This window comes from Anolis carolinensis, chromosome 6 (assembly GCF_035594765.1).
Source record: "Anolis carolinensis isolate JA03-04 chromosome 6, rAnoCar3.1.pri, whole genome shotgun sequence".
Lineage (NCBI taxonomy): Eukaryota > Metazoa > Chordata > Lepidosauria > Squamata > Dactyloidae > Anolis > Anolis carolinensis.
This window is the reverse complement of record NC_085846.1, coordinates 2064956-2209134: the sequence shown is the minus strand read 5'-3', so window position 1 is coordinate 2209134 and position 144179 is coordinate 2064956. Positions and strand designations below refer to the sequence as shown.

The window sequence follows — 144179 nt, the reverse complement described above, 5'->3', positions numbered from 1 at the left end:
TGCCTTTTACTTCCTGTTCTTAACTAGGAGTCCTATGCCAGTCAGATGGTTGTAACTTGGGGGCTTCCTGTATTGGGAAAGGGCAATGGCTGCCCCTCTGGCCCCATGTCTTTCAGAGGCTTCCCTTCCAGACTGCCCCACTGGGCCCCACGGAAGGCAGCATGGCGGTTGCGCAAGTGGCGCCGCTTCAGACTCCGGGCGGGCGGAGGAGAAGTTGCGGAACGAGAGCAGAGCGCAGAGACATCCGAGCAGCTCCTTCTGGAAGAGGGCAAAGCCCAGGCCTGGAGAGGAGGAGAAAGCCAAAGCCTGCTGCTAATCCAATTAGGCCCAGACCCCGGCTGCTCCATTCCTGCCTGCATCCCCCCCCCCACCCCACCCCATCCCTTCCTTTCCTTTCCCCTGAAGCAGCTGCCTTGGCTTGGAAAGGGGCCTCCCCCCCCCCCCCCCCCAAACAAGGCTGAAAGCCAGACCAGGGTCAAGAGGAAGGTGAAGGAAAGAAAGAAATAAGAAAAGAAAGAGATTTCCACTGCATTGAGAGATGCTTAATTCCCCCCCCCCCCCCCCCCGCCGCCGCCGCCCAAATCAAGACAGAGGGACTTCCTGGCACTGTGGGAAGAGAAGCAGAAGCAAAAGGGAAGGAAGCGCAAGTGGGGAAGAGAGGCATTCGAAGCATGTTTTAAACACTTTAAACAAGTGCAAGTGGTCAAGGAGGACATTCCTCGCATCACGGAGCATCATTGCGCTGATCCAACAAGGCCCTGAAACCTGATGCCAGGCCCTGCCCAGGACCCTTTCCCCTTATTGCAGGCCCATTGACAAGCATCACAGGAAAAGCACACTTCTCGAAGTGAGAGGAACCGCAGGCTGGTTCAGGGGTGATGGAAGCTGCAGTTCAAATGTTTCTAAACTAGGGGAGGATTTCTGTGGCATGGCAATGACTAACAATAACATGCTATGCTAGTTTTATATATACAGTAATAAAGTAATACAGTAGAGTCTCACTTATCCAACACTCCAAGTACAGTAATACAGTAGAGTCTCACTTATCCAACACTCGCTTATCCAACGTTCTGGATTATCCAACGCATTTTTGTAGTCAATGTTTTCAATACATCGTGATATTTTGGTGCTAAATTCGTAAATACAGTAATTACTACATAGCATTACTGTGTATTGAACTACCTTTTCTGTAAAATTTGTTGTATAACATGATGTTTTGGTGCTTAATTTGTAAAATCATAACCTAATTTGATGTTTAATAGGCTTTATCTTAATGTCTCCTTATTATCCAACATATTCGCTTATCCAATGTTCTGCCGGCCCGTTTATGTTGGATAAGTGAGACTCTACTGTATGTATATATACACACACACACACACACACACACACATATATATATATGTGTGTGTGTGTGTGTGTGTGTGTGTGTATATATATATATATGTATATATATATACACACATACATATATATACAATATATTTTACAATAATATATAACATATTGCATATACATATAATATTCATAATATTATATTGTAATACGCTTTCCCCTTATTGCAGGCCCATTGACAAGCATCACAGGAAAAGCACACTTCTCGAAGTGAGAGGAACCGCAGGCTGGTTCAGGGGTGATGGGAGCTGCAGTTCAAATGTTTCCAAACTAGGGGAGGATTTCTGTGGCATGGCAATGACTAACAATAACATGCTATGCTAGTTTTATATATATGTATATATACACACACACACACATATATATATATATATATGTGTGTGTGTGTGTGTGTGTATATATATATACACATACATATATATACAATATATTTTACAATAATATATAACATATTGCATATACATATAATATTCATAATATTATATTGTAATACGCTTTCCCCTTATTGCAGGCCCATTGACAAGCATCACAGGAAAAGCACACTTCTCGAAGTGAGAGGAACCGCAGGCTGGTTCAGGGGTGATGGGAGCTGCAGTTCAAATGTTTCCAAACTAGGGGAGGATTTCTGTGGCATGGCAATGACTAACAATAACATGCTATGCTAGTTTTATATATATGTATATATACACACACACACATATATATATATATATGTGTGTGTGTGTGTGTGTGTATATATATATACACATACATATATATACAATATATTTTACAATAATATATAACATATTGCATATACATATAATATTCATAATATTATATTGTAATACGATATAATAGTAATAATACAATATAATATTTTATATTATATTTTACATGTAATATTACTAATAATATTACAATATATTGATACAGTACAATATAGTAATTTATTACAGTAGAGTCTCACTTATCCAAGACTCGCTTATCCAAGGTTCTGGATTATCCAATGCATTTTTGTAGTCAGTGTTTTCAATATATCGTGATATTTTGGTGCTAAATTTGTAAATACAGTAATTACAACATAACATAACTGCGTATTGAACTATTTTTTTCTGTCAAATGTGTTGTAGAACATGATGTTTTGGTGCTTAATTTGTAAAATCATAACCTAATTTGATGTTTAATAGGCTTTTCCTTAATCCCTCCTTATTATCCAAGATATTCGCTTATCCAAGGTTCTGCTGGCCCGTTTAGCTTGGATAAGTGAGACTCTACTGTATCAACACACATACATATGCATCTTTTTTCTGCAGCATTTGTCTCGCTTGTTGGCAGGGTCCGCTTTACTGGTTTGTTGGTCTGTTTCACCCGGTTGTGTGCCTGATCATTCATACACACAGACGGACACATATATATGCATGTATATACACCGGTATATATTCATGTATATTTGGCCGGAGTTACACTTAAAAATGTAGCTGTAGCTATATATAAGCTTTGGATGACATAGGTGTTTCCTTTGCAGTCTGTGCAAATTCCCGCTCACTTTCTGTCCCTGCAATAATTGGATTTTGGAAAGCGTGGCTTTTTGTGGGAACAAGGATTGGGGATACAGCTTCAGTGGAGACCCCTTTCCCCCCGATAAGCACATTTTCAGGGATGGATTTCCCTTCTGAGGGGCAGATTCCTCTCATGATATGGCTGGAATTACACTTTAACCGACTTCCGAACCGATTCAACTTAATAATAACCCCACAGAGCCTCTCTTGGTTGCAACTTACATTGGACTACCGCCGATTTCTGGGCCTGAATATATTGCACAAGATTTCCCTAACCTAAAATGATACATTTTAATATATTGGTTTTATGGTTCCCGTCCCCTTGATCTGGTCATGTAAGTGTGATTTATTGTTATAATTGTATAGTTTTACTTTGTTTAATAATTTGTATTATGTTGTTATGTAATGTTTGTGTTTGCTTTTATGACTGTAAACAGCCCTGAGTCCCATCCGGGAGATAGGGTGGTATATAAATAAAGTTTTTATTATTATTATTATTATTATCAACACAACGACGTTGTATGACACAGCAAACAAGATAGATATGCTGGATTTCGTTTAGCAAAACCACAAGTCGAACACTTTCCAAGTGTCTAGGACTGTGTGATGTATTTTCTGATAATGTGTGCAGATCCCAGTAGGGTGGCCTTTTGCAGTTGGCAGATGGTGATTTTGTCAATGTCTATTGTTTCCATATGCCGGCTGAGATCTTTTGGCACGGCACCCAGTGTGCCCATCACCACCAGGACCACCTGTACTGGTTTCTGCCAGAGTCTTTGCAGTTCAATCTTGAGGTCCTGAGAGCGGCTGAGTTTTTCCTGTTGTTTTTCATCAATGCGACTGTCACCTGGGATGGCAACATCAATGATCCAAACCTTGTTCTTTTCCACAACTGTGATGTCTGGTGTGTTGTGTTCCATAACTTTGTCAGTCTGGATTCGGAAGTCCCACAGTATCTTTGCGTGCTCATTTTCCAATACTTTTGCAGGTTTGTGATCCCACCAGTTCTTTGCCGCAGGTGCCACCTTGACGTGGTGGGGGGGCTTACCTGCTCCAATGATGACTGAGGGCTGTGCTGGCGGGAGTGTAACTACCGGCAGGTCCAACCAAGCCAGAGAGGCCTCAGCTGAGGAGCAGAACCAAGAGCACCTCACCCATTAGCATTATGGAGAATCAAACCCAAACGAAGTCTAGACTGGCTCGGTCGTCGCCCAGGATAAAAAGGACCGCGGTGGATGCTGCTGATTCTGGACATCCATCGACAAGTGGGCTACGGAATCATCAAAACCCAAATGAACAGTCACAGAAGTGGCAGAAATATACAATGCCAGAAAACCGCACTATTTATTATTATTATTATTATTATTATTATTATTATTATTATTATTATTATTAACTTGGGGGCTGCTTTTGCTCTAAGGGGCAGCAGAGACTGACCCCTTAACGGCCCCATAGTGGGGTCTCTTTGGCCCTATGTGTTCACAGCCTGCCTTCAGACCAGAGCTTTTCCAAAGATTTCATGTCAGTGACCCACTTTTTAGACATGCACCATTTCACAACAGGGTTGTTCATTTTTCCTACCAAACCCCGTGTGTTTTCAAGCCCTGCTTCTTCTTCTTTTCCTCCTTCTTCTTCTTCCAAGGAGGGAAGCCCCTCTGCCCCTCTGCCCCACTGAATTGGGAGGGGGAAAGGCAAGCAGAAGCAGCAGCCTACGTTCCTGGCTCCCCTCCTCGGGCCTTGGAGCTGCCTCTGCGGCCCTGACTTTTCCAAGAAGACCCCTCCTTTTCTCCAAGAAAGGAAACATCTGGCAAAAGGCTTGTCTCCCCCTCCGCTGCTTCTTTTCAGCCGGGGGTCTGGAATTCCCCCCTTTAATCTGTTCACCTCCAGCTCCCTTCCCTTGGTGCTTTTTTTAATGGCGTGGGAGGCAGCAATGCTTCAGATCTCCCCGCAGATGCCTTTCTTTCTCTTCCTAAGCACAGCACCTCTCTCTTGAGCACCAGTAATAATAATAATAATAATAATACACTTTATTTATATTCCGCCCTTCAAAAAATTGATGCAGCTTAATGTACTGTATATACTTGAGTATAAGCCTAGTTTTTTCAGCCCTCTTTTTAAGACTGAAAAAGCCCCCCTCGGCTTATACTTGGGTGAGGGTCCTGGTTGGCTTATATTTGGGTTAGCTTATACTCGAGAATATATGGTACATTTATTATTTTTTCTCTATTATGATTGGTATTCAATGTAAATGTGCTTATGTATCCTTTTAATAATAATAGAGTGAAATAATAAATGTAAAAGTAACAACAATAATAGAGTAAAATAATAAATGTAATGATAATAATTAATAGAGTAAATAATAAATATTAATAATAATAAAAATAGAGTAAAATAAATGTAAAATTAACAACAATAATAGAGTAAAATAATAAATGTAATGATAATAATTAATAGAGTAAAATAATAAATGTAACAATACCAATAATAACAGTCTTTGAAGTTCAATCTTGAGGTCCTGATAGCGGCTGAGTTTTTCCTGTTGTTTTGTGTTAATGCGACTGTCACCTTATTATTACAATTAGTATTACATTCATTATTATTTATTTATTTATTACATCACTTCTACCCCGCCCTTTTCACCCATCAGGGGACTCAGAGTGGCTTACAATATAAACATATACATCAAAAAAACAGTTTACATCAAATTTAAAAATCCATTAAGATTAAAAATTACAATAAAATTAAGAGCATACATTAAAAACATACATAATTATATATTTAATTATGCTCAGTTGCAACGTGTTTGCATCTTACTGATTTGTGATGTATATATTTTGCTTTACCGCCCTTGGCTTATATTGGAGTCAATGTTTTCCCAGCTTTTTGTGGTAAAATTAGGTGCCTCGGCTTATATTCGGGTCGACTTATACTTGAGTATATAGGGTACTTTTTTTGCTCTTGTCATTTTAAAAGAAAATGTTTAGACACACACAAAAGGAGGAGGAAGAGAAGTAAAATACCACCGAACCATCTCAGTTGGAAGGGACCCCCAAGGGCCATCCAATCCATCCCCCTTCTACCAGGCAGGAAAGGCACAGTCGAAGCCCTCCCAACAGACAGCCAGCCCAGCCTCTGCTTCAGGTCCTTCAGAGAAGGAAGGAGGCTCCAGCATAACTCTTGCCATCATGAAGTTCTTCTTAATACAGAGAGTTTGAATCCTGGCTCCCCCATTGAAATGTCCTCAAGGGACATTTCCCACCTCTGGCTCAGTTGCAATGTGTTTGCATCTTGCTGATTTGTGATGTCTATATTTTGCTGGATTTTTGTGGTTTTTCCTAATGGATTGCAAAAGTGTTGTGGTTAAATCTTCTAGGAAGGCAATGGCTTAGAGATAGAGAGCGATACGTGAAGATGACGAAGCAGATCCTCGATGTACAAGGCGTTGCTTTGTTGAGAATGGCAAAGGCCTGATGTGTAGAAAAAGTTGGAAGTGTGCATTGTGATGTTCAGCAGCGTTTCTGTGCTTTTGAAGGGGAACCACCTGTCTCTCTTTAACACTACAGTTATAGTGGTATGGTGCCCTTTTGATTGCCATGGAAACATTCTTTGGAATCCTGGGATTTGCAATTTAGGGGTGTGTGTGTGTGTTTGTGTGATATTTCAGATGCTCTGTCAGAGAGATCTAGTACCTCACTCCAATCTCATACTTCTGCAGTCATGGCAGTGCTATCAAATGGTTGTAGTTGTTTGGTGTTAAAGTGATTGACAGTTTGCAAAGATAGGAAAGTGCAGGGTTGTTGTATGTTTTCCGGGCTGTATGGCCATGTTCCAGAAGTATTCTCTCCTGACGTTTCGCCCACACCTATGGCAGGCATCCTCAGAGGTTGTGAGATATGGAGAAACTAATCAAGGAAGCTTTATATAAATCTGTAGAAAGTCCAGGGTGTGAGAAGAACTCTTGTCAGTTGGAGGCCAGTGTGAATGTTGTAGTTAATCACCTCAATTAGCATTGAATATCTTCATCTCCTGGCTTCTTCCTGCCTGGGGGCATCCTTTGTTCAGAGTCGTTAGCTGTCCCTGGTTCCCATGTCTGGGAATTCTCTGTTTTCAGAGTGTTGCTTCTTATTTAACTTAGTGTTCATGTGGCCCGCCCTTATTTTATTGTTTTTCTGGTTTTGCATAATGTAGTGTATATTATCTTTTATTGTATTGTTCAATGTGTTATGACTTGTTGTTCTATTTATATTCTGTTATATTGTACTAGCTGTGCCCGGCCACGCATTGCTGTGGCTTATGGGAATCATTTATTGGCCAGGTGGAATAGCAGTGAATAGCCTTGCAGCCTCAAAGCCTGGCTGTTTTGCAGTGAATATCTTTGCTGCTTCAAAGCCTGGCTGCTTGCTACCTAGGGCAATGATGGGCAAGCTTTTGCGCTTGGTGTGTCAAAATTCGCCAGAAAACCTAGCATGACTACTGCCGGCCCGTTTATGTTGGATAAGTGAGACTCTACTGTATTGAGGAATTGGTGGTAGTTAAGGTAAAGGGTCCCCTGGGCTGAGTGGGTTGCTAGGAGACCAAGTGAGCGGAGCTTAGCCTTCTAACTGGCAGCAATCGGATAAAAACAATTATTCCTCTCCCTCTAATTAGGACTTTATTTTTCTTTTCTTTTTGTTGTATCAACCTAGAGGCATGGATGAGGGGTTGTGCTGTCAATTTTCGAGGTTGTGGGGTGTTTACTTTTGTTGTTTTGTCCACTGCCGTGATGCCATCACTCTTTTATATATATAGATTGTTCTGGGCATGGCCCCATGTAGCCGCCCCGAGTCCCAGCTGGGGAGATGGTGGCGGGGTATAAATAAAGTTTATTATTATTATTATTTATTATTATTATTATTTACTTCCCCAGTATTATAATGGCAATTTATAGCCATCATAGCTGAGTAACCACCCTTTTCATGATGACATGATATATTTGCACTTTTAGCACTTTGGCCTAGATTCTTTGAACCCAATCCATGATTTTAACACTTTATCTTGTATGTGGTTTTTTATGTCTTGCTTTTATTGTCTGATTGATTGGTTTTATTGGTTTTTTTTTTATTGTTCTGTTCGGGCTTGGCCCCATCTAAACCACCCCGAGTCCCTTCGGGGAGATGGGGAGGGGTATAAGAATAAAATTATTATTATATTATTATCATTTGACTCGTGTTTGGGCAATGCTGCGTTTGGAGTTCCCTCTGTAGACTTGTCCGCAGCTGCATGGCATCCGGTAGACTCCTGCAGAGGAGAGAGGATCCCTCTTGTCCTTCGCTGACCGTAGCATTGGTTGGATTTTCTTTGTGGGTATTTTGTAGGAAAGTGCATTTGTTTGAAAGAGTTGCATCAACTTTGCAAAAATGGATTCACTTCAGACAGCCTAGGAATGTGGCATCGATGGAGACCAGAACCAAATTCAGGAGTTGTTTTATTTCCTTGTCCTCCCCTCCATCACATTTTCCATCGGCTTCGCTGGCGTGTCTCTTTGGCACAGAGCAAGTCTGCATGTGTGAGAGAGATCGGAAGGGTCTTTCAGCTCCTTCCAAAGGCTGCTCAGGAGTCAAGGAACCTTTTTGGAAATCCTGCCTCGCTGCCCATTGTCCCACCTCCATGATCTGAATGACAGGATATTTAGTATCTTTAGCAGAGTACAACATATTCCATATTTCCCAGAATCTAAAGCAGGGGTCCCCAAACTTTTTAAACAGGGGGCCAGTTCACAATCCTTTGGACTGTTGGAGGGCCAGACTATAGTTGGCCACTGAGCAATAATTAATTAATTAATTAATTAATTAATTAATTAATTAATAATAAAGAGGGCTGGAAGAGACCCTTTGGGCCATTGAGTCCAATCCCCTTCTGCCTTTGTGCACTGAAAGCACAAGCAAAGCACCCCTGACAGATGGCCACCCAGCCTCAATGTTAATAATAGTAATAATAATAATAATAATAATAATAATAATGAGGGTTGGAAGAGACCCCTTGGGCCATTTAGTCCAACCCCCTTCTGCCTCTGTGCACCAAAAGCACAAGCAAAGCACCCCTGACAGATGGCCACCCAGCCTCAATGTTAATAATAGTAATAATAATAATAATAATAATAATAATAATAATAATAATAATAATAATAAAGAGGGTTGGAAGAGACCCCTTGGGCCATTTAGTCCAACCCCCTTCCACCTCTGTGCACCAAAAGCACAAGCAAAGCATCCCTGACAGATGGCCACCCAGCCTCAGTGTTAATAATAATAATAATAATAATAATAATAATAATAATAACAACAACAACACAGGGTTTTGGAACACAATACTCCTGACCTCACAATCGGGTTAAAAACAAAGTATGGATTGTCGATGTTGCAATCCCAGGTGACAGCAGGATTGAGGAGAAACAACTGGAAAAGCTGACACGATATGAGGATTTAAAGATCGAATTACAAAGACTCTGGTACAAGCCAGTCAAGGTGGTCCCAGTGGTGATCGGCACATTGGGTGCAGTGCCTAAAGGCCTTGGCCTGCACTTAAACACAATCGGTGCTGACAAAATTACCACCTGCCAGATGCAGAAGGCCACCTTACTGGGATCTGCATGCATTATTCCCCGATACATCACACAGTCCTAGACACTTGGGAAGTGTCCGGCATGTGATCCAGTACAACAGCCAGCAGAATGTCTGCTGTGGACTCATCTTGTTGTATTTCAATTAATAATAATAATAAGGGTTGTAAGAGAAGAAGGAGACCATTGGGTCATTTAGCACAACCCCCTTCTTCCCATGTGCTGTGGGGGCCGGATAAATGGCTTTGATGGGCCGCATCCGGCCCCCGGGCCTTAGTTTGGGGACCCCTGATCTAAAGCATGCCTTATTTGGCTAAATGACCTTGCCAGAATGAGGGTATGCATTAGGTTTGCGTAATACGGTAATCTTAGTACTGAGCCAAAGCCAAAAGAGAAGCTGTTTCGGGAACTGCACTTAGAGCTCCTCTTTGAGGGACATCAAAGTAATTACCGTATATACTCGAGTATAAACTGACCCAAATATAAGCCGAGGCACCTAATTTTACCACAAAAAAACTGGGAAAACATTGACTCCAGTATAAGCCGAGATACCAATAAAATTACATTAATTGAGGCATCAGTAGTTTAAATGTTTTTGAACCTTTACATCAAACTGTCATTTAAGATATGACTGTCCAACTCTGATTAAATCATTATTTTCATCTTCTTCAATGTAAATGTGCTTATGTATCCTTTTAATAATAATAGAGTGAAATAATAAATGTAATAATAATAAATGCAGTAAAATAATAAATGTAATAATAGAGTAAAATAATAAATGTATTAATAAAAATAAAAATAGAGTAAAATAAATGTAAAAGTAACAACAACAATAGAGTAAAATAATAAATGTAATAATAATTAATAGAGTAAAATAATAAATGTAACAATACCAATAATAATAGAGAAAAATAATAAATATACCATATATACTTGAGTATAAGCCGACCTGAATATAAGCCCACCAGGACCCGAGGAGGTTTTTTTTCAGTCCTAAAAAAGGGCTGAAAAACTAGGCTTATACTTGAGTATATACAGTAAGTTGCAATAACTCAATACTATGCAGTGCCGGGATTTGTAGTTTGGTGAGGCTTCTGCATCCTTTGTCAAGCTACAGCCCCCATGATTCCATAACATTGAAGCAAGACAATTAAAGTGCATTCATTCTGCAGCATAGATGCACCCCGAGGTTTTTCTTTCAATAGATAGAAGCTTTAGTGTCCTAACATTTTTGTATTTAAAGAAAGAATTCTAAACAGGCAGCAATTGTAATACACACCTTTTTTTACACCAAATTACAAAAAGCACACTTTTGCTGCTGCGCGTTAAATTCAACAGCAAATACTTTTTGTGGTTTCACGTTTTTGAAAATTGAGGTGCGCAATTAGATTCAATGGCACGTTAGGTTCGAGTAAATACTGGTAGAGAACAGGAGAGAAAGCATGCAGGAGTCTCTGGTATTGCTTTAAAAAAGGTAAACACTTCTATTGTTGCATGTGATACTTACATCTCAAATGAAAGAGTAGATGGACAAAAATAAAGTGCCCTAACTTTGGTGGAAGAGTCACTGATGCCGACATGCATGTTCCTCTCTGCGTGAGAGAGAGGCCTGGTGATGCTCCCTTCTCAAAGAGAAATGGGTTGTTTAAGACGGCCCAGCAAAGAATGTATTATTAGCAGAGACTTTTACGGCACCAACAATTGAATGAAAGACTGCTGGTGACTTTCTCCAGCTGTGCTATAGAGAATGTTCTAACCTATTGCATCTGTTGCATATGGTTGGCTCATGGCACAGCGGCAGATAGGAAGGCGCGCCAGAGAGTTCCCTCTCGCCACTTTGGAAGAACTTTATAATTCCCACTGCCTTAAGAAAGTTCAGAATATTCTTCAGGATCCATCTCACCCTGGATAATCTTTTTTTTTTTAAAATTACTACCATCTGGCAAGACAATACATGATGATGGATGGAATAAATAGGATGAGAGAGAGCTTTTGTCGCACCTCAGGTTAGCTTCACCTTGCTAAATACACCAGGCTGCACACAGGTTGAAGTGTTTTGTAGTTTATTAGGAAATAGGAAATAAATAGTTCTTAAAAAGCCAAAAGTAAAGTTCCAAAAGATTGTTGTAAAGCAAGGCTATAAAGAATAATCCAAGAAAACAGTAGCCATAAATAGGGAATCCGGGAAAGCAAGAGCTTGCTTCTTGACTCGAACGAGAAGTTGCTTTGACAAAGGTTTCTCTCTCAGCACACTCTTTTAATACCCCTTGCATAGCATGAAAGCATTTCTTTGGCCTCTGACCTCCCTCTTGTTTGCTATTCTGACACTTCTGCGAACCCTGAATCGATCTAAAGGTTCTGTTTGGTCAAGGCCAAACAGCTCGTCAGCGTTAACGTCTGTCTGTATGTTATCAGACTGGGAGCTGTCCTCCCTTCCTGAGTCAATTTGCACCTGGCTAGCTTCAGCATCATCCACACCATCCCCTGCCTTGGGAAAGCCTCCCTGTTCCTCATCTTCCACAGCAGGAACACTCTGAACCTGAATCCCATAATTCCCATCAGAGTCATCTTGAACCTGAATCCCATCATCTTGGACCTGAATCCCATAATCCCCGTCAGAGTCACTCTTGAGGCTCCAGCTGAGTCACAACAGCTTTTATCCCTGAGCTGTGACTATATGGAACTCTGGTTTCACGCTGATGTGTTCTTGTGCAATAGCAATGTGGGAGGATGGGTGCTTTGTTTTGTAATTCTACATATATAATGTGACTAGCTGTGCCCGGCCACGTGTTGCTGTGGCTAGGACTTTATTTTTTTTTTCCTTTTTGTTGTATGAACGTAGAGACGTAGATGAGAAGTTGTGCTGTCAATTTTTGAGGTTGTGGGGCATTTAGTTTAGTTGTTGTGTCCAGTGCCGTGATTCCATTACCCTTTTATATCTATAGATTGGGAATGGCTTTTAATTTTGTTGTACGATCTTTAATGACAATACAGTTTTTCTGTTCTATAAAGTATTAAAAGACTTTTTTGAAAAAGAGGGTAGTGAGCTCTGCATGGAGACAAGCGCAAGCCCCTAAAGTTACAGAGATCTAGCAAACAGGTGAAGGCAAGAGAGAAGGGGCATGCATGCATGCATTAGGGCAGGATTCCCTTTGTCCCCAATATGCAAATGTAGGCTGGGGTGGGGGGGGGGTGAGGACTCCCAGGGCCTGGTAGACAGTGGAACCGTGCCAGCCACAAACAAACACACACACAACAGTCTGTCAACAATAGTGGCTGACCATCCAGGGACACTGAGGCCATTGTCTGTGCCAGGTCTTCACATTTTTAAAAATATGCTTAATTATAGGGTTGTTGTATGTCTTTCGGGCTGTGTGGCCATGTTCCAGAAGTATTCTCTCCTGACGTTTTGCCCACATCTATGGCAGGCATCCTCAGAGGTTGTGAGGTATGGAGAAAACTAAGCAAGGAATGTTTATATATATCTGTGGGAAGTCCAGGGTGAGGGAAGAACTCTTGTTAGTTGGAAGCTAGCGTAAATGTTCCAGTTAATCACCCTAATTTGCATTGAAGGGCTACATCTACTGCCTGGGGGCATTCTTTGTTAACTGCCCCTAGTTCCCATGTCTCAGAGTGTTGCTTCTTATTTACTGTTCTGATTTTTGAGTTTTTTTAATACTAGTAGCCAGATTTTGTTCATTTTCATGTAGCCATTCAATACAAATTAGGGTGATTAACTGGAACATTTAAGCTGGCTTCCAACTGACAAGAGTTCTTCCCACAGATATATATAAACATTCCTTGCTTAGTTTCTCCATACCTCACAACTTCTGAGGATGCCTGCCATAGATGTGGGCGAAACGTCAGGAGAGAATACTTCTGGAACATGAGCACACAGCCCAAAAGACATACATCAACCCTGTGATCCCGGCCATGAAAGCCTTCGACAACACACATGCTTAATTATTCTAATTGGTTTCTTTGTTTAATATCTTTTTATTTAATTTTCACTTACTGCCATATAAATCAGGCTAAAAACCTTTCTATTCAGGCAAGCTTTTTAAAGAAGAAGGTTTTTAAGATCAATTCAGGGGGTGCTGTGTTTTTTGAATATGTTTAATGGTTTTTAACTGGGAATGAATGGCGCTCTGGTGGCGCCATGGGTTAAACCTTTGTGCCGACAGGTCAGCGGTTCAAATCTGGGGAGAGTGGGTGAGCTCCCCCTGTCAGCTCTAGCTCCCCATGCGGGAACATGAGAGAAGCCTCCCACAAGGATGGTAAAACATCAAACATCCAGGCAACATCCCCTGGGCAACGTCCTTGCAGGCGGCCAATTCTTTCACACCAGAAGCGACTTGCAGTTTCTCAAGTCGCTCCTGACATGAAAAGGGATTTTTTTCAGGCTGTTTATATTTAATCCCCTTTTAATGTTTGCATATTTGTGTATTTCAAATTGTATGCAGATGGTTTTATGTTAAGCTGCTTTGAGTCTCCTGCCACTTGGGCTCCTTTTCTCTCCCTTTGGCTTCTCCTTCCTCCCTTCCTTAGGCTGTAAATTGTAATTTTTTATGATTTATAATATTCTTATTAGAGTTTATTGAAAAACGGTGAAACAGCGAATCCGCAAAAAGCGAACCGCAAAGTAGTGAGGGAACACTGTATATATATGTATGTATAGGAAATATCTACGAGGGCTATCCAGAAAATAGATTACGTTTTGGAATTAAAAATGAACAAAGTATAGGAGAAAACATTTACCATATGCAGTTGAAAGCCAGACCCAAATACCACTTCTCAAGATAGTCCCCATTGAAATCTAGGCACTTCTCATAGCGATAAAAGAGCTTGGAAAGTCCTTCCCCACCAAACTTTGCCGCTTGGCTTGCGTCCTCGACCAGTCCTCACTCTTCTGTTTTGCAAATGCTTGCAAGGAAGGTTATGGCGACGGTTTTTGGGACAGGAAAGGTGTGCTTCTTGCAAAACCTTAGAAGAGCGATCCAGGACGAGCATGGGGGAAAGTTGAGCACATGTACATGCACAGCCGCGGGAAGGGACGCCCGCCTGGTTGAGGACGCAAGCCAAGCAGCAAAGTTTGGTGGGGAAGGACTTTCCAAACTCTTTTATCACTATGATAAGCGCCTAAATTCGAATGGCGACTATGTTGAGAAGTGGTATTTGGGTGTGGCTTTCAACTGCATATGGTAAATGTTTTCTCCTATAGTTTGTTCATTTTTAATTCCAAAACGTAATCTACTTTCTGGATAGCCCTGGTAAATAACAAAGCTTGCAAACATTTCTATTGTAATTCAAGAGTACTAACAGGTCAATTATGTCAAGTCTCTTGAAAGGCTTAAAGTGGGGGCGATACCTGTGCTACCTTTGGGGAGACCCTCAGGTGGTGATTTCTGTCCCTGGGGAGGGAACCCCTTGGCCTCTTTCCTAGTTGAGCAATTGCAGCAAGAGGTGGATGTGGCTGGACCCTCTTTCCTTCCTGCCAACTTGGACACTGCTGATGCTAAATTTAGCCTCTCCTCCTCCTCTTTTTGCTTCCAAAACATCTTCTGAGCAGACACTCTTTCAGAGGGAGGGGCGGCCTTCAGAGCCTCATTCCAACAGCCCCCCCCAAAAAGGATGCCCCTCAAAGCAAAGAGCGATGCAAGAAAAATGCAAAACAAATGCATGTATAATTGTATAATTCTTGTATAATTGTGCTTGAATCTGTTTATTTTGATTATTATACCTTCATTGTTGTTTTATTGTTTTGCTTTTTATTTTAACTTGTTTACACCTTGTTTTTCTTTGGGCTTGGCCCCATGTTAGCCGCCCCGAGTGCCTTTGGGGAGATGGTGGCGGGATAGAAAAATAAAGTATTGTTATTATTTTATTATGACACAGCAAACAAGATAGATATGCTGGATTTCGTATCACAGAATCACAAGTCAAACACTTCCCAAGTGTCTAGGACTGTGTGATGCATTTTCGGATAATGCCTGCAGATCCCAGCAGGGTGGCCTTTTGCAGTTGGCAGATCGTGATTTTGTCAATGTCTATTGTTTCCAAATGCCGGCTGAGATCTTTTGACACGGCACCCAGTGTGCCCATCACCACCGGGACCACCTGCACTGGTTTCTGCCAGAGTCTTTGAAGTTCAGTCTTGAGGTCCTGATAGCGGCTGAGTTTTTCCTGTTGTTTTTCGTCAATGCGACTGTCACCTGGGATGGCGACATCAATGATCCAAACTTTGTTCTTTTCCACAACTGTGATGTCTGGTGTGTTGTGTTCCAAAACTTTGTCAGTCTGGATCCAGAAGTCCCACAGTATCTTTGCGTGCTCATTTTCCAATACTTTTGCAGGTTTGTGATCCCACCAGTTCTTTGCTGCTGGGAGGTGGGACTTGAGGCATAAGTTCCAATGAATCATTTGGGCCGCATAGTTGTGCCTCTGTTTGTAGTCTGTCTGTGCGATTTTCTTACAACAGCTGAGGAGATGATCCATGGTTTCGTCGGTTTCCTTGCACAGTCTGCATTTTGGGTCATCAGCAGATTTTTCGATCTTGGCCTGAATTGCCTTTGTCCTGATGTCTTGCTCCTGGGCTGCAAGGATCAGGCCTTCTGTCTCCTCCTTCAGGGTCCCATTCGTGAGCCAGAGCCAGGTCTTCTATTATTATTATTATTATTATTATTATTATTATTATTATTATTATTATTAATTGCCTTTGTCCTGATGGCTTGCTCCTGGGCTGCAAGGATCAGGCCTTCTGTCTCCTTCTTCAGGGTCCCATTCATGAGCCAGAGCCAGGTCTTCTATTATTATTATTATTATTATTATTATTATTATTATTATTAATTGCCTTTGTCCTGATGGCTTGCTCCTGGGCTGCAAGGATCAGGCCTTCTGTCTCCTCCTTCAGGGTCCCATTCGTGAGCCAGAGCCAGGTCTTCTATTATTATTATTATTATTATTATTATTATTAATTGCCTTTGTCCTGATGTCTTGCTCCTGGGCTGCAAGGATCAGGCCTTCTGTCTCCTTCTTCAGGGTCCCATTCGTGAGCCAGAGCCAGGTCTTCTCCTTATCAGCTTTTCCTTCAATTTTGTCAAGGAACTTTCCATGCAGTGTTTTGCTGTGCCAGCTGTCAGCTCTATTTTGTAGTGCGGCTTTCTTGTACTGGTATTATTATTATTATCATTATCAGCTATTCCTTCAATTTTGTCAAGGATGTTTCCATGCAATGTTTTGTTGTGCCAGCTGTCAGCTCTAGTTTGTAGTGCGGTTTTCTTGTACTGGTATTATTATTATTATCATTATCAGCTTTTCCTTCAATTTTGTCAAGGATGTTTCCATGCAATGTTTTGTTGTGCCAGCTGTCAGCTCTAGTTTGTAGTGCGGTTTTCTTGTACTGGTTTTTTGTCTGCTGTGCTTTGAGGAGTTTCTGATTTTTGACTTCAATCAAAGCAGGTTCTTCACTTCACTTTACATACTCTGCCAGGACATATTATTATTATTATTATTATTATTATTATTATTATTATTATTATTATTATTATTATTCCTGGATGGGCAGCATATGCCGACCTCTCCCTGGAAGATCCATTTCTGGCTGCACTTTTGCACTGGTTTTTTTGTTTACGAAGTGGAATAATAAGAATTGACATAATGTCTGGTTTTGTTTTCGGCCCGCTTTGAGAGGCGGCATTTCCGCTCCTTTGGGGGAGAAAAGATGCTATTTCGGTAACTCATTGGAATGGAATATAAATGCGTGTCCTCCCCTTCTTTGCTCCTTGGCAGACCTGTCCCGGAACCGTTTTGCGGAGGTGCCGGAGGATGCCTGCCACTTGATGTCCCTGGAAGGGCTGAGCCTGTACCACAACTGCCTGCGCAGCATCCCGGCCGCCATCGCCAACCTCCAGGCCCTCACCTACCTGAACCTCAGGTAAGGCTACATGCCAGGGATGGATAGATACTAGTGCTATATCGATCAGGACTGGGCAAACTTTGACCCTCCAGGTGTTTGGGACTCCAACTCCCACCATTCCTAACAGCCTCAGGCCCTTTCCTTTTGCCCCCCAGCCGCTTAAGCGGCTGGGGGGCAAAAGGAAGGGGCCTGAGGCTGTTAGGAATGGTGGGAGTTGGAGTCCCAAACACCTGGAAGGCTGAAGTTTACTTATGCCTCTGATATAACAACAACAACAACAACAACAACAACAACAGAAGAGTCCCTGATGCTGACTCTCGGGTCTCTATATCAGGCCTGGTAATTTTTATTGCGAACTTTCCAAATATACAGTATATTTTCAAGTATAAGCCGACCCACCTGATTTTACCACAAAAAAGCTGGAAAAACATTGACTCCAGTATAAGCCGAGCGTGGTAAATATCAGAAATAAAAATAGATACTAATAAAATTACATTAATTGAGGCATCAGTAGATTAAATGTTTTTTGAATATTTACATAAAATTGTAATTTACGATCAGACTCTGATTAAATCATTATTCGCATCTTCAATGTAAATGTGCTTATGTGCCCTTTTAATAATGATAGAGTGAAATAATAAATGTAATAATAATAATAATAATAAATGCAGTAAAATAATAAATGTAATAATCAATAGAGTAAAAGTAATAAATGCTGTAATAATAATAAAAATAGAGTAAAATAAATGTAAAAGTAACAACAATAATAGAGTAAAATAATAACTGTATTAATAATCAATAGAGTAAAATAATAAATGTAACAATACCAATAATAATAGAGAAAAATAATAAATGTTCCATACATACTTGAGTATAAGCCGACCTGAATATAAGCCCACCAGGACCCTCACCCAAGTATAAGCCAAGGAGGGTTTTTTTCAGTCCTAAAAAAGGGCTAAAAAACTAGGCTTATATTTGAGTATATATGGTATGTACATTATATAAAGATAGATAGATAGATAGATAGATAGATAGATAGATAGATAGATAGATAGATATCACTAATGATTTTTCTATAATCAAAGCAGATAGTTTGTCAGTTTCTGCTACTTCAGGCCTTTGGAGGCAGAGAGAAGCCTTGTGGGTCATAAAGCACAGACTATTTTGGGGAAGAAGGGTGAAGTGGCCAATAATAATAATAATAATAATAATAATAATTTTATTTCTTTCCCACCTCTCCTTGTGATTTGAGGTGGGTTACAGAATATTTAAAACACATACACATTGTCAAAATACCACAAATACACATAAGGAAGCAGAACACTTTGAGTTACATCGGCCTAAGTCTGACTTGGCCACGGTGGTCCACGCCTTAGTCACCTCTAGACTGGATTATTGCAATGCGCTCTACGTGGGGTTGCCCCTGAAGACGGCCCAGAAACTTCAGTTAGTCCAACGTGCGCCTACCAGGTTGTTAACTGGAGCAAACTACAGGAAGAGATCTACTCCCCTGTTCAAGGAGCTCCACTGGCTACCGATTATTTTCCGGTCCCAATTCAAGGTGCAGGTTCTTACCTATAAAACCCTAAACGGTTGGGACCCGCCTACCTTTGTGACCGCATCTCCCGCTATGAACCACTCGTCCTCTTCGTTCATCCGGTAGGGCACTTCTTTCGCTCCCGCCACCATCCCAGGCTCGGTTGGCGGGGACGAGGGAGCAGGCCTTTTCTATTGTTGCTCCCCGGATCTGGAATTCCCTTCCGGAGGAGATCCGGCAAGCACCCACCCTGGCTTCCTTCAAAAAGCTGCTTAAAACCTGGCTCTTCCGCTGCGCCTTTGGATAACCGAGCCCATAGCTATAGTAGTTGCACAGGCCACCTCTTTGACTCGAAACACTGCACTTTATTCCTCTGCCCCAAAGCATCTGAGAATATCACATTGCATTTTAGTTCTAGTGGTCCCTCCAGGCCATCCTCTCCTCCATCCCAGTGGTCTTTTTTTTTCCCCTCTTTCTTTGCGGATTCATGTTATTTGAGTGATTATATTCCTTCTGCTTATGTGATTGTTTTAGTCAATTGTTATGTTTTGTTTTCGTTTCTAATTCTTATAGCGTTTTATAGTGTTTTCAGTGTTTTATTGTGCAATGTTTTATGCTGATTTTATATTGGAAACCGCCCTGAGTCCCTTTTGGGAGAGAGGGCGGTATACAAATAAACTTTTACTTACTTACTTACTTACTAAGGAAAGAAAGGGCCTTAGGTCTGCAGCACAGTGGAAGAGCATCCACGTGGTGTCTCCCAATACGCAGGTGTGGATGCTCTTCCACTTCCATCCCTCTCCCGTCAGAGAAGATGGAGGGGAGCTCCTCTTACCCAGGCCGCTCCTCTCTCCATCCTTTCTGGGCTCAGTTCCCTTCCTCCTCCTTCTCCTTCCCTGCAGCCGGAACCAGTTGTCCTCCCTGCCCTCCTGCGTCTGCCGCCTGCCCCTCAAGGTCCTCATCGCCAGCAACAACAAGCTGGCCTCCCTCCCAGAAGACATCGGGGCCCTCCGGAGCCTGCGCCAGCTGGTGAGCCTGGGCCTAAGGGGTGTGTGCGCGTGTGTTTGTGCGGGGACAAGCCGGCTCCCTCTTTGCCCTCAGCCTTGTCCTGTGGCATCCTGGAGTGGTTGAAAGCCTGGTGTCATAAGGGAAAGCTTTAAAGCCAGGCTGTGGCGCAGGGGCCGGGCTGTGGCGCAGGCTGGTGAGCAGCCTGCTGCAATAAATCACTCTGACCATGAGGTGATGAGTTCACCCGTCAATAAAAAATAAAAAATAGCCCCTGCTCATTGCTGACCTAGCAACCCGAAAGATAGTTGCATCTATCAAGTAGGAAATAAGGTACCACTTATAAAAGTGGGGAGGCAAGTTTAACTAATTTACGACATTGGAATGAGGAAGTGCGGTCAGAGTGGATGATGAAGCAGCTGCTCTCCCCTGTGGCCAGAATCAAACATCCCCTCAGGAGAAGGTTAAATTGCCTCCGCATCTGTCTGTCTCTGTCTCGGTTCGATGTGTTTATGGGCATTGAATGTTTGCCCTATGTGTGTATAATGTGATCCGCCCTGAGTCCCCTTCGGAATAGAAATACTGTAAATAAATAAATAAAGCAAGGCATAGGCCGGTAGGATGTTAGGAATTGTGGCAGCTGAAGCCTAAAACACCTGAAGGAGGACTGAAGTTGGCTCATGCCTGCTTTAAAGACAGTAGTTAAATCAAAGGAAGAGAAAACGAAAGAATCAGAAGTAGACCTAGAGAGCAATATTAGAGAAATGGGAATATCTCCAATGTCTCCTTTGTCAATATAACAATATAAAATATATAATACTAATATTCTGCTGTATTAATAATATAATATATTGTATATACATATAATATTGATAATAATATCATAATATAATGCACTATTATAATTGTATATTATCCATTACATGTACTATTACTAATAATATTGCAGTATAGTGGTATAGCACAATATAGTAATATATAATGCTTGTACTGTGCTGTGCTAATAATACAATATATTGTATGTACATATAATTTGTAAGTCGCCCTGAGTCCCCTTCTGAGTGAGAACGGCGGGATATAAATGTCACAAATAAATAAATAATTATCTGGGAAAGAGCCTGCAGAAGAGAAGCTGAGAGGAGATATGAGAGCCATGTATAAATATGTGAAATGATGCCCTAAGAAAAAGGGAGCAGCTTGTTTTCTGCTGCCCTGGAAACTAGGAATCAGAGCCATGGGTTCAAATGACAGGAATGGAGATTCCAGCTGAACATTAGGAAAAACTTCCTGACTGTGCAGCAGTGGAACTCTCTGCCTCGTGTTGGGAATCATCCTAGACTACTCAAGTCCAAATGTAGTTAGATAGAGGATAGAGTTAGATTGAGGGAATCCTTTCCCTGTTTCCAAAGCATGCCTAGACAGGCTTTACTGTGTTTCACTCTCTCCTGTGTACGTCACATCCCTTACTTTGAAGTTAGTAGAACTGCGAATCTCCAGGGACACTAACTTCTCATTGGTCAGAATGTCTTTATGGCCCCAATAAACTGGACCATGAGGTTGGAACCATGTTGGTTCTCTCTTCTCCCTTTGTTCTTCTAGCTAACAAGAAGCATCCCGCCATCTCTCCAGGCAAGATGTAACTATTTAGATGTTTGTTATTTTTCCTTTCTTATTTTCTCCTTAGAAACCAGTCTAGAGTAGACTAGACAGCTCCCAAGCCTTTCTATCTACAATGGAGTTCTTTTTACCTGAATAAATACTTTTTGAACTTTTTCTGAGACTCTGCAGTCCATTGCAATCCTAAATGGTCAAAGGCTTCTCTTTGCTCGCCCCGTGTAAGTAACTGCTGCATTTGAAAGCTTTTGCTTTTGCTACTCTGCTGATTTTTGGTGGAATCTCCCCCAGAGAGGGTTGAATTGAGTCTAACTGCTCAGAGATGACCACAACACCTTGGAGTCCCATGGAAGCTCCTTCCTTGGATGCTTTTAAATGGAGAGTGGATGGCCATCTGTCCAGGGCTGATTTGATGGTGCTTTTGTGCATTGCATGATGTTGGACTAGATGGCCCATGTGGTCTCTTCCAGCTCTCTTATTGTATGATGCTATGATTCTCAGACCCCACCAGTGGTTAACATGGCTGCCCCTTTTCACCCCCTCCCCAAATGCCTTTTTCCTCCTGGTCAGTGCCAGGCTCTTCCTCCTTCCCCACCTGGCTATTTGTGGGGAGGGGTCTCTCTCTTTCAACCCCTTCCTCCTTGGCTCTTCCCCACAGGATGTTAGCAGCAATGAGCTGCAGTCCCTCCCGTCCAGTGTCGGTGGCCTGGAGTCGCTCCGGGACCTCAACCTCCGGAAGAACCAGATCAGCTGCCTGCCGGAAGGTCAGTCTCCTCCCGGGCGGGGGGCTTCCCCCCTTGCCCCTCGATCCGCCCTAACTGTGGTGTCTCCTCCTCCCTCCCAGAGCTGGCTGAGCTGCCCCTGGTGCGGCTGGACTTCTCCTGCAACCGCGTCACCCGCATTCCCGTCTGCTTCCGCCACCTCCGGCACCTGCAGTCCATCCTCCTGGAGAACAACCCCCTGCAGTGCCCACCTGCACAGGTACGGACGGAGTGCCCACCCTCTGCATGCCCCCCACCGTGCCTCCCGTCAGCCCTGTCATCGGTGTCAGGGGTTCAGTGCAGTCATGAAACTCCTGTTCTGGTGGAAGTGGCTCTTATTAGTTCCTCTCAAGGAACCGGGTCTCCAAAAGCACCGTTGTACCGGACTTCTACTCAACAACAACAACAACAAAACACGCAGAGACTTTATTGTCCTTTTCCAAATAGTAAACAGGAAGGCTTTTCCTTCTGCTTTGTTGCAGCCATGTACAAAGGATATACAGAATATATACAGTAGAGTCTCACTTATCCAACATAAACGGGTGGGCAGAACGTTGGATAAGCAAATATGTTGGATAATAAGGAGAGATTAAGGAAAAGCCTATTCAACATCACATTAGGTTATGATTTTACAAATTAAGCACCAAAACATCATGTTAGACAACAAATTTGACAGAAAACGTAGTTCAATACGCAATAATGCTATGTAGTAATTACTGTATTTACGAATTTAGCACCAAAATATCATGATGTATTGAAAACATTGACTATAAAAATGCGTTGGATAATCCAGAACGTTGGATAAGCAAGTGTTGGATAAGTGAGACTCTACTGTACACACAGAGATGATTCTTTTCCAAATAAGCAGGAAGGCTTTACTTTAGTTGCAGCAATATACAAATATACAAACTTTACAGCTCCTTCGTCCTTGCAGCAGCAGTTCTCCAACACACTCTCCAAAGCACCATCTGTCCCTCAACAACCTTCATCAAGCTTACTACTAACATAACTACAACCTATATACTTTAACACACTTTGCCACCGGGGCTCCACATATACTACTCACACTGCATTAACCACCACATCCTATTCTTCCTTCTGCCTCAAAAGTCCCTCCTAATCCTGACCCTACCTGGGCAGCCTGGCCACGTCATAGGTCATGGCACCTGGGTCAAAGGTAGTCCAGGGGGCATTTGGATGTCACAAGCTTCACTTTTTGAGTTTTGTGCAAAGGAGGGGGCACGAGATGGTTTTAGTCCACCTGGAGGGGCTTTCAAGCGTTGACGGACCTCTGTCTCCCCTCTAGATTTGCCTGAAAGGCAAGATCCACATCTTCAAATACCTCCACATCGAGGCCTGCAGCAAGGGACGGCCAGACCTGGCGGAATTCGCCCGCGGGAGCCGCCCCACCGCCTTTGGGACCTGGTGAGGGGCTTGCCTTGGCTGCAAGAGGCTTGGCCAGGGGGAGGGGGTGCTGCTTTGCCGGAGGGAATGGGTCTTTGGGGAGGACAAAACCCTCCTGTTGCTATTCTCCTCTTCCATTGCTATGCTCTTCCCCTATTGCTGTGCTCCTCTCCCATTACCATTCTTCTTTACCATTGCTATCTCTCCCATTGCTGTTCTCCCCTTCCATATGCTCCCCTTCAATTGCTGTGCTTTTCTCCCATTGCTGTACTCCTCTCCTATTACTGTTCTCTTTTCCCATTGCTATGCTTCCTTACCATTGCTTTCCTCCTCTTTCCTCCTTCTCCCATTACCATGCTCCACTCCCATTGCTATGCTCCTCTTCCATTGTCATGCTTCTCCCCTTTCTGTGCTCCTCTCCCATTGTCATGCTCTTTTCCCATTACTATCCTCTCCCATTGCTGTGTTTGTCTCCCACTGCTATGTTCCTCTCCCATTGTTATGCTTCCTTCCCATTGCTATCTTCCTCTCCCCTTGCTCTGCTCCTCTCCCATTACCATTCTCCTTTCCCATTGCTATACTTTTATGCCCTTTCTGTGCTTCTCTCCCATTGCTGTGCTCCTATCCCATTGCTTTCCTTCTCTCCCATTGCCATGATCCTTTCCCATTGTTTATCCTGTCCCATTGCTGTGCTTCTCCCCCCTTTCTATGCTCCTCTCCCATTGCTTTGCTCGTCTTCCACTGCTATACTCCTCTCCCCTTGTTATGCTTCCTTCCCATTGCTTTCCTCCTCTCCCCTTGCTGTGCTCTTCTCCCACGGCTGTTTTCCTCTCCCATTGTCATGCTCTTTTCCCATTGCTATCCTCTCCCACTGCTGTGTTCATCTCCCACTGCTATACTCCTCTCCCCTTGTTATGCTTCCTTCCCATTGCTATCCTCTATGCTCTTCTCCCCATTCTATACTCCTTTCTCCTCCTCCCTGCAGCCTCCCGGACGACTTCTACCCTGTGCGGCAATACGGCGGCCTGGACTCGGGCTTCAACAGCGTGGACAGCGGGAGCAAGCGCTGGTCAGGGAATGAGGTACAGTGAAGGCCCCGAACATGGCAAAACTTCTCAAGGTGCTGGGGAAGGAGGCTCGGTTTGGGGTCTCCCACCCCTCCTTTGACCCCCAGAACTGGGAAGGCGGTCTTTCCCTGCCTGGCGGAAGGGTTGGACTTGGATGGCTTTGTGATTCTAAGCCAAAATCATAACCTCCTCTTCATATGCAGGAAAGCAAAAGAAGACAACTACTTGCAGCATACTGCGCAACTATAATCTATATATATAAAAGAGTGATGGCATCACGGCAATTCACAAAACAACAAAAGTACAGGCCCCCCAACCTCAAAATTTGACAACACAACCCATCATCCACGCCTCAAGGTTGATACAACAAAAAAGAAAAGAAAAATAAAGTCCTAATTAGAGGGAGAGCAATAATTTTTTTATCCAATTGCTGCCAGTTTAGAGGGCTAATCTCTGCCCACTTGGTTGCCTAGCAACCAAGGGACAGCCAGGTTTCAGTTAGGGGACAGGCAGATTTAGGCCTCACTTAGACGTCTTCCACAGATTATCTAATTTGCACTGGATTATATGGCAGTGTAGACTCAAGGCCCTTCCACACAGCTATATAACCCATTTATAATCTTATATTATCTGCTTTGCACTGGATTATCTTGACTCCACACTGCCATATAATCCACTTCAGTGTGCATTTTATACAGCTGTGAAGAAGGGGCCTCATATAATCCAGTTCTAAGCAGATAATTTAAGATTATCAATATACAGTAGAGTCTCACTTATCCAACGTAAACAGGCCGGCAGGATAAGTGAATATGTTGGATAATAAGAAGGGATTCAGGAAAAGCCAATTAAACATCAAATTAGGTAATCGTTATACAAATTAAGCACCAAAACATCATATTATACAACAAATTTGACAGAAAAAGTAGTTCCATACGCAGTAATGCTATGTAGTATTTACAGTAGAGTCTCACTTATCCAAGCCTCGCTTATCCAACGTTCTGGATTATCCAACACATTTTTGTAGTCAATGCTTTCAATATATCGTGATATTTTGGTGCTAAATTCATAAATACAGTAATTACTATATAGCATTACTGTGTACTGAACTACTTTTTCTGACAAATTTGTTGTCTAACATGATGTTTTGGTGCTTAATTTGTAAAATCATAACTTAATTTGATGTTTAATAGGGTTATCCTTAATTCCTCATTATCCAACATATTCGCTTATCCAACGTTCTGCCGGCCCGTTTATGTTGGATAAGTGAGACTCTACTGTACTGTATTTACAAATTTACCACTAAAATATCACAATGAATTTAAAACACTGACTACAAAAACATTGATTATGAAAAGGCAGACTGCGTTGGATAATCCAGAACATTGTATAAGCGAATGTTGGAAAAGTGAGATTCTTCTTTAATATGAAATAATTACTGGGATAGAATAATGCAGAACAATATAATCCCTAAAACCAGGACAGTAAATAAACAGGGGAATTCCACACAGGAAACAATCGGGGCCAGCTAACACCTCCCAACAAAGTATTCCCATCATCAAAGTCTGGCAAATCCTGTTTTCTCAGGGCCACAGACAGTAGAAGCACATAAAATATCGCAAACAACACCACTCTGAAAACAAGGGAATTCCAGACAGGAAACAATCAGGGCCAGCTAACACCTCCCAACAAAAAATTCACTCAGGGAGGAAACAGCCAGGCTTTAAAGCTGCAAGGCCATTACATCCTAATCATTTTTCCTAATTGCAGCATTCATACTTGCCTCCAACAAACAAAAAAAACCAATCAGAAATATTGTATATTCACAACCTTTAGGAAATAATATCCCCTGATGGCGCAGCGTGTTAAAGTGCTGAGCTGCTGAACTTCTGGACCGAAAGGCCACAGGTTTGAATTGGGGGAGCGGAGAGAGCCCCCACTGTTAGCCCCAGCTTCTGCCAACCCAGAAGTTCGAAAACATGCAAATGTGAGTGCATCAATAGGTACTGCTCCGGCGGGAAGGTAACGCCGCTCCATGTAGTCATCCCACATGACCTTGGAGGAGTCTACGGACAACGCCGGCTCTTCGGCTTAGAAATGGAGATGAGCACCAACCTCCAGAGTCAGACACGACTGGACTTAATGTCTGGGGAAAACCTTTACCCTTGACCTTAACTACCACCAATTCCTCAATACTTTATTTCCCAGACCACCAGACTTCGCCACAGCAACGCGTGGCCGGGCACAGCTAGTATTGTTATAGAAAGACGCAAAAGAATGAATTGAACTCTAACTATTTTGTTACTTGTACATACAGTAGAGTCTCACTTATCCAACATTCTGGATTATCCAACGCATTTTTGTAGTCAATGTTTTCAATACATCGTGATATTTTGGTGCGAAATTCGTAAATACAGTAATTACTACGTAGCATTACTGTGTATTGAATTACTTTTTCTGTCCAATTTGTTGCATAACATGATGTTTTGGTGCTTAATTTGTAAAATCATAACCTAATTTGCTGTTTAATAGGCTTCTCCTTAATCTCTCCTTATTATCCAACATATTTGCTTATCCAACGTTCTGCTGGCCGGTTTATGTTGGATAAGTGAGACTCTACTGTATATATATGAGTAAAAGCTTATCCCTGCACTATATGCTTTAAGCAGTAGAGTGAATTAAACTCAAACTGTTTTGCTATATGTACACATATTTGTGAGAATTTAATCCTGTAATATCTATTTTAGAAATACTACACTGCTGTGTATTAATATTTTGCTGGATATATATGCACAATATTACTGTGATTTAACAGACACAACCCGTGTTTACCTCCTCTATATTTGTGATTCTAAGAACGGGCAACCCCAGGTTGAAAGGCTTTTGTCCATATTCTCCGGAGCCTGACTCCTTTCCTTTGCTTTGCCTCTCAGTCCGCAGACGAGTTCTCGGACCTCTCCTTCCGCATCGCGGAGCTGGCCCGGGACCCCAGGCAGCTGAAGGAGCGGCGCAATGGGGCAGGTGAGGAGCCGGGGCTGGGGGAGGCAGCACAAGCCTGTCTGGGTGGGGAGGGGTCCTGAGTGCAAGTCCTTCTCTTCCGAAACGCAGTTGACGGCGGAGACCTGGATCAGGTGGACTACATCGACAGCAGCCTCAACGGGGAGGAGGACGAGGAGGACTTGGTGGCCGAGGGCAAGTCGGACAACGGCTTTCACGGGACGCCTTCCATTGAGGTATAAAAGGATTCTAGAACAGGCAAGGGCAAACTTGGGCCCTCCTTGTAGATGTTTTGGACTGCAACTCCCACCATTCCTCGCAGCCTCAGGCCCCTTCCTTTTCCCCCTCCGCCGCTTAAGCGGCGGAGGGGGAAAAGGAAGGGGCCTGAGGCTGCGAGGAATGGTGGGAGTTGCAGTCCAAAACACCTAAAAGGAGTGCCCAAGTTTGCCCTTGCATGGTGTAAAGCAGGGGTCCTCAAACTTTTAAAGCAGAGGGCCGGTTCACAATCCTTCAGACTGTGGAGGGGCCGAATTATCATTTGGAGGAAAAAAGACAAACAAATTCCTATGCACACTGCACATGTCTTATTTGTAGTGCAAAACAACAACAACAACAATGAAAACAATTGTAACCAACCTAAACCTATCAGGATTTCAATGGGAAGTGTGGGCCTGCTTCTGGCCAATGAGATAGTCAAGTTAATTAGGATTGTTGTTGTTGTGTGCCTTCAAGTCATTTCAGACTTTGGGCGAGCCTAAGTCTAAAATTATTTATTTATTTATTCATTTACTACATTTATTTATTACATTTATATCCCGCCCTTCTCACCTCGAAGGGGACTCAGAGCAGCTGTATGTACATACAATATATTATATTATTAGCATAGCACAATATTAGCATTATATATTACTATATTGAACTATACCACTATACTGTAATATTATATGTAATATATATCATATAATTAATATTATTATATGGTATTATTAGTATTATATTGTATAACATTATATTATTATCAATATTATATTTATATACAATATATTATATTATTTAAAATGATATAAAAATATTATATTATAAAACTGAGGGCGGGGGCCAGGCCGCATCCGGCCCCCGGGCCTTAGTTTGGGGACCCTTGGTATAAAGGCTGGTCTGGAGAGGCAGAGGTAAAGCAGGCTGCCCCACTGAGCCCCTCTTCTCTGCCCCTTCCTTTGCAGGAGCAGCACAGAGCCGGGAGGAGCGCTTTCCTCAAAGGAGGCCCCGCTTCGGAGTCCGGTCTGACCAGCAGGTGAGCAGCGACCCCTGCCGGCATGCCCCTCGGAGCACTGTTTACCTTTTTGTATACAATGGGAAAAGGGAATGTGCGGTCTCCACTTGAAGCAAGAATATCCAAAAGTGGCCCAGGTGGGATATGTCACCTGTCTTCTCCGGCAGATGTCTCTGCCTCGCAACAAGAGTAGTTGCGGGGAGCCATCCAGCATCTAAAGCAGGGGTCCCCAAAGTAAGGCCCGGGGGCCGGATGCGGCCCTCCAAGGTCATTTACCTGGCCCCCACCCTCAGTTTTATAATATAATATATTGTATATACATATAATATTGATAATATTATAATATAATACAATATAACACTAATAATAATAATACCATATGATAATATTAATTATATATTCTATATCAGGGGTCCTCAAACTTTTTAAGCCGAGGGCCAGTCTACAATCCTTCAGACTGTTGAGGGGCCGGATTATCATTTGAAAAAAAAAAATACAAACAAATTCCGATGCACACTGCACGTGTCTTATTTGTAGTGCAAAAACAACAACAACAACAATGAAAGAACAATACAATATTTAAAAAATAAAAATAATTTTAAGCAACATACATTTATCAGGATTTCAATGGGAAGTGTGGTCCTGCTTCTGGCCAATGAGATAGTCAAGTTAATTAGGGTTGTTGTTGTTGTTGTGTGCCTTCAAGTCATTTCAGACTTTGGGCGAGCCTAAGTCTAAAATGTATTTATTTACTATTTATTTATTTACTGCATTTATTTACTACATTTGTATCACACCCTTCTCACCCCAAAGGGGACTCAGAGTGGCTTACAAATTATATGTACATACAATATATTATATTATTAGTATAGCACAATATTAGCATTATATATTACTAGATTGAACTATACTACTATACTGTAATATTAGTAATATTATATGTAATATAGAATATATAATTAATATTATTATATGGTATTATTATTAGTGTTATATTGCATTACATTATAATATTATTATCAATATTATATGTATATACAATATATTATATTATAAAACTGAGGGCGGGGGCCAGGTAAATGACCTTGGAGGGCCGCAACCAGCCCCCGGGCCTTAGTTTGGGGACCCCTGATCTAAAGCAATGATTCCCAACCTGTAGAACTAAAATATAGTCCTGTAACTGTTACTACACCATTGCAACAGGAGTGACTGGTCTTGTGAAGGCCTCTCCTAGTGCTCAGGCAGCGGAGATATCGGGAGGGGAGAGGCTGACTCCTCATGAAAGAAAGGCATGACAACAACAACAATAATAATAATAATAATATAAATAATAATACTTTATTTATATACTATCTCCCCGATACTTTATTTATATACCGACAGGACTCAGGGCGGTTTCCAAAGAATACAAATACAAATACAAAACAACATACAATAAAATATAACAAAAATACATCATAGATAAAACACAGCATAACACTGGCCGGGCTGTGGCTCAGGCTGGTTAGCAGCCAGCTGCAACAAGTCACTCTGACCAAGAGGTCATGAGTTCGAGGCCCACCCATGCCTGCGTCTGTCTCTGTCTGTGTTCTATGTTATGGCATTGAATGTTTGTCTTATATGTGTAATGTGATCCGCCCTGAGTCCCCTTCGGGGTGAGAAGGGTGGAATGTAAATACTGTAAATATAATAATAATAAATAATTTCAGTTAAAGAAAAGGATTTATTTCATGTCAAAAGCATTGCACAATCAATAGTTGTTTTTTTTAAAAAAAAAAAAAGCATTGCTTTAAAAAAGGATAGGAAGCACTGATCTAAAGGGAAGGAGCCCCACAGCTTACTATGTGGAGGGGCTCCCTTCTTGAGGATCTCAGGGCCTAGCTCAGACTCTTTGCTGGGAGAAATTGAGGATGTAAATGGACTAAATTACCAATCAATGTGGGAGAGAGGGTCTTTCAGAGCCATGAGACCTGTGGGGCGTTTAATAGGGCATAACGGGCGCTTTGAGCCGTGCCTGGAAAGGGGCTCTGGGCCTGCTTCTAACGTGGTGTCTCTCCCGTGTCTTGCAGGGCCAGCCTGCCCCGGCCGGAGCCCTTTGGGGAGGAGCGTCGCCGGCCGGAGTCCCTGCAGCTGTGGCAGGAGCGCGAGCGGCAGCAGCCCCCTCCGCCGTGGCCCCTCTGGAGCCAAGGGCCCGAGAAGCGGGACAGGTGGGCCTGGGTGGGCACTGCCCAGAAACCTCCTTCCCTGCAAGCAGCACACCTTAAGGGCTTCCTCCTGGGACCGCGACTCCCAGCCAGCTTCCTCTTTGCCTTGGGTTGCTGGAGGCCATGCTAGTCCCCAAGGAGGGGTCCTGAATTCCCTCCCCTTTGGGAGAGAAAATGGTCAGGTGATTTCCAAATCCTGGCCCCTCTTCCCCGGCATGCAGCCCTCTTTCTGACGTGGGTGCGCTTTCCCTTCCACAGCGGCAGCCTGGCAGAGAGCGGCAGCAGCTTCTCCCAGCTGAGGCATCGGGGGGGCAAGGTAATAATAATAAGAATAATTTTATTTTTATACTCCGCCCCATCTCCCCGAGGGGACTCGGGGCAGCTTACATGGAGCCAAGCCCAGGCAACAAGCTATATAAAACTCAGCAATAAAAACAAATCATAAACAATTAAAATTACATATACCAATAACAATAAGGTAGGCGGTACCAGGGTCAAGGATGGGGAGCGGGGCAGCGTTGAGACCCCCCAGCCATTATGCGGCCCTTATTTTCCCCTTCTCTCTCTCTCAGGGGTCAGAGCAGCTGAGCGGCTCCTTCAGGCAGAGCCCCCCACACTATGCAGGTGAGTCTTCCTGGCAGTCGGAGTGGGTGAGGAAGGGGACAGGTGCCTCCCCTCCCCTCTTTGGCCTGCGAGGGGCTCTGGGTGCGGCCTTTCTCTGCCCACATGCGTGACACCACCGTCGTAGGAGTGATGCCTTGACTCTGACACACACACACACACACACACACCAGCTGAGTCCCTCCTCTCTCTCTCTCCCTCCCCAGATCCCTGCCACGCGCAGAGCGGCAACTCTTTCACCCGCGATGCTGGATCCGTGCAGAAGCCTCCCAGCTTCCTCTTCCGCTCTGGCTCCCGGCACAGCACGCACCGAGGCGGATCTGGTAATAACAATTATTATTATTATTATTATTGACACAACAACGTTGTATGACACAGCAAACAAGATAGACATGCTGGATTTCGTTTCACAAAACCACAAGTCGAACACTTCCCAAGTGTCTAGGACTGTGTGATGTATTTTCGGATGATGCGCGCAGATCCCAGTAGGGTGGCCTTTTGCAGTTGGCAGATCGTAATTTTGTCAATGTCTATTGTTTCCAAATGCCGGCTGAGATCTTTTGGCACAGCACCCAGTGTGCCCATCACCACCGGGACCACCTGCACTGGTTTCTGCCAGAGTCTTTGCAGTTCAATCTTGAGGTCCTGAGAGCGGCTGAGTTTTTCCTGTTGTTTTTCGTCAGTGCGACTGTCACCTGGGATGGCAACATCAATGATCCAAACCTTGTTCTTTTCCACAACTGTGATGTCTGGTGTGTTGTGTTCCAGAACTTTATCAGTCTGGATTCGCTTGAGGCAGGTCAAAGTACAATCAAAACACACAACCATGGGTTTTGAATTCCTTGCAGGAAGCTGTCATGGGAGAGCACAGCCCTTCCATCTGCTTGGTCCCAGGCTCTTTGGGACTTTGTCGGGTGGCCCAACTCACCCATCCGCACCCTAAGGCTTTGTGCATTCTTCTCTCTCTCTCTCTCTCTCTGAAAGCCATTTCTGCTTCAATCCAAAGCCTTCTTTGAGAGGCTGGTAGGTTTTCCCCATAGTCCTTATGGCCCGTTTCCATCCTGTTCTCTTGGACTGTTTGGGAAAACACTTTCAGCCCGATTGCCCAGGAACAATTGAGCCAAACCCGTGACTTGCCAGCTTTCCCTGGGCCAACAAGCTTCTCCAGCAGCCTTGCTCTGCTCAGGGTCAGGATCAGAACCCAAAGTGGCCTCAGCAGCTTAGAGAGCTAGGCCTAAGCTAACAAAACGAGTTTCAACAAGGAACAATATAAGATACTAGCTGTGCCCGGCCACGCGTTGCTGTGGCGTTTTCTGGTGGTGTTGGTGAGAAATTGTTGAGGTGGTGGTGGTATTGAATGTCTGTTGTATGGTTGTCTTTATGTTTAGTATGAAGTGGACTATATGGCAGTGTGGAGTCAAGATAATCCAGTTCAAAGCAGATAATATAAGATTCTAAATGGGTTATATAGCTGTGTGGAGGGGCCTTGAGTCTACACTGCCATATAATCCAGTTCAAATCTGATAATCTGTAGAAGAGGCCAAAGTGAGGCCTAACTGTGCCTGTCCCCTGGGCTGAGTAGGTTGCTAGGAGACCAAGTGGGCGGTGCTTAGCCTTCAAACTGGCAGCAATTGGATAAAAACTATTATTCCTCTCCCTGTAATTAGGACTTTATTTTTCTTTTCTTTTTGTTGTATCAACCTAGAGCCGTGAATGATGGGTTGTGTTGTCAAATTTCGAGGTTGGTGGGCCTGCAGTTTTGTTGTTTTGTCCGCTGCCCTGATGCCATCACTCTTTTATATATATAGATAGATTTCACTTAGGCAGAAAAAAGTGAAATGCAAAGCTAGAGAATGGGTGATACCTGTCTCAACAACAGAGTTACATGGAGAAAAGATCTTGGAGTCTTTGTGGGGAGCAAGCTGAACATGAGCCAAGAGTGTGATGCAGCAGCTCAAAAAGCCAATGGGATTTTGGGCTGCATCCAAAGGAATCAAGTGTCCAGATTGAGGGAAGCCGTGGTACCCCTCTTCTTTAGTTAGACCTCTTTACTGGAATCACACTGTGTTCAATTCTGGGCATCACAGCCATTGACTCTAAGATGGAAGGTTGCACAGGAAGAGAGAGATTAAAATGATCAAAGGTCTGGAGACCATGAGTAATCCCTCTGAGGAGAGTCTTAAAGAGCTGGGTCTGTTTAGCCTCAGAAGAGGAGGCTGAGAGGAGACATCAGGACTGCTATGTATCAATATGTGAAAGGATTCCATAAGGAAGAGGAAGCAGGCTTGTCTTCTGCTGCCCTGGAAATTAGGACTCAATGGAGCCATGGGTTCCAATGACAGGAATGGAGATTCCATTAAACATTAGGAAGAACTTCCTGACCATAAGAAGAGCTGTTCAGCAGTGGAACTCTCTGCTTCTGACTCCGGTGAAGGCTCCTTTGGAGGCTTTTAAACAGAGGTTGTATGACCATCTATTGGGGATGCTTTGATTGTGCTTTTCCTGCATGAAGGCAGAAGGCGGTTGGATTAGATGGCCCGTGTGGTCTCTTCCAACTCTATGTTATGATTCTTCTTTCTGTGAAATTCACTTTCCATTTTCTCGTCCCTACAAAGGCTTTGGAGGCTGATGGGTCAATGAGAACGGAGAGGAGAGGCCTCGTCCCCAGCCCTCCTCTGCCTTGCTGTCTCTCACCGTCTGATTCATTCTGCTTTTCATTGTCCACAGGCTGCTTTTCCCCGGATTCCCCTTCCGAGCCCTGGAGGCCGCGGCCGCTGGACGAGAGGGAGCTGGTCCATGAGCTGCGCAAGGTGGGGACCCCCCAAAACACACACAAACCCAGCAGGTGGTCGCCTGGGAAAGGGGGCAGGAGCCACATTGGGGGGAGGGATGTCATGGATACTTTTGATCAAGGTTATTTTATTCCATTTCCAGTGAGACAGAGTATATCTGGCAGTTTACAGAGAAAGAAGTTAGACGCACAGACTTTATCTAATTACATTAATTACACAAACAAAAGGGCACATTACATTTTACTCAGCATTCATTTTACTCAGCGCCCGGGCTGTGGCGCAGGCTGGTGAGCAGCCAGCTGCAGTCAGATGGAACCAGTCACTCTGACCAAGAGGTCATGAGTTCGAGGCCAGCTCGGAGCCTGTGTTTGTCTTTGTTCTATGTCAAGGCATTGAATGTTTGCCTTATATGTGCAATGTGATCCACCCTGAGTCCCCTTCAGGGTGAGAAAGAAGGGCGGAATATAAATACTGTAAATAAAAAAATTAATTCATACACATACAAACTTTCACTCCATATGCATACATTAGCATCCCTTCTTCTGTCTCCTGGGGAAGAGAACTACTGAAAAAGTAGTTCAATATGCAGTAATGCTGTGTAGTACAGTAGAGTCTCACTTATCCAAGCCTCACTTATCCAAGCCTCTGGATTATCCAAGCCGTTTTTGTCATCAAAGTTTTCAATATATCATGATATTTTGGTGCTAAATTCGTAAATACAGTAATTACAACGTAACATTACTGCATATTGAACTACTTTTTCTGTCAAATTTGTTGTATAACATGATGTTTTGGTGCTTAATTTGTAAAATCATAACCTAATTTGATATTTAATAGGCTTTTCCTTAATCCCCCCTTATTATCCAAGATATTTGCTTATCCAAGCTTCTGCCGGCCCGTTTAACTTGGATAAGTGAGACTCTACTGTAATTACTTTATTTATGAATTTAGCACCGAAATATCCCAATGTATTGAAAACATTGACTACAAAAACATTGACTACTAAAAGGCAGACTGCGTTGGATAATCCAGAACGTTGGATAAGCAAATGTTGGATAAGTGAGACTCTACTATAGTAAAAACAATCCTAAACAATAACAACAAGAAGTTCTTAGATGCAGAGCCTGTCCACCCGCCTCCTTCCAAGATGACCGGAATGAAGAAGGTGTCGAGTATGGATGTGACCGAATGTATGTGGAGTGAATGCTGAGTCAATGTGTTTCTTTTGTCTCTGTAATCAATGTTATAGCTATTATAAAACGAGTACTGGGTCTGTGAGTCTACTTCTTTATCTAAAAGTGCCCGATAGAAAATGGATTAAAGCATATTTTTAAGGTTTAGAAAGTATTTGTGACGGCAGGCAATGAGGTGGCTGGAACCGGCTCAGAACCGGCCATCCAGACCAGTGGAGGGCGTGACCTTGCCTCCATATTGCATGCTTTTCCTGCGAAGGCTCTTCATGAGTTGAGGAAGAGACCCCTTGCTATCCGTCCGTCATTGGAAGTCTAGCGCAGCCCTTCTTTGTGCCAAAATGCATGAGAGCTGAACTCCTTACTGAGGACGAGGAACTGGTTTTGGAAAGCCAGGCTCCATTGTGCTGCCCCCTTTCTATCACCCCGAGGCTAACACCACCCTCTCCTTCCGTTCTTCTTCTCCAGGCGATCGAGTCCCACCTGAACATCACTTTGGCCGAGGACCTGGGCGAGGCGCTGGCCAACGGGGTCGTCCTCTGCCAGCTGGTGAACCACTTGCACCCGCGGTTGGTGCCCTTCATCCACGTTCCCTCCCCTGCCGTGGTAAGCCCCCAAGGGGGGAAATCTCTTTTCCTATATTCCTTGCTCTATTGCAGGGGTCCCCAAACTAAGGCCCGGGGGCCGGATGCGGCCCTCCAAGGTCATTTACCTGGCCCCCGCCCTCAGTTTTATGATATAATATATTGTATATACATATAATATTGATAATAATATTATAATGTAATACAATATAACACTAATAATAATAATACCATACAATAGTATTAATTATATATTACTAATAATATTACTAATAATATTACAGTATAGTGGTATAGTTCAATATAGTAATATATAATGCTAATAGTGTGCTATGCTAATAATATAACATATTGTATGCACATATAATTTGTAAGCCACTCTGAGTCCCCTTTGGGGTGAGAAGGGTGTGATACAAATGTAGTAAATAAATATAGTAAATAAATAAATAAATTTTAGACTTAGGCTCGCCCAAAGTCTGAAATGACTTGAAGGCACACAACAACAACAACAACAACAACAACAATCCTAATTAACTTGACTATCTCATTGGCCATAAGCAGGCCCACACTTCCCATTGAAATCCTGATAAATGTATGTTGGTTAAAATTGTTTTTATTTTTAAATATTGTATTGCTCTTTTATTGTTATTTCATTGTTCTTGTTCTTGTTGTTGTTTTTTCACTACAAATAAGACATGTATAGTGTGCATCAGATTTTGTTTGTATTTTTTTTTCAAATGATAATTTGGCCCCTCAACTGTTTGAAGGATTGTGGACTGGCCCTCTGCATAAAAAGTTGGGGACCCCTGCTCTATTGTGTCTCGGTTTCCAGAGCAGCAGAAAACAAGCCTGGCCCCTTCCTCCTCCTCCTCACTGGGACATCCTTCCAAATATTCTCATGTCCCCTTCTCAGCCTTCTCCTTCCCAAGCTAGACATCTCTTGCTCCCGAAGCCCCTCCTCATATATATATATATATACACACACATACATACATACATATAGTATTTATATTCTGCCCTTCTCACCCTGAAGGGGACTCAGGGCGGATCACATTATATACATATAGGGCAAACATTCAATGCCCATAAACACACAGAACTGAGACAGAGACAGACTCAGAGGCAATTTAACCTTCTCCTGAGGAGAGGTTCGATTCCGGCCACAGGGGGGAGCAGCTGCTTCATCATCCACCGTGACGGCACTTCCTCATTCCAACATCGTAAATTACCCTGTTTCCCCGAAAATAAGACATCCCCAAAAAATAAGACCTAGCAGAGGTTTTGCTGAATTGCTAAATATAAGGCCTCCCCCGAAAGTAAGACCTAGCAAAGTTTTTGCTTGGAAGCATGCTCGGCGCCCGCCAAACAAAACACCAGAGCATGTAGGATTGGTAAATGTACATACGAGTTGTACATGGAAATAATGGTAATAACAAGACATTCTTGACAGGAGTCACAGTTTGTTTGGTTTGGTTATGTTGGTTTGTGATGAAAACTACTGTACAGTATATAATAAATGTTCATTTTTTTGTTCAACAATAAATGTGAATTCTTCTTCATGGAAAAATAAGACATCCCCTGAAAATAAGACCTAGCGCATCTTTGGGAGCAAAAAATAATATAAGACACTGTCTTATTTTCGGGGAAACAAGGTCGTTAAATTTGCCTCCCCACTTTATAAGGGGTACCTTATTTCCTACTTGATAGATGCAACTATCTTTCGGGTTGCTAGGTCAGCAATGAGCAGGGGCAGTTTTTTATTTTTTAATTGACGGGTGCTCACCCCGCCATGGGCTGGCCTCGAACTCATGACCTCATGGTCAGAGTGATTTATTGCAGCAGGCTACTCACCAGACTGCGCCACAGCATGGCTGTATATATCAAACAAAACTTTATTACAGTCCAGAGACCCAATTGGCTCAGAGGAAAAAGGTGCACAACTGCACATAGATTAATAAATTGATAAGGCTAATAATAATAATACACTTTATTTATATTCCACTGTATCTCCTCGGAGGGACTCAGTGGATTATAGTATACACATATAAGGCAAACATTCAATGCCTTTTACATAGTTAACAACATACAGTACACAGACAAAGGTAAACGTAGGACGAAAGTGCAATACAAGATGCATATAAACAAAGGTAAGGACACTGCAAATGGATACAGGACAGAGTCTTGTTGGGAATTGAAGAGCCGTTAAGCTCTAATCACCCGCTTTATGAGGTAAATTCCCATTAAAATAGCAGAGAAAAATGCAGCGGTGAGACCTACTCGTGAGTTTGGAAGACCTCTGTGTCTTCAGGAAGGCAAAGGAATGCAAAGTTACCTTTAAAGTTTAAAAGCATTTATTGAGGTAAAAAGAAATCCATTGGTGGATAGAAAAGGTTTGGAGCTAACTAGCTGATCTATCCTGTTCTAATACACATAGATGGATCAAAATAACAAAGATCTAGATAGCTACATCTTGACTACAAGAGCGGACAAAGTGTGTCCTCTCTCTGGAACAAAGCAGGAAGAACTAATGGCAACCAACCTCGTGGGTCGCTTCTTCTCTAGGGCCATAAACATTCCAAAGGCCCAATTGGGGGAAGTTACGTCAAAGCCCTAGGAGAGATCACATTTCTAAAGCATCAAAGGGTGGGCTGACCTAAACAGGACATGAGGGAGGAAACAACAGTGAAGCCTAATCAAAGCATGCATGGAACTGGGGAAGGTGTCCCTAACTCTTTTTCTAGGCTTCCTATCTAACCATAGAGACTTAAGCAGTACACGATGACATTTTTCCAACAAGTCTGATACAGGGAGTTGTCTTATCCTGGCTCTCCTCCTCATAGAGATTGATGGTTTCCAGACCTTGGGCCATGGTGGCCCCCTTTTCTCAACACTGTCCCCTTCTCTTTCCTTTCCCAACAGCCAAAGCTGAACGTCGTTAAGAGTCGAAAAAACGTGGAGAACTTCCTGGCCGCCTGTCGCCAGTTGGGTGTCCCAGAGGTGAGTATGTTGGGAGGGGCATATTCCTGGTTGGGAGTGGGGGACCCCAATCCCACCCCTTTCCTGGATCCTCCCATGTGCAGGTAACCCCTTCCCACTCCCTTCCGTCCCACCGCTGGACCTTCATGGCCTCACTAACACCTGTGTGTCTCTGTCCATGTTTCCTCCTCCTCTCTCTCTCTCTCTCTCTCTCTCTCTCTGTTGCCTTCTGTCTGTCCCCACCTTGCCCTCCCTCCCTCTCTCTCTGTTTACCTGCCGCAGGTGTCTCTGTGCTCGGCCTCCGAGGTGCTCTTCCTCCCGAAAGGCCTGAGCCGCGGCCTGCTGCTCCTCCTGGAGGCCCTGCTGCTCGTGCGCGCCCCTCCTGCCAGGAAGCCCCCCGCCCTGCCCGCCCTCTCGAGACCCCCGGCCGGCTTTGGCGCCTTCTATGTCCTTGTCATGCTGCTGCTCTACCTGGCCTATCGCAAGCTCTGGGGATGAGGCAGGGGCGGGCTTAGTGTGGGGCGGAAGTGTGGGGAGATTGCCCCGTGACCCTGGCTGACCTGGACCGAGAGAGGCTCCGGTGTGGTCAAGCCTTGTATGGCGCCTGGTCAAGAACACGGCAGAGCTGTGGCCCATGCGGTGCCTCCTCCGTGGGAAGCACAAGGGTTCCGCTTCCAGAGCCAGGGAACAACGGGGCTTTGTGGGTGCAGAATCTAGGCGCCAGTAAGGATTCCAGGGAGTTGTGGCCCCCCGTCGTCCCCCCCGTCCCCCCCAAAAAAAGCAGCCCAGAACCTCCCTCCTTTCCTCCTCCATAAGGTCTACTGCAGGCATGGGCCAACTTCGTCCCTCCAGGTGTTTTGGACTTCAACTCCTGCAATTCCTAACACAGAAATTATTTAGAAGCAGAGCAATTGGCCAAAAAAATTTTTTGTTGAACAACAATATTTTCAAAATGCAAACAAGCCAGGGAAATGGCTAGCAAGGAAAATAAGGGGGGGAGACAGTTTCAACATATTACTAACATTTGTTCGGAGGATAGAAATCACACATCTGATCAAGGCATCTTAAATCAATTCAATAAATATTATATAAAAATTGTACTCTTAAAGACCAAAGAAAGAAAGAAGATATAGCACAATATTTAGGAATACAAAATCTGCAAAAAAAAAAAAATTCAGAACATCAAAGAGAAACATTAAATAAAGAAATAACCGAGGAAGACATACAAAAAAAGCTATAAAGGAATTAGATGTTAGCAAAGCCCCGGGCCCGGATGGAATAACAGCCCTTTATTACAAAATAATGAAAGAAGTTCTAACCCCATATTTAAAGAGAATAATGAGTTATGGAAGATCACAAATATTGCAATGAACATTCAGACCCTACAGATATGAAGAACTATAGACCTACATCCCTATTGAATATGGACTACAAAATACTTACAAAATATATTGGCGGAGTGCTTAAAACAATTGTAAAATAATTGGAATCAAGATCAAACAGTTTTTTCTACCTCAGACATAAAAAACAACAAAAGAAAAATTATAGAATATGATGAGGCAAATAATCAGAAAGAACTTGCATTAATAGATGCAGAAAAGGCCCTTGATAAAATAAATTGGGACTTCTACTACTAATGAATGAAATGAGTATGGGATGCAATTTCACGAATGCTATTAAATTTTTATCTACGGTCACCAAAATAGTACAGTCACAAATTTTCCTTCCTTTCCCTTCTCTCCTTATTTTATGATATTGTATTCATTTTTAATTAATAAACACTATTTAAAAAAAGGAATTGCGGGAGCTGAAGTCCCAAACACCCGAAGGGCCAAAGTTAGCCCGTGCCTGGTCTTCTGCGTCTCCTTCCCCTTCCCTTTCCAAAAAAGCCTCTCCTGGTTGTATCTGTGCCTTGTCCGTCGAGTCTTTGGACACCTAAAATAATCATCATAACTTTTGGACACTAGAAATATTTTTTTTGGCCCCCTCACCACCTCCAGGAGCCCTTGGTGGCGCAGAAGGTTAAACCACCGAGCTGCTGAACTTGCAGACAGAAAAGTCAGCAGTTCAGATCCGGAGAACGGGATGAGCTTGTCGGGTTCTCTGCTCCCAGTTGTGCTGTGGGTCAGTCTTCCAAAGGAAAGAGCACCAAGACACACTGGTAGATTCCAACAGATTTTATTGTACCGAATGCCAGAACCTTCTCTTTGGCCCACATATATAGGGGCTCTCACATACCAGAGGGTCATTGAGGTTTTATGGCTGGCATTTGTTCTTTGTCAGCCGACCAGAGATGTCACAGGGTTGTTGTATGTCTTGCGGGCTGTGTGGCCATGTTCCAGAAGCATTCTCTCCTGACGTTTCGCCCACATCTATGGCAGGCATCCTCAGAGGTTGTGAGGTATGGATAAACTAAGTAAGGAAAGGAAAGAATATATATATCTGTGTAGAGTCTGGGGTGTGGCAAGGGTCCTTTGTCACTGGGAGCCAGCATTAATGGACAATTTCAACAGAAAGGAAGAAACCATGAAAATGAACAAAATCTGGCTACCAGTATTACAAAACTCCAAAGTCAAAACAGTAGATGGGAACCAACACTCTGAGGGCTTGACTGAACAAAGGATGCCCCCAGGCAAGAGACAAAAACATCTCCAATGCTGATTAGGGTGATTAACTGAAACATTAATGCTGGCTCCCAGTGACAAAGGACTCTTGCCACACCCCGGACTCTACACAGATATATATATTCTTTCCTTCCCTTACTTAGTTTATCCATACTTCACAACCTCTGAGGATGCCTGCCATAGATGTGGGCGAAACGTCAGGAGAGAATGCTTCTGGAACATGGCCACACAGCCCGAAAGACATACAACAACCCTGTGATCCCGGCCATGAAAGCCTTCGACAACACAGAGATGTCACAGATTGGAGATCATGACAGAGCTCCAGCTGTTAGCCCCAGCTTCTGTCAACTTAGTGGTTCGAAAGCATGCCAATGTGAGTAGATCAATAGGTACTGCTCCAGTAGGGAGGTAACGGTGCTCCATGACCTTGGAGGTGTCTACGGACAACGCCGGCTCTTTGGCTTAGAAATGGGGATGAGCACCAACCCCCGAGTTGGACCTGACTGGACTTAACGTCAGGGGAAAATCTTGACCGACACCACCTCCAGCTTTTTGCAAACCCTTCTGTGCACTTAACCCCGCGTTGCACTAATTCACGAGTGCCTGCCGAGGGGGAAAAAGCACAGACCGCTGTGCCAGGCTTCAAGCCGGTGCACCTCGAACCCCTCACCTCTCAGGGCAGCACAGAAAATGGGGCAAACCCCCTCCCCAATATAAAACACTAAGCCAAAGGCTCCCGCATGCCTCAGAGACAAGAGAGCGTCTCCCAAATCTTTCTTTAGGACCTGAAATTCAATCTTGGGGCTCCTTCCCACTCCATTGGCTTGCCAAGTCCATTCTGTCCCACTTTGGGGTCTCCTTATTGTCTCAGGGTCCGGCCCTAACCAGGAAAATAGATATATTTTGGGAGGCTTTGGCCTCTGCAAGGGCCCCTTCTTTCCTCTCTCGACTAGATCAGGCTTTGTTTCACGGTGCAGTTTGCAAAGGGTCAGGGTCAGTGAACCTTTCAGCCCCGTTTTGGCCACAAGAGCCCCCTCCCCTCTTTTAAACTCAGGATTCGGACCCCCCTTCTCCAAATTCCAGCCCCTCAGAGCCCTCCCCGTCTGCTGCCTTAAAATATATTAAATTATATATATATATTTTCTATTATATATATATATATATATTTGAAGAGAAGAAGAAAAATATAGGATTATTGTAAAGATATTTGCCTTTTTACGCATGTACAATTTTGTAAATACTTTGTGCTCTATTTATCCTTTTCCTCCTTGTCGGGGGGGAAATAGTTTTTAAAAGGGCTCCAGTTTTATTTCCCTTCTTCCTTCTTTTTTGGCTGTAAATTCGGTTTTGTGTGCATTCCGTGTGGATATTACCTATGTTTTGGACTTCTTTTCTTTTTTGTTTCCTTGCCTCACTTCTGTATGTTGTAAATCGCCAAGATTTTGCTTCCCTGAAAGACGGTCTTGTAGCTTTTTTGTCCTGTTTGCTTCGGACTCGGTTCGGTTTTTGTCCTGCTTCAGCTACATTTGTATTAATGCAAACCCGGGCCCTGCTTCCCTGAACTGGGAACCGGAGGGTGATGTTGCACTGCCATTCCCAGCATCCACAGGCCTGAGCTATGCCTGCTGGGATTGGCGGTCCATCCACACCATTATTATTATTATTATTATTGGGGTTGTTGTATGTTTTCCGGGCTGTATGGCCATGTTCCAGAAGTATTCTCTCTCCTCACAACCTCTGAAGATGCCTGCCATAGAAGGGGGCAAAACGTCAGGAGAAAATGCTTCTGGAACATGGCCAGACAGCCTGGAAAATACACAACCCTGTGATTCTGGCCATGAAAGCCTTCGACAACACATTATTCTTATTATTTTATTATGACACAGCAAACAAGATAGATATGTCTTGTTTGCTGTGTCATAATAAAATTATTATTATTATTATTATTATTATTATTATTATTATTATTATTATTATTATTATTGAAGGCTTTCATGAAATCACTGGGTTGCTGTGAATGTTTGGGGCTGTATGGCCATGTTCCAGTAGCATTCCCTCCTGACATTTCTGCAAACTATGGTAAGCATCCTCAGAGGTTTGTTCAGAGGTCTGTTGGAAATGAGGCAAGTGGAGTGTTATATATATATATATATATATATATATATATATATATATATATATATATACACACACACACACACACACACATACACACACACACACACAGTAGAGTCTCACTTATCCAACACTTGCTTATCCAACGCTCTGGATTATCCAACGCTTTTTTGTAGTCAGTGTTTTCAATACATCGTGAAATTTTGGTGCCAAGTTCATAAATACAGTAATTTCTACATAGCATTACTGTGTATTGAACTACTTTTTATGTCAAATTTGTGGTATAACATGATGTTTTGGTGCTTAATTTGTAAAAGAATAACCTAATTTGATGTTTAATAGGCTTTTCCTTAATCTCTCCTTATTATCCAACATACTCGCTTATCCAACGTTCTGCCGGCCCATTCATGTTGGATAAGTGAGACTCTACTGTATCTGTGAAATAATGTCCAGAGTGGGAGAAAAAACCCTTTTCTGTTTGAAGGAAGTATGAATGTTGCAATGAACAAGCTTGATTAGCTCTGAGTAGCCATGAAGTTTGCAAAGTCATTCAGTGAGTATGTCTACACAGAGCTAATCTGGCTGTTACTGCCTGGGGGAATCCTTTGTTTGGAGGTGTTAACTGGCCCTGACTGTTTCATGTCTGAAATTTCACTGTTTCCAGAGAGTTGTTCTTTATTTACTGCCCTGATTTTACGGTTTATTAATACTAAGAGACAGATTATGTTCATGGTTTCCTCCTTTCTGTTGAAATTGCCCACGTGCTTGAGGATTTCAATGGCATCTCTGTGTCGTCTGACATAATGACATGACTCCAGACAACAAATAATGAAGTGCCAGTTAGGACCTCCCAAACAGGATGCCTCAAGGCAACAACTGCCAGGCTACCTCAGATACCCTTACTGATTGACTGTACGACTCAATGCTATTCAGGCTTGCCAATTGCAATATTTACATTTGCTGCACACAAGACAAGGGTTCTTTCTCCCATCCTGGACATTATTCCACATGGATATATGTGTGTATGTGCGTGTGTGTGTGTGTGCATACACACACACACGCACATACACACAGTCCATTGCCTCACTTCCAACAGACCTCTGAACAAACCTCTTGAGGATGCTTGTCACAGATGCAGGCGAAACAGGAGGGAATGCAACTGGAACATGGCTGGACAGCCTGAAAAAACTCACAGCAACCCATTATTATTATTATTATTATTATTATTATTATTATTATTATTATTATTATTATTATTATTATTTACAATATGTAACATGCTTTTTCTTCCTGGGTTATAAATGTCATTATTTCCCTATTGGATTTATCATAAAAACATGGAAAAGGTTGATTAAACTGCCAGAACCTTGTTCTTGCGGGAGGGACATCCTGCTATAGCACATTTTGCTCTAGTTTTCCAATGTGTATCTCATCATTGAGTCTCAACCAATTCAGCCCTGAAAACGAAGTTTCTGGAGTAGAACAACAACTGCACCATGAAACGGGAAATGACACTTTCAAACCAGGAACAGAACATTTCTTTCTTACTGTGTTACATAATAATAACAATAATAATAATAATAATAATAATAATAATAATAATAATAATAATAATATAGCCAGCCCTGTGGCTTCCCTGGTTCCGGAAGGTTGGGTTGCTTCTTGGAAGCAAGGGAAGAAGGGCCAGTTCAGGAGGGCTGCCCCACCGAGAGGCCAGCCTGCCGGCTCCTGAGCATGTGCAGAGTGCAGCCGCCTTGACCAGCCTGCCTCCTCCCCAGGAGTCCCTCTGCGCCCCTTGCCACGTCCTGGAAGAGGAGGGCCTTCCCCGCTTGGCCTCCACCATCCGGGGCCTCCTGGATGCCGGGCAACGTGTCCCTCGGAAACCCAACCCGGCCTCTTAGGGGCCCGGCCTTTGCTGCGGTCAAGGGATGGCAGAGTATTTGCAGCGCAGCAGTAGTTGGATGGAAGCAGTGGAACGCAGAACAAAGAGACACTCAGAGACGTTGGTAAAAGTATTTACAAAGTTTTACTATATGCAGCAATAACCAACACAAACAGACTTGCAGATGACAGACAAACTCAGGACTGTTCTGTTCTCCAACAGAACTTGACTCGAACTCTAGGCAGACGGAACTCAACTCAACTGAACTGATGCAATCGTTATGCACAAACACTTGTGTCTGGATACTCCCTAGTTCCAGCCACACATCAAGGTCATCATAGCTTCTTGGCAATTAACTCTTTCCACATTATGGTACAATCTGGATGATGCAATCAGTTGCATTACAAGCATGGCACAAATTGCATTTAAACACTGTCAATACACAAATCCCACATTAGCAAGGGACCCCTCAGGGATGGAGTTATGGTCCTCTTTGTTGTGTATGCCAGGCCGGGGCTGGATGTCCCACCTCCTGGACATTTGTGGGCCTGGCGCGGACCCTTCCAGGCCTCAAAGGACGCTTTCCAGGCTGGACTAGATGACCTCTGGAGAACCCTTTCCTCTTGAATGGGCCCTGTGTGCATTGTGAGCCAGTGTGCATTGTGACTGGCTCCCTCCTGCTGCTTTCTGGGGTCAACCTGATCCTTCTGAATTGATTTGGGAATAAATGTAATGGGATTGGAACTGCTGTCAACCCATCATCATAAGCAAGCTGAAGAGTCTGAAAGTGTTGGGCGGAGGCAAAAGAACATGAATGGACTACAACACCCAGAATTCCTCTGCTCAATCCACCATGGCTGGGAATGATGAAAATAGTTCTGATGCCTTATCTGAGCGGAGGGAGCAGGAAGGATCTTTTAAATAAATAATAAGAAATATTTTTATTAGCAGTAATAAAGCACCCCTGATGCCCCCGGTGATGTGGTGGGTTAAACTGCTGAGCTGCTGAACTTGCGGCAGTTCGAATCCAGGGAGCGGGGTGAGCTCCCGCTGTTAGCCCCAGCTTCTGTCAACCTAGCAGTTCGAAAACATGCGAATGTGAGTAGATCAATAGGTACAGCTCCTATTGGCGGGAAGGTAACGGCTCTCCATGCAGTCATGCCTGTGGCCACATGACCTTGGAGGTGTCTACGGACAATGCTGGCTCTTCGGCTGAGAAATGGAGATGAGCACCAACCCCCAGAATCGGACACCACTGAACTTAACATCGGGAAAAATTTTACCTTACCTTCACCTAAAGCAGTGGTTCCAACCTTTGGGCCTCCAGATATTTTGAACTTCAGCTCCCACCATTCCTAACGGCTGGTATGCTTGCTGAGATTTCTCTGAGTTGAAGTCCAAAACACCTGGATGCCCAAAGGTTGGGAACCATTGACCTAAAGCATCTCCAGGTGCCTGGTAATAATACTGTAATAAATTTATTGTTAATTTAAAAGACAAAATTTTATTAATAGTTTAATAAAATTATTTGTAAAGTGTCCCCAGGCGCCTGGTAAGAATGTATTGGTAATACATTTTACACTTAATAAATAATAAAATTATTACTATTATTATTATTATTACCAGGCGCTTGGGGAATGCTTTAAGAAACACACTGGAGAGACTGTGTGCTGTGTATTTTCCGGGCTGTATGGCCATATTCCAGAAGCATTCTCTCCTGATGTTTCTGTTTGAATCGGCGACCCCGACTGATTGATGAGCCAGGTCCCACCTTTGCTCACTCGTCAGACCACTCTGCAAACAGTGAAAGTGGCACCAACCAAGAATGACAACTTTTTATCTGCTGATCCCAGCAGCACTGAAGCTTTATTTACACAAATATTTACCAAAGCTATCAGTACACATCTTGCATCTGCAAGATCAAACATCAGAGTCCGTTATCTGTACACTGAAACACCTCCTCTGCATTCTACGGCCTGGGATGTATCTTCCTGTCAGGTAGCACAAACGGAAGTCTTTGTCATTTGCCCTTCTGGCAATCAATCAGGGCTCGCTGCAATTAACCTCTTGACTGCTGGAATGTTTGCCAGAACAAAATACATACACTTTCACAGCAACAATAGATTAAACGTTTCACTCCATATCACAAAACAAAAACACTAACAGTTTCACCCACATCTACGGTAGGCATCCTCAGAGGTTGTGAGGTCTGTTGGAAACTAGGCAAGTGGGGTTTATATATGTATGGAATGATGTCCAGGGTGGGAGAAAGAAAACTCTTGTCTGCTGGAGGCAAGTGTGAACCATAGCAGAGCATCTGATGAACCAACCTGGACATAGAATATTATTTGAGAACTGCTAGTCCACGCTCACAATTATCATGTCAGATGACACAGAGAACCCACTGAAATCCACAAGAAGCAGGTGGGGAATTCCAACAGAAAGGAGGAAACCGTGAACATGAACTCAACCTGGCTACCAGTATTTTAAAAAAAATTTCCAAAATCAGAACAGCAAATAAGGAGCAGCACTCCGAAAACTGGGAATTCTGGGCAGGAAACAATCGGCCAGCTAACACCTCCCAACAAAGGATTCCCCCAGGCAGGAAGCAGCCAGGCCTTGAAGCTGAAAGGCCATTCAATGCTAATCAAGGGGATTAATTGACACTTGACTCCAAAAGACAAGAGTTCTTTCTTTCTCCCACCTGGACATTATTCCACAGCGATATACCGTATACACTCGAGTATAAGCCGACCCAAATATAAGGCACCTAATTTTACCACAATAAAACTGGGAAAACATAGACCCCAGTATAAGCCGAAAGTGGTAAATTTCAGAAATAAAAATAGATCCCAATAAAATTACATTAGGCATCAGTAGGTTAAATGTTTTTGAATATTTACATCAAGCTCAAATTTAAGGTATGACTGTTCAACTCTGATTAAATCATTATTCTCATCTTCTTCAATGTAAATGTGCTTATGTATCCTTTTAATAATAATAGAGTAGAATAATACATGTAATAATAATAATTTTATTTTTATTCGTGTCAGGAGCAACCGGAGTTGCTTCTGGAGTGAGAGAATTGGCCGTCTGCAAGGACGTTGCCCAGGGGACGCCCGGATGTTTTTGATGTTTTTACCATCCTTGTGGGAGGCTTCTCTCATGTCCCGCATGGAGCTGGAGCTGATAGAGGGAGCTCATCCGCACTCTTCCCCAGGTGGGATTCGAACCTGGCAGCTTTCAGGTCAGCAACCCAACCTTCAAGTCACTTAGTCCACTACGCCATCTAGGGGCTCCATAATAATAATAACAAATACGGAAAATAATGTAATACATAGAATAAAATAAATGCAATAATAATATCAGAGTGAAATAATAAATGTGTTGTCGAAGGCTTTCATGGCCGGGATCACAGGGTTGTTGTATGTCTTTCGGGCTGTGTGGCCATGTTCCAGAAGCATTCTCTCCTGACGTTTCGCCCACATCTATGGCAGGCATCCTCAGAGGTTGTGAGGTATGGAGAAAACTAAGCAAAGAGGTTAATATATATCTGTGGAAAGTCTAGGGTGAGAGAGGTCAGTGTGAATGTTGTGTAGTTAATCACTTAAATTAGCATTGAAAAGCTTATCTGCTGTCTTCTTCCTGCCTCTGGGGCATCCTTTGTTTAGAGTCGTTAACTGCCCTTGGTTGATTCATGTCTGGAAATCCTCTGTTTTCATAAATGCATTATTATTAATAATAAAAATAGACCTCACAACCTCTGAGGATGCTTGCCATAGATGTGGGGGCGAAACGTCAGGAGAGAATGCTTCTAGAACATGGGCCATACAGCCCGGAAAACTCTCAGCAACCCAGTGATTCCGGGTAAACCCAATGAATTACCCGCCTCCGACCCAATCCACGCCTGCTGTGCTTCCGCGTTTCCGCCCACTTCCGCGTCTTCCCCTTTAAGGGCGTGCGTCTCCGTGACGTCACCGCGCAGCCCTCTGGACGGCGCTTGCTTGCTGGGGGCGGGGCTTCGCTCAGCCTGTCCAAGATGGCGGAGCTGGACTTGCTGGGCTCGATCCTGAGCTCGATGGAGCCTCCGCCGAGGCTGGGAGACCGCGAGGCCCGGAGGGCGAAGGGTCGGTGGACACGGGGGAAGCTGGGGGGGGACGGGCCTCTTTCAGCCCCTGAACCAATAACAACAACAACAACAACATCATTTAGGAAAGGGCAGGCTTCCTTTCTGCTGCCCCAAAGACTAGGCCCAAGGGCAGGGAAGGAGGCCCATTCCTGAGGGAAGACTTCCTGAATGTGAAAGCTGTTTAACAGGGGAACTCCCTGCCTCAGGGTCTAGAGGAGACTTGTTCACAAGAGGCTGGGTGGACATCTGTCGGGAGGGCTTTTGACTGTGTTTTTCCTGCATAATGGCAGAAAGAAGCGGGTTGGACTAGATGGCCTTTGGGGGCCCCTTCCAACTCGAGAATGCTATGGCTTGCTGCGAGTTTTGCGGTCATGTTCCAGCAGCACTCTCTCCGGACTTTTCGCCTGCATCTGTGGCGAATGGCATCTTCAGAGGTTCTGCTGGCAGTGAAGGAAGTGGAGTGTAGATACAGTAGAGTCTCACTTATCCAACATAAACGGGCAGACAGAACGTTGGATAAGCGAATATCTTGGATAATAAGGAGGGATTAAGGAAAAGCCTATTAAACATCAAATTAGGTTATGATTTTACAAATTAAGCACCAAAACATCATGTTATACAACACATTTGACAGAAAAAGTTGTTCAATACGTAGTAATGCTATGTAGTAATTACTGTATTTACGAATTTAGCACCAAAATATTTATTTTATTTATTTTATTTACAGCATTTATATTCCGCCTTTCTTTCTCACCCCAAAGGGGACTCAGGGTGGATCACATTACACATATAGGCAAACATTCAATGCCTTTTAACATAGGACTAAGACAAACAACATAGCTCCGAGCGGGCCTCGAACTCATGACCTCCTGGTCAGAGTGATTCATTGCAGTTAATTGCAGCTGGTTTGCTCTCCCGTCTGCGCCACAGCCCCGGGCTGTTGAAAACATTGACTACAAAAATGCGTTGGATAATCCAGAACGTTGGTTAAGCGAGTGTTGGATAAGTGAGACTCTACTGTATATGATGTGGAATGATGTCCAGGGTGGGAGAAAGAGCCCTTGTCTGTTTGAAGCAAGTGTGAATGTTACAATGAGCAAGCTGGAATAGCATCGAGTAGCCCTGGAGTTTGCAAAGTGAGGCAAGTGGAATATGTGTTCATAAAAGTTTGCCCCAAGGCGTAACTGCCACTCTGGGGCCAGAGAGAAGAAAGGGGGCTAGGAAGACATCAGTTCACCATGTCTCCTATATTATTATAACAATACACAGTAGAGTCTCACTTATCCAACATAAACGGGCTGGCAGAACGTTGGATAAGCAAATATGTTGGATAATAAGGAGGCATTAAGGAAAAGCCTATTAAACATCAAATTAGATTATGATTTTACAAATTATGCACCAAAACATCATGTTTAACAACTAATTTGACAGAAAAAGTAGTTCAATATGCAGTAATGCTATGTAGTAATTACTGTGTTTACAAATTTAGCACCAAGATATCACGATGTATTGAAAACATTGACTACAAAAATGTGTTGGATAATCCAGAACGTTGGATAAGCAAGTGTTGGATAAGTGAAACTCTACTGTAATTTATTTATTTTATTTATTTACAACACTTCTACCCCACCCTTCTCACCTGAGGGGACTCAGGGCGACTTACAACAACCGGCAAAATTCAATGCCAAACAGATTGATAAAAACAGCAACACATTTAAAACCATTAACAATAATCCGTAAAATACATTAATCAAACTAAAACATATAGGTACTTAATACAGTATAGTCTCGCTTATCCAAGCCTCTGGATTATCCAAGCCATTTTTGTAGTCAATGTTTTCTATATATAGTGATATTTTGGTGCTAAATTCGTAAATACAGTAATTACAACATAGCATTACTGCGTATTGAACTACTTTTTCTGTCAAATTTGTTGTATAACATGATGTTTTGGTGCTTAATTTGTAAAATCATAACCCATTTTGATGTTTAATAGGCTTTTCCTTAATCCCTCCTTATTATCCAAGTTATTCGCTTACCCAAGCTTCTGCCGGCCCATTTAGCTTGGATAAGTGAGACTCTACTGTACTATTTTTTCAAGGAACCATTGCACATAAACCTAAATTCAGACCATGTCAATATAGTACTTATTGATTAAATGCTTGCGCACAAAGCCATGTCTTAACGTTCTTCCTGAAGCCCAGGAGAGTTGGGGCCTGCGGGATGTTACTGGGGAGGGCATTCCCCAGCCGGGGAGCCACCACTGAAAAGGCCCTGTCCCTCGTTCCCACCAGCCTCGCCTGTGAGGCCGGTGGGACCGAGAACAGGGCCTCTCCAGATGATCTTACTGTGTTTTAGCGTATTGTTTATTGCTTGTTGTTTATACTGTTTTAATTGTTTTTAATTTGCCTTTTGTTTTGTATTGTTATATTGTGTGTTGAGGCCTTGGCCTTAAGCCGCATCGAGTCCTTCGGGAGATGCTAGCGGGGTACAAATAAAGTTTAATAATAATAATAATCTTAGGGGTCTTGCTGGATCATAGGAGGAGATCCGTTCGGACAGGTAAGTTGGACCAGAACCGTTTAGGGCAGGGGTCCCCAAACTAAGGCCTGCGGGCCAGATGCAGCCCTCCAAGGTCATTTACCTGGCCCCTGCCCTTGGTTTTAGACTTAGGCTTGCCAAAAATCTGAAATGACTTGAAGGCACACAACAACAACAATCCTAATTAACTTGACTATCTCTTTGGGCAGAAGCAGGTTTATAGGTTTATGTTGGTTAAAATTGTTTTTATTTTTAAATATTGTATTGTTCATTCATTTAATAATACTGTGCTATGGTAATAATATAATATATTGTGTATACATATAATATTGATAATAATATTATAATGTAATACAATATAATATTTATTTATTTATTATAGTATTTCTACCTCGCCCTTCTCACCCAGTAGGGGACTCAGGGTGGCTAATAATAATACAATGTAATACAATTGTATAATATAATAAAATTAATTATATATTATATATTAAATGTAATATTGCTAATAATAATATGGTATAGTGGTATAGTACAATATAGTAATATCTAATGCTAATATTGTGCTATGCTAATAATATAATATATTCTATTTACATACAACTTGTAAGCCGTTCTTGAGTCTCCTTTGGGGTGAGAGAGGGTGGGGTAGAAATGTAGTAAATAAATAAATAAATGATTGTTGAACCCTGGTTTAGGGCTTGGTAGGTCAAAACCAACACCTTGAATTGGGCTCGGTAGCATATTGGCAGAGCAGGGTCAAGACCTTGTGGAACTGCAGCTCCCAAGATCCCATAGCATTGAGCTGTGCCATTTAAAGTAGTGCCAAACTGCATTCGTTCCATAGTGTGGATGCACCGTGAGCTCAAAGCCCCATAGGATGAGAAAGGTGGAGGTGTGGTCAATATATATACACACCTAGACTTCCTGCAGTGAAACATCAGCAACAAGTCGGTTGCCAAAATCACCTGGATGAGGTCCAGTTTTATAAAAGAGGAGGAGGGTCACACGCTCTTGGTTTCCCTGCACTGGCTTTGCTGACCCTCCGTCCTTCTCTTCCCTTTTCCTTCCAGAGGAAACGGCCCGGCTGAAGAAGTTGCAAGAGCAAGAAAAGCGCCAGAAAGTGGAATTCAGGAAGCAGGTGGGTCCTTGGTTGAGGGAGAGGCAGCTCCCTATGGCACTTAGTATTTGAAGGATACATTTTAATTCAAGGAAAAGACAAACAGACTATACAAAGGAGATGTAAAACTACCAGGACACGCATCTGTATCATATCCACCGCAGCGAAGTTACAGTCTTCCTCAGACCTTCAGACAGAATGTAATTTTCCAGCACTCGTGATCGTAAACCTTCTAGTCATCATGAACCATACAGACAGTCCCCAAGTTACAGATATTTGATGTATTTATTTCCTCTGCCCTTCTCACCCCGAAGGGGACTCAGGGTGGCTTTACAGCAGGCAGCAATTTGATGCCAACACATATAAATCCGAAAATAAATAATAATAATAGATAATAATAATAATAACCCTAACAGGAGCCTCCTGTAGCCTAGGAGATAAAAGCCTTGTAACGTGAAGGTTGGGTTGCTGACCTGAAGGCTGCCAGGTTCGAATCCCACCCGGGGAGAGCGCGGATGAGCTCCCTCTATCAGCTCCAGCTCCATTCGGGGACATGGGAGAAGTTTTGATGGTAAAACATCAAAATATCTGGGCAATGTCCCCTGGGCAACGTCCTTGCAGACGGCCAATTCCCTCACTCCAGAAGCAACTCCGGTTGCTCCTGACACAACAATAATAATAATAATAATAATAATAATAATAATAATAATAATAGATCTTCATTTGTACCCTGCCACCATCTCCTTGGAGGTCTCGGGGTGGCTTTACAGCAGGCAACAATTCGATGCCAACACATATAAATCCGAAAATAAACAAATAATAATAATAGACCTTCATTTGTACCCTGCCACCATCTCCTTGGGGGTCTCGGGGTGGCTTTACAGCAGGCAACAATTTGATGCCCACACATATAAATCCGAAAATAAATAATAATAAATCTTCATTTGTACCCTGCCACCATCTCCTTGGGGGTCTCGGGGTGGCTCACAGGAGCACTATAGTGCCGCATATAAACCACAGTTAAAGTACAATTAAAATCCATACAATTAAAACATCAGTTATTAAAACCAATTAAATTCCTGTGAATTCAAAGCCTGTCCATTTGTCAATCACATTAATTCGTTCTCATTATTGCACAGCTTCAGATTACTGTTCAAATACTTGGTCCCACAGCCACATCTTTTTCCTGAAGGCCAGGATGGAGGGGGCTGGCCTGATTTCCTTGGGGAGGGAGTTCCACAGATGAGGGGCCACCACGGAGAAGAAGCTGCCCCTCGTCCCCACCAGTCGCACTTGCATTTGGAGTGGGACTGGGAGCAGGGCCTCCCCTGGTGATCTGAGTTTAAAATGACTCCCAGTTAAACAGGGCTGAGACCACAGGAACTAAGAGGAATTTCCCCCTTGGAAGGGAAATCCACTCCTAGAAGAGTTACTATTATGGTGGAAAAGGGTCTCCACTGAAGCTTAATCCCTAATCCTTGTTCCACAACAAACCACATTTTTCAACATCCAGTTTTACACTTTGTGACAAAATTTGACAATTTTTCTGTTCCTAGTTTGAAAGTGTTACTGTATATACTCGAGTATAAGCCGACCCAAATATAAGCCGAGGCACCTAATTTTACCACAAAAAAACTGGGAAAACATTGACTCCAGTATAAGCCGAGGGTGGTAAATTTCAGAAATAAAAATAGATACCAATAATAATAATAATAATAATAATAATAATAATAATAATAATAATAATTTTATTCTTATACCCCGCCCCATCTCCTCGAAGGGACTCGGGGCGGCTTACATGGGGCCAAGCCCAGACACAACAATATAAAAGCAAAACAATAAAACAGATCAATCAAACAATAAAAACAAGTCATAAAATAAAATTACATTAATTGAGGCATCAGTAGGTTAAATGTTTTTGAATATTTACATAAAGCTCAAATTTAAGATAAAGACTGTCCAACTGATTAAATCATTATTCTCATCTTCAATGTAAATGTGCTTATGTATCCTTTTAATAATAATAACAGAGTAAAATAATACATGTAATAATAATAATAAATACTGGAAATAATACATGTAATAATAAATAGAGTAAAATAATACATTTAATAATAAGATCAGAGTGAAATAATAAATGTATTATTAATAATAAAAATAGAGTAAAATAAATGTAATAGTAGCAACAATAATAGAGAAAAATAATAAATGTAATAATACCAATAATAATAGAGAAAAATAATAAATGTACCATATATTCTCGAGTATAAGCTGACCCAAAGATAAACCAACCAGGACCCTCACCCGAGTATAAGCCGAGGGGAGCTTTTTCGGTCTTAAAAAAAGGGCTTAAAATCTAGGTTTATACTCGAGTATACACAGTATTTCATGATTAATTGTGCGGTCCTGACTTTGAAAGTAGTTGTTCTTCTCCAGGAACTTCGTCTTGGCAACTGCCTCAAACTATGTCGAATTGGTTCAGACTCTGAGATACTCATTGCAAAACTAGAGCAAAATGTGCTACAAGATGATGTCTCTCACGCAAAGACTTTCCAAATAAATGCCATTATTTCCTAATTGGTTCTATCATAAAAACATGGGAAGAGTTGATTAAACTGCCAGAAGGGACCTCCTACAGCGCATCTTGCGGTAGAAAATAAAGTTTCTGGAGTATAACAACGACTCAAAGTAAGACCACACAATTAAACACGAAATAACACTTTCAAGTCAGGAACAGAACATTTTCCAAATTTCGTTCCATAGTTCTCTTCTTCCGGATTGTGTTTGAGATTGTTGTAGAATTCTTTCCCTGGTTGCTGTGAGTCTTTCGGGCTGTCTGGCCGTATTCCAGAAGCATTCTCTCCTGACATTTTGCCCATACCTGTGGCAGGCATCCTCTGGTTTCTCTTCAGATGGTATAAATCTTTCGCCCTGTATTGTACTTTGGAAAACTATTTCCTGATGATCACGCTCCCTCCTTTCCTTCCTCTTATTCGTTCGTTCTCTCTCTCTCTCTCTCTCTCTCTCTCTCTCTCTCTCTCTCTCTCTCTCTCTCTCTGGTTCCTGGTGCAGATGGAGAAGGAGGTGTCGGACTTCATCCAGGACAGCAGCCAAACCAAGAAGACATTTCAGCCCATGAACAAGATCAAGCGAAGTATCCTGTGAGTGGGTTTGGCAGGAGGGAAGAGCTTCTTGGCACACCCCTGGGTCTGTGCCATGTGCAGGCTGACTCACTCCGTGGAAAAGTTACTTTTTCCCACTGTCCCCAGTGTATTCCACCACACCTTGTGACTATCCCCCCCCCCCCCCCCCAATTTTCCAGTCTCAGGGCACATAACCTTTTGGAAAAAAGGCAATCATAACCTTATTTAAAAGGAAAAATGGTGTCATATCTGTTTGGCGAATATGAATCTCCATGAACAGGTGGAGACAGACCACCTTTTGAAAACCATTAGTCAAGGAAAGGCATGACCTTGTTATAAGTCAACCCTTTGAACGAGTGATATTCAGAAGCATCCATGTAATGGCACACGGGGAACTCAGCTGTTAGACTGAAGAACCATGTCTTTCAACTGCCAAGGACAAAGACAGGCCACTGCAAAAATATGTTTGGTTAGCAGAGTTTAAAAGATGTTTCTTTGAAGTTGCGGTTGTAGTTGTAATTGCAGTTGCCCAAAAGACATACACTCCATTGAAACCTCTTAGTTTAAAATATACACTCAGAGATTAAAAAAAAACAAAAAACAAAGTAACATATCTTGTTTACTCACAAACATCTTGAATTAATTCATGGTATAGGCAGTTCAGTTATAGATAGGATGTAGTTTCTCTCTGTATTGAGTACACAGGGTATGATTCCTGATTGCTTGATATTATTCAGGACTCCTCCCTATCTAATGCGACCTTAAATGACTCTATTGCACTTTATCTATTTATGAGTTTGTTACTCATAATGTGCACCTTGCTTATCCACTATTGCAACCTCATTGTTTTTAATTCGATGTTTTAATTCTGTGTTGTGTTTTTTTACCTATTGTGTATATTTTACTATTGGTTTCTGTTTTTGTCCTTTGATGTTTCATATTTTATCATCACTTGTATTTTGATTTTGCTGAAAGCCGCCCCGAGTCCCCTTTGGGGGAGATGGAGGCAGGATATAAATAAACTTATTATTATTATTATTAATATTAATATTAATATTAATATTATTATCATCATTCTTAGTCCAAAATGTAATAGTACTTTCTGAAATCCATAAGCATACATGCATCCACCTCCACTGAGGTCCAAAGCAAACTGTTAACCTTGAAGTCCATAATCACACTGACTACAAAATGGAGTCCTGAGTCTGAACACGCTCAGTACAATCAATGTCTGTAGTCCCTCCCACACCAAAGAGGTCAGTTAAACTGGCAAATCAATATATTCATACAATACAGGTTAGCAAATATATATAAATAGTGAAAGGCTTATTTCAAACACTCAATTTATGCCACTTTCTTCATTTGGTAGAGACCCCCAGGGATTGTTCTTCTGCTGTATTTACCTATAGAACAGTGATGGCCAACCTATGACATGCGTGTCAGCACTGACACGCCTAGCCATTTTTGCTGACACGCTGCCGCATGCAGATTGATTGGATGACTAATGTCTTTTGTGGACAAATTTGGTGTGATTGGGTCCAGTGGTTTTGTTGTTTACTCCAGGGGAATTATGCACATTACATATATATTATTCTATTATTATTCTATTATTATTGTAGTATATTATCATATTACAGTAAAGTCTCGCTTATCCAACATAAACGGGCCGGCAGAATGTTGGATCAGCGAATATGTTGGATAATAAGGAGAGATTAAGGAAAAGCCTATTAAACATCAAATTGGGTTATGATTTTACAAATTAAGCACCAAAACATCATGTTATACAACAAATTTGACAGAAAAAGTAGTTCAATACACAGTAATGCTATGTAGTTATTACTGTATTTACGAATTTAGCACCAAAATATCACGATGTATTGAAAACATTGACTACAAAAATGCGTTGGATAATCCAGAACGTTGGATAAGCAAGTGTTGGATAAGTGAGACTCTACTGTATTACTACTATATTATTATTATATTATTCATTATTCATGACTACATTGAAACTAGAATAGAGAGAAATCAGTGTGGAAACTGCAAGAGGTCCCATAGATTGTTGTACATGGAAATAATGGTAGTAAATAGTTTTTGATTTATTAAATACAGTTATATATTACAATTATACATTTTTGTTATTTAAACTATACCTATTGCGAAATTATGGGTTTTTTCTCAAAGTGACACACCAACCAAGTCATGCTAGGTTTTTTGGTGAATTTTGAGACACCAAGCACAAAAAGTTGCCCATCATTGCTATAGAATCATAGTCGGAAGAGACCCCAAGGGCCACCCAGTCCAACCTGGTTCTTTCTGCCAGGCAGGAAGACACCATCAAAGCCGTCCTGACAGATGGCCATGCAACCTCTGCTTAAAATCCTCCAGAGAAGGAGACTGCAAAGAAGGAGCAGCTGTCAAAATGTTTTTCCTAATGTTTAGGTGGAATCCCTTTTTTTCTGCAGGTTTAATCCATTCCTCCCTCTGAAACTTTCCCACGCACCCTTTTAAAGTGCTTGTTCCTTGAAAGGTAACTTCTTGAGGCCCCTTGGCTTTGTCTATTTTCTGCCCTGACCCCTGCGGTGTGTCTCTCCTTCCAGGCACGACGTGGTGGAGGTGGCCGGCCTCACCTCCTTCTCCTTTGGCGACGAGGAGGACTCCCGATACGTCATGATCTTCAAGAAGGCGAGTGTGGATCTCCTGGGGTGCTTTCTCCGCCGTTAAGATCCGGGGCAGAGTCTCCCCAGGTCTGAGCCGCCCTTCTCTTCTCTTCTCTTCTCTTCTCTTCTCTTCTCTTCTCTTCTCTTCTCTTCTCTTCTCTTCTCTTCCCTCCCCAGGAGTTTGCCCCCTCGGACGAAGAGCTGGAGGCCTACCGCCGAGGAGAGGTGTGGGACCCCCAGCAGGCCAAGGAGAAGCGGAGGCTCAAGGTCGGCCCTTTTCCAGGATGGGGAGGGGGCACCACGGGGGGGGGGGGGGTCAGAGGCTGCTCTGGGGGGGCGGGGGGGGGGGGTGCCCTGTTCTTGGCAAGAGCAGAGTTGGAAACTCACAGCAAAAGGTAGAACAGCACACAAAATGGAATTTAATGGTGTTAGGGATCAGTACCCCAACTCCTCCCGAGGTCTGACTAACATTATAAACAGTCATAGAATCATAGAATAGCAGAGTTGGAAGAGACCACATGGGCCATCTAGTCCAACCCCCTGCTAAGAAGCAGGAAATCGCATTCAAAGCACCCCCGACAGATGGCCATCCAGCCTCTGCTTAAAAGCCTCCAAAGAAGGAGCCTCCACCACGGCCCCGGGGAGAGAGTTCCACTGTCGAACAGCCCTTCTCACAGTGAGGAAGTTCTTCCTGAGGTTCAGGTGGAATCTCCTTCCTTTCCTGTAGTTTGAAGCCCTTGTTCCATTGCGTCCTAGTCTGCAGGGCAGCAGAAAACAAGCTCCCTCCCTCCTCCCTATGACTTCCCTTCACGTATTTGTACATGGCTATCATGTCTCCTCTCAGCCTTCTCTTCTGCAGGCTAAACATGCCCAGCTCTTTAAGCCGCTCCTCATAGGGATTCTTGTTCTCCAGACCCTTAATCATTTTAGTCGCCCTCCTCTAGACGCTTTCCAGCTTGTCAACATCTCCCTTCAACTGTGGTGCCCAAAATTGGACTCAGTGTGATTCCAGGTGTGGTCTGACCAAGGCAGAATAGAGAATGGGGAGCATAACTTCCCTGGATCTAGACGCTATTCCCCTCTTGATGCAGGACAGAATCCCAGGCCACTGACCCCAGTCAGTTTCTCTTCTGGGGTCGTCTCGGGAGCTGAGGATCTTTGATATTCCATTTCTAAAATACCAAAAACACATGGGGTATGGGAGCTGACAGAATCGCCTGTATTGAATCGCATAGGATGACTTGGGCGGTCTCCTAACCAGCAGCAAGTTCCCAGTACTCTGCCATAATTATAATGCAGCTACCTGATCCTTTTTGGTAATTAAGAATATATATAAATGTAAAAGTAAGAAATATTGCAACATTTTCTTCACCTTTAATACCCTGTTTCCCTGAAAATAAGACATCCTCAGAAAATAAGACCTAGTAGAAGTTTTGCTGAATTGCTAAATATAAGGCCTCCCCCGAAAGTAAGACCTAGCAAAGGTTTTGTTTGGAAGCCTGCCCGGCACCCACCAAACAAAACACCATAGCATGCAGGATTGGTAAATGTACATAATAATAATAATAAAAAAATAAAAATAATAATTTTATTTTTATACCCCGCCTCCATCTCCCCAGAGGGACTCGGGGCAGCTTACATACCAGTTGTATATGGAAATAATGGTAGTAACAAGAAATCCTTGACAGGAGTCACAGTTTGTCTGGTTTAGTTATATTGGTTTGTGATGATAACTACTGTACAGTATAGAATCAATGTTCTTTTTTTTTTGTTCAACAATGAATATGAATTCTTCTTCATGGAAAAATAAGACATCTCCTGAAAATAAGAACCAGAGCATCTTTGGGAGTAAAAAATAATATAAGACACTGTCTTATTTTCGGGGAAACACGTTATTAGAGTTCAATCCTTTGCCATGTCAAAGTTTGACACGTTATTTGAAGGGGAGAGGGCCGGGAATTCTCTCTCTCTCCTCCTGCAACTTTCCCCTTTGGCCCTCGGGTTAGTTTAGGTGTTGCCAACTGAGTAATAAATAATTACAAACTTTATTTATAGATTGCCCTATCTCCCTGAAGGGACTCAGGGGCGGTTTCCAATATATGGCAACTATTCAATGCCCAATGAAACCATACAAACAGTTGACATCAAGACAAAACAAATGAGACAATATAAACAACCGAACTGTAACTTAATAAACAAAATGATGACAAATAAAATAAAGATTTACAAATGAAAAAAAAGAAGAAAATAAAAACATAAAATACAAAAACCCTGATAAAACACAAGTTAAAAATTATATACACACACACACATATATAAACTGAGTCCAAGTTGCAAAAGTAGATTGGACTGAATTAATTCAGTAGAGGAGAGGAGGGGCAGGATTGTGCCCTTCCCTGCAAACTTGGTCAAGAACAACCTGCTGCAGCCTCTGGAGCGTCTTGTATGATGTTCCTAGTCGCATGCTTTTGCCATCCTGATCACATTCTGACTTTGCTTGGCAGACATGTCCTGGTTTTGATTTATGAAGTACTGGAGGGCAGGTTGCATTTGAACACGTGGTGGTTCTCCTTTTTCCTCAAGTGGATTCCAAAACCTGTAGTATCTGTGGCTTGACAGTCGTCAGAGAATGAGGGTGAGAGGTGCACCGGTGCTCTGGAGACAAGAATGAAAATGTATAGTAACGGGTAAAGCGGCAAGTTCGGACAAAGTTTGATAAGTTATGAATACAGCGCCCCGTGATTTGCAATGCCATGGGATACAGTTCTTATTAATAGCTCCTATGTTTACCTCATCCCAAGCCTCTTGCCAGTTATAGCAGTTTGCGTTACCTACTTCTTTTTAGTTTACATTCCTCACTTTATGCACTTTCATTGGCCCAGTTTGCTTTTATGAGCTTGCTCAGGTTTTTAATTATCCATGTTATAATTGATGTGATTTTACTATGTTTTATATGGATCTGCTTTTACTTGGCTGTGTTTTATTTACAATGATTGTAACCACCTGGGCTTGTCTCCATGTTAGCCACCCTGAGTCCCTTCGGGGAGATGGAGGAGAGGTATAAAAATAAGATGATAATGATGATGATGATGATGATTATTATTATTATTTGAAACACAACATGATGAGTCCACAGCAGACACTCTGCTGGCTGTTGTATTGGATCACACGTTGGACATTTCCCTATTATTATTATTATTATTATTATTGTTGTCTTGGCTGCCTCTCTCACCTGCTCCCTCTGCCCTTGCTCCCCTCCGTCCTCAGGAGCTGGCCCAGCGGCAGGAGGAAGAGGAGGCCCGGAAGGGGCCCACGGTGGTCAGCCCCAGCACCGACTACAAGGACAAGTACAGCCACCTCATCGGCAAAGTGGCCGCCAAGGACGCCGCCCAAGCCATGGAGCCCAACGTGGCCTACGGGTGCGGTGAGTCGCAAGCAGCATTGCTCCAGCCTTGTAGGGCGGAGGCGTCCGGTGATTATGTGTCATGTCTCTTTAAGAGCCACATCCACTGCTTTAACGTGGTGAGATGTGTTCCACACCGGGGTTGCGTACTCGGCAGCAGAGTGGCCAAGCGCAAGGGCTGGTGTCGTCTTCACTGTGTCTAGTTGTGATCCACAGGCTGTGCCAGTTAGTATTCATTGGAAAACTTAAGCAAATGTGCTGCTGCAGGATGTCCCTCCGACAAAAGCAAAGTTCGTGCAATGTAATAAACTTTTCCTATGTGTTGTCGAAGGCTTTCATGGCCGGGATCACAGGGTTGTTGTATGTCTTTCGGGCTGTGTGGCCATGTTCCAGAAGCATTCTCTCCTGACGTTTCGCCCACATCTATGGCAGGCATCCTCAGAGGTTGTGAGGTATGGATACCTCACAACCTTTGAGGATGCCTGCCATAGATGTGGGTGAAACGTCAGGAGAGAATGCTTCTGGAACAACTTTTCCTATGTTTTTATTATAGGAAATACAGTAGAGTCTCACTTATCCAAGCTAAACAGGCCGGCAGAAGCTTGGATAAGCGAATATCTTGGATAATAAGGAGGGATTAAGGAAAAGCCTATTAAACATCAAATTAAGTTATGATTTTACAAATTAAGCGCCAAAACATCATGTCAGACAACAAATTTAACAGAAAAAGTAGTTCAATACGCAGCCATGTTATGTAGTAATTACTGTATTTACGAATTTAGCACCAAAATGTCACGTTATATGGAAAAAACATTGACTACAGAAATGGCTTGGATTATCCAGAAACTTGGATAAGCGAGGCTTGGATAAGTGAGACTCTACTGTAATGCCATTGATAACCCAGGAACGAAAAATGTGTTACATAGTGTGATGTAAATCGGCTTTTTGGGAACGGTCTTTGTACTTTCTCTCCTTTTCTTTGTGCTTGTTCCTTTGGGGGCTGGAAAAGGGCCCCTCGCTTCCTGCGGAGACTCCAGCGTTCTGAGTCTGGGGGGCAAAATGTGTCCCAGAAGGCTGTCCTTCCACTCACTCGCCTCTCTTCTTCTTCCAGTTCCTGTGGCCAACAAGAGGGACACGCGCTCCATCGAGGAGGCCATGAACGAGATCCGGGCCAAGAAGCGCCTGCGGCAGAGCGAGGACGGGGGCCCCTCTTTGGCCCCCACCACCAGCACCACCTCCTCCTCCTCCTCCTAGGACTCCATTTGTGCAGGGCGAGGGCCTCGTGACGTCGTCGTCAACCAGGGGAACCTTGACTCTGCCCTGAGGCTGCTGTTTGTGAGTCGTGTTTCGAGGGAAGGTGGGCTCTGGGTCCTCCTCGCCCGCCCGCCCTTCCTTCCTTCCTTCCCTTTTGAGTATTTAACCCCCCCCCTTCCCTCGGCCTAGGGTTGCCTTGCCTTTTAATATTGCCCGATGGACTGGGAGAGGACTGGGTTTAGAAGGGACCTTGTCTGAGCCAGAAGCAACCCGAGTGGGACTTTGCAAGGAGGGACTTTGCAAGGAGGAGGGTTCGGGGTGTGTGTTTGCAGGCGCAGGAGGGAAGCACTGAAGAAATAAAGGGTAGCAAATCCCATCCCATAGCCAACCCTAGGGCTGCCTCCTCAGACCCATGGAAGGAGCCCTATGGCAGGCAGGGCTTGGCTCCTTGTCCCCTCCTGCCCCCAAGTCCAGAGAGAGGACCCCGAGTGTGGCCGGCCGTGGGCTCCATCCTGCAACCCCTTCCCTTTGAGGAACCGGTGGGAGGCGGAGTTGCTGAGCGGCTTCCCTGCCACCAGGAGGCACTGTTGCTCTTCTCTTGGTGGATCCGGCAACCGTGGCCTCCCTTCCTTCCCTTGCTGCACTGCAGGGCCCAGCACGCAGCTGCTTGTGATTGTGGATGCCTCCCAAAGGGATCTTCCCCAGTGGCCCCTCCCTCCCTCCCTCCCAAGACCCCCAAGCAGAGCAGAGCAGGGGTCCCATCTCCCCCCCCCCCAAAGGGTAGAGCATGGTGGAAGCCTTGGTTGCATTGGGGGTGTTTTAATGGGCGATAGGGACCCCATGCGTCCTCTGTGTTCTGACCGGGGTCCTTTGCAAGGTTTCTTTGTTACATATGTATATAGAGAGAGGGGGGGGGAGAGGGTGCATTTCCGCCTGCTGTGGGGAAGCGAGCTGCCGTCCGCCTCCTGCTTCCCCTTCCGCTGCCCACGTCCTGTTTTTGTGGCGTCTGGGTGTCGAGAGGGAGGGGGGGAGGGAGGGGAGGGGGGGCAAGGTGCGTGCGAGTGTCTGCGTCTCCCATTAAAGGCTTGTTTTGAGTGCTGCCCTGCCTTGGCCTCCTCTCCTTCGAAGCCCCGGCTCCCCTTTGAGGTGTGTTTAAAAAAGACCCCAAAAGGACAGGCGTGCGGTGCATCCCCGTTGTAGCAGCAATGCAGTTTGACACCACTTTGAACCGCCACGGCTTAAGGAATGGTGTGGAATCGTGGGAGTTGTAGTTAAGAGACACTAGCTGCTGCAGCCCAGCCCAAACTTAGCAGGGCTGGGAAACCTGCAAAATATCCGCACAGAGAACTCTGAAAACAAGGGGAATTCCAGACATGAAACAATCAGGGCCAGTCATCACCTCTCAACAAACAATCGCCCCAGGCTGGAATCAGCCAGGCCTTGAAGCTGCAAGTGTTTTCATTGCTAATCAGGGTGATTAATTGCAGCATTCACACTTGTCTCCAACAGACAAGTGTCCTTTCTCCTGCCATGGACCTTCCCACAGATAGATAGATAGATAGATAGATAGATAGATAGATAGATAGATAGATAGATAGATAGATAGATAGATAGATAGATAGATAGAAAGAAAGAAAGAAAGATGATAGATAGATAGATAGATAGATAGATAGATAGATAGATAGATAGAAAGAAAGAGAAAGATAGATAGATAGATAGATAGATAGGAGTCCCCTTGGGGAGACGGCAGAATACAAATAAAGTTGTTGTTGTTGTTGTTAGAAACACAACAAGATGAGTCCACAGCAGACACTCTGCAGGCTGTTGTTTTGGATCACATGTTGGACACTTCCTAATAATAATAATAATAATAATAATAATACTATGACAGAAACCAGTGCAGGTGGTCCCGGTGGTGATGGGCACATTGGGTGCCGTGCCAAAAGATCTCAGCCGGCATTTGGAAACAATAGACATTGACAAAATCACGATCTGCCAACTGCAAAAGGCCACCCTACTGGGATCTGCACTCATCATCCGAAAATACATCACACAGTCCTAGACACTTGGGAAGTGTTCGAATTGTGATTTTGTGAAACTTTGTGAATTTTGTGAAAACTCACAGCCACCCACTCATTCACACAGAGCCCGCATCTATCAGGAAGAATTCCAAACGGGAGCCATCTAATAGAGGGATAAACCATTGCTGAAGATGTGGGACCTTCCTCCTTCGCATGTTTTTTGAAGGTTTAGATCAGGGGTCCCCAAACTAAGGCCCTCCAAAGTCATTTACTTGGCCCCCGCCCTCAGTTTTATAATATAATATTTTTATATCAGTTTTAATAATATAATATATTGTATCTACATATAATATTGATAAAAATCTTATGTTATACAATATAATACTAATAATAATACCATATAATAATATTAATTATATGTTATATATTGCGTATTATATAATAGTATAGTGGTATAGTTCAATATAGTAATGTATAATGCTAATATTGTGTTATGCTAATAATATAATATATTGTATGTACATACAGCTGCTCTGAGTCCCCTTCGGGGTGAGAAGGGTGGGATATAAATGTAGCAAATACAGTAGAGTCTCACTTATCCAACACTCGCTTATCCAACATTCTGGATTATCCAACGCATTTTTGTAGTCAATGTTTTTAAAACATCATGATATTTTGGTGCTAAATTCGTAAATACAGTAATTACTACATAGCATTACTGCGTATTGAACTACTTTTTCTCTCAAATTTGTTGTGTAACATGATGCTTTGGTGCTTAATTTGTAAAATCATAACCTAATTTGATGTTTAATAGGCTTTTCCTTAATGTCTCCTTATTATCCAACATATTCACTTGTCCAACATTCTGCCGGCCCGTTTATGTTGGATAAGCGAGATTCTACTGTAGGTGCAGTAAATAAATAATTAATTTTCGACTTAGGGCTCGGCCAAAGTCTGACATGACTTGAAGGCACACAACAACAACAACAATCCTAATTCACTTGACTATCTCATTGGCCAGTAGCAGGCCTACACTTTCCATTGAAATCCTAATAGGTTTATGTTGGTTAAAAATTGTTTTCATTTTAAAATATTGTATTGTTCTTTCGTTGTCGTTGTTGCACTACAAATAAGACATGTGCAGTATGCATAGGAATTTGTTTGTATTTTTTTCCCCCCCCAAATGATAATTCGGCCCTTCCACAGTCTGAAGGATTGTGGACCGGCCCTCTGCTTAAAAAGTTTGGGGACCCCTCGTTTAGTTAGATGGGCATCTCTGCAGACGGATTATGTATTGCAGTGTGGTGGGACAGGGTTAGACTGGATGACCTTTAGGGCCCCTTCTAATTGCGTGGCTGCCTGAGGAGGTTGAGGATTTATTTTTCCTGCTGGGAGTTTCCTTGGTGGTGGATGCAGGAGTCCTGAGTGACAGGTAGCATTAATACAGGCATGGGCGAGCTTTGCCCCGCCAGGTGTTTTGGACTTCAACTCCCACCATTCCTAACCGCCTACCTCAGGCCCCTTCCTTTTCCCCCTCCGCCGCTTAAGCGGCGGAGGGGGAAAAGGAAGGGGCCTGAGGTAGGCGGTTAGGAATGGTGGGAGTTGAAGTCCAAAATCCAGCAAAAGCACAAGACACAAAGGAGTGTGAATACAAGGAGATTTGTGGCACAGCAGCCTGTTTATTCAGGTCCCCAAGGTGGTCCTTTGGGTCCCAACGAGAAGACGGCCCTCCCTGTGTTGTTGTTGTTGTTATTGTTGTTGCGGGTGGTCGTCATCCTCGGGTCCGCCGCGGCCGCCTCACTTGGCAAAAGGGTTCCGGAACTTGCGCCCGGCAAACTTGGCCTTGTCGCCCAGCTCTTCCTCGATCCTGCAAGAAAGGAAGGAAGGCAAAGAGATGAGCCTATCGGTCAAGGAAGATGGACAAGCCAAGCCCCGCCTAGGGGACGGCCACACAAAGGGCCATGGAGGTTTTCACGGCTGGAATCACTGGGTTGCTGCGAGTTTTCCGGGCTGTCACACTGTTCACACTGGCCTCCAACAGACAAGAGTTCTTGCTCCCACCCTGGACCTTCCACACATATTTAAACCCCAGTTGCCTAGTTTCCAACAGACCTCACAACCTTTGAGGATGCCTGCCATAGATGTGGGCGAAACGTCAGGAGAGAATGCTTCTGGAACATGGCCAGACAGCCTGGAAAATTCACAGCAATGCAGAAATGAAATATGTTGAGGTTTTTTTTTTCATGTCAGGAGCGACTTGAGAAACTGCAAGTTGCTTCTGGTGTAAGAGAATTGGCCGTCTGCAAGGACCTTGCCAGGGGACATTGCCTGGATGTTTTGATGTTTTTACTATCCTTGTGGGAGGCTTCTCTCATGTCCCCGCATGGAGCTGGAGCTGATAGAGGGAGCTCATCCGTGCTCTCCCTGGGTGGGATTCGAACCTGGCAACTTTCAGATAAGCAACCCAACCTTCAAGTCACGAGGCTTTAATCCACTACGCCACCGGGGGCTCCAAGTATGTTGAGTAGAACAACGATTAAAGGAAAGACTGCACAATGTGCTGTCGAAGGCTTTCATCGCTGGGATCACAGGGTTGTTATCAGACAGCCATGTTCCAGAAGTATTCTCTCCTGACGTTTCGCCCACATCTATGGCAGGCATCCTCAGAGGTTGTGGCCATACAGCCCGGAAAACATACAACGACACAAAGACTGCACAATTAAACAGGAAATAACGCTTTCAAACCAGGAACTGAAATTTTGTGACATGGTGTTATGTGTGGGGTCTTTTTCTCCAGAGGTCTCTGGAAGAGCCATCTGTCAGGAGGGCTTGGATGGCCTTTGGGGACCCCTTCCAGCTGATGGTTCTATTCTCCCAGCAGGACCATCTCCCACAATGCCCACCTCCCCTGCAGGCCTCTTTGCTGACCGCTCACCTCATCAGCTGGTTGTACTTGGCCAGGCGCTCTGACCGGCAGGGGGCCCCGGTTTTGATCTGTAAGAAGACACGCAAAGCACGTCAACCCCTTGTATGGGCTTGGGGAGGGGTCTTGGGGACGGACATCACTGGCTCACCTGCCCTGTGCAGAGTCCCACCACCAGGTCAGCGATGAAGGTGTCCTCCGTCTCCCCGGAACGGTGGCTGACCATCACCCCCCAGCCGTTGCTCTGGGCCAGTTTGCAGCTGGAAAGGACACACAGTGGAGGGAGTGAGGTGGGGTTACAGAGCACTCCCCTCCTAAAATCCTGCTGTGTCCCCAGGAGGGAGTGAGGAGAGTCAGGTGGGGTTACAGAGCACTCCCCTCCTAAAATCTTGCTGTGTCCCCAAGAGACCCCTGTGGACTCACGCCTGGATGGACTCGGTGACGGAGCCGATCTGGTTGACCTTGAGGAGCAGGCAGTTGCAGGCCTTCTGCTCCACGGCCTTCTGGATGCGCTTGGGGTTGGTCACCGTCAGGTCGTCCCCCACAATCTGGATCTGCACCTGGGTCAGGAACTTCTTCCAGGTCTCCCAGTCATCCTGGTCAAAGGGGTCCTCGATGGAGACCACTGGAAAAGGGCGCAGTGTGTCTCAAACCCATGGCACTTGGTCCAGGTGTTTCGGACTGCAACTCCCACCATTCCTCGCAGCCTCAGGCCCCTTCCTTTTCCCCCTCCGCCGCTTAAGCGGCGGAGGGGGAAAAGGAAAGGGCCTGAGGCTGCGAGGAATGGTGGGAGTTGCAGTCCGAAACACCCAGAGAGAAGGCCGAAGCTTGCCCATGCCCCAGACTCACCAGGGTAGTTCTTGATGAAGCTCTGGTAGAGCTCGCCCAGCTTCTCCCCGGAGATGTAGCGGTTGGGGTCGTCGGGGGACTTGAAGTCCAGGTCGTATTTGCCTTTGCGGAAGAACTCGGAGGCCGCCACGTCCATCCCGATGACGATCTTGTCCGGGTAGCCGGCCTTCTCGATGGCGCTCTTCAGCAGCTCCAGCGCTGGACGAACAAACAGGATGTATAGTTTGAAGGGAATCGTGTGGAAGATGTATGTATAATTAGGCTGAAGACACAATTCTAAAATTCAGGAACTATCATTAAAAGCTGCTGATGCGAACTATGACAAATGATTAATTGCTGACACTGCTGACCCGTGTTTACATTATCAAAACACTTTGAGTTAAGGAAATATTTACAAGGAGTTAAGGAAATGTACGTTAATGTGGGATTTGTGTATTGATAGTGTTTAAGTGCAATTTGTGCCATGCTTGTATAGCAACTGATTGCATCATCCAGAATGTACCAAAGTGTGGAAAGGGTTAAATGCCAAGAAGCTATGATGTCCTTGATGTGTGGCTGGAACTAGGGAGTATCCAGACACAAGTGTTTGTGCAAATTGATTGCGTCAGTTCAGTTGAGTTCTGTCTGCCTTAAGTTTGACTCAAGTTCTGTTGGAGAACAGAACAGTCCTGTGTTCATCTGTTGTCTGCAAGTCTGTCTGTGTTGATTACTGCTGCATACCGTAAAACTTTGTAAATAGTTTTACCAATGTCTCTGTCTCTTCGTTCTGCGCTCCACTGCTTCCATCCAACTATTGCTGCGCTGCAAATACTCTGACAATGTTTACAAGTCTTCTTACATTAAAAAGGAAGTCAACACAAGGATTCTCATGTTTACCCACACCAATTAAGAAGAGTCAACATCCGTCCGGGAACTGAGATGGAATCAACACTGCTTCTTGGCAGGGGGTTGGACTGGATGGCCCATGAGGTCTCTTCCAACTCTACTATTCTATGATTCTATAACACGTTTCAGGTTGGAAAAACATCTATCATTCATTTGCAACTTGGAACAACCTCAGCAGAAATACTGCTCTATAAGAGACCTATTACAATCCCAAAATCGTGATATTCAGCTGTGCCGTGCTCTACTGAAAGAGACGGTGTACGTTGAGAGTGTCAGATCTGCTATGGGAAAGGAGGATTCTGGTCAATTGCCTCCTTTTCTCTTCAAGGGAAGAGAAAGGGGTGTGCGATTTTGGAATCATGATACTTGCACAGAGTCAGTTTTGCTGGAGGGAAAACACAGATCTGGGGTATGGCACAGCTGTTTAGTAGCCAGCTGCAATAAATCACTACTGACTGTGAGGTCATGAGATCAAAGCTTGGGTCTGGGTTAAGCCTCCGACCATTAATAGCCTAGCTCACTGTTGACATAAGCAGCCTGAAAGACTTGGGGTGGCTAACACGGGGCCAAGCCCAAGAAAGAACAAAGTATAACAAGTAAAAACATATAAAAAACAAAAGCAACACAATAAGCAAATTCAAGCACAATTATACAATAAAGCCATGATAACCGGATAAAAGAGGGCCGTAAACTAACTTCACCACCAATAAATGAGATGGGGGGGGGGGGGGGGTCAAATCAAATTGCATAATTACTAGACATTTAGTAAAGTGCCTGGACCAATGTTGCAAAGTTGTCTAGGAGATTTTGGGGTAGGATGGGGTAGGACAAAAGATCAAGTGCAAGATAAAGATAAAGTATCTTGGAGCCCCAGTGGCAAAGTTCGTTAAAGCGCTGAGCTGCTGAACTTGCAGACCGAAAGGTCCCAGGTTCAAATCTTGGGAGCGGAGTGAGCGCCCGCTGTTAGCTCCAGCTTCTACCAACCTAGCAGTTCGAAAACATGCCAATGGGAGTAGATCAATAGGTACCACTCCGGTGGGAAGGTAACAGAGCTCCATGCAGTCATGCCAGTGGCCACATGTCCTTGGAGGTGTCTACGGACAACGCCGACTCTTTGGCTTAGAAATGGAGATGAGTCCCAACCACCCAGAGTCCGACATAACTGAACTTGATGTCAGAGGAAAACCTTTACCTTTACCTTTTCATGTCTATCGGAGGGGTCTATCGTGTCATTGATTATTCGAATGCATGCTGGAAGAACCATGTGTTGAGCTGTTTAATAAAGGCAGACGGGGCATCCTAATCTCCCGAGGGAAGGAATGCTGTAGCACCCGGGCTGTGGCGCAGGCGGGAGAGCAAGCCAGCTGCAATTAACTGCAATGAATCACTCTGACCAGGAGGTCATGAGTTCGAGGCCCGCTCGGAGCCTATGTTTGTCTTGTCTTTGTTCTATGTTAAAAGGCATTGAATGTTTGACTATATGTGTCATGTGATCCGCCCTGAGTCCCCTTCGGGGTGAGAAAGAAGGGCGGAATAGAAATGCTGTCAATAAATAATAAATAAATGCATTCCCATGGCAGGAAAAAGAGATTCCACCTAAACATGAGGACGGGCTTCCTGATGGTGAAGACGTTTAAATACCATATTGAAGGAGGGGACAAGCTTGTGCAGTGGTCCTGTGATGCCTAAGGAGCGGGGACAGTGCGGGAGGCCGATCTCTCTGACTCCACGGACCCCTCTCAGCCCCGCTGCTCGGCTTGGCTTCTCTGGAGGGCACGGCGCCCTTCCTGGCATCTCCTCGGTGCCGAGCGGCTTCCCTTTGGCCTTTCTTCCCTGGGCTCCGGTTTCAGCCCCTGAGCTAATTCTGGGCCCAACATTTAAAGGGCACCGGGATGGATAAGAGACCCAAGATGCCGTGAAACACAACCCCTGCCTGGTCAGCCGGAGAAGGGCCCCGATCCAGAGGAGGAGGAGGAGGAGGGGGGGGGGGCTACCTTCGTTGTTCTCCAGGATGTTGGGGGCGAAGCCGCCCTCGTCGCCCACGTTGGTGGCGTCCTTCCCATACTTGCTCTTGATGACGGCCTTCAGGTTGTGGTAGACCTCGGCCCCGATGCGCATGGCCTCCTTGAAGGTGCTGGCCCCCACCGGCAGGATCATGAACTCCTGCATGGCCAGCTTGTTCCCCGCGTGCGAGCCCCCGTTGATCACGTTGAAGGCCTGGCAATGGGTGGGCAGGGGGCTTCACACCACATCCCTTTCAACACCCATCAATAAATCCCCTTGCACCCCAAAGGAAGGCCATGCACTGCCACCCGGCTCCGCCCCGTGCAATGCCTCCCCCTTTCCTCCCGCGTACGTGGGTCACTCACCGGGACGGGCAGGATGAGCTCCTTGTTGCCGGCCAGGTCTGCGATGTGGCGGTAGAGCGGGACCCCCTTCTCGGCCGCGCCGGCCTTGCACACGGCCAGGGAGACCCCCAGGATGGCGTTGGCCCCAAACTTGGCTGCAAAGGGGAAGGAAAAATAGTCCATGTTAAAATAAACCAGGAATCTGGGTAGAAGCTGAATATGAGCCTGGAGATGTAATACAGTATATGGCTTGGCCATCGTCCATGCAAAAGGGAGCCAAGAGACCACAAGCCGGACATGAGCCAAGAGCATGGTGCAGCAGCGACAAAGGCCAATGCAATCCTAGGCTGCATCCAAGAGTGTCTCAATCAGAAGATACAATACAGTACATGGCTTGGCCATTGTCCATGCAAAAGGGAGCTTAGGGACCACAAGCCGGACAGAAGCCAAGAGTGTAATGCCGCAGCAAAAAAGGCCAATGCAATCCTAGGCTGTTTCCAACAGTGTCTACACTGGGAAATGTAATACAGTATATGGCTTGGCCATTGTCCATGCAAAAGGGAGCCAAGAGAACACAAGCCAGACAGGAGCCAAGAGTGTGGTGCAGGAGCGAAAAAAGCCAATGCAATCCTAGGCTGCATCCAATAATGTCTTCATCAGGAGATGTAATATAGTATATCGCTTGGCCTTCGTCCATGCAGAAGGGAGCCAAGAGACCACAAGCCAGACAGGAGCTAAGAGCAAACTGCAGCAGCAACAAAGGCAAGGCAATCCTAGGCTGCATCCAACAGTGTCTCAATCAAGAGATGTAATACAGTATATGGTTTGACAATTGTCCATGCAAAAGAGAGCTAAGAGTGTGATGCTGCAGCGAAAAAGGCCAATGCAATCCTAGGCTGCATCCAACAATGTCTCAATCAGGAGATGTAATACAGTATATGGCTTGGCCATCGTCCATGCAAAAGGGACCTAAGAGTGTGATGCTGCAGCGAAAAAGGCCAATGCAAGCCTAGGCTGCATCCAAAAGTATCTAAATTGGGAGAGGTAATGTAGTACATGTCTTAGCAATAGTACACACAAAAGGGAGCGAAGAGTCTTAGCAGACCCCAAGCTGAATATGAGCCTGAGATGTAATATAGTATATGGCTTGGCCATCATCCATGCAGGAGGGAGCTAAGAGACCACAAGCCGGACATGAGCCAAGAGTGTGATGCAGCAGCGTAAAAGGCCAATGCAATCCTAGGCTGTATCCAACAGTGTCTAAATCAGGAGATGTAATGCAGTATATGGCTTGACAATCGTCCATGCAAAAGGGATCTAGGAGTCTTAGTGGACCACAAGTTGAACATGATCATGCCAGCAGTGTGATGCAGCAGCAAAAAAAGGCCAATGCTGCATCCATAGGAGTTGGGTCTTCAGACTGAGGAGTGTCATATGGCTTGTGTTTTATAATTTTTGGTGTATTAACTTGCTGTGATTGATATGTATTTTATATTGTTGTATTTCATTGTATATTGTTGGGCCTGGTCTCCATGTGAGCCGCCCCGAGTCCCCCTGGGGAGATGGGGTAGGATACAAGAATAATGTTGTTATTGAAAACATGGGAAAGGGAGCTGGGAGTCTGGGTAGACCACAAACCGAATATGAGCCAGCAGTGTGATGCAGCAGCTAACAAGGCCAATGCTATATCCATAGGTGTCTAGTGTCTAAATCCAGAGATGCAATGTAGTATATAGCTTGACAATAGTCTGTGTAAAAGGAAGCTAAGAGTCTTAGTAGACCACAAGCCAGACAAGTTGAACATGAGCCAGCAGCGTGGTGCGGCAGCTTAAAAGGCCAATGCAATCCTAGGCTGCATATACAAGTATCTAAATTGGGAAATGTAATATAGTACATGCCTTGACAACCACACATGCAAAGGCGATCTGGGAATCTGAGCAGACCGCAAACCGGACATGAGCCAGCAGTGTGATGCAGCGGCTAACAAGGCCAATGCGATTCTGGCCTGCATCAAGAGGTCCCACTTACACTTGTTCTCCGTCCCGTCCAAGTCGATCATGATCTTGTCGATCTTCTCCTGCTCGACGACGCTGATTTTCTAGCAAAGGGGAGGAAAGGAAAAGAATTAAATTCAAAATCTGTGGGGTGAAGTTGAGGGTGGACAGCCTCATTGCGGACACCCAAATGGGTGGGTCCGAGGGGACCCCTTTGGGGTCCCCTCGGACCCACCCATTTGGGTGTCCGCAATGAGGCTGTCCATGCCCCGGCAACTAGTTTAGAAAGGTTTGCACCAAATGGGTGGTGCAAAGGGGTGTTTGCTGGCTCTGGGGGGTCCCCAAAAGGGTCTCAAGGAGCCCCTCGGTCATCCCGTAAGGCCCCCCACTCACCTTCTCAATCAGGGCGGGAGCGATGGTCTTGTTGATGTGCTCCACGGCTTTCAACACCCCTAATTGGAGAGAAAAAGATAATGTTGTTGTTGTTGTTGTTGTTGTATTTATATTTATTTATACCCTGCTTTATCTCTCCCGAAGGAGCCTCAGCATGACTAAATCTTTGGAAAGTTATGGGCTTTCATTGCATTGTATTAGGTTTCATTGTGAGTTGCTTTGAGTCTCTATTTCTTAGAGAGTGAGACGAAGCAGGATATAAATCATCATCATCATCATCATCATCATCATTTAATTACTAATTAATCGCCCTCCATCCACGATGCTCTAGGTGATTTACAAGATAAAATTGTAAAGGATAAAAATACATACATACAAATATTGATAAAATTAACATAGATTAAAGCTCTAATAGTACTAACAATAATAACACGAGGTAAGACTATTTTTGCTCCTGGGTTATCAATGTCGTTTCCTAATTGGTTCCATCATAAAAACATGGGAAAAGTTTATTCAAATGCAAATATTTTGTTTTTGCAACACATCCTGCTATAGCGCATTTTGCTCTAATTTTCCAATGAATATCTCAACATTGAATATAGTTTGTGCCACAAAAGCAAAGTTCCTGGAGTAGAACAACAACTGTCAAAGTAAGGGTTGCATAATTAATTAGGAAATAACAATTTCAAACCAGAAACAGAACATTTTTCTGATTTTGTTACATAGTGTACTACTACTACTACTACTAATAATAATAATAATAGTGTTACTTAGTGATATTAATAATCCTTATTATAATAATAATTATAATTATTTAACTAGCACTTAAAAACCATTGGCTAGTAGTAGTAGTAGTAATAATAATAATAGTGTTACTTAGTGATATTAATAATTCTTATTAAAATAATAATTATAATTATTTGATTAGCACTTAAAAACCATTGGCGCTGACAATATCACCACCTGTCAGCTGCAAAAGGCCACCTTGCTCGATCTGCATGCATTATTCACCAATACATCACAGAGTCTGTTGACATCATGGCAACGTAATTAATTTTAAACTTTTTAATGAAACCTTTAGTGATTCTGGAAATTGAGGTTCATGTTTTTAGGTTAGATATACTTAATTACATAATTTATATATATTAATTATATATAATTACATAATTTAATATGTAATTTTAGTTTTATGTTACAACCCGCTATTAGACGTTGATTTACTTTGGGATTTGGGTGGGTCGTTACTGTACTTGTGTTTATGGCTGTTTTCAAGGCATTGAATGTTCGCCTTTGTGTTTGTTGGAGTCTGCCCTGAGTCCCCTTGGTATAAAGCATTATTATTATTATTATTATTATTATTATTATTATTATTATTATTATTATTATTATTATTATTTTATTATGACACAGCAAACAAGATAGACATGCTGGATTTCATATCACAAAATCACAAGTCAAACACAAGTGTCTAGGACTGTGTGATGTATTTTCGGATGATGCGTGCAGATCCCAGCAGGGTGGCCTTTTGCAGTTGGCAGATCGTGATTTTGTCAATGTCTATTGTTTCCAAATGCCGGCTGAGATCTTTTGGCACGGCACCCAATGTGCCCATCACCACCGGGACCACCTGCACTGGTTTTTTATTATTATTATTATTATTATTATTATTATTATTATTATTAAATACACAACAAGATTATTACACAGCAAAAAGCTCACTCTGCTGGCTGTTGTATTGGATCAGACATTGGACACTTCCCAAGTGTCTAGGACTATGTGATGTATTGTCAAATAATGCCTGCAGATCTGAGTTGGGTGGCTTTTTGCAGCTGCAGGTGGTGATTTGGTCAGTGCCAATTGTTTTCAAGTGCAGGCCAAGGTCTTTAGGCCCTGCACCCAGTGTGCCCATCACCACTGGGACCCCCTTGCCTGGCTTGTGCCAGAGTCTTTGCAGTTCAGTCTTTAAATCTTTGTATCGCATTTTCCAGTTGCTTGTTCTTCTTTCTTCTTCTTATAGTTCTAGACACTTGGGAAGTGTCCGACACGTGATCCAGTGCAAAAGCCAGAATAGTGGTCTTGTTTGCTGTGCAAATGCCTGAGAAGGGCCTTCTCTTAGTCCTGGGCCCTTTGCTCCTCCTCCACCTCTGCAGGCATCCTCACCTTTGCCCAGGTAGCGGGCCTTGTCCCCGTCCCGCAGCTCCAGGGCCTCATAGATGCCGGTGGAGGCCCCGCTGGGCACCGCGGCACGGAAACGGCCTGGGAAAAGAGGAAAAGCGAGAGAGGACGATTATTGTAATGTCATAGGATAATGACAGCGAGAGTGATGGGTGACCAGTTAGAAGGAAAACACGGACAATTGCTATGATGGGCCGGGCTGTGGCGCAGCAGCAGCAACAAATCACCATACCGCACAACCTCTGAGGATGCCTGCCATAGATGTGGGCGAAACATCAGGAGAGAATACTTCTGGAACATGGCCACACAGCCCGAAAGACATACAACAACCCTGTGATCCCGGCCATGAAAGCCTTCGACAACACAAATCACCACTGGTTATTGGTTCGAAGCCCGGGTTAGGGTTGAACTCCTGACCATTAATAGCCTAGCTTGCTGCCCACCTAAGCAACTCGAAAACAGTTGAGAATTCTAGGTACCGCTTAATGCGGGGAGGCTGATTTAACTTACTGTATATACTCAAGTATAAGCCGACCCGAATATAAGTCAAGGCACCTAATTTTACCACAAAAAAACCTGGGAAAACATTGACTCCAGTATAAGACAAGATACCAATAAAATTACATTAATTGAGGCATCAGTAGTTTAAATGTTTTTGAATCTTTACATCAAACTGTAATTTAAGATATGAGTGTTCAACTCTGATTAAATTATTATTCTCATCTTCTTCAATGTAAATGTGTTTATGTACCCTTTTAATAATAATAGAGTGAAATAATAAATGTAATAATAATAATAATAAATGCAGTAAAATAATAAATGTAATAATAGAGTAAAATAATAAATTTATTAATAATAATAAAAATAGAGCAAAATAAATGTAAAAGTAACAACAATAATAGAGTAAAATAATAAATGTAATAATAATTAATAGAGTAAAATAATAAATGTAACAATACCAATAATAATAGAGAAAAATAATAAATATACCATATATACTTGAGTTTTAGCCAACCTGAATATAAGCCCACCAGGACCTTCACCCGAGTATAAGCCAAGGTGTTTTTCAGTCCTAAAAAAGGGGCTGAAAAACTAGGCTTATACTCGAGTATATACAGTAATTTAGAACACCATAGAACTGTTGGCAGTGTGTGAAGAACATGAGGAAGTACTACAATCAAAAAGGACTCGGCGTCATGGTGGATGATGGGGTGGCAGCTCCCCCTGTGGCCGGAGTCGTGATTGCCACCATGAAGCCGGAAGCTGGAAAATGTTAAATTGCCTCTGTCTGTATGTTGTATATCTAATGGCATTGAATATTTGCCAGGTATATGTACATTGTGATCTGCCCTGAGTCCCCTTCGGGGTGAGAAAGAAGGGCGGGATATAAACACTGTAAATAAATCAATAAGAAATAACCGCAATGAGAATCCTCTATGCGCAGAGATGGAAGGAACCCGTCCTCCCAACGCAAGAATGGTAGGGTTGTTGTGTGTTTTTCGGGCTGTATGGCCACATTCCAGAAGCATTCTCTCCTGACATTTCACCCACATCTATATACCTCACAACCTCTGAGGATGCCTGCCATAGATGTGGGCGAAACGTCAGGAGAGAATGCTTCTGGAACATGGCCAGACAGCCTGGAAAACACACAACAATCTTGGGATTCCAGCCATGAAAGCCTTCGAAGACACAGGAGAAGAATGGATGGTGAAGGTCTGCAAATTGGGTGAGAGAGCGGGACACATGGACGGTGCTGATCAAACCCTTCGCTGATCTCAAGAAAGGCTGGGACTTGTTCGCCACCTTTTCACAACAACCACACAAAGCACGTGCCCTGTGCTTTTCCTCAGGGGGTGGACTAGATGGCCCGTGGTTTCTTCCAACTCTTATTGTTCTATGGATGTAAGATTTATGGATTCATGGTTGAGGTATGGCTACAAATAATAAAAAGCTAAATAATAATAATAATAATAATTATTATTATTATTATTATTATTATTGAAGGAAAAGCTGATAAAGAGAAGACCTGGCTCTGGCTCACGAATGGGACCCTGAAGAAGGAGACAGAAGGCCTGATCCTTGCAGCCCAGGAGCAAGACATCAGAACAAAGGCCATTAATAATAATAATAATAATAATAATAATAATAATAATAATAATAGAAGACCTGGCTCTGGCTCACGAATGGGACCCTGAAGAAGGAGACAGAAGGCCTGATCCTTGCAGCCCAGGAGCAAGACATCAGAACAAAGGCCATTAATAATAATAATAATAATAATAATAATAATAATAATAATAATAATAATAGAAGACCTGGCTCTGGCTCACGAATGGGACCCTGAAGAAGGAGACAGAAGGCCTGATCCTTGCAGCCCAGGAGCAAGACATCAGGACAAAGGCAATTAATAATAATAATAATAATAATAATAATAATAATAGAAGACCTGGCTCTGGCTCACGAATGGGACCCTGAAGAAGGAGACAGAAGGCCTGATCCTTGCAGCCCAGGAGCAAGACATCAGGACAAAGGCAATTAATAATAATAATAATAATAATAATAATAATAATAATAATAATAATAATAATAGAAGACCTGGCTCTGGCTCACGAATGGGACCCTGAAGAAGGAGACAGAAGGCCTGATCCTTGCAGCCCAGGAGCAAGACATCAGGACAAAGGCAATCAAGGCCAAGATCGAAAAATCAGCTGATGACCCAAAGTGCAGACTGTGCAAGGAAACCGATGAAACCATGGATCATATCCTCAGCTGCTGTAAGAAAATTGCACAGACAGACTACAAACAGAGGCACAACTATGTGGCCCAAATGATTCATTGGAACCTATGCCTCAAGTATCACCTCCCTGCAGTTAAGAACTGGTGGGATCACAAACCTGCAAAGGTTGTGGAAAATGAGCACGCAAAGATACTGTGGGACTTCCGAATCCAGACTGACAAAGTTCTGGAACACAACACACCAGACATCACAGTTGTGGAAAAGAACAAGGTTTGGATCATTGATGTTGCCATCCCAGGTGACAGTCGCATTGAAGAAAAACAACAGGAAAAACTCAGCCGCTATCAGGACCTCAAGATTGAACTTCAAAGACTCTGGCAGAAACCAGTGCAGGTGGTCCCGGTGGTGATGGGCACACTGGGTGCCGTGCCAAAAGATCTCAGCCGGCATTTGGAAACAATAGACATTGACAAAATTACGATCTGCCAACTGCAAAAGGCCACCTTACTGGGATCTGCACGCATCATCCGAAAATACATCACACAGTCCTAGACACTTGGGAAGTGTTCGACTTGTGATTTTGTGAAACGAAATCCAGCATATCTATCTTGTTTGCTGTGTCATAATAAAATAATAATAAGGTAAAGGTTTTCCCCTGGCATTAAGTCTAGTTGTGTCCGGCTCTGTGGGTTGGTGCTCATCTCTATTTCTAAGCCGAAGAGCTGTCCGTAGATACATCTAAGGTCATGACTGCATCGATTGCCATTATCTACCTATTGATCTATTCACATTTGCATGTTTCCGAACTGCGAGGTTGGCAGAAGCTGGAGCTAACAGTGGGAGCTCACCCCGCTCCCCGGGATCGAACCGCCACAAGTTCAGCAGTTCAGCAGTTTAATCCGCTGTGCCACACAGGGCCCCATAATAATAATAAGCGGGTATAATAAGTGAGAAGGATAATAAGGGGTACAAATCAACAAGACAAGGAGCCTGGGGTTTGCAGAATCGTTTTTGCATTTGTGGATGGGACAGACAGACTGACAGTTGGACAGGTTGGGTAGGTATAAATACAATGCATTTGCACTGGTAGTTGGGTAGGTATAAAGGTATACAGTAGATGGAAGTTAGATAAGGCAGACACGCAGACAGTTGAGTAGGTAGATAAATAGATGGATGGATTCACTTGTCTGTCTGATGATTAAAATAGACAGGTAGAATACACAGATAGAATTTTTTTTTTATCTTGTCAGAAGCGACTTGAGAACATCCTGCCAGTCACTTCTGGTGTGAGAGAATTGGCCATCTACAGAGACGTTGCCCAGGGGACATTGCCCGGATGTGTTACCATCCTGAGGGGAGGGAGGCTTCTCTCATGCCCCCGCAAGCTAGAGCTGACAGGTGGGAGCTCGCCTTGTCTTGCAGATTCTAACCAGCAATCTTTCAGTCAGCAGTTCAGCCAGCACAATTGTTTAACTCATTGCGCCACTGCAGCTCCGATAGAATCGATGATGCCGATACATAGATAGATAGATAGATAGATAGATAGATAGATAGGAAGATAGAACAGACAGATAGAATTGATGATGCGGATAAATAGAGTAGATGGAAGGTCAACAGATAGGATAGACCAGTGGTTCCCAACCTTTGGGCCTTCCGGTGTTTTGGACTTCAACCTCCAGAAATCCCAGCCAGCTTACCAACTGTTAGGAATTGTGGGAGCAGAAGTCCAAAACACCTGGAGGCCCAGAGGTTGGGAACCACTGGCTGATGGATGGATAGATAGATAGATAGATAGATAGATAGATAGATAGATAGATAGATAGATAGATATAAATGCAATGCATTGGCATGGATAGTTGGGTAGGTATAAAGGTATAAATGGGAGGTAGGTAGATAGATAGGATAGACAGACAGTTGGGTAAGTAGGTAAATAGATAAATGTATGGACTGATAGAATAGACAGGTAGAATAGATAGAGAGCACTGATGATACGGATAGATAGATAGATAGATAGAGATAGACAGACAGACAGACAGACAGATAGATAGATAAGATGGTATTTAGGCAAAAAGACAGATAGTTGGGTTGGTAAGTAAGTAGATAGATGGATGGATAGACAGAATAGAAGGGTAGAATAGATAGAATAGATAGATAGAATTGATGATGTAGATTAAATGGGAGGTAGATGGATAGGACAGACAGACAGACAGTTGGGTAAGTAGGTAAATAGATAAATGTATGGACAGACAGAATAGATGGGTAGAATAGATAGAGAGCACTGATGGATAGATAGATAGATAGATAGATAGATAGATAGAGATAGACAGACAGACAGACAGATAGATAGATAGATAGATAGATAGATAAGATGGTATTTAGGCAAAAAGACAGATAGTTGGGTTGGTAAGTAAGTAGATAGATGGATGGATAGACAGAATAGAAGGGTAGAATAGATAGAATAGATAGAATTGATGATGTAGATAGATAGATTAAATGGGAGTAGACAGATAGGTTAGACAGATAGTTGGGTAGGTATAAATGCAATGCATTGGCATTGATAGTTGGGTAGGTATAAAGGGATAGATAGGAGGTAGATAGATAGGGCAAAAAGACAGACAGACAGACAGACAGTTGAGTAGATAGATGGATGGATGGATAGAATAGACAGGTAGGACAGATAGATAGAAGTGATGATACAGATAAGTAGATAGGAGGTACATAAATAGAAAGATTACGATAGCTGGGCAGGGTGGGTAGGTATACATTTATTTATTTATTTATTATTTAAACTTATATGCCGCCACTCCCCTAGGGTTCGGGGCGGCTTACAAGAAAGGCTAAAATCTAACAATTTAAAAAAATCTTTAAAATATCTTTTAAAAAAATTAAAATAAAAAAAATAAAAATCTCAAAAACCCTCCCAATGCATGTGCATTGATAGTTGGGCAGGTATAAAGGTATAGGTGAGGTAGATAGACAGATAGCTGAGTAGATGGATAGATGGGTGGATGGAGAGATGGAAAGAATAGACAGGCAGAATAGATAGATAGAACTGAGGATACGGATAAATAGATTAGATGGGAGGTAGATAGGATAGACGATGAAATGTTGTCGAAGGCTTTCATGGCCGGGATCACAGGGTTGTTGTCTGTTTTCCGTAGTGTCTGGCCATGTTCCAGAAGCATTCTCTCCTGACGTTTCGCCCACATCTATGGCAGGCATCCACAGAGGTTGTGAGTTACCTCTGAGGATGTCTGCCATAGATGTGGGTGAAACGTCAGGAGAATACTTTATTTATTTATTTATTTACAGCATTTATATTCCACCCTTCTCACCCCGAGGGAGACTCAGGGCAGATCACATTACACATATAGGCAAACATTCAATGCCTTTTAACATAGAACAAAGACAAGACAAACATAGGCTCAGAGCGGGGCTCGAACTCATGACCTCCTGGTCAGAGTGATTCATTGCAGTTAATTGCACTGGCTTGCTCTCCCGCCTGCGCCACAGCCCGGGCCCATACTTCTGGCACATAGCCATACAGCCCAGAAAACATACAACAACCCTAGACTATGATAGTTGGGGAGGCTGGGTAGGGATAAATGCAATGCATTTGCACAGATAGTTGGGTAGGTATAAAATATGTACTAAATGAGAGACCTCACAACCTCTGAGGATGCCTGCCATAGATGAGGGTGAAACGTCAGGAAGGAATGCTTCTGGAACATGGCCAGACAGCCCGGAAAACTCACGGCAACCCAGCGATTCTGGCTGTGAAAGCCTTCAAGAACACATTGTACTATTTCTGTTCCTTCACTATGTTTGGTAGCTGTGTGTATATATTATTATTGGTTTTTATTATTGTTCTTTGATGTTTCATATTTTATTTTATCATTGTTTTGTATCTGATTTTGCTGTAAGCTGCCCCGAGTCCCCTTCGGGGGAAATGGAGGCGGGATATAAATAAACTTATTATTATTATTATTATTATTATTATTATTATTATTATTATTATTATTATTATTTTATTATGACACAGCAAACAAGATAGACATGCTGGATTTCACATCACAAAATCACAAGTCAATCACTTCCCAAGTGTCTAGGACTGTGTCATGTATTTTCGGATGATGCGCGCAGATCCCAGCAGGGTGGCCTTTTGCAGTTGGCAGATCGTAATGTTGTCTATTATTATTATTACTAGCTGTGCCCGGCCACGCGTTGCTGTGGCGAAGTATGGTGGTATGGGAAATAAAGTAATGAGGAATTGGTAGTAGTTAAGGTAAAGGGGTCTCTCCAAACTCTTGTGCCTGTCCCCTGGGCTGAGTAGGTTGCTAGGAGACCAAGTGAGCAGAGCTTAGCCTTCTAACTGGCAGCAATTGGATAAAAACAATTATTCCTCTCCCTCTAATTAGGACTTTATTTTTCTTTTCTTTTTGTTGTATGAACGTAGAGGCATGGATGAGGGGTTGTGATGTCAATTTTCGAGGTTGTGGGGTGTTTACTTTTGTTGTTTTGTCCGCTGCCGTGATGCCATCACTCTTTTATATATATATATAGATGATGATGATGATGATTATTATTATTAGTATGTTCCCTTTGTTTCAAGATTCAGAAAGAGAGGGCAGGGTCAAACAGGGGGCACCTTGAGTGACCCTTAAGGAAAAGGCCACGGGTGTCCACTTGCTTGCTGCCAACGGAGACTGACCTTTGCCGGTGTGCAGGTCCACTTCCACGGTGGGGTTCCCCCGGGAGTCGAGGATCTCCCTGGCGTGGATCTTCTGGATCGACATGGCTGCGGAGGGAGAGAAAGAGAGAAGGAGAGGGTCAAGTTGGGGGTCCCTTTCATCGTATTCCCCCATAGAGATCCCCCAAATAGCCCTGCCTGGGCCTGCATTCTTCAGGAGGCAGGAGGGCAGCTGCCAGGACTAAATATAGCCCCACTTGCCACAAAGAGCCCGAGAAAGGTCAGCGCCGGAGGAGACTTTTGCAAGAAGAAGACCCTCAAAGCAAGAATTAGACAACTTGGGTTTCTCTAAGTGTTTTGGACTGCAACTCCCACCATTCCTAACAGCCTCAGGCCCTTTCCTTTTGCCCCTCAGCCGCTTAAGCGGCTGAGGGGCAAAAGGAAGGGGCCTGAGGCTGTTAGGAATGGTGGGAGTTGCAGTCCAAAACACCCAAGTTGGCTCATTCTTACTCTCTTCTCTATGGGTCTGGGGTCTTTCTAATCACTCACTTTCTTCCTTCCTTCCTTCTTCTGCTGCTTCCTAGGGCTCTCTGGGGGGCTGTGTCTGTCTGCTGGAGCGGCCGACAGTGGCCGGAGGGGCCGTACTTGGCCTTTTATAGCCAGGGTCCGGTGGCATCCACGCCCCCTCCTCCTTCTTTGGCCCTTTGCTTAATTAGGGACCAGGAGCGAGGGAAGGAGGAGGAGGAGGGTTTCCGCACGATTTCTGTAAGGCGTGCTTCGATTTGTTTGAGAAGTCGTGATCCCTGCCGTTGATATTTGAAATGTTCCGAGCTGTTCTAATGTCTCCGAGGCTCTCGGTGGGCGGAGGGGTGGCGCGGAAATGCCACAGGCAGGGATCTGTAGATAGACTGATACATAGAGAGATAAGATAAAGAGATAAGATAAGATAGTTGGGAGGTTGATGGATAGGATAGATAGGCAAGTAGGTAGACAGACAGACAGTTGGGCAGATAGAAAGAAAGAATAGGTAGGTAGGTAGATGGTAGGATATGATAGCTGGGAGGTTGATGGATAGGATAGGTAGGTAGGTAGACAGATAGAAACCGTAGTTGGGTAGATAGAAAGAATAGGTAGGTAGGTAGTTGATAGGATAAGATAGTTGGGAGGTTGATGGATAGGATAGGATAGGATAGGAAGGTAGGTAGACAGATAGAAACCGTAGTTGGGTAGATAGAAAGAATAGCTAGGTAGGTAGTTGATAGGATAAGATAGTTGGGAGGTTGATGGATAGGATAGGATAGGATAGGAAGGTAGGTAGACAGATAGAAACCGTAGTTGGGTAGATAGAAAGAATAGGTAGGTAGGTAGTTGATAGGATAAGATAGTTGGGAGGTTGATGGATAGGATAGGATAGGATAGGAAGGTAGGTAGACAGATAGAAACCGTAGTTGGGTAGATAGAAAGAATAGGTAGGTAGGTAGTTGATAGGATAAGATAGTTGGGAGGTTGATGGATAGGATAGGTAGGTAGGTAGGCAGATAGAAACCGTAGTTGGGTAGATAGAAAGAATAGGTAGGTAGGTAGTTGATAGGATAAGATAGTTGGGAGGTTGATGGATAGGATAGGATAGGATAGGATAGGAAGGTAGGTAGACAGTTGGGTAGATAGAAAGAAATAATAGGTAGATTATAGGATAAGATAGTTGGGAGGTTGATGGATAGGATAGGAAGGTAGGTAGGTAGGTAGGTAGACAGTTGGGTAGATAGAAATAAATAAAAGGTAGGTAGATGATAGGATAAGATAGTTGGGAGGTTGATGGATAGGATAGGTAGGTAGACAGTTGGGTAGATAGAAAGAAAAAATAGCTAGGTAGGTAGATGGTAGAATATGATAGTTGGGAGGTTGATGGATAGGATAGGATAGGTAGGTAGACAGTTGGGTAGATAGAAAGAAAAAATAGCTAGGTAGGTAGATGGTAGAATATGATAGTTGGGAGGTCGATGGATAGGATAGGTAGGTAGGTAGGCAGACAGTTGGGTAGATAGAAAGAAATAATAGATAGATGATAGGATAAGATAGTTGGGAGGTTGATGGATAGGATAGGAAGGTAGGTAGGAAGGTAGGTAGACAGTTGGGTAGATAGAAAGAAATAAAAGGTAGGTAGATGATAGGATAAGATAGTTGGGAGGTTGATGGATAGGATAGGATAGGTAGGTAGACAGTTGAGTAGATAGAAAGAATAGGTAGGTAGGTAGATGGTAGGATAAGATAGTTGGGAGGTTGATGGATAGGATAGGATAGGTAGGTAGACAGTTGGGTTGATAGAAAGAAAGAATAGGTAGGTAGGTAGAGGATAGGATAAGATAGTTGGGAGGTTGATGGATAGGATAGGTAGGTAGGTAGGCAGTTGAGTAGATAGAAAGAATAGGTAGGTAGGTAGATGGTAGGATAAGATAGTTGGGAGGTTGATGGATAGGATAGGTAGGTAGACAGTTGGGTAGATAGATAGAAATAATAGGTATTTAGGCAGATGATAGGATAAGATAGTTGGGAGGTTGATGGATAGGACAGATAGGTAGGTAGGTAGACAGTTGGGTAGATAGAAAGAAATAATAGGTAGGGAGATAGGATAAGGATAGGATAAGATAGTTGGGAGGTTGATGGATAGGGTAGGTAGGTAGACAGATAGACAGTTGGGCGCTCATTCCGCTCCCGGGATTTGAACCTGGCACCTTTTGGTCCGCAAGTTCAGCAGCTCAGCACTTTAACGCACTGTGTCACCAGGGGCCCCAGATGGGAGGTAAATAGATAGATAGATAAATAAATAAATAGATAAGATAGTTGTGCCACAGCTAGCTAGCTGGGATAGGTTGTAGATAGATTAGATGGGAGATATAGATAGATAGATAGATAGATAGATAGATAGATAGATAGATAGATAGATAGATAGATAGATAGGATAGTTGTGCGGTAGATAGATAGATTCGATAATTGGGAGGTAGATACCATAGATAGATAAGATAGGTAAGTAGATGATAGATTAGATGGGGGATAGATAGATAAAATACGTAGTAGATAGCTAGATTAGATGCTAGATAGATAAGATAGTTGTGCAGTAGATAGCTAGATTAGATAATTGGGAGGTAGATATGCTAGATAGAAAGGATAGGTAGGTAGGTAGATTAGATGGGAGGTAGATAATTGGGAAGTAGATACAATACATAGGTAGATAGGATAGGTAGGTAGATGATAGATAGGTGAGATGGGAGGTAAATAGATAAATAACTGAGCAATAGACAGATAGAGAGGTAAATAGATAGGATAGGTTGGTAGATGATAGAAGGATTAGATGGAAGGTAGATAGATAAGACAATTGTGTGATAGATAGGTAGAATAGGTAGGTGATAGATTATAGATAATTGGGAGGTAGGTATGATAGATAGGGGAGAGAGATAAATAGGTAGATAGATAGGATAGGTAGGTAGTAGATAGATTAGATGGGAGGTAGATAGATAGATAGACAGATTGATAGATAGAATAGTTGGGAAGTAGATAAATAAATAAAATATAATAAATGGTGTGGCTTCTGTCTGTCCAAGGCAACTCTTCCCTGGACTCCATGTTGAGTGTATCTTTATAGTGACCACTGTCTTGTGGAGTTGCTTTATGTGGGATTTCTCCCAGAGTTGCCAATGGCACAGGAAGGATCTGAACCCAAGGCACCGCCAATGCACTGTGACTCTCTGAGGCCTGACGCTGGCCAAGGCATTCAACCCCTGGCTTTTTATCTGCACTGGGCTGGCATGGACAGGAGAGGGATGTGGGGAGCTGTGGCTCTGAAGGACAAACCCCTGGAGCAGGCAATGTATGGGCCCAGGAGAGAGCAAAACTGCAAGGCCTGCGGGATGCAGCTGGGCTCTCCTTGCTTGCCAGGCATGGCATCCAAATGGTGTTGTTGTTGTTGTTGTTGGTAGATTTGCATGAAGCCCAAAGGAGTGGATCAACGACAAATGGGATAGGAAAGGATTATTATTATTAGTATCTGTATCCTGCCTCAAGCTACAGGGAGAGGCGGACAATACATTTATTATTATTATTATTATTATTATTATTATTATTATTATTATTATTATTATTATTATTACTATTATTTTATTATGACACAGCAAACAAGATAGATATGCTGGATTTCATATCACAAAATCACAAGTCGAACACTTCCCAAATGTCTAGGACTGTGTGATGTCCAAATGAATAGTCACAGAAGCGGCAGAAATATACAATGCCAGAAAACTGCACTATTATTATTATTATTATTATTATTATTATTGACACAACGATGTTGTATGACACAGCAAACAAGATAGACATGCTGGATTTCGTTTCACAAAACCACAAGTCGAACACTTCCCAAGTGTCTAGGACTGTGTGATGTATTTTCGGATGATGCGTGCAGATCCCAGCAGGGTGGCCTTTTGCAGTTGGCAGATCGTAATTTTTATTTTTATTATTATTATTATTATTATCTTAACTCTTGTTTTAATCATATTGTACCTCACCTCAAGCTGCAGGGAGAGGTGGGTAATAAATTCATGATGATGATGATGATGATTATTATTATTGACACAACAACATAGTATGACACAGCGAACAAGATAGATATGCTGGATTTTGTGTCACAAAATCACAAGTCGAACACTTCCCAAGCGCTTAGGACTGTTTGATGTATTTTCAGATGATGCACACAGATCCCATTATTATTATTATTATTATTATTATTATTATTATTATTATTATTATTATTATTATTATTATTATTAGGCTGATGGAGAGAGCGACTTTGGATAGTTCGTTGGGAGAAAAGTGGGCCATACTGTAGTTACTCTAATCTAATGCTTACCTATTTTTTGGGGCTAAATTACCTCACCAAAATTAGGGTGTGCATTAAATTTGCATGCTATGGCAATCTTAGTGGCGAGACACCAGCATTCGTTGGCAGAGAAGGCTCAAAACCTTGTCAAACTACATCCCCCCAGGACTCCATGGCATTGAACCAAGGCAATGAAAGTGCATTCATTCTGCAGCATAGTTTTCCTTTCCATTGCTGGAAACTTTGGTGTTCCGATGTTATTGTTTTGAAAGGAGGAATCCTATGCAGGTGGTCACTGCAATGCACATCTTTTTTGGCCAGAGTGCATGACATTGAGCAGCAAATACTTTTCTGTTTTGTGGGTTTTGAATATTGATGTGCGCATGGGATTCAATAGCGCATTAGACTCAAGTCAATACGAGCATTGCAGGTATGCTCCTCTTTCCTTGGGAACGCATCTTCCTTAGAAACCGAGCCGACCTGCCTTGGGCTCCCCTCCGTTAAACTGCCTATAATTGGCTTCTGAAAAGGGGCTAGGCAGTGGCCGCCTCCATCCGCGCATCCACGGATCTCTCCATCTGGCTGCACGGATGGCAGGACGCCACGGCCGGCTTCCTGGGCGCCCCTCCTGATCCAACGTCCTCCTCTCCTCCGCGTTTACTCTGGGCAAAGGGCCCACACGCCCGGGGCCCCCTTCTCCTCCGCGGATCCCGCATCCGGGCCCGTGAATCATGCCTTATAGCAGGGCTTTCTCCTGAATAGCAGGGCAAGGCACGGGATGCCAGCCAAACCCACCCACGGGGCTGGCGAGGAAGGAGAGCGGCTGGTGGCCAAGCCGGGATGAGTCACGCACGGGGCAGAGCCTTTCCCCAAAACCCAAACGTTTGCATTAAAGGCAGGATCCCTTCCTTCCTTTCCTTCCTTCGTGCCCTTGCTTTGGCTCCTTTGCATTTGGTGCCAGGCCCTTCCGCCAAAGCCTTGGCCTAAATTTAGACCCTTCTAAAGGTCAGAGGGACCATTCCGGCCCCCAGGCTTAAAGGACGAGGAGGTAACCCTAGCTAGCTCCTCCTGCTCACCTTTCACAGCCTTGGGATGCATTTATTGGGAGGCAGAAGGAAGACCCTCAGGCTTCACCGTCCCTCTGATGCAGAGTTGAAGTCCAAAACACCTGCCCTAGGCCTGCCCCCCCCAAACAATGGCACCCCATTTGCCCTCTTTCTCCAAGCCCGTAGCCAAGGGGGCGGTTTAGGAGTTCAAACCACCGCCCAAATTTTTCAGGACAAAAAAATAAATAAATCCTGGTTTACTCATGAATTTTAACTAGTGAATCAGATCCTGCTGCCAAGTCTATGAGAAACAAAAATTAGAGTTCACCCAGAACTGCAAGCATGATCTCAAGCAAATTTGCAATAGAGTAGAGTCTCACTTATCCAACGTTCTGGATTATCCAACGCATTTTTGTAGTCAATGTTTTCAATGCATTGTGATATTTTGGTGCTAAATTCGTAAACACAGTAATTACTACATCGCATTAATGTGTAATGAACTACTTTTTCTGTCAAATTTGTTGTATAATATGATGCTTTGGTGCTTAATTTGTAAAAATTTTATTGTACTGTTTTGCATGTATGTATTGTATTATGCTAAATTGATTTTTTTAACTGCCTATGTTTTATCTTTTGTACTATATATGGCATTGAATTTTGCCAGATTGTGAGCCGCCCTGAGTCCCTTCGGGTGAGAAGGGCGGCGTAGAAATGATGGAAATAAATAAATAAATAAATAAAATCATAACCTATTTTGATGTTTAATAGGCATTTTCTTAATCTCTCCTTATTATCCAACATATTCGCTTATCCAATGTTCTGCCGGCCCGTTTATGTTGGATAAGTGAGACTCTACTGTATTAGCAGTAGCTGGCACAGTGGAAGAGACTATAGTGGAAGCTGCCAAAGCCTAAGGCATGCAAAGGGGTTGAAAAAAATTCAAGAAGGGTTGAATCCCCCCCACCCCTCAAGTGTCTCCTGACAAAGCACAATCGTTTCCACAATAAGCAGACGTTTCTTTCTGTTTTCTTCTTATTTCCTTACATCAAGGCATTTTCAACTGTGAATGAGCAAGAAGTTGTTAGTCAAGCACAAGTTGTTCTGATGGGACACTGATTTTGGTGTCTATTGAAGACTTCTATTGTATCTTTCCATTGCACAAATGGTTTAGCCACCAATGCCTCAAGCTTCTGATGACCAAACACCACACCGTACTTCCAGAGCACACCTTGTGCATGACATGAGTAGGCCAACCAGGGAAATCTGCTGAACCATTTGGGTTGAAATCTTAGACGCCTCTCCTTATCCACAGGCCTTGGAATTTGTGGATTTTGCACTAATTGAACTTTCACTTGGTGTCAGGACCCAGGCTGCAGAGCACCAATAACCATACGCAGAGGCCAGAATCTATCTAATATCTTTATTAAAGAAATATATAAAGTCAATAAAAACAAGTGTAGGATATAGTTCAGAAGTAGTCCTTTCAGGAAAGGTCAAATATAGTCCAGGAAAACAATGTCCAATATATGATATTAAAGTCCAAAGTTATAATCCACTTCACCGAAACACACACTATTTGGCAAGCAATAGTGTGGGGAACTGTCCATAGTCTTTGAGGCTTAAGGTAAATCCGAAGGAAAGGAAAACAAGGCTGGAATCCGAGAAGCAGGGTCCGTGGTTTAAAACGCAAGGCAAGGCAAGACTTGAGACTTGGCAAGGTCCAACTTGAAACAAGGCATTCGTGGAACAAGAACTGAGTCCATAGAAATCCGTGGAACAAGGCAGGGCTGGGAACTTGATTCAGGAGCTGGGAACTGGAGTACGAAGTCTACACACGCTCTCACTCCACGAGCTGACGAATTGACTCCGCAAGGAATCCTTTGTGGCCAAACACCTATATAGGATCTTGTTTTCCCGCCAAAGCACACTTTCTCTGGGGAACAAGAACCGAAACCTATACTGTGTCCAGATGCAGGACTCCTTAAACTTTCCCAAGGGAAACAGACTTAATCATCTAATTGTCTGGCAGCTATCTGGGCGCTCCGGCGAGTCGCCTCCCGAGCGCTTCTATCTTGATTATAATAAAGGCGGCGAGAAAATGGGGGAGATTTCTGTTCAAGGCTTGTTTGGCTGACTTCTTGTGGGCAAACATCCTGCAGCTGCAAGGGCTCCAAATCTGGCAGAAACGGTGGGAAACCCAAGTTTTCCTCTTCATCTGTCACAACAGTACTAGGAACGGGACTACATGGCCCATGAGTCATCACACTTGGTCATAAGAAACAGTCTTGGTCATATGAACTCCAAGGTCTAACAATGGCACAGCTTCTTCTCTTTGCTCCTGTCCCATGGTTTCTTTGGCAGGGCTTGGATTAGATCAATGCTTCCCAACCTGTGGGCCACGGCCCACTGGTGGTCCACGAGACCTAAAATAAGGTCCACGAGATGTGGGGAAAATCAGCTCTAGATGATTAAATATGTTTTTCTGTGGGCAAGCAGATGGCAACTACTGGGTGGCATATGTTCTGTCTCAGAAACTAGAGAGCATGAAACCAATTGGCTCAGTCTGTAAAGACATGGGGATTGATTTTGATGCTGTTTCTGTTCTGCTGCTGCAGCACCAGTTTGGACAAGTTTTTCATTGCTGGCTGAGTACTGCTAGAGAGCAGTGTGTACTCAGAGAGGCCTTGCTATACTGAGGCCTGTTTGCTGCTGGGAAGAAAGGATGAGGAAACAGGACTGTGTTCTTCTCTTAAGCAGATTTGTGGACTGAGAGCGGACTGTTTATGACTGAGGACTTCTGCAAGTGATCAGAGGGACCATTGTAAATACTACTGTTTTTATCTCTTGGAATCAGTAAATTTCCTGTATTTTTGTTCTGCAAACCTGAGTGGCATGTTATTGTTCTGCGGGCGACTCTGGATCGCGGGCACACACAAGAGCTTCCATTTATCATCATCAATCTGTAACAAAGTTGACCAACAACTGATTCGTAACCCTTTTAGTGCTCATGTTGGAGAATGGTCCCTGGTCAAGTGGCCCCTAGTCAAAAAAAGGCTGGGAACCACTGGACTAGATGAACCAGTGGCAGACACCTCTGTTTCCACAGTTTCCACCTTCAATTCAGGCCAAATTCCCCGTCCCATCCCGTCCCATCCTGCGCAGTTTCCACTATGGTCAATGCCAGCTATTGCAGCATAAATTGGTAGAAAGGTGGGTAATGATAGCATGGATAATCCAAATTTGGTGGAGATCGTGCTTGCAGTTAAGGAGGGACTATCATTTTTGCTTCTCATAGACTTGACAGCATCGGGATTTGGTTAATCAGTGAACATAATAATAATAATAATAATAATAATAATAATAATAATAATAATAATTCATTTTTCTATCCCGCCACCATCTCCCCGAAGGGACTCGGGGCAGCTAACATGGGGCAATGCCCAAAACCAAACAGAGTAAAACAATTACAACGATTATCAAAACAAAAACAATAATAGGAAAGGGAAAGGTTTTCCCCTGACATTAAGTCCAGTCGTGACCGACTCTTGGGGTTGCTGCTCATCTCCATTTCTAAGCCAAAGAGCCAGCGTTGTCCGTAGACACCTCCAAGGTCATGTGGCCACTGGCTTGACTGCATGGAGCGCCGTTACCTTCCCGCTGGAGCAGTACCTATTGATCTACTCACACTCTGGGGGTTGGTGCTCATCTCCATTTCTAAGCCGAAGAGCCAGCGTTGTCCGTAGACACCTCCAAGGTCATGTGGCCGGCATGACTGCATGGAGTGCTGTTACCTTCCTGCCGGAGCGGTACCTATTGATCTACTCACATGGGCATGTTTTCGAACTGCTAGGTTGGCAGGAGCTGGGGCTAACAGCTCATTCCGCTCCCGGGATTTGAACCTGGGACCTTTTGGTCCGCAAGTTCAGCAGCTCAGCGCTTTTAACACACTGTGCCACCAGGGGCCCGAAACCATAATAACATCAAATTAAATAAACAATTTAAACATTTATACAGTAAAACACATACAATCAGAACAAATGAGTAATAATACAACACCAACCATCAGGGGTTTTTTTTACCTGAAAATTTTCAGGAGTGGTTTGAACCCCTATATCTGTATCTGTATCAGTATCAATGTGTTGTTGAAGGCTTTCAAGGCCGGAATCACAGGGAAGTTGTGTGTTTTGCAGGCTGTATGGCCTTGTTGCAGAAGCATTCTCTCCTGACATTGCGCCCACATCTATGGCAGGCATCCTCAGAGGTTGTGAGGTATACAGTGTTCCCTCACTTATCGTGGGGATTACGTTCCAGGACCACCCACAATAAGTGAAAATCCATGAAGTAGGGACACTATATTTATTTTAATATTTATACATTATTTGAGTAGTTATAGGGGGCCCCTGGTGGCACAGTGTGTTAAAGCGCTGAGCTGCTGAACTTGCGGACCAAAAGGTGCCAGGTTCAAATCCCGGGAGCGGAATGAGCGCCCGCTGTTAGCCCCAGCTCCTGCCAACCTAGCAGTTCGAAAACATGCCAATGTGAGTAGATCAACAGATACTGCTCAGGCGGGAAGGTAACGGTGTTCCATGCAGTCATGCCTATGGCCACATGTCCTTGGAGGTGTCTACGGACAATGCCAGCTCTTCAGCTTAGAAATGGAGATGAGCACCAACTCCCAGAGTCGGTCACAACTGGACCTATTGTCAGGGGAAAACCTTTACCTTTACCTGAGTAGTTATACACTATTTTAAGTCTTTATCAACCAATTGTGTGTTGATAAATCGCCTCCTTCTCCTCCCGTTGCCGCCTGGGCTCCTTTTCTCTCCCTTCGGCTTCTCCTACCTCCCTTCCTTAGGCTGTAAATTGTAATTATTTATGATTTATAATATTACTAGCTGTGCCCGGCCACGCGTTGCTGTGGCAAAGTGGTGGTGGTATTGGTTAAAAATTGTTGTGTAATTTTTATTTGACGTTATTTGTATTTTTTATTAATTTTATTGTAAGTTATCTTTTTATTATATTTATTATTTTCTTGTATTATTTTTAGTTATTTTCTGTTATTATAGTATTTTATTGTATTAATTTTTTAGTGTTTTTAATTATTTTTTAGTGTTTTTAATTATTTTTTATTGGGTTGCTAGGAGACCAAGTTGGAGGAGCTTAGCCTTCTAACTGGCAGCAATTGGATAAAAGCAATTATTCCTCTCCCTCTAATTAGGACTTTATTTTTCTTTTCGTTTGTTGTATCAACCTAGAGGCGTGGATGATGGGTTGTGTTGTCAAATATCGAGGTTGGGGGGCCTGTAGTTTTGTTGTTTTGTGGGTCGCCGTGATGCCATCACTCTTTTATATATATAGATTTTAGGGTTTATTGAAAAACCGCGAAAGAACGAATCCGCAAAAAGCGAAGTAGTGAGGGAAGACTGTACCCCATAACCTCTGAGGATGCCTGCCACAGATGTGGGCGAAACGTCAGGAGAGAATGCTTCTGGAACATGGCCATACAGCCCGGAAAACACACAACATCCTTGTATCTATGTGTTGTCGAAGGCTTTCATGTCCGGGATCACAGGGTTGTTGTATGTCTTTCGGGCTGTGTGCTCATGTTCCAGAAGTATTCCCTCCTGACGTTTCGCCCACATCTATGGCAGGCATCCTCAGAGGTTGTGAGGCATGGAGAGACTAGGCAAGGAAGGTAAATATATATCTGTGGAGAGTCCAGGGTGTGACAAGAGTCCTTTGTCAGTTGGAAGCCAGCGCTAATGTTTCAGTTAATCACCCTAATTAGCATTGGAAAGGTTTGTCTCTTGCCTGGAGGGCATCCTTTGTTCAGAGTCATTAGCCGTCATTGGGGCTCCTCTGCCCTCAGAGTGTTGCTTCCCATCTACTGTTCTGATTTTTGAGTTTTTTTAATACTGGTAGCCAGATTTTGTTCCTTTCCATGGTTTCCTCCTTTTTGTTGAAGTTGTCCACATGCTTGTGGATTTCAATGGCTTCTCTGTGTTGTCTGACATGATAGTTGTTGGGGTAGTCAAGCATTTCTGTGTTCTCAAATAATATACTGTGCCCAGGTTGGTTCATCAAGTGCTCTGATATGGCTGATTTCTCTGGTTGAATTAGTCTACAGCAGGGGTCCCCAAACTAAGGCCCGGGGGCCGGATGCGGCCCTCCGAGGTCATTTACCTGGCCCCCGCCCTCAGTTTTATAATATAATATATGGTATATACATATAATATTGATAATATTATAATGTAATACAATATAACACTAATAATAATACCATATAATAATATTAATTATATATTCTATATTACATATAATATTACTAATAATATTACAGTATAGTGGTATAGTTTAATATAGTAATATATAATGCTAATATTGTGCTATGCTAATAATATAATATATTGTATGTACATATAATTTGTAAGCCACTCTGAGTCCCCTTTGGGGTGAGAAGGGTGTGATACAAATGTAGTAAATAAAGGCAGTAAATAAATAAATAATAAATAAATACATTTTAGACTTAAGCTCGCCGAAATCTGAAATGACTTGAAGGCACACAACAACAACAACAACAACAACCCTAATTCTCTTGACTATCTCATTGGCCAGAAGCAGGACCACATTTTCCATTGAAATCCTGATAAATGTATGTTGGTTAAAATTGTTTTTATTTTTAAATATTGTATTGTTCTTTCATTGTTCTTGTTGTTTTTGCACTACAAATAAGACATGTGCAGCGTGCGTCGAAATTTGTTTGTATTTTTTTTTTCCAAATGATAATCTGGCCCCTCAACAGTATGAAGGATTGGCCTGGATTTTTTGACCCAAATCGGGATTTTAATATTATTGTGTATATTGACTTTTATGACTGTTTTTAATCATGTTGAAGTTTTACTGCTCGGTTTAATGTTTTATCTGATTTGTGCTGTCGTGTCTGGGCATGGCCCCATGTAAGCCGCCCCGAGTCCCTCCGGGGAGATGGGGCGGGATATAAGAATAAAATTATTATTATTATTATTATCAACACAACAACGTTGTATGGCACAGCAAACAAGATAGATATGCTGGATTTCGTTTCGCAAAACCACAAGTCGAACACTTCCCAAGTGTCTAGGACTGTGTGATGTATTTTCTGATGATGTGTGCAGATCCCAGTAGGGTGGCCTTTTGCAGTTGGCAGATGGTGATTTTGTCAATGTCTATTGTTTCCAAATGCCGGCTGAGATCTTTTGGCACAGCACCCAGTGTGCCCATCACCACCGGGACCACCTGTACTGGTTTCTGCCAGAGTCTTTGAAGTTCAATCTTGAGGTCCTGATAGCGGCTGAGTTTTTCCTGTTGTTTTTCATCTATGCGACTGTCACCTGGGATGGCAACATCAATGATCCAAACCTTGTTCTTTTCCACAACTGTGATGTCTGGTGTGTTGTGTTCCAGAACTTTGTCAGTCTGGATTCGGAAGTCCCACAGTATCTTTGCGTGCTCATTTTCCAATACTTTTGCAGGTTTGTGATCCCACCATTATTATTATTATTATTATTATTATTATTATAAGGATTGTGGACCGGCCCTCGGCTTAAAAAGTTTGAGGACCCCTGGTCTACAGTGCCTTTCATATTCTTTGACTCCTGTTTGGGCAATGCTGCGTTTGGTGGTCCCTAGTTTCTCCATGCCTCACAACCTCTGAGGATGCCTGCCATAGATGTGGGCGAAACGTCAGGAGAGAATGCTTCCGGAACATGGCCACACAGCACGAAAAACACACAACATCCCTGTATCTATATCTATATAATGATGTATCTGGACACGGCATTTAGGTGTCCAGGCCACCAAGACGGAGAAGGGGCCTGGGCCTCTGGTGTGTGGAGAAGGTTCTCTGTCCATGACAAAGGTCACTGCTGGCATGAGGTTTCTCTGCCCTTTTGCTGACCTGACTGACCGGCTGCAGGGGTTTAGGGGAGGGCAGTGATGTCCAGACCTGCCCCACAGCACCCTCTTGTGTCCCTTAATTCCTTCTACTGTGACAACTTGGGCCTTGCCTCCAGGTGTTTTGGACTGCAACTCCCACCATTCCTCACCGCCTCAGGCCCCTTCCTTTTGCCCCTCAGCCGCTTAAGCGGCTGAGGGGCAAAAGGAAAGGGCCTGAGGCGGTGAGGAATGGTGGGAGTTGCAGTCCAAAACACCTGGAGGCAAGGCCCAAGTTGGCCAAAGCCTGATGTAGATGCTCCCAGAGAGAGAAACGTCGGCCATTATTGTTATTAATTGCTTTTGTTATTGTTATTATTGTTATTAACCCCCTTGACCCACAATAAATTGACTTTACCCACAATCCGCCGGGAAGCCGCCCTCACAGCCAGGCTCTTGCTGGGAGACTAGGCCCGGTTGTCAAGGCAACACGGCTCCCTACCCACAATTCCCTTGGCTGCGCTTGGTCCCGCCACTCGGATTAGACTTCAATTCCCAGAAGCCCTGCTCATCCTCGCCAACAGGGAGGAATTCTGGGAGTTGGAGGCCAAAACGTCTGAAAGGCCCAAGTCCTGGCCTAAACAAGTCCTGTCATCATCATTATCATGTCGATTCAAAAGCGCAAGCCAACTCCACATGTCACACAAAGGTATTATTATAATGTTGTTGTTATTATTATCATAATCATTATGTCTATAATATTGTTGTTTTCTTGTTGCTGTTATTATCAGCACCATTATGTCCATTCAAAACACCAAGCCAGCCCCACAACAGTCACACAAAGTTATTATTATTATTATTATTGTTATTATTATTATTATGTTGTTGTTATTATTATTATTATCATAATCATTATGTCTATAATGTTGTTGTTCTTGTTGTTGTTATTATTGTTATCAGCACCATTATGTCCAAGCCAGCCCCACATCACACAAAATTATCATCATCATGTCCATTCAAAAGACCAAGCCAGCCCCACATCAGTCACACAAAGATATTATTATAATGTTGTTGTTGTTATTATTATCATAATCATTATGTCTATAATGTTGTTGTTCTTGTTGTTATTATTATCAGCACCATTATGTCCATTTAAAGGCCCAAGCCAGCCCCACATCACACACAATTATCATCATCATGTCCATTCAAAAGACCAAGCCAGCCCCACATCAGTCACACAAAGGTATTATTATTATAATGTTGTTGTTATTATTATTATTATTATTATTATTATTATTATTATTATTATCATTATCATTATGTCTATAATGTTGTTGTTCTTGTTGTTATTATTATCAGCACCATTATGTCCATTTAAAGGCCCAAGCCAGCCCCACATCACACACAATTATCATCATCATGTCCATTCAAAAGACCAAGCCAGCCCCACATCAGTCACACAAAGGTATTATTATTATAATGTTGTTGTTGTTATTATTATTATTATTATTATTATTATCATAATCATTATGTCTATAATGTTGTTGTTCTTGTTGTTATTATTATCAGCACCATTATGTCCATTTAAAGGCCCAAGCCAGCCCCACATCAGACACAATTATCATCATCATGTCAATTCAAAAGACCAAGCCAGCCCCACATTAGTCACACAAAGGTATTATTATTATAATGTTGTTGTTATTATTATTATTATTATTATTATTATTATTATTATTATTATCATAATCATTATGTCTATAATGTTGTTGTTGTTCTTGTTATTATTATCAGCACCATTATGTCCATTTAAAGGCCCAAGCCAGCCCCACATCAGACACAATTATCATCATCATGTCAATTCAAAAGACCAAGCCAGCCCCACATTAGTCACACAAAGGTATTATTATTATAATGTTGTTGTTATTATTATTATCATAATCATTATGCGTATAATGTTGTTGTTTTTCTTGTTGTTATTATTATCAGCACCATTATGTCCATTTAAAGGCCCAAGCCAGCCCCACATCACACAAAATTATCATCATCATGTCCATTCAAAAGACCAAGCCAGCCCCACATCAGGCACACAAAGATATATTATAATGTTATTATTATTATTATTATTATTATTATTATTATTATTATTATCACAATCATTATGTCTATAATGTTATGGTTCTTGTTATTATTATCAGCACCATTATGTCCATTTAAAGGCCCAAGCCAGCCCCACATCAGACACAATTATCATCATCATGTCAATTCAAAAGACCAAGCTAGCCCCACATCAGTCACACAAAGGTATTATTATTATAATGTTATTATTATTATTATTATTATTATTATTATTATTATTATTATTATTATTATTATCATAATCATTATGTCTATAATGTTGTTGTTGTTCTTGTTATTATTATCAGCACCATTATGTCCATTTAAAGGCCCAAGCCAGCCCCACATCACACAAAATTATCATCATCATGTCCATTCAAAAGACCAAGCCAGCCCCACATCAGGCACACAAAGATATATTATAATGTTGTTGTTATTATTATTATTATCACAATCATTATGTGTATAATGTTGTTCTTGTTCTTATTATTATCAGCACAATTATGTCCATTTAAAGGCCCAAGCCAGCCCCACATCACACACAATTATCATCATCATGTCCATTCAAAAGACCAAGCTAGCCCCACATCAGTCACACAAAATTATTATAATTACAGTAGAGTCTCACTTATCCAACCTTCGCTTATCCAACGTTCTGTATTATCCAACGCAGTTTGCCTTTTAGCAGTCAATGTTTTTGTAGTCAATGTTGTCAATATATTGTGATATTTTGGTGCTAAATTCGTAAATACCGTAATTGCTACATAACATTATTGTGTATTGAACTGCTTTTTCTGTCCATTTGTTGTAAAACATGTTTTGGTGCTTAGTTTGTAAAATCATAACATAATTTGATGTTTAATAGGCTTTTCCATAATCCCTTTTTATTATCCAACATTTTCATTTATCCAACATTTTGCTGACCTGTTTATGTTGGATAAGTGAGACTCTACTGTATTATAATTATCACCACCATCATCATCATGTGAATTCATGATATCCATTGTGTGATTAATGTGAAGCCAGCCCCGGCCTCAATGGAGACCCCAATAGAAGGGACCCTATGGAAGCCCCCCCCCCCCAAAAGCAGGCCTCAATGGCGGCCCCGTTTGCTCCCCACTTCCGCCCTCACTGACCTACCTGCTGCTCTCCTTGGGGCTCCCCTCTTTCCAGACCCCAGTCCCGCCCTCTCTTTTGACCCTCAAAATAGGGACACTGAAGCCCATTGTGACAGTGGGGCCACCGGTCGCCATGGCTGGCTCTGAGGTCGACCATAGCACCATGTGGGGCCCAGACCCATTATGTGGCACCCAGTTGATTCAACAGGTCCATATTGTAGCGGATTGATGATGATGAATGGAAGCTCTTACATATGCCCTCAATCCAGAGTCGCCCACAGAACAATAGCATGCCACTCAGGTTTGCAGAACAAAAATACAGGAACTTTACTGATTCCAAGAGATTAAAAAAGTAGTATTTACGATGGTGCCTCTGATCACTTATTGAAGTCCTCAGTCATAAACAGCCCTTCCTCAATCCACAAATCTGCTTCAGAGAAGAATACAGTCCTGGTTCTTCTCTTTTCTCAGCAGCAAACAGGCCTCAAAACAGCAAGGCCTCTCTGAGTACACTGCTCTCTTCACCAGCAGTTCAGCACTAAAACCTTGTCCAAACTGGTTCTGCAGCAGCAGAACAGAAACAGTATCAAATCAATCCCCAGGTCTTTGCAGGTTCAGCCAATTGGCTGCATGCACTTCATTTTCCAGTTAATACACCCAGCACAGTGCCTTTGCAAATCATGACACATGTCTCCGTATTTCTTGACGTTGTTTGGAAGGGAAGGCTCCTGTCAGTCAGTCCACTGGTCCTGGCCAGTCTTGACCAACAGGCCCATCTTATAGGGGTGGGTCTTTTGCAAACCCCCATCCCACCCACCAAATTAAAGCCAATGCCCCTAGAGCAGGCCTGGGTCAACTCCGGCCCTCCCTCCAAGTGTTTTGGAGTTCAACTCACACCATTCGTAACAGCTAGTAATAATAGGTTGCTGCTGGGGAAAAGGTGGAAAGATTATGAAGATGATGATTTATTTTATTTATCATGTCAGAAGCAAACCGAGGGTACAGTTGTAATGTATTTAAAAGCACAAATATTTAAAAACTTGGCATTCAACCAATTATTTATTTATTTATTTATTTCCCTCATTTCTATCCCGCCCTTCTCACCCGAAATGACTCGGGGCGGCTCACAGTCTGGCAAAATTCAATGCCAATATGCAATACAAAAAGATAAAACATAAGCAATTAAAACAATTAGATAATTTAACAAAGTACAATAAATAGATTTAAAACAATACAATATAAAATACTTGAGCCATTCGTCCACAAAACCTTGTACATGAACCTTATCCTAATGTGCAACTAATTTATTTATTTATCGTGTCAGAAGCGAACCGAGGGTACAGATATTTGAAAAGACAAAGTTAAAAACTTGTCATTCCTTTGACCAGAAGTTGGCCCCTTGGAGTGCCTTTGGTGTGGCTGTGAGAAGGTCATTGTGCATGTGGCAGGGCTCAGGCTGCATTGCAGTCAGTGGTCTGTGGTTTGCTCTTTTCCACACTCGCATGTCGTGGACTCCACTTTGTGGCCGCATTTCTTAAGGTTGGCTCTGCATCGCGTGGTCCCAGAGCGCAGTCTGTTCAGCGCCTTCCAAGTCGCCCCGTCTTCTGTGTTCCCAGGAGGGAGTCTCTCATTCTGTATCAACCATGGCTTGAGGTTCCGGGTATTACCCTGCCACTTTTGGACTCTTGCTTGCTGAGGTGTTCCTGCAAGTATCTTTGTAGATGTTCGGAAGCTGTTTCTTGATTTAAGGCATTGGCGTGCTGGCTCATAGAATCATAGAATCATAGAATAGTAGAGTTGGAAGAGACCACATGGGCCATCTAGTCCAACCCCCTGCTAAGAAGCAGGAAATCGCATTCAAAGCACCCCCGACAGATGGCCATCCAGCCTCTGCTTAAAAGCCTCCAAGGAAGGAGCCTCCACCACGGCCCCGGGAAGAGAGTTCCACTGTCGAACAGCTCTCACAGTGAGGAAGTTCTTCCTGATGTTCAGGTGGAATCTCCTTTCCTGTAGTTTGAAGCCATTGTTCCGTGTCCTAGTCTGCAGGGCAGCAGAGATATCTCTGTGATAGCTGAACAGAGGATGGGTCGGAGAGGTCACTGCCTTGGTCCTTCTCATTACTGGCTGCTACTTCCCGGCAGAGGTCAGGTGGTGCAATACTGGCTAAACAGTATAATTTCTCTAGTGGTGTGGAGAGTAGACATCCTGTGATAATATGGCATGTCTCATTAGGAGTCACATCCATTGTTTTAATGTGGTGAGATGTATTCCATACTGGGCATGCGTACTCAGCAGCAGAGTAGCTAAGCGCAAGGGCAGATGTCTTCACTGTGCCTGGTTGTGATCCCCAGGTTGTGCCAGTCTGCTTTTGTATGATATTATTTCCAGCACCAACGTTTTGCTTGATAGTCAAGCAGTGCTTCTTGTAAGTCAGAGCAGGATCCAGAATGACTCCCAAGTATTTGGGTGTGCTGCAATGCTCTAGCAGGATTCCTTCCCAGGTCATCCTCAGAGCTTGAGATAGTGTCTGTTCTTAGGATGGAAAACACATGTCTGCGTTTTAGATGGATTAGAGATCAGCTGCTTTTCCCTGTAATAGGCAGTAAGAGCACCTAAAGCTTTGGAGAACTTCTGCTCAACCATTTCAAAGCTCTCTGCTTGGGCAATGATGGCACGATCGTCAGCATAGATGAAACTTTCTGTGCCTTCTGGCAATGGCTGGTCATTTGTGTCAATGTTGAACATGGACGGAGCAAACACGCTCCCCTGAGGCAGGCTGTCCTGTTTTCGCCATCTGTTTCTCTGGCCCTGAAACTCAACAAAAAGCTCCTGTTTTATAGCAGATTTCCTATGAAGCGGGTGAGGTGGTCATCCTTTGTGATATGATAAGTTTTTATCAAGAGAAGGTGGTGATAATGATGATGATGATGATGATGATGATAATAATAATAATAATAATAATAATAATAAGGAGAAGACCTGGCTCTGGCTCACAAATGGGACCCTGAAGAAGAAGACAGAAGGCCTGATCCTTGCAGCCCAGGAGCAAACCATCAGAACAAAGGCAATTCAGGCCAAGATCGAAAAATCGGCTGATGACCCAAAATGCAGACTGTGCAAAGAAACCGACGAAACCATTGATCATATCCTCAGCTGCTGTAAGAAAATCGCATAGACAGACTACAAACAGAGGCACAACTATGTGGCCAAATGATTCATTGGAACTTATGCCTCAAGTACTACCTGCCAGCAGAAAAGAACTGGTGGGGTCACAAACCTGGAAAAGTATTGGAAAATGGGCACGCAAAGATACTGTGGGACTTCCGAATCCAGACTGACAAAGTTCTGGAACACAACACACCAGACATCACAGTTGTGGAAAAGAAAAAGGTTTGGATCATTGATGTTGCCATCCCAGGTGACAGTCGCATTGACGAAAAACAACAGGAAAAACTCAGCCGCTATCAGGACCTCAAGATTGAACTTCAAAGACTGGCAGAAACCAGTGCAGGTGGTCCCGGTGGTGATTGGCACACTGGGTGCTGTGCCAAAAGATCTCAGCCGGCATTTGGAAACAATAGACATTGACAAAATCACGATCTGCCAACTGCAAAAGGCCACCCTGCTGGGATCTGCACGCATCATCCGAAAATACATCACACAGTCCCAGACACTTGGGAAGTGTTCAACTTGTGATTTTGTGATACGAAATCCAGCATGTCTATCTTGTTTGCTGTGTCATAATAAAATAATAATAATAATAATAATAATAATAATAATAATAATAATAATAATAATAGGGTGCTGCTGGAGAAAAAGTGGAAGGATGAATATGGTGATGATGACAATGATGATGATGATGATGATGAGAGTAGGGGGCTGTGGTGGAATGGAAGGGCGTGGCTTCTCTCTCCCTCCCTTTATGGGATTTCCAAGCGATTATCTGGATGGGACTCATCTTAATGAGGGTGACACCAAGGACGGCTAATCTCATCAAGGCTTCCTGGGCGCATGATAAGTGGCTCGGCCGGGCTGCAACGGGGTTAACAGAGTGCAAATGGATTTGTGCAGAAACAGAAGTAAGGCAAAGGAAGGGGCTTTTACAAACAGCTGGGAAAGTGGGTGGAAGCATAACTGGAACAGGTCAGGATACACAGAGTCATAGGGCTCTCTAGGCAAGGAAGGGAATAATAATACCTCCTTCTGCCAGGCTCAGGAAGGCCCAATCCGATCCCTCCTGACAGATGGCCATCCAGCCTCTGCATAATAATAATAATAATAATAATAATAATAATAATGATAATAATAATAATCTATCCTTATCCTTTGTCACATGATCATGCACTTTAGTGATCAACCTGTACTGCTGCTTTTAGTCTACCCACCCATGAAGATGACAGAAACTGTGTCTGGTTGCCGGTTGATATTATTATTCATGGTTACAATATTGCTGTTTTTATCCTATTTTTATATTGTCAATTGATTTTTATGTATTTTTATTTTTATTGTGTTGTCGGGCCTTGCCCCATGTAAGTCGCCCCGAGTCCCCTTGGGGAGATGGTGGCAGGATATAAAAATAGTTGTTATTATTATTATTATTATTACAATTATCATTATTACAATAATAATAATGCAATCTTACAGCTGGGAGGGATCCCCAAAGGGCATCCAGTCCAACCTCCTTCTGCCAGGCAGGAAAGCACAATCCGATTCCTCCTGACAGATGGCTATCCAGCCTCTGCATTATTATTATTATTATTATTGAAGGAAAAGCTTGCAGCCCAGGAGCAAGCTATCAGAACAAATGCCATTAAGGCCAAGATTGAAAAATCAGCTGATGACCCAAAATGCAGACTGTGCAAGGAAACTGACGAAACCATGGATCATATCCTCAGCTGCTGTAAGAAAATCGCACAGACTACAAACAGAGGCACAATTATGTGGCCCAAATGATCCATTGGAACTTATGCCTCAAGTCCCACCTCCCAGCAGCAAAGAACTGGTGGGATCACAAACCTGCAAAAGTCTTGGAAAATGAGCACGCAAAGATACTGTGGGACTTCCGAATCCAGACTGACAAAGTTCTGGAACACACACACCAGACATCACAGTTGTGGAAAAGAAAAGGGTTTGGATCATTGATGTCGCCATCCCAGGTGAAAGTCGCATTGACGAAAAACAACAGGAAAAACTCAGCCGCTATCAGGACCTCCAGATTGAACTTCAACGACTCTGGCAGAAACCAGTGCAGGTGGTCCCGGTGGTGATGGGCACACTGGGTGCCGTGCCAAAAGATCTCAGCCGGCATTTGGAAACAATAGACATTGACAAAATCACGATCTGCCAACTGCAAAAGGCCACCCTACTAGGATCTGCATGCATCATCTGAAAATACATCACACAGTCCTAGACACTTGGGAAGTGTTCGACTTGTGATTTTGTGATACGAAATCCAGCATATCTATCTCGTTTGCTGTGTCATACACTAAAGTAATAATAATAATAATAATAATAATCATCATCATCATCATCATCATCATTTAATTACTTATTAATCGCCCTCCATCCACGATGCTCTAGGCGATTTACAAGATAAAATTGTAAAGGATAAAAATACATACATATAAATATTGATAAAATTACCATAGATTAAAAGCTCTAGTAAAGAGCCAGGTCTTGAGTGCTAGGGTAAAAGGCCCCAACTCACGCATGGCTCTCATAATAGAAACCTAGAGTTGGAAGAGACCCCCAAAGACCATCTAGTCTAGCCCCCTTCCTGCCAGGCGGGAAAGCACCATGAATTGCTTACCAACACATAGCCATCCAACCTCTGTATAATAATAATAATAATAGAATCCTTGAGTTGAAAGGGACCCCCCAAGGCCATCCAGTCCAACCTCCTTCTGCCAGAGGGCCCAGTGCACAATGCGGCAATTGGAGCCATTTCTTCAGTGGTGCGCATGGAGTGTGTCATAAGAGCACCAGAGGTGTCCTTTGCAACACCTCTCCTTCTCCAATTTCTGCTTTTGTGTGTGACTTGAATTGCACTCTGTGACATTTGAAAACAATAGAAGTGTTCGTTCCTGTTTAATTGTGCGGCCCTTACTGTGAAAGTAGTTGTTCCACTCCAGAAACGTTGTTTTTGTGGCACAGATTATGCTGAATGGGTTGAGACTCTGAGATATTCCTTGCAAAACGGTATCTCTCCTGCAAAACAAAGTTTGTGCGGTGAACTTTCCTCACGTTTTTATGATAGAAGCAATTAGGAAATGACATTGATCGCCCTGCAGTAAAAATCACATAGTGTTGCAGAGCAACGGCAGAGGAGTTGCACATGTTGCACAGATGCATCAGGCCAGGATCTTACTTCTGAGGCTTGACGTGCCGAAAGACATGCCTCGCAATGCTTGCAACACCTTTTCTCTCCCCCCACCTTCCTTTTCAAGGTTTCTCAATGGAACAATTGCGTCTTCTTGGGGGATCTAAAGGTCGAAAGGTGGGGCCCATTTCCTGCCCTCTCCCCATTCACCACTTCCTGAATCCTCACCCGCGTTGTGAGTCACCTGGCCACACAGCAAGGGCTCAGGCGGGCTTGCAGCTCCTTTACTGCACCTTATCTATATATGGATTCATTTTCATATATATATATATATATATATATATATATATATATATATATATATAGTATATATTTTTAATTTTATGATTTTAGTGCAGGGGTCCCCAAACTAAGGCCCGGGGGCCGGATGCAGCCCTCCAAGGTAATTTACCTGGCCCCCGCCCTCATTTATAAAATAATATTTTTATATCAGTTTTAATAATATAATATATTGTATATACATATGATATTGATAAGAATATTATCATTTTATACAATATAATGCAAACAATAATACCATATAATAATATTAATTATATGTTATATATTACATATAATATCACAGTATAGTGGTATAGTTCAATATAGTATAATGCTAATATTGTGCTATGCTAATAATATAATATATTGTATGTACATACAGCTGCTCTGAGTTCCCTTCAGGCTGAGAAGGGTGGGATATAAATGTAGTAAATAAATGTAGTAAATGAATAAATAAATAATTTTGGACTTAGGCTCGCCCAAAGCCTGAAATGACTTGAAGACACACAACAACAACAACAACCCTAATTAACCTGACTATCTCATTGGCCAGAAGCAGGCCCACACTTCTATTGAAATCCTGATAGGTTTATGTTGGTTACAATTGTTTTCATTTTTAAATATTGTATTGTTCTTTCATTGTTATTGTTGTTTTGCACTACAAATAAGGTATGTGCAGTGTGCATAGGGATTTGTTCGGTTTTTTCCCCCAAATAATAATTTGGCCCCTCAACAGTCTGAAGGATTGTGGACCGGCCCTCTGCTTTGAAAGTTTGGGGAGCCCTGTTTTAGTGGGTGTATATGTCTTGCATTGAATAAATTCCTAGAGTTGGAAGGGACCTGTAAAAGTCATCTAGTCAACCCCCTTCTGCCAAGCAGGAAGACAGAATTGCTATTACATTATTAACCAATATTATTATATTCCTAGAGTTGGGACCCCAAAAGGTCATCTACTCAACCCCCTTCTGCCAAGCAGGAAGACAGAAGTACCATTATATTATTATTATTATTATTATTATTATTATTATATTCCTAGAGTTGGAAGGGACCCCCAAAAGGTCATCTAGTCAACCCCCTTCTGCCAAGCAGGAAGACAGAAGTACCATTATATTATGAACCATTATTATTATTATTATTATTATAATATTCCTAGAGTTGGAAGGGACCCCAAAAGGTCATCTAGTCAACCACTCCTGCCAAGCAGGAAGATAGAAGTACCATTATATTATGAACCATTATTATTATATTCCTAGAGTTGGAAGGGACCCCAAAAGGTCATCTAGTCAACCACTTCTGCCAAGCAGGAAGACAGAAGTACCATTATATTATTAACCATTATTATTATTATTATTATTATTATTATTATTATTATATTCCTAGAGTTGGAAGGGACCCCAAAAGGCCATCCGGTCAAACCCCCCTCTGCCTTATAGGAAAGCAGAATTGCTATTATATTATGGTATCATCATCCCTTTATGTTTATTATAATTATTATTATTAGACTCACAGAATTGGAAGGGACTCCAAAGGGGGTTGTCATCCAGACAATCCCCTTCTGCAAACAGGAAAACAGAATTACTAATATATTATTATCCACTATTATTATTATCAACATCATTTATGGTATTATTATGATTATATTTCTAGAGTTATATTATTATATTCCTAGTCCAGCACTATCCTACCAAGCAGGAAGACAGAATTACTATTATATTATTATCCATAATAATAATAATAATAATAATAATTTTTGTTATTACTATTACACTCATAGAGTTGTAGGTAAGGTAAAGGTTTTCCCCTGACGTTAAGTCCAGTCGTGACTGACTGGGGGTTGGTGCTCATCTCAATTTCTAAGCCGAAGAGCCGGCGTTGTCCGTAGACACCTCCAAGGTCATGTGGCATGTTACCTTCCCGCCGGAGTGGTACCTATTTATCTACTCACATTTGCATGTTTGCATAGAGTTGTAAGGGATCCCAACAGGCCACCCAGTGCAACCTCCTTCTGCCAGGCAGGAAGACACCATCCAATCCTTCCCAACAAATGGCCATCCAGCCCATGCATAATAATAATAATAATAATAAACGAAGCAAAGGAATGGGCAAACTTGAGCCTTCCTTCCAGGTGTTTTGGACTCCAACTCCCATCATGCCTCACAGCCTCAGGCCCTTTCCTTTTTCCCCCTCAGCCGCTTACGGAAAGGGCCTGAGGCTGAGGAATGATGGGAGTTGGAGTCCAAACCACGCCTGCCTTGAAGACACACAGAGAGAGTCTCCGCCGCGCCCCTAGCGGCCATTGGAGGTGGTACCGCGTGCGCCTGCGCACGAAGGAAGCAACCTCGCCTTCGCCTTTTTTTCCCGACCGAAAGGAGCTTGAGCGCCACGTTCTGCGCCTGCGCATGGTGGAGCCTCGCCTTTTTTTTTTTAAACTAGGGGTTTTGCGCCTGCGCGGAGAGCAAGGAGCCCTGCTCTCGCCTTTTCATTTAACTTAAGGAGCACGAGAGTGGTGATCTGCGCTTGCGCAAAGAGGAAGGCAGCACCGCCCTTCACCGAAGGCGTGCGTTCTGCGCCTGCGCAGGGAGGAATGGAACCCCGCTCTTAAGCGAATGAGCGCGTTTTGCGCCTGCGCAGGGAGGAAAGAACCCCCGCCCTTAAGCGAATGTGCTGAGAGGAAAGAACTCCGCTCTTGTGAGCGAGCGCGTTCTGCGCCTGCGCAGGGAGGAAAGAAACCCCGCCCTTAAGCGAATGCACTGAGAGGAAAGAACTCCGCTCTTCAGAGTGAGCGCGTTCTGCGCCTGCGCAAGGAGGAAAGAACCCCCGCCCTTAGCGAATGTGCTGAGAGGAAAGAACTCCGCTCTTGTGAGTGAGCGCGTTCTGCGCCTGCGCAGGGAGGAAAGAAACCCCGCCCTTAAGCGAATGCACTGAGAGGAAAGAACTCCGCTCTTCTCAGTGAGCGCGTTCTGCGCCTGCGCAAGGAGGAAAGAACCCCCGCCCTTAAGCGAATGCGCTGAGAGGAAAGAACTCCGCTCTTGTGAGCGAGCGCGTTCTGCGCCTGCGCAAGGAGGAAAGAACCCCCGCCCTTAGCGAATGCACTGAGACGAAAGAACTCCGCTCTTGAAAGTGAGCGCGTTCTGCGCCTGCGCATGGAGGAAAGAAACCCCGCCCTTAAGCGAATGCACTGAGAGGAAAGAACTCCGCTCTTGTGAGCGAGCGCGTTCTGCGCCTGCGCAGAGAGGAAAGAATCCCGCCCTCGGTTTTTTTTTTTTTCAGGAAAGAAGGAGCCCCGCCTTTTAACCGAAGGAGCGCGTTCTGCGCCTGCGCGGGGAGGAAAGAGCCCCGCCCCCGCTTCGGAAAGAAGCGCGAGCGGGGCGTTCTGCGCCTGCGCGAAGAGGAACTAGCCCCGCCCTGGCCCTATTCTTTCAACGGACGGAGCGCGAGGGCGGCGTTGTGCGCCTGCGCGGGGGGGAAAAGCGGCGAGAAGCCCCGCCCCCCGTTTCCCCCCTCTCGCCTCAGTCCTTCTTGTGCCGCTCTCGCGCCCGCCCGGCCTGAGTCTCGCTCCCGCCGCGCCCAGAGGAGGAGCTCCCGAGCCGGGCTCCGAAGGCAGGAAGCAAGGCAGGCCGAGAGAGAGAGAGCTAGCGAGCGAGCGCTCCCTCAGTCCCTTCCTTCTTCCGCCGGGCAGGCCTCCCTCTCCTCCCCTCAGCGTGGGCCCATCATGAGCGGCTGGAGCTGCTACATCGACAGCCTGATGGCGGACGACACGTGCCAGGACGCGGCCATCGTGGGCTACAAGGAGGCGCCCTCCGTCTGGGCCTCCGCCCCCGGAAAGACCTTCGCCGGCATCACGGTGAGGAAACGCTGAGGGAAAAATAGGCCCGAGCCTTGGACTACAACTCCCAGAATCCCTCACCGCCGCCCTCAGGCCCTTTCCTTTTCCCCCTCAGCCGCTTCAGCGGCTGAGGGGGAAAAGGAAAGGGCCTGAGGGCGGCGGTGAGGGATTCTGGGAGTTGTAGTCCAACTCAATCTTTCTTCAGAGGCCCCCCCCCCGCCGCCCCCAAAGTGCCACGTCATAGCCCCTTTCCTGTCCGCGAAGGGGAAGCCACATTCGCCCCCTCCCCCAAACCGGAAATCCCCCTCCCACTCGCTGTTTCCGCCTCAGGAGAGGATTCTGGGCCTTTCTCTCTCCTTCCCCCCCCCCTTTTTTACCACAATGGCGCCCTCCCCCCACTCTCCTTAAAGGGGAAGGACTACAACACCCAGCATCCTTCTCGCCTCCCTCGAAAGGGACCAAAGATGGGGCGGGGCTGCCATAGAGTAGGGCATGGTGGGGGAGAGAGAGAGAGAGAGGGGCGGGGGGGGGGGGGTCTTGCATGCCTTTGCTCTTCAAGAGAAGGCCTTGTTTTCCTTCCTACCTTCCTTCCTGCCCAGGCTTTGTGGTTTTTGGTCGTCTCGCCCCCTTTCCTCCCTCAGAATCTGGGCGGGGTCAACGGAAGGAAGAGAGAGAAGCACATTCCGCTTATTCGACTCACTCACCCCCCCCCCCCACTTCCGCCTTGTTATGTGGCGGCAAAAACAGCGGGAGGAAGGGAAAGAGGAAAAGGAAGGAAGAGAGGAAGGGGAGAGAAGGAAGCAAGGAGGGAAAGGGGAAGGAGAGGAGAAAAGGAAGGAAGTAAAGGAGAAAAGGGAAGGAGGAGAAGAAAGATAGAGAAGTGAAGGAGGGAAAAGAAGGGAAAAGGAACAAGGGAGGGAAGGAAAGGAGGAGTGAAGGAAGGAAGGAAAGGGAGAAAAGGAGAAAGAAGAAAGAGGGAAATATGAAAATAAAGGAAGGGGAAAGGAACAAGGGAGGGAAGCAAAGAAGGAGTGAAGGGGAAGGAAGGAAAAGGAGAAAGAAAAAAGGGAAAGATGAAAATAAAGCAAGGGGAAAGGAACAAGGGAGGGAAGCAAAGAAGGAGTGAAGGAGGGAAGGAAAAGGAGAAAGAAAAAAGAGGGAAAGATGAAAATAAAGGAAGGGGAAAGGAACAAGGGAGGGAAGGAAAGAAGGAGTGAAGGAAGGAAGGAAAAGGAGAAAGAAAAAGGGGAAAGATGAAAATAAAGGAAGGGGAAAGGAACAAGGGAGGGAAGGAAAGAAGGAGTGAAGGAAGGAAGGAAAAGGAGAAAGAAAAAAGAGGGAAAGATGAAAATAAAGGAAGGGGAAAGGAACAAGGGAGGGAAGGAAAGAAGGAGTGGAGGGGAAGGAAGGAAAAGGAGAAAGAAAAAGGGGAAAGATGAAAATAAAGCAAGGGGAAAGGAACAAGGGAGGGAAGAAAAGAAGGAGTGAAGGAAGGAAGGAAAAGGAGAAAGAAAAAAGAGGGAAAGATGAAAATAAAGCAAGGGGAAAGGAACAAGGGAGGGAAGGAAAGAAGGAGTGAAGGAAGGAAGGAAAAGGAGAAAGAAAAAAGAGGGAAAGATGAAAATAAAGGAAGGGGAAAGGAACAAGGGAGGGAAGCAAAGAAGGAGTGAAGGGGAAGGAAGGAAAGGGAGAAAGAAGAAAGAGGGAAATATGAAAATAAAGGAAGGGGAAAGGAACAAGGGAGGGAAGCAAAGAAGGAGTGAAGGGGAAGGAAGGAAAAGGAGAAAGAAAAAAGAGGGAAAGGTGAAAATAAAGGAAGGGGAAAGGAACAAGGGAGGGAAGGAAAGAAGGAGTGAAGGAAGGAAGGGGAAAGGAACAAGGGACAGGAGGGAAGAAAAACAGGAAAAGGAAGGCAAAAGCAACAAGGGAGGGAAGGAAAGAAGGAAGGAGTGAATGGGAAGGGGAAGAGGAAGGACAGAAAAAAGGGAAGGAAGGACAGAAGACCAGAAGGGAGGGAAAGAGGAAAAGAAAGGAAGAGGGAAGGAACGGAGGACTGTGAAGGGGATGGAAAGAAGAGAGGGAAAGGGAAAAAGGAAGGAAGGAGGAAAGAAAAGAAGTGAGAAAGAACAAGGGAGGGAAGGAAAGGAGGAGTGAAGGAGAAGGAAGGAAAGGGAAAAAAGAAAGAGGAAAAGAAAGGAAGGGGAAAGGAACAAGGGAAAAAAGGAAGGAAAGAAAAAAGGGAAGGAAGGAGAGAATAGAAGAAAAAAGAGGGGAAGAAGAAAAGGAACAAGGGAATAAAGGAGTGAAGGGGAGAAGAGAGCAAGGAGGGAAAGGAAGAGAAGGAAGGAAAAAGAAAACGAAGAAAGAAGGCAGAAATGAAAAAGAAGGAAGGAAGGAGGGGGGGATTTGCAAGGCCTCCCCCTTGAAGACAAAAGCCCTGGCGGAAGGAAAGGAAGGAGCATGTCTTGGCCTCCTTGTGCAACGTCCCCCGCTTCCTCCACAAATTGTGCAACTCTTCCTCTTTAGGAGCAGCAGGAAATCCCCCCCCCTTTCTTTGGCTAGTTAAAGGGGGGGGGGTGGCTAGTATTTTTCCATTTCCTCTCCCCGCTTTTTCCAGGAAAAATCCTGCCTGGACGTCTGGGCCCTTTCTGGCTGGCAACGGGCCCCACCCTGGACACAAACACCGCCACTGGCCGGGCCCTGTTGCTGGGAGGGGCTGCGGCACCCTCCCTCTGATCCAGAACAGTTCCAGTTTGGGATAGAGGGTAGAAAACAGGCATGGGCGAGCTTCGGCCTTCCTTCTAGGTGTTTTGGACTTCAACTCCCACAATTCCTGGCCTCGGGCCCCTTCCTTTCCCCCCTCAGCCGCTTAAGCGGCTGAGGGGGGAAAGGAAAGGGCCCGAGGCCAGGAATTGTGGGAGTTGAAGTCCAAAACACATGGAAGGAAGGCCGAAGCTTGCCCATGCCTGATATTAAAGGAAATTATATGCCTACTGTATTATAAACGTACTGATTTTTGGTCAGTTAAACATCACATGGAACCATTAAAATAATAGCCCCCTCCCTCACATTCCTAACATATTTTATTACCCGTCGTTCTTGAAAACTTTGGTTTTCCTGAGCATACGGGATGCGTGGCCAAGATAGACGCAAAGGAGTCTTGGCGAAGGCTCATTGGGAGAAAAAAGGAGGGGGGGGGGAGTCTGGAGTTCCCTATTCTTTCCATTGGCACAATGCCCCCCCCCTTTCCTTCTGAGTTAATATTCAACTCTTGAGGAGGAGGAGGCCTCATGGGCAGCTGACTGTTCCTCTGTTGCAGTGCCAACCAGCTACTGACCGCATCAGGGAAAAAAATACAGTATTATTTTTGGGTTGCTGTGAGTTTTCTGGGCTGTAGGACCATGTTCCAGAAGCATTCTCGCCTGACGTTTTTTCTCGAATGATCACTCCATGCATCCAAGTGGCCAGGCAACTTCCAAACACATTGTTGTTGTTGTTATTATTATTATTATTCCCCGCTTTATTTCCCCAAAGGACACTTGAGGGTTTGCAAAGGGGGCGGGAGTGGCAAGACCCCCCCAATACCTTTCCCTTTGGCAGACATTTGGGGAGGATTCTCCTTCTCTTTTGGGGGTCCCTGGAGAGGACCCATCTCACCCAGCCTGCTTTTATTTATTTATTTATTTACTGCCGCCGCCCCCCCCCCCCCTCCCCGCTTTAGTTCAACCCCGAAAGGGACTTAGAGCGGCTTCCAAATTGGCAATAATTCGATTCCTTTTCTGTTCCTTTCCACATCCATTATTATATCCGCCGTTGTTATTGGCGGCAATCAGTGCCATGTACGCCGTGCCTTTCCCCCATAAACCTTGAAAAAATTGCCAGAAAATGGAAATTATAGTACAATTTAGGGGGCAGGGGACCCCAGAGGAGGCTTTTGGAGTCCTTAAGGAAAGGCCCCACCTCACCCTTTACTAGCGTCTTGAGATACCTCCAGCTCCATGCTGCAATTGCAGTCAATAATGTTGGCTGTTATTAGCTGTTATTAATATTAGAATGCATTATTATTTTATATATTCTTATGTTTATTTATACCCCTTTCATTATATCCCTAAAAGCAGTTATGTATCTATTAGTAGTATTAGAATGTATTATTATATATATTTATACCCTTTTTCTCTCCGCAAGGAGACTCTAAAGTGGCTATGTATCGATTATTAGTATTAGAATGTATTATTATTTTTATACCTCCTTTTCTCTCTGCAAGGAGACTCAAAGTGGCTGTGCATCTATTATTAGTATCAGAACTTCTTCTACTTCTTATCATTTATACCGCTTTTTGACTCAAAGTGGCTGTGTATCTATTATTATTAGAACTTATTGTAATAGTTATTATAATTATAATATTTATTTATACCCACTTTTTCTCTCTGCAAGGAGACTCAAAGCAGCTATGTATCTATTATTAGTATTGCAACTAATAAAATTATTATTATGGTAGATCATAATGCTCCAAAGTTGCAAATGGAAATAAAGAGCAGACGTAAACCATGTGGGGGCCGATCTCCCTGGATTCCCTTTTATGGCTCAAATCTTGAAGGGTGGATTCCGCGCTCCCTGGGACTTTCCGAGACTGCTTTCTTGCCTTGAGAAAGGGGCTCCTTCCAGCCATGTGTCCCCCATCAACTCCTTTTCATGCACTCTTCCCCCCCCCCCCCATTGTGTTCATTTGCCCCCTTCCCCCCTCTTGCCCTTTATTTCCGGAGGGAGACGTGGCAGCAGAGCAGGGTACCACCTTTCCCAAACAATGCAAGCGGCAACAACAAGGGAGTGGGTGGCAGGCAGGCAGGCAGTGGTAGCCCTGGCCGTTGGGCCATAGGAAGGGCTTCTCAGTCTGACCGCAGGACAACCCATTCCCCCCCCCCCTCCACCCTTCCTTCCTCCTTTTAGGGAGGAAAAATGCTCCACTCAGAGCTTGGACGGAGAAGGGGATTTTGCTGCCACTCCCTCCAGCTCTTGCCTTTTTGGAAAAGGGAACTTCAGGCCGCCTGGGGCTGCGACTCTTGTGGAAGGAGCCCATGGTTTGCAGTCTGTGTGCATGTTTGATTAGGGATTTTGTCTTTCTAAAACATATTATTATACCACAGGGGAGAGGAGAGGGGAGGGGACTCTAATATAGCAAACTATAATAATATATAATAATTGTGTATTACATGTAATATTACAAATTATTAGTAATCAATAATATATATGTTGTTTTTATATTTTGCTATATTGTACTGTTCTGGGCATGGCCCCATGTAAGCCGCCCCGAGTCCCCGTTGGGGAGATGGTGGCGGGGTATAAATAAAGTTTTATTATTACTATTATATATAATAACAGTATAGTGCAGTATAATAAAATACATAGTAATACTAATATTGTGCTGTGCCTATATGAGTCTCACTTATCCAACGTTCGCTTATCCAATGTTCTGGATTATCCAACGCATTTTTGTAGTCAATCTTTTCAATACATCATGATATTTTGGTGCTAAATTCATAAATACAGTAATTACTACGTAGCATTACTGCCTATTGAACTACTTTTTCTGTCAAATTTGTTGTATAACATGATGTTTTGGTGCTTAATTTATAAAATCATAACCTAATTTGATGTTTAATAGGCTTCTTCTTAATCTCTCCTTATTATCCAACATATTCGCTTATCCAACATTCTGCCGGCCCGTTTATGTTGGATAAGTGAGACTCTACTCTGTGTGTGTGTGTGTGTGTGTGTATACACATATATACACACACACATATACATATAATATTGATAACACTATAATGTAATACAATAATAATACAGTATAATAATATTGTATAATAATGATATATTAAATATAATACTACTGATAATATATAATGATACACTGTTTTATTATTGTATATTTTTAACTTGTGATGTTTTTTATTGTGAGCCGCTTTGAGTCTCTGTATGGAGAGATAAAGTGGGATATAAATAAATAAAATGTCTATGTCAGGCATGAGCCAGCTTGGGCCCTCTGGGTGTTTTGGATCCCAAGTCCCGCTATTCCTAACAGCCTCAGGCCCCTTCCTTTTCACCCTCAGCCGCTTAAGCGGCTGAGGGTGAAAAAGAAGGGGCCTGAGGCTGTTAGGAATGGTGGGACTTGGGATCCAAAACACCTGGAGGGAAGGCCCAAGTTTGCCCATGCTTGTTCTATAGGGAAACAACTGTGTGTTGAACTGCCCATTCTGTCTCTGACACCAAAGGTGCATTGATGGGGTGCTTTGGGTCTTGGCTTGGCTTGTTGACGTTTACATACCAACACCTTCCTGCCTGCTCTTCATTTTGGTTGTTGCTCCTCTTTGCAGCCGGCGGAGGTGAACACTCTGGTGGGGAAGGACCGGAGCAGCCTCTTTGTGAACGGCCTGACGCTGGGGGGCCAGAAGTGCTCTGTCATCCGGGACAGCCTCCACACGGACGGGGAGTGCACCATGGACCTCCGGACAAAGAGCACCGGCGGGGCCCCCACCTTCAACATCACAGCTGCCATGACCAACAAGAGTGAGTAGCTCCCCCCCAATACAACATGGGATGCAACCCCTTTTGCTGGCTTTTGGGGGTCCCCTCTGCCTAAGGGCCATTTCCCTTTCAAAATCCCCTTATTTGGGCTCAAGGTGGGCAGTGCAAATGGGTACAGGGCGTTTCCAATTTACAAGACCATGGCATCACTAATAATATACATACGAAATCAATTAGCATTCCATATGGAAAACCAAATCTCGTCAGTGTTTATTTGCTCCAAAGTCTGCCCTGTGACCTTTGCAGCACCCCTCTGCCCTCTGTTTCGCCCCGTTCCCCCAAATGCACTACTTGGTTCTCCTTTTGTGTTGTCGAAAGCTTTCATGGCCAGAATCACTGGATTGCTGTGAATTTTCCAGGCTGTCTGGCCATGTTCCAGAAGCATTCTCTCCTGATGTTTCGCCCCCATCTATGGCAGTCATCCTTAGAGGTTGTGAGGTTGTTGGAAACTAGGCAAGAGGGGCTTATATATCTCTGGAATGATGTCCTGGGTGGTAGAAAGAACTCTTCTGTGAATGTTGCAATAAATCACCTTGATTAGCATTCAAAAGTCTTACAGCTTCAAGGCCTCGCTTATTCCTGCCTGGGGGAATCTGGCTATTGGTATTTTAAAAAACTCTAAAATCAGGACAGTAAATAAAGAACAACACTCAGAAAACAGGGGAATTCCAGGCAGAAAACAATCAGGGCCAGCTAACTCCTCCCCACAAAAGATTCCCCCAGGCTGGAAGCAGCCAGGCCTTGGAGCTGATTCCTGCCTGGAGAGAATGCTTCTGGAACATGGCCCTACAGCCCGGAAAACTCAGAGCAACCCAGGTTTTCCTTTTCCTGGTGCAGCAGGGGCTCTCCCTGCAAGAATAATCTTTTCTATTCAAGAAACTACCATTGCACAAGAGCAGTGGGACACATCCACTAAAGGGAGTGGTGGGGAGGCAGTCCCCTCTTCCTTTGCCCCTTCCTCCCCAAACAGACCCCTTTCTTCTTCTTCTTCTTCTTCCCAGCCTCTCTTCTGCAGCTGTCCTTCCTTCTCTCCCTTCCTTCCACGGGGCTGCATTCCATGCCCCCCTCCCCGACAGCTGTGGCCAGGGATCCTCTGTCCGGCAGGCCAGAGGGGGAGAGAAGGACAGCTGTGGCCTGGCCCCGTCCATCCGGCTGCTGCTGCCCCTTTGAAGGGAGAGAAGGCGGCCACTGTCCGGCCTTGGGGCAAGCAGCTGCAGGGAGTGGGGCCATAAATCTTGCTCAACTGGGGACTGACCAGTAATGGGGGGGGGGGGGGCACAGTGGCATGCCTTTGCTGAGGAGGAGGCAGGCTTTATGGTCGCCCTCGGGGTAGAAGCCTTTGCCTGCTCTGCCATTGCTATGGGAGGAAGGAGGCATTGCTCCATGTTCCAGAGGGAGGGAGAGGGAGGGGGCCCTTGTGACTCAATGCAGGCCAGGGGGGGGGGGGGGGTTGAGGCCTCCTTTCTTTCTTCTTCTTTCTTGCGCTTCCTGCCTTGCAAGCAATGGCCCAGCATTTCCTAAGATGCCTCTTCTCCCCCTCCTCCTCCTCCTTTTCCTTCCTTCAAACTTTCAAAACTCTTCTTCAGAAGCAAAGAAAAAGAATAAAAGGTGCAAAGAGAGCAGATTTTCACAGCAAAGTAGATTCTCAAGCAACCAACAAAAAATCAAACAATTATTTCAATGTGTTGTTGATGTGTGTTGTTTCATGGCCATACAGCCCAGAAAACATAACAACCCAATTATTTCAATGTAAGTGAAATAATTTCAACTGCCATTTCACTAAAAAAATTCCTACTTCCATCCCAAACGTTTTATAATACAAACTGTTACACTAAGCTGAGTTTGTCTTTATTTGCTTTTAATTGCAGCATTTTGATATTGAGACCAGGCCAGTGCAGAGCTAGGCCCACATTTAATGGCAACGCCACGCAGAAACTAAGTTGATCTCGTATCCCACAATCCCCTCCATTGGCTTCACTGTATATATGACCTCTTACGTAACTAAATATAAAACAAACGCCTTAAGCTGAGACATTCCTGCACCATTGTGTGCCTAAACCATACCTCCATCAACAATGGCAGGCTAAACCCTAAACACACAACTGCAGAAACTCCTTCAAACCCCGCACTCATTGTCTGTCTGTTTGTAGGTTGTTAACCCTTGTGATCCCATTCCTTTTGGAGAATGCAAATGTTCTTCTGAACTCCATGCATATCCCAATTTTCCCCCAAAACCAAAGGATGCTTACAAGTGAAAGCCAGTTCCTGGCAAATAATTCTAACAAGAAAAGAAACACATAATTGTACCAAGGAGAAAGGGTTTTTTTGGATTGCACAAAAGACTCTCAGTTAACTAGCACTCATGAGGATTGCTAGAGACTGCTGGTTGCTTCAGAGTTGCTGTTAGAAATTGGCCTAACTCATACCATCAACTCTGGATTGACCTGATATAATACAGGAATTCAAAGCAAATTTCAGACAAACTTCAGGTGACATCGTTTGATTTTAAAGTCAGTTTTGTGGTTTGAAGTATTTCTTCCATGTTTTCCTGGTTAACGGAGAACCTGCTGCATGTTTTTAAGATGCACTGACCTTTCTTGGCTGGTCCTCAGCCTGCCCTTCTCTCCCCAAAATGGAACAATGGAGTCCAGTATCCAGAAAAGCCATTGCATTTTGGGGAGCAGCGAGAGGTCTGTAGGAGCAGAGATCTCTACCCAAAACTCCAGTGTATTTGGTGATAATTATGGGAAAATACGGAAAGAGGTTTAAAAAGATTGGGAGAAGCCTACAGCGGGCAGAATCCCAGCTCTTCATGTGCCCATTCTGTTTCAATCACTTTTAAAAGCAGAAAGATTGGTCAGCCTCCCTTTGGGGAGGAGGCCTAGGCTTGGATCTAGGATATAATAATAATTGTATTTGTAACCCGCCTCTCCTAACAGCTGGAAACTGTCTTTATCAGGTGATAAGAAAAGGGAACGATCTCCCAATTTTTCTTTGCTTGTCCCTCTGTCCTTTTTCTGCTTTTTGTAGGGAGATGGTTCAAGTAGGTTGTTGTGCCGCTGCCTGTGTTCCATATTGAAAATATTATTTGATACACAACAAGATTAGTGCATAGCAAACAAGGTCACTGTGCTGGCTTTTGTATTGGATCCCAAGTGTCTAGGACTGTGTGATGTATCGGCGAACAATGCGTGCAGATCAGAGTAGGATGGCCTTTTGCTGCAGACAGGTGGTGATTTTGTCAGCGCCAATTGTGTTTAAGTGCAGGCCAAGTCTTTAGACGCTGTACCCAGTGTGCCGATCACCACTGGGACCACTTTGACTGGCTTGTGCTAGAGTCTTTGCAGTTTGATCTTTAAATCCTCGTATCATGTCAGCTTTTCCAGTTGCTTCTCTGCTGTCGATGAGACACAACTGGAAATATCAACACAATAATATTTCCAGTTGCTTCTCATCAATGTTGCAATCCCAGGTGACAGCAGAATCAAGGATTGCAACATTGACCAGAATTATTATTATTGACATACCGTGTTTCCCCAAAAATAAGACAGTGCCTTATATTAATTTTTGCTCCCAAAGATGTGCTAGGTGTTATTTTTAGGGGATGTCTTATTTTTCCATGGAGAAGAATTCACATTTATTATATACTGTACAGTAGTTGTCATCATAAACCAGCATAACCAGACAAACTGTGAATCCTATCAAGACTTTCTTGTTACTACCATTATTTCCATGTACAACAATCTATGGTACTTACATTTACTGATCATGCATGCTCTGGTGTTCTGTTTGGCGAGCATGCTTCCAAACAAAAACTTTGATAGGTCTTACTTTTGGGGGAGGCCTTATATTTAGCAATTCAGCAAAATCTCTACTAGGTCCTATTTTCTGGGGATGTCTTATTTTCGGGGAAACAGGGTAGTATGACACAGCAAACAAGATTTCATATCACAAAATCACAAGTCGAACACTTCCCAAGTGTTTAGGACAGTGTGATGTATTTTCGGATGATGCTCACAGATCCCAGTAGGGTGGCCTTTTGCTGTTGTTGTTATTATGTTTATTTATACCCTGTTTTGTTGTGTTCCTCTCTCTTTCTCCCAAACAGCGATAGTGCTGGTGATGGGCAAGGAGGGCGTCCACGGCGGCTGCGTCAACAAGAAGTGCTACGAGATGGCCAACCACTTGCGGCGGTCACAGTATTGACCGCCCCTCCGGACCCCCCTCGGACCCCCTCCTCTCTCTTCTCTTCTCTCTCTGCCTTGACCCTCCTGCGGTACAACTACTGATGATGATGACGGAAGAGGAAGAAGAACAGCAGCGGAAGGAGGAGGGCCTCTTTGAAGGCGGCTTCCTGGACCATCGAGGGACCCTTTCGGACCCCCTCGGCGCCACCGGATCCGCCGCATTGAATATGATTCCAGCTCCTCCTCCTCCTCTTCCTCCTTCCCTTCCTCCTCTGCCCCAGTTTCTGCCATGTTTTGTTTCTAACCCCTTCCTTCCTTCCTTCCCCCACTTTTCCCCCCAATTCTTCCCCTTTTTTGCCATTTGTTTTTTCTATCACACAAACACAAGAAAAGAAAAAAAAAATTCCTTATTATCGCTGCCAAATTTTCTGGTCGTTACAAGGTGTAGTTTTTTTGGTTAAGAAAACTATATTGGAACAAGGAAAAAAAAAACCGAATAAAAGAAATCGAGGTTCTAAAAAAGCGAGTGCGGACGTGTTATTAGTGTGATGTGCCTGCGTTGGCAAACTTGGGGTCCTCAAAAGTGTTTTGGACTGCAACTCCCACCATTCCTCACAGCCTCAGGCCCCTTCCTTTTCCCCCTCGGCCGCTTAAGCGGCCGAGGGGGAAAAGGAAGGGGCCTGAGGCTGTGAGGAATGGTGGGAGTTGCAGTCCAAAACACCTGGTGGGTAGTCTAGATTGCCTTTGGAGGCCCCTCCCTGGCTCTGCATCTGGGATGCAAGCAAGAAAACAATGGCCTCTGGGCAAACAGTGCACGGCCGGAGGGCACAGAGGATGTCTTGTTCCCGGGAGAACAATGGCTGGCCTGAGTCACGGATCAGGACTGGCACTCGCTTCCCGGATCTGGAAACCGTCTCTAGCGCAGGCAGGGCAGGTGTTTTGGACTCCAACTCCCACCATTCCTAACAGCAAGTTGGCCCATGCCTTTGTCCTCTTGGAACTGGGCACTTAGTCCAAAACTCCTGGAGGGAGGGCCCAAGTTGGTGCATGCCTTTTTCCTCTTGGAACTGGACACTTCAGTCAACCAAGGGATCACTGCATACCCACATTATGGGAGTCTTGAATCCAAAACTCCTGGAGGGAGGGCCCAAGTTGGCCCAGGCCTGTTGGTCATTGGAATATATACTGCCTGCCCTGAAAAGGTGCAAAGTCCAAGTGCCCAGCCCAGCAGCAAACAAATAAGGCAGGCCTTTCTGGGCGTTGGTTGCCTTGGAGCGAGGTGGCAACAAACAAAAAGGGCATGGGCCGGGCTCCTTCGAAGAACCCTCGAGTTGGAAGGGACCCCCAAAGGCCATCCAGTCCACCCCCTTCTGCCAGGCAGGAAAGCACCATTCCAATCATAATAATAGTAATAATAATAATAATATAGAATCCTAGAGTTGGAAGGGACCCCCAAAGGCCATCCAGTCCACCCCCTTCTGCCAGGCAGGAAAGCACCATTCCAATCATAATAATAGTAATAATAATAATAATATAGAATCCTAGAGTTGGAAGGGACCCCCAAAGGCCATCCAGTCCACCCCCTTCTGCCAGGCAGGAAAGCACCATTCCAATCATAATAATAGTAATAATAATAATATAGAATCCTAGAGTTGGAAGGGACCCCCAAAGGCCAGCCAGTCCACCCCCTTCTGCCAGGCAGGAAAGCACCATTCCAATCATAATAATAGTAATAATAATAATATAGAATCCAAGGCATGGAAGGGACCCCCAAAGGCCATTCAGTCCACCCCCTTCTGCCAGGCAGGAAAGCACCATTCCAATCATAATAATAGTAATAATAATAATATAGAATCCTAGAGTTGGAAAGGACCCCCAAAGGCCATCCAGTCCACCCCCTTCTGCCAGGCAGGAAAGCACCATTCCAATCATAATAATAGTAATAATAATAATATAGAATCCTAGAGTTGGAAGGGACCCCCAAAGGCCAGCCAGTCCACCCCCTTCTGCCAGGCAGGAAAGCACCATTCCAATCATAATAATAGTAATAATAATAATATAGAATCCTAGAGTTGGAAGGGACCCCCAAAGGCCATCCAGTCCACCCCCTTCTGCCAGGCAGGAAAGCACCATTCCAATCATAATAATAGTAATAATAATAATATAGAATCCAAGGCATGGAAGGGACCCCCAAAGGCCATTCAGTCCACCCCCTTCTGCTAGGCAGGAAAGCACCATTCCAATCATAATAATAGTAATAATAATAATATAGAATCCTAGAGTTGGAAGGGACCCCCAAAGGCCATCCAGTCCACCCCCTTCTGCCAGGCAGGAAAGCACCATTCCAATCATAATAATAGTAATAATAATAATATAGAATCCAAGGCATGGAAGGGACCCCCAAAGGCCATTCAGTCCACCCCCTTCTGCTAGGCAGGAAAGCACCATTCCAATCATAATAATAGTAATAATAATAATATAGAATCCTAGAGTTGGAAGGGACCCCCAAAGGCCATCCAGTCCACCCCCTTCTGCCAGGCAGGAAAGCACCATTCCAATCATAATAATAGTAATAATAATAATATAGAATCCAAGGCATGGAAGGGACCCCCAAAGGCCATTCAGTCCACCCCCTTCTGCTAGGCAGGAAAGCACCATTCCAATAATAATAATAGTAATATAATAATATAGAATCCAAGGCATGGAAGGGATCCCCAAAGGCCATCCAGTCCACCCCCTTCTGCCAGGCAGAAAAGCACCATTCCAATCATAATAATAGTAATAATAATAATATAGAATCCTAGAGTTGGAAGGGACCCCCAAAGGCCATCCAGTCCACCCCCTTCTGCCAGGCAGGAAAGCACCATTCCAATCATAATAATAGTAATAATAATAATATAGAATCCAAGGCATGGAAGGGACCCCCAAAGGCCATTCAGTCCACCCCCTTCTGCCAGGCAGGAAAGCACCATTCCAATCATAATAATAGTAATAATAATAATATAGAATCCAAGGCATGGAAGGGATCCCCAAAGGCCATTCAGTCCACCCCCTTCTGCTAGGCAGGAAAGCACCATTCAAATCATAATAATAGTAATAATAATAATAATATAGAATCCTAGAGTTGGAAAGGACCCCCAAAGGCCATCCAGTCCACCCCCTTCTGCTAGGCAGGAAAGCACCATTCCAATCATAATAATAGTAATAATAATAATATAGAATCCTAGAGTTGGAAAGGACCCCCAAAGGCCATCCAGTCCACCCCCTTCTGCCAGGCAGGAAAGCACCATTCCAATCATAATAATAGTAATAATAATAATATAGAATCCAAGGCATGGAAGGGACCCCCAAAGGCCATTCAGTCCACCCCCTTCTGCCAGGCAGGAAAGCACCATTCCAATCATAATAATAGTAATAATAATAATATAGAATCCTAGAGTTGGAAGGGACCCCCAAAGGCCATCCAGTCCACCCCCTTCTGCTAGGCAGGAAAGCACCATTCCAATCATAATAATAGTAATAATAATAATATAGAATCCTAGAGTTGGAAAGGACCCCCAAAGGCCATCCAGTCCACCCCCTTCTGCCAGGCAGGAAAGCACCATTCCAATCATAATAATAGTAATAATAATAATATAGAATCCTAGAGTTGGAAAGGACCCCCAAAGGCCATCCAGTCCACCCCCTTCTGCTAGGCAGGAAAGCACCATTCCAATCATAATAATAGTAATAATAATAATATAGAATCCAAGGCATGGAAGGGACCCCCAAAGGCCATTCAGTCCACCCCCTTCTGCCAGGCAGGAAAGCACCATTCCAATCATAATAATAGTAATAATAATAATATAGAATCCTAGAGTTGGAAAGGACCCCCAAAGGCCATCCAGTCCACCCCCTTCTGCCAGGCAGGAAAGCACCATTCCAATCATAATAATAGTAATAATAATAATATAGAATCCAAGGCATGGAAGGGACCCCCAAAGGCCATCCAGTCCACCCCCTTCTGCTAGGCAGGAAAGCATTCCAATAATAATAATAGTAATAATAATAATATAGAATCCAAGGCATGGAAGGGACCCCCAAAGGCCATCCAGTCCACCCCCTTCTGCTAGGCAGGAAAGCATTCCAATAATAATAATAGTAATAATAATAATATAGAATCCTAGAGTTGGAAGGGACCCCCAAAGGCCATCCAGTCCACCCCCTTCTGCCAGGCAGGAAAGCACCATTCCAATCATAATAATAGTAATAATAATAATATAGAATCCTAGAGTTGGAAGGGACCCCCAAAGGCCATCCAGTCCACCCCCTTCTGCCAGGCAGGAAAGCACCATTCCAATCATAATAATAGTAATAATAATAATATAGAATCCTAGAGTTGGAAGGGACCCCCAAAGGCCATCCAGTCCACCCCCTTCTGCCAGGCAGGAAAGCACCATTCCAATCATAATAATAGTAATAATAATAATAATATAGAATCCAAGGCATGGAAGGGACCCCCAAAGGCCATCCAGTCCACCCCCTTCTGCCAGGCAGGAAAGCACCATTCCAATAATAATAATAGTAATAATAATAATATAGAATCCTAGAGTTGGAAGGGACCCCCAAAGGCCATCCAGTCCACCCCCTTCTGCCAGGCAGGAAAGCACCATTCCAATCATAATAATAGTAATAATAATAATATAGAATCCTAGAGTTGGAAGGGACCCCCAAAGGCCATCCAGTCCACCCCCTTCTGCCAGGCAGGAAAGCACCATTCCAATCATAATAATAGTAATAATAATAATATAGAATCCTAGAGTTGGAAGGGACCCCCAAAGGCCAGCCAGTCCACCCCCTTCTGCCAGGCAGAAAAGCACAATTTATTTCCTACCAACAGATAGCCATCCAGCTTCTGATATTTACATTAATAATTTTAAAATATTGTGTGGCATTAGGTAGCCATGTCCGCCAAAGCCATTTCTGAGCAGACCGGAAAAGAATTCTTGTATACAGTAGAGTCTCACTTATCCAATATAAACGGGCCGGCAGAATGTTGGATAAGCGAATATGTTGGATAATCAGGAGGCATTAAGGAAAGGCCTATTAAACATCAAATTAGGTTATTATTTTACAAATTAAGCACCAAAACATGTTATACAACACATTTGACAGAAAAGTAGTTCAATACAGTAATGCTATGTAGTAATTACTGTATTTACGAATTTAACACCAAAATATCATGATGTATTGCAAACGTTGACTACAAAAATGCGTTGGATAAGCGAGTGTTGGATAAGTGAGACTCTACTGTAAATACATTTGTACATCCTCGGCCATGCAGAACTGCTTTAAATATGCCAGAGTAACACCTAGAGTTGCAAGGGATCCCCAAAGGCCATCCAAGTCTGCCCCTTCTGCCAGGCAGAAAAGCACCATTCCAATCATCTATATATATAAAAGAGTGATGGCATCGCGGCGACCCACAAAACAAAACTACAGGCCCCCCAACACCGAAATTTGACAACACAACCCATCATCCACGCCTCTAGGTTGATACAACAAAAAGAAAAGAAAAATAAAGTCCTAATTAGAGAGAGAGGAAGAATTGCTTTTATCCAATTGCTGCCAGTTAGAAGGCTAAGCTCCTCCAACTTGGTCTCCTAGCAATCCAATAAAAATAATAAAAAACACTAAAAAATAATTAAAAACACTAAAAAATAAATACAATAAAATAATATAATAACAGAAAATAACTAAAAATAGTACAAGAAAAAAATAAAATATAATAAATAAAAAGATAACTTACAATAAAATTAATTAAAAAATACAAACAACGTTAAATAAAAATTACACAACAATTTTTAACGAATACCACCACCACTTTGCCACAGCAACGCGTGGCCGGGCACAGCTAGTAATAATATAGAATCCAAGGCATGGAAGGGACCCCCCAAGGCCATCCAGTCCACCCCCTTCTGCCAGGCAGAAAAGCACAATTTATTCACTACCAGCATAGCCATCCAGCTTCTAAATAATTATGGAAGGGACCCCTAAAGGCCATCCAGTCCACCTCTTCTACCAAGCAGGAAGGCACTATCCAAGCCCTCATGACAGATGGCCATCCAAACATACTTTACTTGAGTTTCTGTTATTACAGAACCCCAGGCATGGAAGGGACTCCCAAAGGCAATCCAGGCAGGAAGGCACCATTCAGAATCCAAGACTTGGAAGGGGCTTCTAAAGGCCATCTAGTCCACCCATTCTGCCAGGCAGGAAACCACCATTCATATCATAATGATAATAGTTTTAGAAGGCTTTAATGGCCGGAATCACGGTTGCTGTGAGTTTTCTGGGCTGTGTGGCCATGTTCCAGAAGCAGTCGTAGACCTTTGTAAGGGGGTCTTCTAAAAGTGGTGATTTCTAGAAGAAGAAGCCCCCTCCCCAATTTAACGTGTGACCGCCATTCAATGCTACTTTCCTCCTCCAAAACTTGCAAAAGACAGGTAATATGGGCCTATATAGACCTTTGCAAGGGGGTCTTCTAAACATAGTGAATGCTACAGGTGGAAGCCCCCTCCCCAATTCAAGGGGTCACTGCTATTAAATGGTACTCTCCATAACTTCACCTGCAAAAGACAGATAACGTGGACATAGACTTTTGTAAGGGGGTCCTGATGTCAGGAGAGACTGCTTCTGGAACATGGCCATACAGCCCGGAAAACTCAAAACATCCCAATAATAATAATAAGACTCATCTTGTGTTTCTAATAATAAGCCAAAAGGCCACCCGACTGGGATCTGTGCGCATCATCTGAAAATACATGACACAGTCCTAGACACTTGGGAAGTGTTCGACTTGGGATTTTTTGATGCGAAATCCAGCATATCTATCTTGTTTGCTGTGTCATAATAATAATAATAATAATATTAATATCAGTGTCCAGTGGCCCTTCTAGTAGAAGTAATAGTAGTAGTTGTTGTTGTAATAATAATAATATCAATGTTTGCACATTGGCACATTGACCATTCTGATAATAATAATAATACATCACACAGTCCTAGACACTTGGGAAGTGTTTGACTTGTGATTTTGTGATATGAAATCCAGCATATCTATCTTGTTTGCTGTGTCATAATAATAATAATAATAATAATAATAATAATAATAATAATAATAATAATAATAATAATAATATATCACACAGTCCTAGACACTTGGGAAGTGTTCGACTTGTGATTTTGTGATACGAAATCCAGCATATCTATCTTGTTTGCTGTGTCATACAATAATAATAATAATAATAATAATAATAATAATAATAATAATAATAATAATAATACATCACACAGTCCTAGACACTTGGGAAGTGTTTGACTTGTGATTTTGTGATATGAAATCCAGCATATCTATCTTGTTTGTTGTGTCATAATAATAATAATAATAATAATAATAATAATAATAATAATAATAATAATAATACATCACACAGTCCTAGACACTTGGGAAGTGTTTGACTTGTGATTTTGTGATATGAAATCCAGCATATCTATCTTGTTTGCTGTGTCATAATAAAATAATAATAATAATAATAATAATAATAATAATAATAATAATAATAATAATAGAATCCTAGAGTTGGAAGGGACTCCCAAAGGCCACCCAGTCCGCCCCTTCTGCCAGGCAGGAAAGCACCATCCAATCCCTCCCGACAGATGTCCATCTACCCTCTGCTTCCAAACCTTCAGAGAGAAGGAGACTCCAAAGCAACTTGGAGATAATGGAGGAGATGCTGCATCAGAGAAAATGCAGAATGGAATAGTGCAGGAATACTTGGCTAATCTAAATGTGCCAAACAGGAAGATACTATCAAAGCCCTCCCGACAGATGCCCATCCAGCCTCTCCTTAAAGACCTGCTTAAGGAAGGACACAGGTGCATATTCATATAAATAATGCGTGTTAATGGCGCATGTGCATGTGTCTGGAACAAAAACGAAGGACCCGGGGGTTCGTTTGAAACCGTTTTTAATAGAGTGACCCTCCCCAAGAGAACCCCCCCCCCTGGCTGTTCCGCGGCCCCTCCCTCAAAAGCATCCGAGCCCCCTCCCCTTTTGGTTCCATAATCTGTACATTTAAAAATAAAAGAAGTCATTTACAGTAAAAACTCTCTTTCTGAGTCGGAGGCCGAGGAGCCGCAGCAGCAAAACAGGAGGAGGGGGGGGAGGCTTTGGTCCCGGGGAGGGGGCTTTGGGGAAGAAGACCCCCGAGGAAAAACCCCTTCCCCAAAGAGAGAGGGGCCCAAACTAGGATAGAAACCCCAAGGTAAGTAGTGTTAGAAAGTTCCTCTTTGGGGAGGGGGGAGGGCTGGGTGGCCTCACTGGGGAGGGGGCTGCTCTCTGGTGGGGAGGGGTCTTACGCTCCAAAGCAAATGCAAAGACCACCTCCTCCCTCGCTCTCCCTCCTTGGCACAGAACCCAAAGTGCAAAAGTGTAAATGAGGGGAGGGGGCATCTGTGCAAAAAGAGGAACCAGGCTTGCAATAATAACGGACCCCCTCCCCAAATTGATTAGGAAGGGGGGGGGAGACAAAAGGGGTCGCGGACCCCCAAATAAAGGAAGTCAAGGCCTTTTGTTCCGACTCTGCCACCTCAGCGTCACCTCCAAAAGACAGGTAATATGGACATAGACCTTTGTGTGGGGGTCTTCTAAACATAGTGAATGCTACAGGAGGAAGCCCCCTCCCCAATTCAAGGGGTCACTGCTATTAAATGGAATTCTCCTCCTCCAAAGCTTCACCTGCAAAAGACAGGTAATATGGACCTGTAGACCTTTGTAAGGGGGTCTTCTAAAAATAGTGATTTCTAGAAGAAGCCCCCTCCCCAATTTAATGTGAGACCACCCCCCCCATGAAATGCTACTCTCCTCTTCCCAAACTTCACCTGCAAAAGACAGGTTAATATGGACCTATAGACCCTTGTAAAGGGGGGAGGGGGTCTTTTAAACACAGTGAATGCTAAGAGAAGCCCCCTCCCCAATTCAAGGTGTGACCCCCCCATCAATGCTACTCTCCTCCTCCAAAACTTGCAAAAGACAGATAATAGGGACTCATAGACCTTTGTACGGGGGTCTTCTAAAAATAGTGATTTCTAGAAGAAGCCCCCTCCCCAATTAAATGTGTGACCCCCATTAAATGCTATCATCTTCCTCCAAAACTTTACCTGCAAAAGACAGGTAATATGGGTCTATACATATGAATGGGGGTCTTCTAAACACAGTGAATGCAACAGGTGGAAGACCCCTCCCCAATTCAAGGGGTCACTGCTATTAAATGGAATTCTCCTCCTCCAAAGCTTCACCTGCAAAAGACAGGTAATATGGACCTATAGACCTTTGTAAGGGGGTCTTCTAAAAATAGTGATTTCTAGAAGAAGCCCCCTCCCCAATTTAATGTGAGACCTCCCCCCCCATGAAATGCTACTCTCCTCTTCCCAAACTTCACCTGCAAAAGACAGGTTAATATGGACCTATAGACCCTTGTAAAGGGGGAGGGGGTCTTTTAAACACAGTGAATGCTAGGAGGAGAAGCCCCCTCCCCAATTCAAGGGGTCACTGCTATTAAATGGAATTCTCCTCCTCCTCCCAAACTTCACCTGCAAAAGACAGGTTAATATGGACCTATAGACCCTTGTAAAGGGGGGAGGGGGTCTTTTAAACACAGTGAATGCTAGGAGGAGAAGCCCCCTCCCCAATTCAAGGGGTCACTGCCATGAACGCCTTTCCTTTGTTCCCTGAAAAGTTAAACAAAATACCTATTGGAAGCTCAGTGGTCAAAAGCAGAGCAGGAGGGAGGGGAAGGGACCCCTGGGAGACCCCTCCTCAAATGGGGGGCCGCTTTGGGGTCTGTGGCCCTAGACCAGGAGGGGGGCCTCCGCGGGGGGCGGGGAGTGGGCCATGCTGCCGAAGGAGGGGGTCCCGGCCGAGGGGGAGGGGCGCAGCAGGGGGGTGCGCTCCGAGTCCCCGGCCCCCTCCCCCTCCCCCTCCTCTTCCTCTTGACCTTCCGCTCGGCCTCGGTCAGGGTCAGCCGAGGGGGCAGCCGTGGCCCCGGGGGGGTCGCTCTCGCCGCCATCGTCGTTCTCTTCGGCCTCGGAGTCCGAGTCCTGGGAGGAGCGCAGGACGCGCTGCTTGCACACCGGGCAGGTCTTCTTGGTGCCCGTCAGCCACGGGTCCACGCACTTGCAGTGGTAGGCTGCCCAGAGGAAACGGGAGCGTTCAGGGCCACCAAAGGTCATCCAGTCCAACCCCCTCTTAAGCACCACTCAAGCATTTACAGGAGGGTCACAGCATCCATCAAAGGCAAAGGTTTCCCCTGACGTTAAGTCCAGTCATGACTGACTCTGGTGCTCATCTCCATCTCTAAGCCAAAGAGCCGGCGTTGTCCGTAGACACCTCCAAGGTCATGTGGCCACTGGCATGACTGCATGGAGCGCCGTCACCTTCCCACCAGAGTAGTACCTATTGATCTACTCACACTCTCGGGGTTGGTGCTCATCTCCATTTCTAAGCCAAAGAGCCGGCGTTGTCCGTACACACCTCCAAGGTCATGTGGCCACTGGCATGACTGCATGGAGCGCCGTCACCTTCCCACCAGAGCAGTACCTATTGATCTACTCACACTCTCGGGGTTGGTGCTCATCTCCATTTCTAAGCCAAAGAGCCGGCGTTGTCCGTACACACCTCCAAGGTCATGTGGCCATTGGCATGACTGCATGGAGCGCCGTCACCTTCCCACCAGAGTAGTACCTATTGATCTACTCACACTCTGGGGGTTGGTGCTCATCTCCATTTCTAAGCCAAAGAGCCGGCATTGTCCGCAGACACCTCCAAGGTCATGTGGCCACTGGCATGACTGCATGGAGCACCATTACCTTCCCACCTGAGCAGTACCTATTGATCTACTCGCACTCTGAGGGTTGGTGCTCATCTCCATTTCTAAGCCAAAGAGCCGGCGTTGTCCGTAGACACCTCCAAGGTCATGTGGCCACTGGCATGACTGCATGGAGCACCATTACCTTCCCACCTGAGCAGTACCTATTGATCTACTCGCACTCTGAGGGTTGGTGCTCATCTCCATTTCTAAGCCAAAGAGCCGGCGTTGTCCGTAGACACCTCCAAGGTCATGTGGCCACTGGCATGACTGCATGGAGCACCCTTACCTTCCCACCAGAGTAGTACCTATTGATCTACTCGCACTCTGGGGGTTGGTGCTCATCTCCATTTCTAAGCCAAAGAGCCAGCATTGTCCGCAGACACCTCCAAGGTCATGTGGCCACTGGCATGACTGCATGGAGCACCGTTACCTTCCCACCAGAGTAGTACCTATTGATCTACTCGCACTCTGAGGGTTGGTGCTCATCTCCATTTCTAAGCCAAAGAGCCGGCGTTGTCCGTAGACACCTCCAAGGTCATGTGGCCACTGGCATGACTGCATGGAGCACCATTACCTTCCCACCTGAGCAGTACCTATTGATCTACTCGCACTCTGAGGGTTGGTGCTCATCTCCATTTCTAAGCCAAAGAGCCGGCGTTGTCCGTAGACACCTCCAAGGTCATGTGGCCACTGGCATGACTGCATGGAGCACCCTTACCTTCCCACCAGAGTAGTACCTATTGATCTACTCGCACTCTGGGGGTTGGTGCTCATCTCCATTTCTAAGCCAAAGAGCCAGCATTGTCCGCAGACACCTCCAAGGTCATGTGGCCACTGGCATGACTGCATGGAGCACCGTTACCTTCCCACCAGAGTAGTACCTATTGATCTACTCGCACTCTGAGGGTTGGTGCTCATCTCCATTTCTAAGCCAAAGAGCCGGCGTTGTCCATAGACACCTCCAAGGTCATGTGGCCACTGGCATGACTGCATGGAGCACCGTTACCTTCCCACCAGAGTAGTACCTATTGATCTACTCGCACTCTGGGGGTTGGTGCTCATCTCCATTTCTAAGCCAAAGAGCCGGCATTGTCCGTAGACACCTCCAAGGTCATGTGGCCACTGGCATGACTGCATGGAGCACCGTTACCTTCCCACCAGAGTAGTACCTATTGATCTACTCGCACTCTGAGGGTTGGTGCTCATCTCCATTTCTAAGCCAAAGAGCCGGCGTTGTCCATAGACACCTCCAAGGTCATGTGGCCACTGGCATGACTGCATGGAGCACCGTTACCTTCCCACCTGAGCAGTACCTATTGATCTACTCGCACTCTGGGGGTTGGTGCTCATCTACATTTCTAAGCCAAAGAGCCGGCGTTGTCCGTAGACACCTCCAAGGTCATGTGGCCACTGGCATGACTGCATGGAGCGCCGTCACCTTCCCACCGGAGCGGTACCTATTGATCTACTCACATTGGCATGTTTTTGAACTGCTAGGTTGGCAGGAGCTGGGGCTAACAGTGGGTGCTCACTCCGCTCCCCAGATTTGAACCTGGGACCTTTCGGTCTGCAAGTTCAGCAGCTCAGCGCTTTAACACACTGTGCCACCGGGGCTCCTAACAGCATCAATACATAATCTAAAAATAAAACTTTGTTTATATACTGCTCTATCTCCTTGATGGTTGATTGAGTCCTTGCGTAGGACTTGTGGAGGGGACCCCCAAAGGCCATCTAGTCCATTGTCAAGAGACTTAAAGGGTTTACAGGGGAGTAACGGCATCAAAATCTCTTGGATGGGCAATGAAGCCCTGTCTTAGACCTCAAGCAAGAGACTTGTGGAGGAGACCCGCAAAGGCCATCTAGTCCAACCCCTTTGAAGGCAGGAATGCTTTGAAACACCACTAAAGCATTTATAGGGACCAAGAACTCTTGGAGGGGCTAGGGAGCCCTTACTCAGAACTTAGGGACCTATGGAGGGACCCCCGAAGGCCATCTAATCTATTGAACAAGAGACTTTTGAAAGGGGACCCCAAAGGCCATCCAGTCCAACCCTCTCAAAGGCAGGAATACTTATAAAACATTTACAGGAGCCCCGGTGGTGAAGTGCATTAAAGCACTGAGCTGCTGAACTTGCAGACCAAAAGGTCCCAGGTTCAAACCCCGGGAGAAGAGTGAGCGCCCGCTGTTAGCCCCAGCTCCTGCCAACCTAGCAGTTTGAAAACATGCCAATGTGAGTAGATCAATAGGTACCACTCCGGTGGGAAGGTGACGGCGTTCCATGCTGTCATGCCAGTGGCCACATGACCTTGGAGGTGTCTACGGACAACGCCGGCTCTTCGGCTTAGAAATGGAGATGAGCACCAACCCCCAGAGTCAGACACGACTGGACTTAACGTCAGGGGAAAACCTTTACCTTTACCTTTAATAAATGTCAACATCCATTAGATGGGTGATGGAGCCCTTCCTTAGAACTCAAGCAAGAGACTTGTGGATGGGACCTCCTAAGGCCCGGGCTGTGGCGCAGGCGGGAGAGCAAGCCAGCTGCAATTAACTTCAATGAATCACTCTGACCAGGAGGTCATGAGTTCGAGGCCCGCTCGGAGCCTATGTTTGTCTTGTCTTTGTTCTATGTTAAAAGGCATTGAATGTCTGCCATATATGTGTTCATTGTAATCCGCCCTGAGTCTCCTTCGGGGTGAGAAAGAAGGGCGGAATATTAATGCTGTAAATAATAATAATAATAATAATAATAATAATAAGGCCACCTAGTCCAACCCCCTCGAAGGCAGGAATGGTTTGAAACACACTAAGGCGTTTATAGGAGAGTAACAAAGTCAATATCCATTGGATGGTTGGTTGAGCCTTTGCGTAGAACTTAAGAGACTTGTGGAGGGGAACCCTAAAGGCCATCCAGTCCAACCCCTTTGAAGGAAGGGATGCTTTGAAACCCCACTAACATCAAGATCAAGATCATGAGATCAAGATCTCTTGGATGGGCGATGGAGCCCTTGCTTAGAACTAAGAGACTTGTGAAGGGGACCCCCAAAGGCCATGCAGACTATTAAACAAAAGACTTTTGAAAGGGGACCCCAAAGGCCATCCAGTCCAACCCCCTTGAAGGCAGGGATGCTTTGAGACACCACTAGAGCACTTACAGGAGAGTAACGGCCTCAAAATCCATTGGGTGAGCCATGGAGCCCTTACTTAAAACTGAAGCAAGAGACTTGTGGAGGAGAACCCCAAAGGCCATCCAGTCCAACCCCCACGAAGGCAGGGATGCTTTTCACCCACGTGCAAGACCACTAGAGAGGAGAGGAAAGGCTCCGTTGAGAACAGACCCCCCCCCTCCCCAATTGGAGGGTCTCCTCACCATGAGAGCAAGGCAGGATCCGCAGGCGCTCCCCGTCCTCGTACTCCTCCAGGCAGATGGCACAGACGTCATACTCGTCCCCTGGGCAGAGAGAGAGAGGGGGGGGGGCAAAGAGGCATCAGTGGGGCCCATATAGGGAAACAGGCCCCCCAACAACCCCATCCTGCTCCCAAATGAGGAAGCGTTTCTCCATGCAATGAATCCCTGCTAGAGCTGTCGGGGGTGCTTTGTGCTTTAGGGCAGAAAGAAGGGGGTTGGATTGGATGGCCTTTGGGGCTCCCTTTCACCTCTAGGATCGATCCGTCATACCTATTTATCTATCTCTTCCAATCATAGCTATAGCTGGATGGCCATCTGTCAGGAGGGCTTGTATTGTATTGCAAAGGGAGGTTGGACTGGATGGCCTTTGGGGGTCCCTTCCAACTCTAGCATACTATGATATATCTCTATCTATCTATTTATCTCTCTCTCCCAATCATATCTATGGCTGGATGGCCATCTGTCGGGAGGGCTTGTATTGTGCCTTCCTTGAGGGCAAAGGGAGGTTGGACTGGATGGCCTTTGGGGGTCCCTTCCCAACTCTAGAATCCTATGATATATCTATATGTCTATATCTATCTATCATATCTATTTATCCCCCCCACCCCAAAATCATATCTATGGCTGGATGGCCATCTGTCGGGAGGGCTTGCATTGTGCCTTCATTGAGGGCAGACGGGGGTTGGGCTGGATGGCCTTTGGGGGTCCCTTCCAACTCTAGCATACTATGATATATCTCTATCTATCATATCTATTTATCTCTCTTTCCCAATTATATCTATGGCTGGATGGCCATCTGTCGTGAGGGCTTGCATTGTGTCTTCCTTGAGGGCTGAGGGGGGTTGGACTGGATGGCCTTTGGGGATCCCTTCCAACTCTAGCATACTACGATATATCTCTATCTATCATGTCTATTTATCTATATTTATCTATATTTCTTTCTTTATATTTCTTTATCTATATTTATCTATATATATTTATCTATATATCTATACTATGATTAAATGATAATAATAATATAATACAATATATTATTATAATAATATAATATGATAATATAATATGTGCTATATTTCCATGTTTTTATGATAGAAGCAATTAGGGTATGACACTGATAACTCAGGATCAAAAATTGTGCTTCAGACTGTAATATATATATATATAGAGAGAGAGAGAGCTATATCTATATATCTATTTCTATATCTACCTATATATCATATCTATTTATCTATCTCTCCCAACCATATCTATGGCTGGATGGCCATCTGTCAGGAGGGCTTGCATTGTGCCTTCCTTGACGGCAGAAGGAGTTTGGGCTGGATGGCCTTTGGGGCTCCCTCCCTTCTATTTGGCTCCCTTCCAAATAGATATATAGATATATCATATATACTATGATATATCTATATGTCTATAGCTCTATCTATCTATCATAGCTATTTATCTCTCTCTCCCAATCATATCTATGGCTGAATGGCCATCTGTCAGGAGGGCTTGCATTGTGCCTTCCTTGAGGGCAGAAGGAGGTTGGACTGGATGGCCTTTGGGGCTCCCTTCCAACTCTAGAATACTATGATATATCTATATGTCTATATCTATCTATCATATCTATTTATCCCCCCCCCCACCCCAAAATCATATCTATGGCTGGATGGCCATCTGTCAGGAGGGATTGGATTGTGCCTTCCTTGACGGCAGAAGGAGTTTGGGTTGGATGGCCTTTAGGGCTCCCTTCCAGCTCTAGAATACTATATCTATTTCTATATCTACCTATATATCATATCTATTTATCTATCTCTCCCAATCATATCTATGGCTGGATGGCCATCTGTCAGGAGGGCTTGCATTGTGCCTTCCTTGACGGCAGAAGGAGTTTGGGCTGGATGGCCTTTGGGGCTCCCTCCCTTCTATTTGGCTCCCTTCCAAATAGATATATAGATATATCATATATACTATGATGTATCTATATGTCTATAGCTATATCTATCTATCTATCTATCTATCATAGCTATTTATCTCTCTCTCCCAATCATATCTATGGCTGAATGGCCATCTGTTGGGAGGGCTTGCATTGTGCCTTCCTTGAGGGCAGAAGGGGGTTGGACTGGATGGCCTTTGGGGCTCCCTTCCAACTCTAGCATATGTATATCACGCATTAAACTATGCATAGTTTAATATTGTGCATTAAACTATGCCCAGCTCTAGCATGCTATGACTGTATCACATGCTAAACACGAGCCAAGAGTGTGATGCAGCAGCGAGAGAAGCTCAAGACGATGGTCTTTTCTCTCTGCCTGGACTGGATGGCCTTTGGGGCTCCCTTCCAGCTCTAGCATATGTATATCACGCATTAAACTATGCATAGTTTAATATTGTGCATTAAACTATGCCCAGCTCTAGCATGCTATGACTGTATCACATGCTAAACACGAGCCAAGAGTGTGATGCAGCAGCGAGAGAAGCTCAAGACGATGGTCTTTTCTCTCTGCCTGGACTGGATGGCCTTTGGGGCTCCCTTCCAGCTCTAGCAATTGTATATCGTGCATCTTTACTAGAGCTTTTAATCTATGTTAATTTTATCAATATTTGCATGTATGTATTTTTATCCTTTACTATTTTATCTTGTAAATCGCCTAGAGCAGGGGTCCCCAAACTTTTAAAACAGGGGGCCAGTTCAGAATCCTTTGGACTGTTGGAGGGCCGGACTATAGTTGGCCACCAAGCAATAATTAATAATAATAATTAATAATAGTAACAGCAATAATAATAAAAACAGGGTTGGAAGAGACCCCTTGGGCCATTGAGTCCAACCCCCTTCTGCCTTTGTGCACCGAAAACACAAGCAAAGCACCCCTGACAGATGGCCACCCAGCCTTAATGTTAATAATAATAATAATAATAATAATAATAATAATAATAATAATAATAATAATAATGAGGGTTGAAAGAGACCCCTTGGGCCATTAAGTCCAACCCCCTTCTGCCTTTGTGCACAAAGGCAATAGCAAAGCTCCCTTGACAGATGGCCACCCAGCCTTAATGTTAATAATAATAATAATAATAATAATAATAATAATAATAAAGAGGGTTGAAAGAGACCCCTTGGGCCATTAAGTCCAACCCCCTTTTGCCTTTGTGCACAAAGGCAATAGCAAAGCTCCCTTGACAGATGGCCACCCAGCCTTAATGTTAATAATAATAATAATAATAATAATAATAATAATAATAATAATAATAGAGGTGGTGAGAGAAAAAGAGACCCCTTGGGTCATTTAGTCCAACCCCTTTATGCCCTTGTGCCATGGGGGCCAGATAAATGGCTTCGATGGGCTGCATCCGGCCCCCCGGCCTTAGTTTGGGGACCCCTGGCCTAGAGCATCTTGGATGGAGGGCGATTAATAAGTAATTAAATGATGATGATGATGATGAAACTATGCATAGTTTAATGCCTAGTTTTACATGGTGCATTAAACTATGCCCAGCTCTAGCATATTGTGACTGTATCACATGCTAATCATGAGCCAAGAGTGTGATGCAGCAGCGAGAGAAGCTCAAGACGATGGTCTTTTCTCTCTGCCTGGACTGGATGACCTTTGGGGCTCCCTTCCAGCTCTAGCATTTGTATATTGTGCATTAAACTATGCATAGTTTAATGCATAGTTTTACATGGTGCATTAAACTATGCACAGCTCTAGCATGCTATGACTGTATCGCATGCTTAACACGAGCCAAGAGTGTGATGCAGCAGCGAGAAAAGCTTAGGGCGATTGTCTTTTCTCTCTGCCTGGACTGGATGGCCTTTGGGGCTCCCTTCCAGCTCTAGCATTTGTATATTGTGCATTAAACTATGCATAGTTTAATGCCTAGTTTTACATGGTGCATTAAACTATGCCCAGCTCTAGCATATTGTGACTGTATCACATGCTAATCATGAGCCAAGAGTGTGATGCAGCAGCGAGAAAAGCTTAGGGCGATTGTCTTTTCTCTCTGCCTGGACTGGATGGCCTTTGGGGCTCCCTTCCAGCTCTAGCATTTGTATATTGTGCATTAAACTATGCATAGTTTAATGCATAGTTTTACATGGTGCATTAAACTATGCCCAGCTCTAGCATATTGTGACTGTATCACATGCTAATCATGAGCCAAGAGTGTGATGCAGCAGCGAGAGAAGCTCAAGACGATGGTCTTTTCTCTCTGCCTGGACTGGATGACCTTTGGGGCTCCCTTCCAGCTCTAGCATTTGTATATTGTGCATTAAACTATGCATAGTTTAATGCATAGTTTTACATGGTGCATTAAACTATGCCCAGCTCTAGCATATTGTGAGTGTATCACATGCTAATCATGAGCCAAGAGTGTGATGCAGCAGCGAGAAAAACTCAAGGCAATGGTCTTTTCTCTCTGCCTCCGAGGGCTTGCAGGCTGGGCTGGCGGCAGAGCATGGGCAGAGTGCTCCCGCCCCCTTCCTGCCCACCCTTCGGCTGACAAAACAGGAAGCCCCCCCCCCCCCCCCCGGCCCAGGAGGAAGCGGTCAAGAAGAAGAAGAAGAAGAAGAAGAAGAAGAACTACGACAGGCAGGCAGCGCCTTATAAGGCAAAGAGCGAGCGCAGAGGAGAGGCCCTGAGTCAGACCCAGAAAGGAAGAAAGGAAGGAAGGAAGGGCCAAGAAAGAGAGAAAGAAAGAAAGAAAGAAAGAAAGAACGAGAAAGAGGAAAAGAAGAAGAAGAAGGGCACCCAGCCTTGCTCCTTCTGCCCCACATCAAGAGGGGTTGGGCTGGATGGCCTTTGGGGGTCCCGTCCAACTACACACTGACACCGAGTCCTCTTTAGTCTCCTTCTATACAGGCTTCAAAGCAGAGGCTGGATGGCCATCTGTCGGGACTGTGTATTTCCTGTATAGTCTCCTTCTATCTATATCTATATATCTATATATATATAAAAGAGTGATGGCATCACGGCGACCCACAAAACAACAAAACTACAGGCCCCCCCAACCTCGAAATTTGACAACACAACCCATCATCCACGCCTCCAGGTTGATACAACAAAAAGAATAGAAAAATAAAGTCCCAATTACAGGGAGAAGAATAATAGTTTTTATCCAATTGCTGCCAGTTTGAAGGCTACGCTCCGCCCACTTGGTCTCCTAGCAACCTTCTCAGCCCAGGGGACAGGCACAGTTAGGCCTCACTTAGGCCTCTTCCACAGATTATCAGATTTGAACTGGATTATATGGCAGTGTAGACTCAAGGCCCACACAGCTATATAACCCATTTAGAATCTTAAATTATCTGCTTTGAACTGGATTATCTTGACTCCACACTGCCATATAATCCACTTCAGTGTGCATACTACAGACCAATTTCCAACCTCCCGTTTTTGGGCAAGGTTCTGGAGCGGGTGGTGGCCACGCAGCTCCAGGAGTTCCTCGATGACACTGATTTTCTGGACCGCTCGCAGTCTGGCTTCAGGCCTGGGCACAGCACTGAGACGGCTTTGGTCGCCTTGGTGGATGACCTCCGCAGGGAACTGGACAGGGGGAGTGTGACCCTGCTGGTTCTCCTGGACATCTCTGCGGCTTTCGATACCATCGACCATGGTATCCTTCTGGGGAGGCTCTCCGGGATGGGACTCGGTGGCACTGTTTTGCAGTGGCTCCAGTCCTTCCTGGAGGGCCGTTCCCAGATGGTGAAGCTGGGGGACACCTGCTCGGACCCCTGGCCATTGACCTGTGGGGTCCCGCAAGGGTCTATTTTATCCCCCATGCTATTCAACATCTACATGAAACCGCTGGGAGAGGTCATCCGGAGTTTTGGAGGGTGTTGCCATCTCTACGCAGATGACACACAAATCCACTACTCGTTCCCACCTGACTCCAAGGAAGCCCCTCGGATGCTGAACCAGTGCCTGGCCGCTGTGGCGGACTGGATGAGGAGGAACAAGCTGAGGATCAATCCTGACAAGACAGAGGCCCTCCTGGTCAATCGTGCGTCGGATCGGGGTATTGGGTGGCAACCTGTCCTGGACGGGGTCGCACTCCCCCTGAAATCACAGGTCCGCAGTTTGGGGGTCCTCCTGGATTCAGCGCTGACGCTTGAGGCTCAGGTGTCGGCGGTGGCCGGGAGGGCTTTTGCACAACTCAAACTTGTGCGCCAACTGCGACCATACCTCGTGAAGTCTGACTTGACCACGGTGGTGCATGCCTTAGTTACCTCTAGACTGGACTA

At 44.1% G+C, this 144179-nt stretch overlaps 6 protein-coding genes and 1 long non-coding RNA gene across 11 annotated transcripts in view; 4 read left to right on the top strand and 3 right to left on the bottom strand.

Moving 5' to 3' along the window:
* The window catches only part of lrch4 (leucine rich repeats and calponin homology domain containing 4), a 67548-nt gene extending 21313 nt beyond the window's left edge, over positions 1–46235 (top strand). The window contains exons 2-18 of one of the 2 annotated variants that reach the window (XM_062957332.1): positions 17317–17461; positions 19883–20009; positions 22258–22363; positions 22444–22580; positions 23667–23785; positions 24750–24846; positions 27762–27849; positions 27937–28061; positions 29046–29116; positions 31165–31302; positions 31558–31615; positions 31872–31923; positions 32127–32243; positions 34648–34730; positions 36371–36508; positions 39406–39483; positions 45980–46235. In XM_062957332.1, coding sequence (XP_062813402.1) covers positions 17317–17461; positions 19883–20009; positions 22258–22363; positions 22444–22580; positions 23667–23785; positions 24750–24846; positions 27762–27849; positions 27937–28061; positions 29046–29116; positions 31165–31302; positions 31558–31615; positions 31872–31923; positions 32127–32243; positions 34648–34730; positions 36371–36508; positions 39406–39483; positions 45980–46102 — 1802 coding nt within the window. In that variant the 3' untranslated portion in view covers positions 46103–46235. Of the gene's footprint in view, positions 1–17316; positions 17462–19882; positions 20010–22257; positions 22364–22443; positions 22581–23666; positions 23786–24749; positions 24847–27761; positions 27850–27936; positions 28062–29045; positions 29117–31164; positions 31303–31557; positions 31616–31871; positions 31924–32126; positions 32244–34647; positions 34731–36370; positions 36509–39405; positions 39484–39744; positions 40221–45979 lie in introns of those variants that run through there. The other variant, XM_062957330.1, reaches the window with a different exon arrangement.
* A 3813-nt stretch (positions 46236–50048) lies between these two features.
* spag7 (sperm associated antigen 7) lies at positions 50049–65426 on the top strand. Its single transcript, XM_062957339.1, has 7 exons — positions 50049–50210; positions 53824–53891; positions 56943–57031; positions 59611–59695; positions 59848–59937; positions 62938–63094; positions 64185–65426. Exons 1-7 carry the CDS (start codon positions 50123–50125, stop codon positions 64325–64327), a joined length of 720 nt encoding a protein of 239 aa, XP_062813409.1. The 5' UTR covers positions 50049–50122; the 3' UTR covers positions 64328–65426.
* A 2581-nt stretch (positions 65427–68007) lies between these two features.
* eno3 (enolase 3) lies at positions 68008–99619 on the bottom strand. Of its 3 annotated transcripts, none has more exons than XM_062957337.1 (12): positions 99588–99619; positions 85364–85450; positions 77901–77996; positions 75741–75799; positions 75382–75451; positions 73375–73508; positions 73000–73222; positions 70121–70318; positions 69695–69896; positions 69423–69531; positions 69284–69342; positions 68008–68215 (listed from the first exon to the last, which is right to left on the bottom strand). In XM_062957337.1, exons 2-12 carry the CDS (start codon positions 85446–85448, stop codon positions 68146–68148), a joined length of 1305 nt encoding a protein of 434 aa, XP_062813407.1. In that variant the 5' UTR covers positions 85449–85450; positions 99588–99619; the 3' UTR covers positions 68008–68145. The 3 variants fall into 3 exon arrangements, with proteins under 3 accessions (XP_062813407.1, XP_062813405.1, XP_062813406.1); XM_062957335.1 differs by lacking the exon at positions 99588–99619 and adding an exon at positions 85892–86039; XM_062957336.1 differs by lacking the exon at positions 99588–99619 and adding an exon at positions 85888–86021.
* Positions 86249–92011, top strand: LOC134292421 (uncharacterized). Its single transcript, XR_009999663.1, has 2 exons — positions 86249–87170; positions 87261–92011. It is a non-coding gene; the product is annotated as an uncharacterized LOC134292421 (long non-coding RNA).
* An 8779-nt stretch (positions 99620–108398) lies between the features above and the next one.
* On the bottom strand, positions 108399–115432 carry LOC134292586 (uncharacterized). Of its 2 annotated transcripts, none has more exons than XR_009999837.1 (2): positions 110988–112344; positions 108399–108609 (listed from the first exon to the last, which is right to left on the bottom strand). XR_009999837.1 is itself a non-coding variant. In XM_062958019.1 (2 exons), exons 1-2 carry the CDS (start codon positions 115328–115330, stop codon positions 108557–108559), a joined length of 1932 nt encoding a protein of 643 aa, XP_062814089.1. In that variant the 5' UTR covers positions 115331–115432; the 3' UTR covers positions 108399–108556. The 2 variants fall into 2 exon arrangements, 1 of the variants encoding a protein (XP_062814089.1); XM_062958019.1 differs by lacking the exon at positions 110988–112344 and adding an exon at positions 113452–115432.
* pfn1 (profilin 1) lies at positions 112566–124162 on the top strand. Its single transcript, XM_062958024.1, has 3 exons — positions 112566–112886; positions 119243–119435; positions 123562–124162. Exons 1-3 carry the CDS (start codon positions 112755–112757, stop codon positions 123657–123659), a joined length of 423 nt encoding a protein of 140 aa, XP_062814094.1. The 5' UTR covers positions 112566–112754; the 3' UTR covers positions 123660–124162.
* Positions 124163–131629: 7467 nt separating this feature from the next.
* rnf167 (ring finger protein 167) overlaps positions 131630–144179 on the bottom strand; it is a 51643-nt gene continuing 39093 nt past the window's right edge. Inside the window, exons 9-10 of the mRNA XM_062958020.1 lie at positions 137918–137998; positions 131630–133866 (exon numbers count right to left, since the gene is read on the bottom strand). Coding sequence (XP_062814090.1) covers positions 133529–133866; positions 137918–137998 — 419 coding nt within the window. The 3' untranslated portion in view covers positions 131630–133528. The remainder of the gene's footprint in view (positions 133867–137917; positions 137999–144179) is intronic.

Excerpts from the sequence above, each read along its gene's own strand:
- spag7 (XM_062957339.1), top strand. The coding sequence starts at position 50,123 with ATGGCGGAGCTGGACTTGCTGGGCTCGATCCTGAGCTCGATGGAGCCT. Across the intron at positions 50,211-53,823 it reads CGAGGCCCGGAGGGCGAAGG|AGGAAACGGCCCGGCTGAAG; the intron begins GTCGGTGGACAC and ends TTTTCCTTCCAG. Across the intron at positions 57,032-59,610 it reads AAGATCAAGCGAAGTATCCT|GCACGACGTGGTGGAGGTGG; the intron begins GTGAGTGGGTTT and ends CTCTCCTTCCAG.
- eno3 (XM_062957337.1), bottom strand. The coding sequence starts at position 85,448 with ATGTCGATCCAGAAGATCCACGCCAGGGAGATCCTCGACTCCCGGGGG. Across the intron at positions 75,800-77,900 it reads GGCCCGCTACCTGGGCAAAG|GGGTGTTGAAAGCCGTGGAG; the intron begins GTGAGGATGCCT and ends CTCTCCAATTAG. Across the intron at positions 69,343-69,422 it reads TGGGACTCTGCACAGGGCAG|ATCAAAACCGGGGCCCCCTG; the intron begins GTGAGCCAGTGA and ends GTCTTCTTACAG.
- pfn1 (XM_062958024.1), top strand. The coding sequence starts at position 112,755 with ATGAGCGGCTGGAGCTGCTACATCGACAGCCTGATGGCGGACGACACG. Across the intron at positions 112,887-119,242 it reads AGACCTTCGCCGGCATCACG|CCGGCGGAGGTGAACACTCT; the intron begins GTGAGGAAACGC and ends TCCTCTTTGCAG. Across the intron at positions 119,436-123,561 it reads AGCTGCCATGACCAACAAGA|CGATAGTGCTGGTGATGGGC; the intron begins GTGAGTAGCTCC and ends TCTCCCAAACAG.
- LOC134292586 (XM_062958019.1), bottom strand. The coding sequence starts at position 115,330 with ATGCTCCTTCCTTTCCTTCCGCCAGGGCTTTTGTCTTCAAGGGGGAGG. Across the intron at positions 108,610-113,451 it reads AAGCCTGGGCAGGAAGGAAG|GAGAGATACCGTTTTGCAAG; the intron begins GTAGGAAGGAAA and ends TTTGTTTTGCAG.